Below are 144,179 nucleotides of genomic sequence, written 5' to 3' on the forward strand. Positions count from 1 at the left end.
CCCACACTGACAATCAGCTGTTCAGGGCTTTCACAGAGGCCTCTGCCTGTCTTGTGGCTCAGCAGCAGCGTGGGCTGGCAGGCTGCCTAGCAGCAGAGGCTGGCCTTAATGGAGGCTGAGGCCAGAACTAGTGGCCCCAGACTTCATCAAGCCCTCTGCCCTGCTGCCCCTGCCCCTGCCTCCTTGTTTCCGGCATCTGCCTCATCCTCAGAGACATCCAAAAGGTGTATATGAGACAACTGGGCTTGTGTGGGGGTTATCCCCACACTTTGTATATTTCTGGGATGGTCTGGCCTAGAGTTTTGATATCAGGTACACATGTATGGCAGGGAGGGAGGGCTCTGCATATTTAATTTGAAATGGATCAATCAATGCATTGATTTTTAATATTTATTTGAATTCCCCCCCCCCAAAAAGCTCTATAAGTGGCTTGTTTCATGGCAGAAAATTACAAAACCTTCTAGAACTTAACATACACACCCCAAACCATCATTACACCCCTATGTGGAGGAATCTGTCTTCATAAAGAAGTGTAAAGCCCCCGTCTCCCACCCTTCATATCTCCAGGAATGGCTTGGCATAGTGCTTTGATATCAGACACAGATGTAGGGCAGGGTGGAGGGACTCTATATATGTAATTTGAAGTGAATTGGCCAATTCATTGATTTTAAATGATTTTTAAATTATTATCTTTTAAAAAACAAAACAAAACCCTACCACTTACCCTTGTGCAAACTCACGTTGTGATGCTACTGTACGTGCACTGGGAATAATGCAGGAGTTAGTAGTTGATGAAGAACCCTGTTTTATAGCACCACAGCTATGTTTGACACCTGCAGTGGTACGAATGGCTGTGAAACACCTGTGTTATGCTGCACAACATGTAAGTCAAGATCACTAGTATAATTTTAATGTAATTTAATGTAATTTAATTTAATCACTAGTATAATTGTAATGTAATTACAAATAATAATTTTTTTTTCCCTTGCACTATATGTCCATGCTTGGTTTGTGATCCGGGTGTGTTTTTGAACTGTGGAGCAAGGGACACGTGTTGCGTCCCAGTTGGTTTGTGAATGGTCTAAGAGTTGTATGAATCCGTTGGAGGATGTGCTGTCTTTTTAGCCTACTTTCTTTGTGGAAGGTAACCTTATGAGATTACCCAGCAGTGTGTGAGTGAGCATGAATGTAAGTGTGTGTGTGTCCCATCAACTTAACAATGCCTGGACCAATATGAACCAAACTGGGTTCAGTTGTAAGGAAACATAGGACACCTCAACGACATAGTTTGTGATGATTTCATCCAGCCCAATTCAAGATGGCAGCCATATAAACATTTGAGGTGCATGTGGGCTAACTTGTGGACTCTAACTGATTTTAACAAAATTTGGTACAGTTGTAGTGAGTGACGCAAAGGGGCACCTCAATGGTGTAATCTGTGATGACATCATCCACCCCAATTCAAGATGGCAGATGCATGAACATTTGAGGTGCAAGAAGGTTAACTTGTGAACCACCTAACTGATTTGAACCAAATTTGCTACAGATGTGGGGACTCATAGGGATACCTCAATGGTGTAGTTTGTGATGATGTCATACACCCCAATTCAAGATGGCAGACACGTGAGCATTTGAGGTGCAGTGGTCCATCTAATTCAGTATTGTCCACACAAGACTGGCAGTGGCTTCTCCAAGGTTGCAGGCAGGAGTCTCTCTCAGCCCAATCTGGAGATGCCAGAGAGAAAACTTGAAATCTTCTGCATGCAAGCATGCAGGTGCTCTTCCCAGTAAAGCCCCGCCCCCTCAGGGGAATATCTTACAGTGCTGGCACACAGTAGTCTCCCATTCAAATGCAAAACAGGGTGGACCCTGCTTAGTGGAGGGGACAATTGATGCTTGCTTTTCAGCTGAACATCCTAAAGCTATTTTCATAAAATCATTAAAAATACAGGCACCCATAAAAAGCTACACACACACACACACACACACACAACCTGGAACTTTGGAAGCTGGATATTAGATGTGTCTGTCTCTTTTCTCCTCTCTTCAGTGCAAGATGGCCCCTGGTAGCTGTGTGGTAGCATTTGTGGGAGGGAGTGGGTCTCAATTTAAAATAAATCTGCGATTTTAAATAAACCTGTGTTATATTTCTCATTGTATTTCCTTGGCATCCATATGTACGTAGGTTTCTCAGAATTGTACCTGTTGGAATTCTAGTGTCCTTTCCAGTTCAACTCCACCCTTACCCCCTGCTGCACAGCTGTTGTTTAAAGTCCCTCTAAATTCAAACTGCAGTTTGCTGTTTCCCATCCCCACCAGCACTATAAAACATGTTGAATTCTTCTGAATGTAAAAGAGCTGGTTCAAGCAAGTGGGTGTGTAGGGAGATGGATTGGTGTAAGGCAGGGGTGGGGAACCTTGGCCCTCCAGCTGTTGTTGAACTACAACTCCCACCATCCCAGGCTGGGGATGATGGGAGTTGTAGTTCAACAACAGCTGGAGGGCCAAGGTTCCCCACCCCTGGTGTAAGGGAAGGAGGAAGATTAATCTCTGGTGCAAGGGGGAAGAGAGATGAATGAAAAAGGATAGAAAACCTCCAAAAGCTTTTTCAGATGGCAAATTTACCATGACTTTACTTTGGGAGGGTGGGTGTGCATTCACATATCGACCAGATTTACTCCAAAGTTCATGCAATATTTCAGAGATCACTTCACACATGATTCAGGTTTTCTCTGCCAAATTGGAACCTAGCCTGAATTATGTCCAGGGTAAAAAAAATCCTCTTTTTCTGTTGAAGTATCCGTTATGCCCCAAACCTACAATAAACCCTACTGGTTGAAAGGCCTCCAGGGCACTTTCCAGATTAGACCTACAACGGGGTTACTATGTATCTGCTAAGTGTGTTTCCGTACCTCCTGTATTGTGATACCGCAGTCCCTATGCTGTCAGCAGGGTGCCGTTCACATTTCTGATGCCTTGTTTCGGATTTAATCGCTGCTATAGAGTGCTATAACTTTGCATGTGCGGCACAAACAAATTGCTGTATTTTCCAGTTGTGGAGTTTTTGCAAGACTGCTCCCCTGCTGGTAGCTTTGTGCAACAGCCTTTATTTCCATTTTGAATGTGATCTGCCCAAACCGAAGCCTTTTACCACTGTTGAGTGGGTAATCTGGAAAGCGCCCAGGTGAGCACATACAACCTTTTGCCCTCATATTTGCAGGACTGAACTACTGGTGTTTAAAAAGGATGAAATAGAGCTCAATGCAATTCCCATGAAATTCAGTGGAAATTGGATCAAATGAATTCTCATACACAAATGATTAAAACAGACACTACTCAGGGCCACCATCCAGCTGGCGTTCATGTTAACGGCACAGCTGGTAAAGTGAAATATTTCTTGTTAACAGCAACATGCCGAAACCATGGCAGAAAGAAAAATAATTGATGTTCTACATCAATTATACGTTTCTGCCAATTCCAAAGATAGCCTAAAATATAGCCTGACATGTCACATTTAGAAAACAAGTGTTCTTAATTACTCTGAAAATAATGGTGGGAGAAGCGGGGGGTGGGTGCTAATAGGTTTTGGAAAATTGCACATGATGGGCTAACAGACAAATGGGGATTTAGGCAACTGACAGTCAAAGGGCCCAACATGGCCCCCAGAGAGTTCCAGATCCCTCTGTTAAGCACCTCAGCCAAGACACAGGCAAAGAGCTCTTTAACCCCCTCTTCCAAGAACAGAGCAGCTTTCCTAGAGTTCTCCCTGTAAGGACTTTGGCTGCTCACTCTTGGGCACCAGCATAAGGGAAGATTTACGTCCAAGCCTCCATTGTGTGCAGTTCATATTGGGAGGAAGGATCCTTTGTCTATGTCTGGTTCACACCGGAATTAATCAGCAGGCTGGCAGGCAGAACCAATGCTGTTGGCTCCTCATTGTCCAAAATAGGAACCTTCTTAATAAACATTACCTGACTAGAGCTATGTTACAACCTAACTGTCATCAAAATCCAAAGATGTGGGAAAGGAGTGTGCATATGAGAAAAATAAGAACATAAGAACAGCCCTGCTGGATCAGGCCTAAGGCCCATCCAGTCCAGCATCCTGTTTCATACAGTGGCCCACCAGATGCCTCTGAGAAGCCCACAGCAGGAGTTGAGGGCATGCCCTCTCTCCTGCTGTTACACCCCTGCAACTGATGTTTAGAGGCATCTTTTTGCCTCTGAGCCTGGAGGTGCCCCACAGCCACCAGACTAGTAGCCCTTGATAGACATGTCCTGCATGAGTTTGTCTAAGCCCCTTTTAAAGTCATCCAAGCTGGTGGTCATCATTACATCCCATAGAAGAGAACTCCATGGAGATTTATGTTTGCACACCAATGTATTTTACCCAATTGTGTATAGTGACTGGGTTGCATTACAAATGCTTGTATCTCACCAACATGAGAATTAGACATACCAAGTATGGAGTTTAGAAAATGAATATGCCGTAGCCTGAGTGTTTGGCAAGGCATGAACTCCATGCACTGCTATTTATGGAGTCTCATGTTTTTGTTGTTGTAGTTGTTTTATTGCCAATGTAACCTGCAAGGTATGTTTATGGGCACTGTTAGGTATGCAGGTGAGTAAGTCTTTTGATAGGGTGACTGGAACCAGGAAAACGGTTGCCAAAAAAGACTGGAAGAAAAGAGTTGAAACTGAAGTCTGTGACAGGATTTGGCACGCTCGTCTGTGTTTCTGTTGCATGGTTCCCTACTGCTGGTTTAAGGTGCCATTTTAGATTTCAGTTGTGGAATTAAGGCTTGCAGCATGGGTCAAATCCCTGTTCTTGGACATAGTCAAGATTAAATTGCAACACAAAGAAACCTGCATGTTAAGAGCATTTGTTGTGGTGACTTCTTTGCACCTCACAATAGCAGGAACGATCACACATTCTCTGAAACACAAGAAGAGGCAACACTTTTCTTTGCCCGTCCTCCTTAAGTGGCACCTTTGCAGCTGGTCAGTAGCGGTTTCAAATTAGGGCCTTCTCTCAGGGCCTGCTTAATGCATCATTGTTTTTCAGGTCTTATTATAGGTTGCTTGAGATGGTAACTTGTCAAGTTCAATAGGAAAGTGAGAAGCTGCCTGGGTAAGTCGCACCCCTAAAGGAACCATTCTGTGGAGCACACTTAAAGGAAGCAGAACTGGGGATGGAAGCATTATAGTCCATATTGTATGGTGACATGTTAATTTTCTCACCCAAGCTTTTTAATCTGTGGTTTTAAAGTTTCCATTTTAATTTGTTTTATGTTGTTGTAAACCACCCAGAGACAGAACTTTGGAGCAATCAACAAATTTAATAAGTAAATAAACAAACAAACAAACAAATAAATCCCGTTATGTGCATCAGGAAATGCATACTTGGCAATTAAAAAACCTGAAATAGCAATTTGACAAAGGGCAGCCAACAATAAACGCTACTGTGGCAGCCATGTTAACCCAGCTCCATTTGTGCAAGTCTTGTTGAAATGAATGGACCCAGTTGCTGAATCCTATCTCCTGGGTCATACTCCACTGCAGAGCATGTTGCCTGCTCATAGTTTTAGAACACATAACAGAAGACAGAATGAGCTGGTAATCGGAGCAATCAGCTTTTTGATCAAAATGGAGCAATCTGAGATGGTCTTCTGACATACAGTATTGACCCTGCCTAAGGATGAAGAGGAAGGATTGGCTGATGTGTCCCGCAGCATAATGTGAGTGGAGCAGACCTGCCTGTACTGCTGCAGGACGTGCATGGTGACACTACTGCGCAAGAGGGTTGTTTCAGCACAGTTTACCATTGTGCAGTCCCAGGTTGCATGTCACTTGCATGGCGAAAAATGCAAGGAGAAGTCAGCATCATTTCCATGTGTGTGAAGGCACTGCAGTTATGGGGGTGGGTCTGAAAAGTTGCAGGAGGTCAGCCACTGTCCTAGAAGGAAAGGCCATCCCATCCCTGCATCACCAGGAATGGGAACTCACAGGAAAATAAAATCTCCCCTTTTCTCCTCAGTGGCAGCATTGTACTGATGGAGGGAGCTGTGGATCTTCAGTATATCTGATTAGTTAGTGCATCCAGCCTTCCAACAATGAACACCCGTTTACTGGGTTTTTTAAAAATGACTTTCTTCTTAAGGTATTAATTCATGACTAGATAAAGCCACCTAGCATGAATTCCAAGCTGATAATGTTGTGTGCAAGAATACTACTCAAATGAAAAATGTGCTACTATTCAGTGAGACAAAATTCAGTCAGCTACTAAGCACCATCTTGGCAGCAAATGTGCAATAAGTGTTTGTGACCAAAACAGTCTGGGGCTCCGTGTTAAGGCTGCAGTGTGCTATGCACAGTTCCCTGGAACAATAGTAAATATGTGTAGGGTTGGACTTCAAGTGGGAGTGTCTGCATGGGGATGCATTATTTCCTCGTTGTTAGTTCAACATAAAACTAGGAGAAGAGCAAGAAGTCCCATAAAACAATTATTTCATTTTTATTTTATTTAACATATTTGTATCCTGCCCAAAATGCAAGTCTCTGGGCGGTTTACAACAAAACAATAAAAACAACAAATAAAAGGGTTAAAACATTGCAACAATTTAAAATTTAAAACATTGAAACTATTAAAAATTATGATGTGGCAAACTGGGATCCTACATTGACAAATCTTGTCTGGTTCAGACCATGTTGCCCAGGCTGGCCCCATAGTGGCATCTATCTGTAGTGCAGCCAAATGAAGGGCTACATAGGGGATGGAGGCCACAGCTCAATGGCAGAGGGTCTGGTTTGAATGCAGAAGGTTCCAGGTTCAATCCCTGGCATCTCCAAGATAGTAGGGATGTGCACGGAACTGGCTGGCCTGATTCGGTTTGAGTCTGGACCGGACTCAAATCAAACTGGCCAGTTCAGGGCACGCCCTCGAAACCCTCCCCCCCCCGGGCTTGGTCTGGTGCGGTGGGGGGGGGGTGCGGACCTTTTTAAAAAAAAACACACAAATTTTGGTGTGTCACTTATCTCCTTTGGGGGAGTTGTTGGAGGCAGTGTGTGTGTGTGTGGGGGGGGTCCATGGAGGTTCCCCCTCCCCCCGCCAGCCTTCCTTGCAGCCCAAACTGGCCGTTCCTTTGGCCCTTTTGGGCCTTCCCTCTCTGGCGGGGTGGCCATTTTGGAGGCTGCTGCGCCTGTGCAATTGGCCTCTACATGGCTTGGGTCATGCAGAGGCCTACTGCAGGCGCAGTGGCCTCCAAAATGGCCACCCCGCCGGAAGAGGAAGGCCCAAAAGGGCCAAAGAACTGGCTGCACGGCTGGTTTGGGCTGCAAGGAAGGCTGGCGGAGGGAGGGGGAACCTCCATGGACCCCTCTGCTATCTCCAAAAACTCTCCCGAAGGGGGTAAGTGACACACACACAATTTTTTTTAAAGGTCCGTGAACCACTGAACAGTCGAACCCATGAACAGTCAGACCAAACAGGAGAAAGTTGGGTTCGACCCTAAACTGTCGAATCGAACAGGTTCGAGGTCGAACCTGTTTACACTTCCCTACAAGATAGGGCTGTGACTTCTGCCTGAAACCTTGGAGAGCCACTGCCAGTCACTGTAGACAATACTGCAACTTTCTATGTTTGTTTGCAGACAGCGACTTCCTGAAAAATGTCTTGTAAAGGCCACACCTCCGTGGTTTCTCAGACCCTGGCTACTGTGGTGTCTTTTGTTAACCCATTCCTTAATCCAGGTCAGCTTTTGCATGGTGCTTTTGTTACTTTTATTCCAGTCCTGGAGTAGAGGCGGGGCTAGCAAACAGCCAGCAGCAAGAGCACTGAAGGCAGACTGCACTTTGCCTCTCTGAACAGAATATCTGTTTCATTAAATGGTTAATATTCCTGATTCGACTCCACTGTCTTGGCCTTGCATGCCACAACTTTTTCCTCTGGATTCTACAGCTACAGTACATGTTGTACTCACTATCTGAAAAGTAACTATGTGTATTGCCGACTCTTTGACCTAGTTTACACCATAGTAGAATGAGGTGGTAGAACAGACTGTATCACTACAACCTGTAGGTGGAGCCCATTTTTGCATGCTCTCCCATGTTAATAAGAAATTCTTGCAAGACAAAACTAGCACAAAAGAGAGAAGTGTTCTATACCAGCCAACTGCTACCTGCTGCTGCTGCTGCTGCTGCTGCTGCTTCTTCTTCTTCTTCTTCTTCTTCTTCTTCTTCTTCTTCTTCTTCTTCTTCTTCTTCTTCTTCTTCTTCTTCTTCTTCCTCCTCCTCCTACTTTTTGCAAATTGAGATTTGCAAAAACACACACACAGAGAAAGGAGCATTTTAAAATGCATTCTGAAGGGGTAGTCTGTTCCAGCACATCAGAACTATGTCAACTTATTCCCACCTCATTCTGCTGCCTGTGCAGTTCAGACGGCTGAGGCCATCTCAGAAACAAACAGAATAAACGGGAAAGGATAGCTCCTGGCTATCGTTCTCCATCTCTTGCTAATCCTTTTTCACCATAGCAGCTCTTTTCCTTACTTTTTCTCCCCACAACTCAAAAGGAAAATTAGCTGCTAAAGCTTATTGAAGACCCACCCATGCGAACAAGGAAGAAAGGCAGCTCTAAAATCTCCTCCTGCCTTCCATGCCCGACACCAGGGAGTCTTCAGACTGCTCAGCAGTCAGAGGTTGTCTTACTAGCAGGAGCGTAGCGAGGTTCCTGGCAGCCAGGGGACAAATCGAAGCTATGGGGCCTCCACTGCACACACAAAGCATGCACATGCTCCAGTGCCCATGCCATGCCCCCTGCATCTGATGTCAGATGCAAGGGGTGGGGCAACCTAACCCTCCTCTGCTGGCTCATCTTCTGTACAGAGTGGGAGGCTGGCCAGCAGCAGAGCCGGCTCGATGGTGTGGAGCCGGGCCGGGCATGGGGCCGCCGGGGGCTGCTGTCTTCTGCTGTGGGTGGTGGCAGCAGATTGGGGCTGGGCAGCATGGCTGTAGCGGCCAGGAGCATCGAGGGTGGCAAGGGGTCGTCTGCTGCCTGGGAGGAGGAAGTGCGGGGGAAGGGAGGAGAAAGGAAGCCCAGCCCCAGCGTGCTTCTTCTCTTCCCATCACGCTCGGAAAGGACACCACCCCCACAACTGCAAGGCACCCTTGCCCAATGGACCCCACGCACATGCCATGCATGTGCTCCCAAACCCTGTGGGCCCAGGTGCAATTGTCCAATGGAAGCTACTCCCCTGCTTACATGTGTCCCATTTTTATCTAACCAGGGCAACTTGCAGCCAGGATTTCAGTAAAAGATGCTATTTGGACCACAAGCCACACATTGGGAAGTCATTATTGCTTATCAATCCTGTTGACATCCAGCTGAAAAGCAGCTCCTAAAGGGTCACTAAAAGTGATAGTTATAGAACACAGTGACACATCCCACAGGGAACCATCTCAGAAGAGACTCCTTCTGGTCTCGTTACAATAAATCAACCTGACTATTCTGACTGTCAGCCACTTGCTGGTACAAACAGGGAAGTGGGCACATTGCTTAAGAAACTTGATACTACAGGACAGCCATCACCACTTTTGAGGTCAAGTCATGTGTAATGAAGACCCCTATGGAATCTGGCTAGTAGGGATGCTGCTGGACCCCTTTTACAGGCAATGAACCAGAGCTGGCAACAAGCAAACAGAAGCAGAAGAGATGAAGACTAGCATTTAAGACATACAATGCTACTTTTACTTTAAGTATAGGGTTGTTTTATTCTCTGCAACAAACTCTGGATCACATTGTGCTTGCATCTTACCCAGATCTGCTAGGGAAAGCATACTGGCAGCATTCTACAACCTTAATGACTCTCCCAATCCTGCATTTAAGGTGCAGAATGCACCCACCTACCCCCGATAATTTTTCTTTGTCTTACAGAAATTTGATTTCCCTTGAAAATCATTTGTTTCTCCTTGAAAGGAACATGGAAATGAAGACAGTGAAGACAGACATATATTCTAATTTAAGAGGGCTTAATGGTTTAGATCAAGTGTACTACTTTTGTTTCAAACCTTCAGCTCAAGCACTCCATAGAGATTTTTAGTGTGTATGTATGTGTGTGTGCACCCCCCCCACACACACCCCTTAAACATTATAGTTCTGAGACACGCTACTCCAGTCACTGGCTTACAGCCAGACTTAAGTTCTCTCACTGAAATTAATGGAATATATTTACTTGTCCTATTAATTTCAATGGGAGCATTCAGTGCTAATTTTCTGAAGCTTGTCAGTCAGGCTGAGGGGAGGTGTATGCTGAGCTTGAGCACACAATCAGCCAATCAGGAGCAGAAGAGGAGGGTCTTTACCTTCCTCCCTCCCCATCTGCAGTGGACACATAGTTGAGAATCTGCCAGCTTCAAGCCAGTGATCCTCAGATGGGAAAAATTGCGCAGCTGTAGTGTGGGGAGGCATAAGGGCTCTTACCCTTGGGAGCCCTTCAAGTACCCCCTGTTGGGAACTCCTGCTCTAAGTGATTTGAATTAGTGATGCACTTGAAATTCATGTTTCCTGGCTCTGAAGTATGAATTTGCATTTCTAATATGAGACTGTCATTTCAGGTCCATATTTTAATCTGAAATGGAGAAGAGAGCTGATCTGTAGAGGAGAGCTGGTCTTGTGGTAGCAAGCATGACTTGTTCCCTTAGCTAAACAGGTTAAGCTGGTTGCATATAAATGGGAGACTACATGTGTGAGCACTCTAAGAGATTCCCCTCTGGGGGTGGGGCCGCTCTGGGAAGAGCAGAAGGTTCCAAGCTCCCTCCTTCACTTCTCCAAGATAGGGCTGAGAGAGACTCTGCCTGCAACCTCGGAGAAGCTGCTGCCAGTCTAGGTAGACAATACTGAGCTAGATAGACCAATGGTCTGACTCAGTATATGGCAGCTCTCTATGTTCCTGTTCCTATAACTGAAGTCTCAGTTACCACCCATATACCTCCCAGTCCCTTCCTTCCCAGCCCCTTATTCATTCATTCATTCATTCATCCATCCATCACATTTATATACTGCCCAAACCTTCATCTCTGGGCGGTTAACATAAAATAATTAAAACACAAATAAAAAGTTAAAACAACTCAACAATTTAAAATCAATCACAAAATTAAAACCAACAAATTTTAAAAGATTGAGAAAGCTTGGTTAAAAAGATGTGTTTTTAGATTTTTTTTTAAATTGCCAGAGATGGGGAGGATCGTATCATAGTGGGGAGTGCATTCCACAATCTCGGGGCAGCAACCGAGAAGGCCTGTCTCTGTGTAGCCATCAGACGAGTTGGCGATAACTGGAGACGGACCTCCTCAAATGACCTCAATGGGCCTTACTCACCTTTGTTGCTATTCCAGCTCAAAATTTGGTTCAGAATGAACCAATTTTTAGGAAAATATTTCTTTCATTCTTTTTGACCCCTGAAAACTGAGCAAAGAGACACTTTTTAAAGTGGCGATTCTCTTATATTTAGCAGGGGGAGAGCAACTGGCCCTATCCAACCCCAGCACAGCATCCCTCCAATGGCTGTTGCTGGTGTCTACCTCATGTTTCTTTTTGGATTGTGAGCCCTTTGGAGATAGGGGACCATCTGATTTATGTATTCTATGGACCGGGTCTCATGATCTGTGAGACCCGGTTTGGTGCGGTGAGCAGGAAGAGCGGGCTAAGCCCGCTCTCCCCGCTCACGATCAGAGAGGGAGCCCTGGGCGGCCGGATCGGCCACCCACATGATTGCCAGCTCCAAGACAGAGCCAGTGGGGGCTGGGGAGCTCAGGGGCCGCACGCCCCCTGGAAGCCCCAGTATGCCCTGCGCAAGCACGCAGGGCATACTGGGGAGACCCCCGGAGCTGGGAGGCGGCTTTTCGCCTCCCCTCCAGGGGTCTACTCATGAGTAGGCACGGCACGCAGGCGCGCTGCAGCTACTCACGATAATTAAAACCAGGTTTGCGGAGTGCTCGCTCTGCAAACCTGGTTTTAAGGCAGGGGTTCTTGAGCGGGTCGCCTTCTCTGCGAGCCCGGTGGTTCTTACGATCAGCAAAAATCAGGCTAGGCTCTCCTAGCCTGATTTTTGCCGCTCGTCTGAATAGCCCCTATATTTTTCTATCTATATTCTATGTACGTTCTATGTTTGAGAACTTTGTTGAAGAGCGGTATGTAAGCAGTAGTAGTAGTAGTCATCCCATCCCAAGCCTGTGATTGGCAGGGTGGGTATGTGGTGGTGATGGGGAGATGAGATCTTCTTATTACTAGTTAACACATATATCCTATGCCCTAAATTACTTGGAATGTGGTGAATATGTGTTCAAACCACTTCCACTACCTGTACTCTTTAGAACAGGACTGCACCACAACTTGGGGCCTCCAACTTTTGTTGGACTACAACTCCTATCATCCCTGACTATTGGTTGCTATGGTTGGGGATGATGGGAATTTTAGTCCAGCAACCAGTAGAGGGTTGAAGTTATGCAGCCCTACAGTTCAGAATTTCTTTCTGTCTTGGCCCTTCTCACCTGCTTAAAAAATGGGGGAGCAAAGGGTCCCTTAACTTTTGTGCTGGCCTCTTTAGCTACTGTTTTAAGAATACCATGATATGGCTAAAATTGAGGGGATTCATGGTGGGTGGGTTTTGTGGGTTTTATGAAGTCCTCCCTGTCTTTCTGCCCACAAGCTTAACACTTTGCTTGCTTCCGATTGGAAAGACTGCACCAGCATCTTACCAGAGCTACCCTGTTCATCTTAGAGACGTGATCCGTAACAGATTAACACCCTGTGTTGAGGTCCCCATCCCGAGGGCTCCCCTGGTTTCCAATCTCTTCTTCCCAAAACACGAAGAGGCCAGGAACTCTCTGACCAGCTCTATAGGATTGACCTGTACTTGTCTCCCTTATACATTAAGCTTTCCAAATGTTGTGCATGAAATCAGCATACAAAAAGAAGAAATGCACACAGCCATCGCCAAAATCATCCTGTTGCAAGGGCCCAAATGATACTTATCCCACCAAAGGTGTGGGTGTGTGCAAAATATCGAGTTACAATGAGGCAGCCAACCTAGCAATGGAATGTTACTGGGTCAGAGAACAAAGACCATGTAGGAAGACGCATGAGAAGGTGGAGAAAATTAGGAGTGTGGGGCAAGGGATAAAAAACAATGCTATGAAGCTGAGTTGGAGCCTTTCATCTTGGTTTTGCTCAGACATTTTTGAAGCATTCCAAATTTGTCCCAGGTTCCTTTATAAGGGATGGGGGTGGGAGGAGAGAGAGAGAGAGAGAGAGAGAGAGAGAGAGAGAGAGAGAGAGAGAGATGCATTCTAGTAGTGTTGGAAAGTGCAAGTAAATAATCATAATGCTTCAAGTTAATGAGGCAAAGGAGTGGAAGTTTGGATGACAAGGGAGTTTTCTTCCCAGTCCTCTGAATGCCAGTGCAATAGTTAAAATGGGTTGTGTCACATGCTGGAATGTTTAAATAGTTAACAAGAAGTGCTATGGTTATGTAAGTGTTTTTTAAAATCTTGGAGGAAGCATGAAGCCTCCCTCCTAAGGGCATAAGCTAATCACTAACTAAAGGAAAAATGTCCCTTGTGGCGAGGTTATTCTAGAAATGCCTACTGCCAAGCCTGTAAAGTGCTTTGGATGCCTTTAAAGAAAAAGGTTTCACACGTATTTGTGGCAGGGGGAAAAAGATGCTGAATGGTCTATTAGGATGGTCTGTTAGATGTTTTCCCCAGCATCTGCAGAATGTCAGTTTAGTCATTACACAGGACAGTATTGGACGGTACAGCAAAAGATGGATTCCCAAGTTTCATAACAGTTTAACTGCTTCTCTTCTGTAACATTTGAATGGCATTTGATGCTATGGAAACATGAAGTAAACAGTTGAACCCAGTGAATTCATATGAAAAATAGGGCATGCATGAGGAAGGAAAGCTAATGAAAGATTCCCACTGAGGCTACCTGTAGAAAATAAGGGTCAGCAAAATAGCACAGGAAATCAGTCACGAAGAGATTTCGTTTGACTATGCCAGACCATAAATCTCCTGGAATTTCAGGCAAACAATGAATACTTTTGGTAGAAAGTTAATCCAAAGTATTTAGGAAATGCTAAATGGGAAGTTTAGCCATCTCAAAGTAATCTCATGGCATGTATAAACTCTGGAACATAGCTAATTAAAGTCTCTAATATCCTTAGAACTACCACTTCTGAGAAGGGTTAGGGAAACCTTTAAGGCTTTAGAGGAACTTTAGTTTTGAGACAGAAACAAACAGTAATTAGGTGTTCAACTGAATAAAGCATTGCTTAGAAAACCTCTACTGTGGGGGATATACTAAAGAGAATTAAACAGGAAAGAGTGGGGCACAAATATATTTCCTAGTGGGACATACATTAACTCCTTGCAGGGTGTGAGGTGGGATTTCTATGTACCATTGTTGGGCTCTGACTCAACCCTATTTAACAGTTCTGTCATGGATTTATACTTATTAAAAAGATTAAATATCTTGACGGGAAGCAGCTCTCCAAGATCTAGGGCAGAGGCGTCACCAGCCCTGCTAATGTAGGTCCTCTTGCTGGAAACACTAGAGATAGAACCTGTGGCCTTTACCACATAATGCTTGTTCTGTACCACTGAGGTGAAGGAACAGTGTTTCCACTGACTGTTCAGTGTCTCTTATCAATGTGGAGAAGGGAGGCTGCCCCAGAACTGTGGCCAACAAAGGCAGCCCTGAACTGTTTAGGACCAGCAGTTGTGCAAGAAGCACTACACAGTTTTCCCCATTTACTACAATGGGGGGAAACTGTGGTAGCATTGCTTGCACAACAGCTGGTTCTCAGCAGCATTGGGGCTGCTTATGAGTTTGCGGCAGCCCTGAGGTGCAGTGTTCCAGTGATGGTATGCTGTGCATCATGTTGGCCACCATTTTCAGATTGCATCTGAAGCAAGCCTATTGCAACCTTGAGGTAAGGGACAGTACAGTAGACATGACTTTGACTGGAAAAAGGAACATTCCCTACAGATTATTTCTTAAAATCTGGGATCAAGAAGTGGGTGGCTCAAACTCAGTTTACACAACCAATTTGTTTCCATGTTTAATTTGGTTCATTTTTGTATGATGGCACCATTTTTCTGAATGCACCTCACTACTTACCCCCGTTCTCCATAAGATGAGAGGCATAATTTCCACATCCTAGAAAATATTAGTTTTAAAATTTATTTTATTATTACATAGATATACCCTGTTTTTCTTCTACCAGATAACTTAGTGGCATGCGTGGGGCTCTCAGGAGGGCACCCATCCAAGCACTGACCAGACCTGAACTTGCTTAAGTTCAGCAAGGTAACTGTAACATGTATCCTCAGATCCTGCCCTGGGATAAATAATTTATAGAAGGTGATAGTTATCAGCCTTACTAGATGGAAACTTAAAACACACTATGATGACAGGGGGAAAGACACTTCATGGAGACATTTCCACATCAAACATTATTTCTGGTAGGAAGTAGGGAATGGGATTTGCCAGGCGCCGGTGTCTCTGCCCCACACCTCACCTTGAAGAACTGTTGGGTATTAAGGAGTGGCAGCCAGTACAGACAGGGAGGGGAGGCGTAAAGCAAGCCACCGGTGAGACTCGTTTCCATTCCTCTTGCCTCATCCCGGCTACCTCTCTGTCTCCTACTTGCTGCCTGCTGTAGAGTTAACCCAAGACATATGGGATGGCATTCTCCAGGTTGAGAAACGCAAGGAATGAGAAGGAGAGAGGACAGGGTGAGAGGAGGAGTGTGAATGAGCCTCAACTGTGGCTCATTTTCTCTCCCCCCCCCCCATCTTCCTGCACCAGCTGCTATCAGTATCAAGCATCCGCATCTCCTGGGCGCTTTCCAGATTAGACCCTGCAACAGGGTCATGTTGGATCTCGGAAGTGTGTTTTTCACACTTCCTGTATTGTGACACCGCAGTCCCTATGCGGACAGCAGGGTGCCGTTCACATTGCCAATGCCTTGTATTGCATTTAATTGCTGCAATATAGAGCTAGGACGTTGTATATCGGGTGTAAGGAAGTTGCTGTTTTTTCGGGTTGTTAGTTGCTGCGAGACTGCTGCTCCTGCTGTTTACGATTTCAATGCGACTTGCCTGAATGGAGGCATTTTGCTGCTCTTGAGCAGCTCTTCTGGAAAGCGCCCTGTTAATTTTTAAAAATCAATTTGCATTTGTACCTACTGCTTCACCCTCCCCTCACAACAAGTTTTCATGAATTCCCTACATATACATGTAAAGGCTAGGATTTTATTTTGTTTTAAGCAAACAACCCAGAACTGAGTTTCTGTTGACAAATGTGTGCATATGTAGGCTTAAACATTTAAACCCAGATAATTTTGCACATTTGAAATTAGCCATTGCCACAGCTACTTCTTAGTAAATATAGTGACTGACGTCCAGACTAACACAGTACTAGCGCTATAGTGGAGGGGTGAATTTTGCCAGTTTCCCCTTCTCTCTGAAGTCCACTGTGCTTCCAAAAATATTATGTCGTGTGTGTGTGTGTGTGTGTGTGTGTGTGTGTGTGTGTGTGTGTGGATGCCATCACAGTGCATGCTAACCACTGTGGTTACTCATTTAGCAAAATGAGCATTGTATTTCATGACTGGCACAGCCAGTCTTTTCATTTGGAAAAGTGAGGAAGTAGCTCTAAGGAATAGGATGCCTGTTGAAATGTGATGTGGATACTGTGGAAAAGTTAGTGACTCTTTAAGTAATAACTTTCCAACAAAGAAATGCAGCAGTAAAGGATAACCAAGGATAGGTCTTATACCAGCAGATCTTCATCTGTTCTGGGAAATTCCTTTCTTGATCAGGCAAGCTTGCCCTTGATTAGAAAGAACACTACAGAACTATGTCCTTGTTTCTCATCTCAGATGCTAACACAGTCATGCAGTGTTACAGATAAACCTTCTTTGAATATAAGAAGATTAAGGGGCAACCTGATCAGGACTTATTGTTCAAGCCACACGTGGTTAGGTAGCAAAGAATATGACCTGCTAGTACAGTTGCTTTGGAAATGAATTTTTAAATACCAAAAAAATGCTGCACAGATGTTTTCCAGATATACTTTCTGCATATGCATACACCAGGATTATGAATTATAAACCATAAGAGTAATCACTGTATTTCTGTAGAAGCATACACACTTACCATGACAATTATGACTCAGTAGATCTTTTGTAAAACACAAGATCATTTCATAAAATGAGAAGATATCTATTTCAAAATTACACTTTAAAGGGGTAAATTATATGGGGAAGGCAAAGCAGAGAGTCATCCTTGAAGCCCGGGAGTCAAGCCATTGAAAACATGCCTTCAGTCCCGGTTCAGGTCCATCATGTTCAGTTATACTGCATTCATCATTTATATTTTAAATCTGGTAAAATAAATAACAAATCATGAAATTGCAAGTGCTTCATCACCATGATTCTGCCTCACTTTTGCATTCCAAATCCTCTCATTTGGGCACTTTCCAGATTAGATCCTGCAATGGGGTCATGTCAGATCTTGGAAGTGTGCTTCCACACTTCCTGCATTGTTACACCTCAGTCCCTACATGGCCAGCAGGGTACTGTTCACATTTCCAATGCCTTGTTTTGAATTTAATCGCTGTGATCTAGAGCTAGGATGTTGTACATCTGGCGTGAAAAAGTTGCTGTTTTTTCGGGTTGTTAGTTTCCACGAGACTGCTCCCCCTGCAGTTTACATTTTGAATGCGACTTGCCTGAACGGAGGCGTTTTGCTGCTGATGAGCTGCTAGTCTGGAAAGTGCCCTGCAGTCTGAATGAATGCTAATACTATATATATATGTTTAAACAATGGCCAACGTTGCATGCAGCGGAACGTGAAAGGCAGCCCAGATAGCGCAACGGGGTATCTGTGGAATGACTTAAAACAGCTCCCAGGCAGTTGTGCAGTGCTACTTCCATTGTTTCCAACAGAATAGTAGCACAGTGCAAGCTACTGCTAAAACAGCCCAGAAACTGTTTCAAGTCATTTTTCAGCTGTTCTGTTGTGCTATACCGACAGGGATGCCTTTTACATTGTGCAGCAGTTAGTGGTGGGTTCGATGACAGGTTCGACATCGAATGTGTTTGATGTCGAACCGGTTCAGTTCGTACATCTGGGGTAAAATGGAACCAGCCCCTGTTCGGTCCGACCCCAGACCAAACCACGCCCCCCTGGGGGGGGTTGTGAGGTGTTTTTTGTTTTTTTGTTTTTAAATAATTTTCCACTTACACCCTACAGGGGAGTTGTTTGAGGCAGTGTGTGTGTGTGCATGTGTCCACGGAGATCCCTTAAGCCTCACTCTTCGGCCGCTCACCGGCCTTCTCCCCTCATCACGGTGGCCATTTTGGATGTCATTCCCAGGCCACGCAGAGGCCCATTGCACAGGTGGGGAAGTCCAACGGGAGGCCAGTGGAGGAGGGGGAACCTCTGTGGACACCCCCCGCTGCCTCAAACAACTCCCCCAGAGGGGGTAAGTGAAACAAACTAGGACCCCCCCACCGAACCGGGGGGGGGGGGTCTCGAGCAGGTGCTGGCCCAGTCCAGCTAAGGTCCAGTCTGGACTTGAACCGAACCCAACCAGCTAGTTCCGTGCACACCCCTAGCAGCAGTCCTGGCAGGTCTTCAATACAGACGTTAGGCTGCATGGAATGTCGGCCATGTCTCTATGAGCAAGGGAATAGAGTTGAGTGTGGGGCACTCAACTGTGACTTTACACATCAAGAGTGACTTTAATTAAATGGTATGTTATACTTTTGAAGAGATGTATATATATTTGAATGAGCTCCTCCACTGAATTAAAAGTGGTGTGAGAACATTTTATTTCCTAGAGAAAAACCAGTCACAACTTATTTGCTAGAAGCAACAAATCTCAAAGATTCAATTGAAAGATTAAAAACGTTCCATGAGCCAGAGCCAATGAGCTTGTTGAACTCCCAAGCATCTGGGAGCTGCCTAAATAACACTCAGATGTAGGAAATGTGTGTCTACATAACGTGTGTACATAACATCTTGCATGATGAGCATTATGTTATTTCTGACATTTCTATCCTGTCTTTTAATAGAAAAATATGATCAAGACAGCTAATATACAACTCTGTGTTGCTAGGTGTGCACATAATAATGTGTGTGTTTGCCACTCATTACAGTGATAATATGTTATCTCCTCACTGAGATAGAGGAAGCCACTTACGGATGTGGATTTCAAAATATCACCACATGTGGCATAAGAAGAAGTTCATATAGACTTTTATGACGCCTCTTTTCTTGCATTTGTGCACTTTTTGGAAGTTTGGAATTCATGCAGCTACGCAACGAAGGAATTATTGAAATAATTACTGGGTATTTTTAGACTTTATGTATCAGCCCATATGAGATACTGCGTGACTGAGTATTAAAATTATTGGTTCTTTTAATGTTTATGTACTTGTATGTATATGTGAATTTTGATGACTTAAGGTTTTATGTATTGATTTGAGTGTATATGTGGTTTATTTTAAAACAGTATATATTAAGTATCCATTAGCTTTCATCCTTTGGTATGTTCTGAGAAAGATCCTTATAATATTAGGATGTAGTTGAGTGTGTCCTCCTTATGTCTTTTTACAGATTTATTTAATACTCTATTCAGCAAAAAATTTCTGTATTAATTCATAGGAAAGTTGCATTTTCCTATTCTGCTGCCCGAGTATTTGGCAGAAACAATATCCCAGCCCCATTGTATCACAGCTTATTCGCTTTCCCACACAGTGAGGTTCCATTTACACGACTCTTTCAGTTGGTTAATTGGAAAGGGTAGGGAAAGAGGACAATAAACCTACAAATGGAAGAAAATGAGTGTTTTCATTATGTTCAACTTTAATGGCAGAAGTTGCTTTTTGGGGAGAGATGCTAAAATGTCCACAAAATTTCCACTCTTCCACACATTCTTTCCCACCCCACTTTGCAGGCATTGTTCTTTTTGTTCTTTTACTGCATTGGCACAATGTTTTTAAGCTGAAAGAACATCATCACTGCATGACCCCAACCAATCAACAATCACATAATGAATTCAAGGGCACCATTGCATCATGTAACCAAATCAGATTATTTAGATGCTTGTGAAGATTATTTATAAGTAGTTTGTAACGTAGTGAAGGAAGCTTCTCTTCCCTCCCTGAATGGGACCATTACATAGCAGAGCCTCTATATGTTGTAATAATTTCATCCTTAGTTAGTTAGTTAGTTAGTTAGTTTTCTAAGTCCCTGGACAGTTCACAATCTAAAAACACAACAACAATTAAAACATCAACACAATTAAAACAACTTAAAATACAGATAAAAACTCTAAAATCTTAAAATGTGAAAACTATAAACTAGAAGCTTGACTAAACAGGTATGTTTTCAGATCCTTCTTTAAAACATCCAGAGAAGGAGAGGTTCTAATTTCATTAGGAATCGTTTTCCAAAGTTCTGGGACAATCTTAGAGAAGACCCGGTTTTGAGTCGCCCAACTGAGCTGGGGGCAACACACACAGACTATTTAAGGGGACCAGTTCATCTTTGGGAATCTTATTTTCTATTTTTAAAATTATCTTAAATGTTTGGTGTGCAAACCACAAATAAGAGCATAAGAACTGCTTTGCTAGGTCAGTCCAAAGTCTAGTCCAGAATTTTGTTTCCAATACTTGTTAGCCAGCTGTTCCTGGGAGGTTCTGCTTTTTTGCTATTCCAGATGTGCATTAAAGAACCAAACTGGTAGTGGAAGATTTTCCCCTCAGCATTCCAAGAACTTTGATCTGCTAAGATATTTTTGAGCCATCATCAATACAGAAACATCTAGTGGGGTGCTGATCCTTCTTTTTGCCATCTCTCCACCATGCTAATATGCAAGCTCAAAGCAATTTGATGGGAAGAAATCAATGAATAGCCTTATCTGAAGCCTAGCAGTCTAAGCTTCAGGAGGAGGTAGCGATTAGACTTGGTTCACAATGCTCTACCTTGGTATTTGGCACAATGTGCACCTCATTTAAGTATCCAATGGAAAATACAAGAGGAAAATCATTGGAAAATGGAAAGATAGTTGGGAAGTTACTTCTTTTATCCCTTAGTATTGCAGCTCTCAATGTGAGCACAAATTGTGACTAAATGTTCAGTGACTGAAGGATTACAGAGATGTTCAGTTTAATAAGCCGACAGAAACCCCTGTAGTTCCTCCTGAAAAGGGACTTTAATAACTTCCCTGTGATACTTTGATAACAGGAATGGGTGAGCACTATAATGGAGACCGAGCGACTGCCACTTTCCAACTAGCCATTTTCTGAAAGATTGCATCAAACTCATTAAATTGCAGACTCTTGACTCTGCTGAAACAGGGAGGCATCTTTCCCTAGGAATAATGTACTTCTAAAAAAAATGCCCAGTTGAAAAGCAACACCTCATCCTTGCTTGCTGGAGAGAAAATATAGCCATTTGCTTAATCACTCTTTTTGACGTAGTCTTGGAACATAATGCTTAAATTCTTAATGCAATATGTAGACATATGGAGCCTGAGGATTTATTTGCCCAGCAGTGCTTCCTTTCCTCAAAATTCAGTTCACAGGGCCATTCCACCCACTACAGCCTTTAAGGATGGGTGCAAAATATTTACATATCGCAAATATATTTTACTACTACATTGTGTGTGTGTGTACACACACACACACACACACACACACACACACACACACACACACACACACAGTTTCTGAAAAATTGGCCTTAAAGTATCTGAATGTAGAAAAAACAATTAATTTTTTTAAGTTTTTTTTTTTAATAGAAATGTGAAATTAGAAATGTGTCAAGAAATGACACATATGGGAGTGGGGGGAACCCTATTTAACTTTAGAGTCCTGTGTATAAATACCTGAAAGTGTTTCCCCAATGGGGAACATCTAGTCATTCCCCCATTGAAATCAATTAGACAAGTTTATCTCAACTAACTTTATAGTCCCATCAGTTTCAATGGAATTGAAGTCTGGATGTTGCCCCCTAGGGAATGGGGCAGAGCAGACTCAATAACCTGTAGTGCTCACCTCTCCATTGTGCCAGGCAAGAATCTCACATCATTTGCTCTATGCCCACTGGACTTTATGCCCGTTGATCACTGAGGATACTGATCTGCTTCATATAATGTGCATAGACATGCCAGGTCCCAAGGTCAGTGTACACTGTACACTTTTGATGTTTTGCACTGTTTTAGGATTACAATATTTTCATCTGTTTGTAAGGCATAATTAATCAGTGACATGGTGTGCCATCCTGTCAAGATGCAAGCCTCCATAGATTTCCATGGCTAAAAACTGGGTGACTTCTCTCCATTTGCCCTATCTGAATGACTGAACACTAACAAGCCATAAATGGAACTCTTGTTGGTCTCTGCCAAATTCTTTTGTGAGGTTAGTTTCTTCTGAAACTATTTCCATTATCCATCAAAGCTTAGAGGGCAGAATGTGTTTCTGTGCCAAGTAGCTGATGCAGGTTCTTTCATAAGTAAAATATGTCATGAAACATTCAAGAGGGGTTTGTTTAATTGTATGTCATTTCTTGCATATTTGGTCCTTTAGGCATTGTAAATAGCAAATCTCTCTCTCTCTCTCCCTTTCTCTCTACAGACTCTTGGAGGACCTCTCCTTGAAAAAGCAAATGCTCCACTTCCATCAAAAATGAAAGTAATGCAACCAGCACCAGAGCACTCAAATACCACTGGAGGATTGAACCCTGTCACACCACATTCCATAATTTTTCAGCATCACAGGAGTTATTCATCCTGATGAAGACTGCAGGCGAGTGACAAAATATTGCTGTAATAGCCAAATAAAAAAGCAACCATGTTTTGCTTGCTTTCTCTCATTTTGATGCATTTATAAATAAACACATTGAGGGTATGAACTGTGTGAAAGGATATGACCAATGCAGTCAGAAGTAGGATAGCTGGAGATGCACTTCTCAGGTGTTACATAAACATGATAGAAAATTTAAAAATAAGGTAAAGTTGTGCCCTCGAGTTGGTGTCGACTCCTGGCGACCAAAGAGCCCTGTGGGTTTTCTTTGGTGGAATACAGGAGAGGTTTACCATTGCCTCCTCAAGCACAGTGTGAGATGATGCTTTTCAGCATCTTCCTATATAGCTGCTGCCCAATAGAGGAGTTTCCCATATTATTATTATTATTTCTTGTTTACACAGTCAGACAGGTGTTATTGACTGGTCTGTTTTATCCAGACATCGAGTCCTTCCCAAGGACCTGGGATGGCTGAATTTTATTATCAGTGTAGTTGCTGTTATTATTATAGATAGTGTCACAAAATATAGGCTGTTCCCAGTAATGTTGCTTTTTGTAATTGGCTGATGGTGATTTCTGTGACCCCTATGGTGTTGAGGTGCTCTTCAAGGTCTTTTGGAATTGCACCTAGGGTGCCAAATACCACTGGGATTATTTTGGTCTTCTTCTGCCACAGCCTTTCAATTTCAATTTGTAGATCTTTGTATTTGGTGATTTTCTTCTATTTCTTTTTCTTCTATTCTGCTATCCCCTGGTATTGCTATGTCAATTATTTTCACTTGTTTTTCTTTCTTCTCCACTACAGTTATATCTGGTGTATTGTGTGGCAGATGTTTGTCTATTTGTAGTCGGAAGTCCCATAATATTTTTGCATCTTCATTTTCGACCACTTTTTCAATTTTATGGTCCCACCAATTTTGGGCTACAGGTAGCTTGTATTTTTTGCAGATGTTCCGGGGTATCATCCCTGCTACCTTGTCATGCCTTTGTTTGTAGTCAGTCTGTGCAATCTTTTTACAACAGCTGATTAGGTGGTCCACGGTTTCATCTGCTTCTTTACAAAGGCAGCACTTGCTGTTTGTTGTTGACTTTTCTACTTTTGCTCTTATTGCATTTGTTCTTAGTGCCTGTTCTTGTGCAGCCAGTATTAAACCCTCTGTTTCTTTCTTCAAGTTGCCATTCTTAAGCCATTGCCAGGTCTTGGTGATGTCTGATTTTCCACTTATATTGTGCAAATATTGACCATGCAGTGGCTTATTTTTCCATTTGTCTGCTCAGTTCTTGACTTGTTCTTTCTTGTAGGCCTGCTTTGTTTTATTGGTGTTGAATAGTTTCTCATTATTGACCATTTGAAGTGCATCTTCTTCACTGTCCTTGATATATTCTTCAAGGCCTCTTTTCTCCTCTTCTACCGTTTAATGGACTTGCAGCATTCCTCTTCCACCTGAGCTGCGAGAGAGGTATAGCCTATCACTGCAGGGTATAGCCTACATCACTGCGGGGGTGCAGAGCATGATTGATGGTCATTATTTTCCTGGTCTTACAATCTAGCGTCTCTAGCTCTGCCTGGGTCCAGAGACACTAGATCTTAAGACCAGGAAAATAATGACCATCAATCAGACTGTTTGTAGTCAGTCTGTGCGATCTTTATTATTAATTATTATTATTCTTATTTCAATTTCTATACCACCCTTCAAAAAATGGCGCAGGGTGGTTTACACAGAGAAATAATAAATAAATAAGATGGCTCCCTGTCTCCAAAGGGCTCACAATCTAAAAAGAAACATAAGACAGACACCAGCAACAGTCACTGGAGGTACTGTGCTGGGGATGGATAGGGCCAGTTACTCTCCCCCTGCTAAATAAAGAGAATCACCATGTTAAAACTGGCCCTATCCACCCCAGCACAGTACCTCCAGTGACTGTTGCTGGTGTCTGTCTTATGTTTCTTTTTAGATTGTGAGCCCTTTGGTGACAGGGATCCATCTTATTTATGTATTATTTCTCTATGTAAACCACCCGGAGCCATTTTTGGAAGGGCGGTATAGAAATCGAATAAATAAAATAAAATAAATAAAAGGTGCCTCTTTGCCAAGTTAGCCGGGGTCCTCCCATATTCTGGGAAACAAATAAAGTAAACCCTTTTAAATGTCATTGGCTGACAGCCAGACTATATTACTCATGAATAGTCCCACTGAAATTAATGGGACAAGTTAGTCATGGCTAACTTATCCCATCAATTTCAGACTACCCGTGAGTAACTTGGATGTCTGGATGTCAGCCACAGATTTCAGTTTGAAAATTAGGTTATTACTTATTTGCTCTCCTGCTGAATCCTGTGGAACAGAATTAAAGGTGGGTAAGGCTTTAGGCCTATGCATGCTTACTAGTGAATAAGTCCAATTTAATTATTATTAACCCCATGAAACTAATGTCTGTGAGAACACATTTAGGTTTTTGCTGAAAATGTGGCAGGATTTGTTCCAAAGTTACTGTTACTGTTATCATTCCCATTCAAATACGCAAGAACTTTATATCTATCCTAACATAATAATACTCAACTCCTTTTTGAAATAACACTCAACTCCTTTTTTAAGTTACAAAGTAACTTAAATCAAAGACTTAGCAGATCTACATCCTGCCTCTAGAAGTGGGACACAGTGAGGCCATTCACACAGTCAAAAACTGTGTTCTACCCAGGTTTGAGAGCTGTGTGTGTTCCCAATTTTGGGTTGTGTGGAAGCAAGGTAGGAAGATAACCTGGATAGAAGTGATTGTGTGGAAGCAAAGTAGGAGGAAAACCTGGGTAGCTTTTCTTCCTACTTTGCTTCCAAACAACTGACAATTGGGAGCACACAGAGCTACCAAACCTGGGAAGAACACAGTTTTTGATTGTGTGAATGACCTCAGAGTGTAGAATTATATTTATATAATTTCAGATTTAGAATTTAATTACCCATTCATAGATTAGAGTTTCATCAGAATACTGGGTAGATACAAGCAATTTCATTTCCAGATTTTGGCCTGTTTCATGCTTGATATCAAAAACCATTCCCATACAGAAGGAGCTCCATGCATCTGCCAGAATATTTCTTTATGTATTACATTTTTATTCTGCTTTTCTTCTCAGGAGTTCAGGGCAGCATACGGAGTCTCCCCCATCCCCACCATTTTAGCCGTACAACAATCCCTTGAGGAAGGTTAGATGAAGAGTTAATGTCTGGGCCAAAGTGGTCCAATGAACTCCATGGCTGAGCTGGGATTTGAATGCAGGTCTTCTGAGTCCCTTGCTCTAACCATAATGCCATACTGACTATGAGGGGGCTGAGGGAACACCATAGAAGAGCTGAAAGGAGAAGCTTGCAGTAGTCAAAGTGATCTCAAGATATGGACTTTTTTGCTGAGAGGGCAGAGAGGGAGAGCCGCATTTTTGCAGTGTTGTAGCATGAGAAGTGACATGATTTGCCAATAGACTGGATATGGGGAATAAAAGAGGCAGAGAAGTCCAAGAAACATGGTTGGGTGGATGGCAAAACACAGGGTGGATGGCAACATTGTCAATGGCTAAGGAAAGAATATGAGGGCTTGGGAGGAAAGTGGAAAAGTTTGGTCCTGGACATGCTGAGTTTGAGACAATGATGAAGCATCCCAGAAGAAAAGTCAGACCAACAGTGAGAGAACTCAATGGAGAAGAAAGTAGAGCTAAGTGTCTTTAACATGTAAGTGACACTGCTTGTGGCGTTTGGACTTGGAAGCTTACTACACAACAATACCATTTCTTGTAGTAAGCTTCACCTAACAAGAATAAATGGCAAGGACTGTTCCTAATAAGAACAACAATATCATTTAATGTTTAAATGATGCTTAGGGGAAGTGCTCCAAGTCACCTTCATCTACGTGACATGAGCAATCTTTTAAGCCCTTCAAGAGAACACTGTTGTTATCCTTGTATTCCACATGCAAGGGTGGAGCGTGAGATGCAAGTATATTGCAACCATATTTCCCAACTTGGCCATTTCATCTCTGCACTTCAAATAAACAAGACTAAGATAAAATCAACCCTGCATCATAAACATTTGAATCCATAACAAAGTAGCATTTATAAGACACATGGCTGTTAAAGGGGTCAAGGAGGTTCTGACTCCCCAGAAGTCCTGGGGAAACCTCCTGCAACCTCTTCAGCAGCTTCAGGTGGAATCAGCTTTCTGTGCCCATATGTGGAACTGCCCATGGAACAAACCACTCTCAGTACAGAAGCTCACTGAATCCCAGGTACTTTCTGACTCTTCCTTCCACAATACAGGGCATTTCTTCCACTGCCTATTGAGAAAATGAACTCAGAAATGGCTAATAAGTTGCATATGCTGCTGCAGGCGGTCATATTGTAAAGCAACCTTTCTCTGAACACCTGAAGCTAGGAAATCCAAGTGTCAGGCTGAGCGCCAGAGATCTCTCACTTCTGCATCTAATTTGAAGCCACACACACTAAAAAAAAAAAAAAAAGCAATTTACAGCTTTGCGCAAAGGTCTTCAAGTTTAGCCTTCACTATTTTCAGGCACAGACAGATTCCAAAGGTAGGCTCTGCTACAGAGTCAACCTTTCCCCCGAATCCAATGAATGAGAATCACACTTGAACCACGGCTGGCATTTTCTTGTCAAATAAAAACAACAGGAGATAGAGCCTAGGCCATTCCTGAGATAACAACTTCTTGTTTCGTATGTTCCATCGGCTAAGGTGTACAATTCTTTAAGCGTTCAAAGGAAAGGCTGTTTCAAAATGCTTTGCCTGATGTCTGCAAAAACAGGAAAAATTGAAAACGTAATCCTGTTTGATAAAAGCTGGCTGTACTGATTGACTTAAACCATGAGATCAGGCTATTGGATGCAGAGAGTTGGAGAAAAGAAAAACCAGACATCAAATAACTTTAGTGTGATGGAAAATGGGACTTCAACAAGCTGTTAAAGCGTTCCTCAATCTTCATGTGCTAAAGCCCAGCTCTAGGAAGCATGATTTGATTTCCCTTGCACATTACTATCTTGAATATAGTTCTGTTCAACTAAATAGTAGGGATGTGCGAACGGGTTCAAATTTGAATTGAAACAGTCAACCCGGTTTGGTGCACACCCCTACTAAACAGTCCCTCAGTTAGTAGTAAAATATGTGTAGAGCATTGGTACTATTGTTGGTATTAGCAGTTTTAGATGAGAACAGTTCAGGAACAGTGGCTGACATCTTGACTAAATAATTCAGTAGTACTAATCAGGAGTTACTCTAAGGACTAGTAAATTTTGGTTGGACTTCCTGTAGTAAATCTAGTCAGGATGTCAGCCACGCTCTTAAAAACAATGATGGGTGCATAGGTTTGCATTTGAAGCTTCTTGGGACTGATTCACACATGCATGCATACTACTGAACAACTTTCAGATGAATGCACAAACCAGCTCCTTTGCAAACTATTTAGGGTTTGATGCAAGATGAAAGTGATGTTTGATTAATAATGTGCTGGAAGTGAAGGACAATACGCTGTCTCTTGTCTCAGTGACATAGGAGGACAGACTAGTGAGTCAGAGGGCTAGAGGGTCAAGAAATTGGTCATCTTTTCTCTACTGCTCTGACACTATCCCTTGATATGTAGATTGCTATTCTTAAGGATTTCCTTCCTTCCAGCCACTTCCTACATCCTTCCCTTCTCTTCCCTTTCTTCTCCCTTGCAACATGCAAGCTCCTCTCTCCCTGCACCATGTGTGCAGAGATGCAGAATCCATCTGCGTTCAGCTAGCTCGCTAGATTAAAGATCCTATCTCTTCACTTTCCTATCTAGAATGGCGTTCTCTAATAAATACTCCTTATATTGATTTGAAACTATGAACTGGCTCCAAGTTATTTTACTCTCAGCATACACGCATGCCTAACTAAATTCCGCTGTGTTGTGCCTCTGTGCACTCTGCTATAATGAAAAAGGGTTTCTCTTACCAGAGAGAATTCCCAACCGATTATGGGAGCCCAGTATTTTGAGCTGCGTGTACTGCAACTAAAGAGTTAAGTCTGTTCCAGGAGATCCAGTGAGATCTAGCCATGGACACTTTGAATTGCTAATCTACAGCAGCTGCCCTTTTTACGGAGCTCAGTGAGGATGGCTACTTATCTAGAAGGAAAGCTCAGACTGACTATCCTGAACTCAGACAATTACTTGGAATGGAGAATTCGACTGAGGCTTGCATTATGAGCTGAAGGACTACAGAAAGTCACTGAAGAAGATGCCCCCGCAGATGAAAGCACAGCTGCGGAGAAAACTGCCAAAGAGACTTGGGAAAGGAACGATGCAAAGGCACAGGCTCTGATCGCTGCTTCTGTGAGTAGACAATATCTTTCTACCGTACGTGATCTTGAGGCCTCAAAGGAAATGCTAAGCAAGCTAGATTCCTTGCATATGAAAAAGGGGTGGGCATACACCTTTAACTTAAGAAAATGCAGAATCTCCAGTATAAAGACGGGGACTGTTTTGCCACGCATGTGGGATTGCTGCAAGACTTTTTTTTTTTTTTTTTTGCTGAATTAAAAGCTGCAAAAGAGGAATTTACAGAGAATCAGAAGCTGGAAGCTCTGTTCCTAAGCATGCCGCCCAGCTATAGCAATATAATCAGCCAATCGGAAACCCACACTGCTCTAACCTCTGAGAGAGCTGTGGAAACTTTCTCTGCTGAAGCAAGCAGAAGACAAGTTTTGAATTCTCGATATGAAGGTGAATTGGCAAATAACTTTGCTCTTAAGGCAACACTTGGCCATTCCAGAGGAAACCCAAGGTGGGGAGGGAATGATGCAAGAAGAAACCGCATGGGCCCCCCACATTTGCAAACAAAAAGGTCTGGCTCCGTTGCCAAGGGAACTCAGTCCAGAGAGAGAGGTCACATGACCTCTCCCTGCAGCAGGGAGACTGCTTTTGGAATAAGGCCAGCTGGGACTAATGCCTTTAGATGTTTTCTGTGTAACCAGTTTGGCCACAAGGTGGCAAACTGTCCCAAGAATCAGACAAGGAAAGCTGACTTTACAGAAAGAGATTCAAATAAGAATTTCAGTGTTTCCCTGATTCAAGGTGATGAAAAATTTATCCTAGACACTGGTTCCATGGTTCATATCTCAAATTGTTTGGAATTCTAAACTGAATTGTTTGATATTCCTGAAGATGAAAGGCGAAGGAATTTTGTATTGCAAGTTACCAGATGGATCCATTAATCAATTTCTAGTGAGAGATGTTTTATATATCCCTGACTTCTCAAGCTCCTTGCTTTCAATATCCAAGCTAGAGAAACTAGGCTGTAAACTGTATATTAGAAATGGACAATGTGTTGTTACCCAGAATGGAGAAGTTTAGCTTGTAGGCTCTGAATGCAAAGGCCTGTACAGCATGCAGGAGCAACCTGTGTCAAAGACAGACAGAGAAAGACCAGCCTGGTCCAAACCTGCAGCATACCAGCCCAATGAAGTGAACCTTGCTCAGTCATGCTTGCATGAGAACTGCTTGCAATTGTGGCATAGACGCCTAGGACACAGGAGCTATGAATCAATCCAGAACATGAAGGAAAGGGAATTATTTATTATTTTTATTTTATTTTTTACTTTTTACATTTATATCCTGCTCTTCCTCCAAGGAGCCCAGAGCGGTGTACTACATACTTGAGTTTCTCTTTCACAACAACCCTGTGAAGTAGGTTAGGCTGAGAGAGAAGTGACTGGCCCAGAGTCACCCAGCTAGTTTCATGGCTGAATGGGGATTTGAACTTGGGTCTCCCCGGTCCTAGTCCAGCACTCTAACCACTACACCACACTGGCTCTCTTAGCTGATGGCATTGATTTTGTACCATGTGACATTGTGACTACCTGTGTTTGTTGTCTTGAGTCCAAAGCAGTTAACAAGCCATTTCCTAAGCAGAGTGAAAGGAAGACCAGAAGACCCCTGGAGCTGATCCACAGCGATATATCTGGACCACTGCCAGCGACCATAGGTAATAACAAATATTTTCTAACATTCATTGATGATTACTCATGATACACAGTTGTCTTTCTACTAAAGGAGAAATCACAGATGCTCGAGAAACTCTAGGACTATATTGCCATGGCGAGCAACAAATTTGAGCGGAAGCCAAAGGTCCTATGCACAGACAATGGAGGAGAGTATATGTCCAGCGCCACACAGCAGTTCCTGAGAGAACATGGAATCGTGCATCAAACCACAATAGCTTACAATCCATCGCAAAATGGAGTCTCGGAAAGAAAGAACAGAAGCCTCCTGGATATGGTAAGATGCATGCTTGCTGATGCACACCTCCCACAGAAATTCTGGGGAGAAACTATCATGACTGCTACATACATACAAAATGCACACAAAATGCATACAGAATGCACACAAAACCTGTAGGAACAACTCCATATGAACTTTGGCATGGTCATAAGCCATCCATGACGCATTTGCTTGTCTTTGGAAGCACAGCTTACTCATACATCCCAAAGGAAAAAAGGACTAAGTCAGGGGCTAGGGCCAAAAAGGGATTTTTGTAGGCTACTCAGCACAATCCAAAGGCTACAAAATTCTGGATCCTGACACCAACAAGATAACTATAAGCAGATCGGTGTATTTTGATGAGAATAAAAGAGCTATGTCTTCAGAGGGGGCCTACACCGAAGCAAGCAACCAGACCAAACACCCTGATGACTGGATTATGCTTCCTGATCTCAGCAGAATTGAAGAGGATGAGACAGCATATCCAGATCCAACCATGCTTGACACAGAGTCCTCCAGCGATCCACCAGATGCACCTGAGATAGTGGAAGAGACCACACAGTGTGAGGTGAGGCGCTCAACACGCTCAACCAGAGATGTTCCAGCCCCGAGACTGTCCTACCTTGCAAGAACGGCGGAACAACCAGAACCCTCATCATGGGAGGAAATATCCCAGCTACCACAATCAAAAGCCCAGAAGTGGAAACAAGCTGCAATTGAAGAGCTTGAGGCTCTACACAAAAACAAAACCTGGACTCTAAGTTACCTCAAGGGAGGAAAGTTATAGGCTGCAAATGGGTTTTCAAACTCAAACATGATGCTGATGGTGAGATTCAGCGCTACAAAGCCAGATTAGTAGCGAAAGGATATTCACAAAAATATGGAAAGGACTACGATGAAACATTTGCACCAGTAGTCAAACACACCACAGTAAGGACTCTGTTAAGTATTGCTGCTAGCAAAGGAATGCATGTTGAACACCTAGATGTGAAAACTGCATTCCTGCATGGCGAACTAGAAGAGGACATTTACATGCAACAACCACCAGGTTTCTTAGAGAAAAACAAAGAGAACTTTGTATGCAAACTGCAAAAGAGTATTTATAGTTTAAAACAGGCTGCCAGAGCATGGAACACAAAACTAAATGATATGCTGCTTCAAGCAAACTTCAAAAGAAGTGAAGCTGATCCCTGCCTGTACACAAAATTCAGAGATGGGAAATGGAGTTACATTTTGGTGTATGTTGATAATTTGATTCTTGACTATGAGAATCCAGATGACAGCAAGGAAATAATGCATCATCTGAACAGAAATGTGAAAGTCAAGCAACTTGGCAACATTGTACACTACTTGGACATTCAAGTACAAAGAGAGAAAGATGGAAGTTTTCTCATCAACCAAGAACAGAAAATTAAAGACTTGATAAACCTGCTCAGACTGGAAGATGTGAATCCTACACAAACTCCAATGGAAGTGAACTACATAAAGCAAGAAGATCAAACTGAGCATTTGAACATATCTGACAACCATAGATATTGTGAAGCATTGGGTAAGCTTCTATACATTATTACACTCACTAGGCCAGATATTAGTACAGCAGTTAGCTTACTTTGCAGAAAGACTGCATCACCAACAGTCAAGGACTGGAATGCGATTAAGAGACTTGTTAAGTACTAGAGGGTACTGTACACTTTAAGCTCAAACTACCAGCTAACAGTCAACCAAAATTAGAAGCATACGTAGATGCAGACTGGGGTGGAGACCTAACAGAATGGTCACATAGTTTTCTATGGAGATGGAGCCATTAGCTGTCAAGCACCAAGCAAGACATAACAGCATCACCAACCACTGAAGCAGAATATGTATCAGCTGCACAGGGCTGTCACGAGATACAATGGCTGTGTCAACTACTGAAAGCTCTAAGTATAGATGTACCACAGCCCATACCATTGTATGAAGACAACCAAAGCTGCATTTAACTCTCCAAACAAGAAGATGTAAAGAGGAGTACCAAACATATTGATGTAAAGTATCATGTAGTAAGAAATCTGCAGAAGGATGGACTAATCAAGCTGATCTACTGCCCAACAAATGAAATGCTTGCAGATCTACTCACTAAGCCACTACCAAGACCCTGGAAACTATGAACTGGCTCCAAGTTATTTTACTCTCAGCATACACACATGCCTAACCAAGTTCCGCTGTGTTGTGCCTCTGTGCACGCTGCTATAATGAAAAAGGGTTTCTCTTACCAGAGAGAATTCCCAGCATAATGGCTATTTTCTAAAGTGCAAATTATCACTGGATGTACAGATATTGAGTGATGAAGATACATGTATGGACTACTTTTGATCAGGATTCAGACCAACAGCTAAAGTGACGACTGCTGCAGTAATCACTGGATTCCCCCTCCCCCTGGGTGGGGGGGGGGGCAGGCAACTAGTTGCTTTAATGCACTGATGCACCACAGGCACTTATCAAGGTTGAAGCTCACCATGTTGGGGGAAAATATGATGTCTTGCTTGAGGGAGGAGGTAGCAAACCATATCATCACAGCCCAATGAAATTAAGGCCCTCTAAACATGCTTCCTCAAGCCATGGTGGTGGCTTATTTTGCAGTTACTCCCACACCACTTTCAGTATGCATCAGATCTTCCACTCACATGGATGCATGCAAGATCATCATTAGCAATTGAACTGAAAGACCTCTCCTTCCTTTTCAAGAGACTGCACAATTACTTAGCTTGGTATCTGGCAGCATACATTCATTCTTTGTCTGAAAGATACTTTGACCATGGTATCCTTTGTTGACTTCTATGACACATTCCTATCTGAAGAATGGTAGGTAATGTGTTGGGCTTTTGTCTATGGAGTTTCTTGAATCAGTGGAAGAAGTGGGGGCTCATAGGTGTTTGTTTGACTCTTATTATTTTGAATGAAAACATGCCAGTGATCATATATACAAAAGTAGTAGACCAACTGTACAAGGAATCATACAATTCAGAAAATTTCAAGGCCTCTACCGCAGGGCTGCACTTCAGTCCTCTAGTTGTTGCTGAACTACAAATCCCATAATCCCTGATCATTGACCATTGTTACTGAGGATGATGGGGGAGGTCATAGTTCAACAGCTGGAGGATCAAAGTTGGGCAGCCTTGCTCTACAGTGTATTTTTTTCAAGCTGTCAAGCCTGTCTCATGGGTTAAACTGAGTGGTTGCAAACTGAAAACAGGTTTTGGTTTTGTTGTGCACCTGAAAGAAAACTCCAGAAGAGGTTCAGCCGTTTCAGTAGATGGCAAAGCAATAGACATGACACAGATGAGCTAGGTGGCTTATTTTCTTCCCAGCCAGAAGTTTAGAAAGCATTTGCTGCCTACTCCATCTTTTGTTATTCATAGCTTGGCCAGTGCTTTGTATTATACGTGGCTAGTATTAAATGCCTGAGCAAGCTCTTACGATGCCTTTGAAGATAGAAAGATTGGATGTCAGTACACAGATTCTTGTGAAGTAAATTAAAACAGCATAGTTCAGCCTTTGCAGCAATTATTCCCGAGGCAGCAGCAAGTTACTAGCTGCTTTGCTCCTAGTATCTAGGGTGTTTCCTCTTTGAGCAGGGTGTTGATAATGGCATCACTACAAGTATCTGTCACATGGCTTGTGTGAAACATACTCTGGAGGTAACAATTGTGCAGTTAATGTCCTTGAACTGCATGATAGTACCAGCTCACACCACACCCTGGAGCAATCCCCTAATGGATCAGAGTCAACATGATGTTTCCATTGAGACATAGGATGTCTCGCTCAAAACCAAGGGAGCTCCTCTTATCTTCCCCACTCACTCCTTCCTTGTTTCAAGTCAGCCTCACCACTTTGCATGTTCGGATAAGTTTTACAAAACTCACGCTATTTGCAGTAAGATTTGCTTCCACTTTGAGCAATTTGTCAATCGTGTCATGTTAACAAGATGAATGAAAACCTGGGCATTCTGTTTGTGCTTTCTCTCAGGGCTCCTGCCATCTGTATGTATTGAAATGACACTCCCAATTTCTTCCTTTTTCCTCGGGGCTTGTAGAACAGGTGTTCAACTAGCTTCACGCTGTCACCACTTGGAAGTGATTTTTTGGAAAGTGTAGTGCTATGAGCAAGGTATTTCCATAACAATACATGTTTTTATTAGGATTTTTAAAAATATAATTAATATGTTTATGACAATACATTGTCAGAAAAAAAATCTCAGCATTTGCTTGGTAGACTTTACAATTTGCACAGGAATGGGGGTGACTCAATTCCTAAAGGTCATCCCTATTGACATTAAGACTATTGGGCTAGCCCAGGAATTCAAGCTGCGTCCCACTTTAAGTGGCGCAGCAGGGAAATGCTTGACTAACAAACAGAAGGTTGCCAGTTTGAAGCCCTGCTGGTACTATATTGGGCAGCAGTGATATAGAAAGATGCTGAAAGGCATCAACTCATACTGCACAGGAGGAGGCAATGGTAAAACCCTTCTACCAAATAAAACCTCAGGGTTCTGTGCATACCAGGAGTCAAAATCTACTCGATGGCACTTTACCTTTACCCACTGAATTTTCTCATAGGGACTGTGGACAGTGGTACCTAGTACAAAGTGAAGGCAAATGCATTGTTGTGAGGTGTGTTTCCAAATGGGAAGCACCTCTTATTAAGAAGAGCTAACAAATAAATTAACAAAGCACTATAAATCCTGTTTACTCATCCAAATACAAAGCCCACTGTACATGCTTACAGTAGCCTTTGTATTTGAACACGTAAACAGGGCTGTAGAGGGTTAACAGTACCATCCAATGTATTATTCACAAATTAAGTGCATACAAGAACTGTGTGGTGTTGTAATTGTGGTGAACAGCAATTAAATAGATTTTCTTCATAGTTTCCCTTGCTAGCAGATATTTATACTCTTAGAAGTAACTTACCTAGGGAGCAAGAGGTTGCTGGTTTGAATCCCCACAGGTATGTTCCCCCAACTATGGGTAACACCTATATTGGGCTGCAGCGATATAGGAAGCTGCTGAAAGGCATCATCTCATACTGCACAGGAGATGGCAATGGTAAACCCCTCCTGTATTCTACCAAAGAAAACCACAGGGCTCTGTGGTCGCCAGGAGTCGACGTCACAACTTTACTTTTACTTTATATGTAGCAGTAGTCGTCGTCTTAATAAGATAGCCTGAAGTCCACCTTTCTGTATATACCACAGCGTAATCCTAGACATTTGGGATCACTGGATCAAATGAGATTTACATGTAGCACATGCTTTAAGGAACAGCCAAAGAAGATTGATACCCGAATACATGAAGTATGATCCTTGAGCACTGACTTGATGAAGATGACCTATAAGAACAAGAGGTGCTATATGCAACATCACCTTGCACCCTGGACCTAGAAATGCATGAACCATATGCTCTTTGCTGAATTGGGGCCACATGCATCCTACTGTAACAAATGCTTGGCACTCTCTGTTCTATTTGACACCATCCTATGGCTGCTCCCACACATCTTGTAGTAAGATACACAACCAGCTTATGTGGTTTGGGCATGCATGGCCATGTACTGTGCTGTGAATCCATATCACCAGTGTTCTACATAGCCATCCACTTGGGTCCATGTTGCATCTGTTACCCGGAACTGCATAAGAGAAACTAAGAGATAGCAGCCACCATGCCAGTCCAAGTAATGGGGCCTTTGATTCTTCCAGCTGTCTGAATGGAGATGGTTGACTAAAGTCTCCTTCTTTCCACTTTCAAAAGTTGATTAAGTACTTTTGCAGGGAGCATAACAGCAGACACACCAGGCAGGCTGTATGTTCTGGGGCTGAAAGCAGTTAATCATATATTGCACTGAATCACAGATAACCTGTGGCAGGACTTCGTTCGTAAGCTAAAAAATTGAACTAGTGTGATAATCCTTAGATAACAAATAGCATGGAAGTAGAATATTAGAGCAGCTTTAACAGTTCATTTTAAATACAAGTCATCTATTAAAAAGGGAAATTATTCAACCTTGAAAATATCGAAGTTCTGTCTTTTTAAGAATACCAATGAAAACTACTAGTTTTTCTTATTTATTTCACAAAATGCAGTTATTTCTCTATAACATTAAAATAGAAATTATCTGATTATACAAATAAAATATGAATACAGTAATAAAATAGTGAAAATATTTAAGCACCAGAATATTAATATTTATTGGCATAGATTTTATGTATATATTTTGAAAATGTTCAATAAAGTGCAATAAAGTTAAATCCAGTCAAACTTAGTGATCAGTATTTTCTAAAAATAGATTTAAAATTAGAATGATTCTATATTAGTTTGAATTACAGATGAGTTGGCCAGGAACTAGAACATTTCAGTTAAGAGTTTATTGAAAGCGAAACATTTCAAGCCCGATGTGAGAAACAACTTTAAATACTTCTGGCTTTGCATTTGCTTATTTATTTGTTTGTGGGTTTCCTCTAGCTTAAAATGAGAATCTTGTGATCAACCATAAGCCAATACAGAATAGATCCATGAGCACTAAAGGAATCCCATAGATACTTTATATAGGAATGATATATTAGTAACTGAATTTGACTGAAATTGCCCTGCATTGTCATCTAAAAAGTGTATAAATTAATCAATTAACAATGACCAAAATACTTTCAATATTTTTTTAAAAAAGGACACTGCCAAAAAGGGCAGATACAGAGACTTCCTCATCTCCCACTAGTGCTTGGGACTTTACCAAACATTTGGTAAAAGCTGGGTCTATTTAGATGGGTCTATCACCAACACATTTAGCCTGAGTCAAGACAAGTCAATATAGTCTTCTACACATAAAGGCCACAATCCAATACAGTCAACAACAAACACTTAAGCCTACTAAAATCAATGGAGCTTAAGCATGGTTAACTTTGTTGGACTGTAGCCTAACTTTAAAACAAACAAAAAAGCATTACTAAGCCATTTTTAAAAATCCAACAGCCCAGAAGAGTGAACAGCACTATCAAGTTGAGGCATTCTGTGATGGAAATAAAAGGAACACTTTGGAATGAAATTTCTGTGCTGTTATGAGCACTTAGTTCCACTGTAGTTAGGGCTGCAATCCAGCACCTTCACTCTATGTGCTGAGCTTCCCGTATGCAAGGAATTTCCCCCTCATACCAAAGAAGAAACACCTGTGAATTTAATGACAAATGACTATGCACAGAGTATTTCTGTCTTTCTTACACAAAAACAAAATCTCAAGTCCCTGCATTTGCTGGCTGACATCTGGACTAATGTTGCATGAGCTGAACAACATTTTGTACGTGAACAAGGGAGAGGAAATATTTTTGTCGATTCCCTGCTTCCACTGCAACCCTCTATGCCTTCTGAAAAAAATATGACTCTGAGGGCAGCATGTGCAACATTCATTCTCAGTATTGGCCACTGTGTTCTACAACCAATATGATTACAGATAAAGAACTGCATGCAGAAATGCTAGTATAGCATAAAGAGATCAACATAGATTTACACTTCTGATTATTCTTTACAGTGGAAAGGAGGACTCAGAAGTGACCTCAAGATTGCACTTCCAAATATAACTTTTATTGGACCATACATTGCCTCAACTTGACAGATTGAAAAAAGGTTAAATGTTGACAAAGATCAGAGAAGTGTTCATACAACAGAGCACAGTTACTTACACAGAATGACAAGTATTTTTTCCATTCTTTATAACACTACTAAAACACTTTCAAGAAGCAGCATGTGCCACCAGTCCCTAGTGATCCTTCCATGTTATCCAGCTAACTTGTTTCTTCCACATCGCTCATGACTGACAGCATGTATTTCAGAACAAAATATGAGTTACACCATGTACAATTACACCAATTATTTCAAATCTGCCTATGAGTCATTATGGTGGTCTACTTGTCCTAGAATTACAGCCTTCTGTAATACCACTTTAATAATCTTTTCAGAGGTCATGGTGTATGGTGCCATTTTATGCATATTCAATATGGCAATCTTGTAAAAACGTCCATTATCTTTGGAATGATGGCAGGCATCTTTTGGGATATATGGCAACAAGATACATATTGGATGCAAATTGTTTGGCATAAGGTAACAATTCTAGAAAATGTGAACAAGAATAAAGACCATCACTGTTAGGATTCAGTTTTTCAGTGTCAATCTGCATGATCATGTGTCCATTATGTACTTTTTATGTACAAATATAGGAAAATCTAATCTATGATATTACCTACTTTGTAGCTGCATTCCAAAGGAAATTACATTTTATGTACAAAACTAAGTCCTTGTCTGCATGACAAATGAAGGGGGGGGGAATGTTCAAACTCCCCACCCCCGTAACAGTTATTAGGTCGTCCAGCGGAAATGGCTTCTTTAATATCCCATTTTCCTTCTTGCAATGCAATACATACCAAACAAGTCAACCTACTTGTTGATTAAAGGCATAGATCACACTCTTAAGACTTCCAGTTTTCAAAGAACCTCATACAGATCTCATGTTTGGTAGTTCCATAGTTTTAAACTCTTCTGGTTCACTGCCTTTTCCAACAAACTACATAGGCGGAGTATGATGGCTACTTAGCTCCTCTGAGTGTACAAGAGGTAGTAACAAAAGGTAGTATTGACAACTAATAGCAACACTAACAAGAGAGTCAGTTGCTGGAACCAGACACAGCGATCAATCCGTTCTCGAAGTCTTTTATTAGCTTGCAATAACTGTGTTAGCTGAGAAGAGAAAGATAATGGTATTTAGAACACAAACACACATCTTAAGAAAGTATATATTTCCTTGCTACTTTATCTGAAGTTATTTGCACATTTTCTATCATTCCACTACCCAACACGTTTGAAAAATATTACCATACTAGCCGACCCCGCACAGAGCATCGGTGCACTCTTTGGGGCTGGCGGTTACCTCTCCCCACCCTGCTTCTGCCCCAGTCTCTGCTTCCAGGCCCAGCCACCTCTCCTCCCCACTGCCACTTCTGCCCCCCATTTACTCCCCCCCTCCTAGGCCTTGCCTCCACGGCCGGGCCGGGCCTGCCACCTCTGGCCTCCATGGCTGGGCCGCCGCCATGGCACCCAATCCTCCTGGGTGTGCCTCAGCCAATCAGGTGCGTCCACCGCCCAGCCAATCAGCTGGGCTCTGGGACGCACATTCCAAGGCACACCCAGGAGAATTAATACAATAGATGTGCTAGTCACAGTCTCAAAACATAAACAGACATGCATTCTTTTCTCTCTTCGCCCCACAACATATATTAATGTCCAGAAAGGTAGCAGTGTTTTTGTTGCAAGAGATTAAACCTTTTAGCAACTTCAGATGTGACACACACTAATCCATGCAATATGCTACAATAAATGTTATACAGTAAGTTGCCACAAGACACTGTTTTGCATATACCAAATGATAAGAAGTCCCAACTAGTTTCCTTGCCACTACTTTAATCACATGCACTGTCTTTCACATTAGACATTAGTTTAATATGGTGCCAAAACAAGCCAGACATCTTACTGGGATGCAGTACCGAGACTGCAATTCAAGGGAAGTGAAAGTGCTAACAATACTACTTTCTCTAATACTACTACAACTATGAAATATTTGTAAAGGCCACTCTGCATATATAGCAAGCAGGGGCAAAAAGCAGTATAACAACTAGGTGTATGTTTGGTTAAGTTATGAAGATGGACTTTCAGCAGAGCTCTTCTTCCTCATTTCATTTAAGAAGGCAGGACTGGATCCAAAGAGGCCCAAATATGTGCACAAAGCATTTCTGCGCACAAAAGGGGAGAAGCCACCACTTGATGGCAGTTCCCAGCACTACAGCACATGCTGTTCTAGAGGAACCCTTCAGGGATTGGGCTTTTGGGCACACAGGATGCTGCAATGAGGAGAACCCTGAAAAACAGTACACAGCTCTTCAATCTGTAAAATCTAATATGCAGAAGTGTTACCTGCAACTGTAAATCTCCACTGGTTTTTGCAGGAATATTAAAGGTGTTGTCATTTATTGTTAAAGTAGAAGGTTTGCTGCTTTCTACAACATGACATCTTAACCTGGAACAAATGCAGAAGGGGTGCAGAAATGATACTAGAACAGTTATGAGGATGTGCTTATATTGTTCCTTGCAGGCATGCTTCATAAACTCAATGATCCAACTTTTATTTCTGTCCCCCTCCCCCCGCTGCCTCCATTTACGTTTATGCAGCACAGGAAGAACAGCAGCTACTTCAGCAATGTTTGAAAAAAACACCACCTAACCTGTCATGCATGGTAGACTGCTGAGGATTCACCTAGCACAAGGGCAAGATGATCTGCACTGGAAGTAGGTGACATTGGTTTGAGAATCTTGGGTAAGTATTGTCTAGTTAGGGTCCCACAGGGGAGAAGACAGAGTCAAATTAGACATGGGGGTGGGGTGGGGAGGGGAAGGTAACAGTATGAAAAGAAGTCATGTGGCTGACAATGCAAAGTGCAGAATAGTTGAGAACTCTGCCCAGATTTCTCTTTTATGCAGTACAGAACAAGAATGAAAGATGGTAACAGAGCAGATACTGGGAGAAGGGAGGGCAGAACATGCCAGGCAATGATTCCCTGATCCCCCAGTAAAACCAAACCTAGGAGCTAGAGTAAGACTAAGGTTGTTAGGATCAATTGCTCTACCACTTGCCCTGCCTTTCCCTCTCCACTGAATGCATATCTATAGACTCATAGCAGGGAACCTCAGCCATTTATGTACTGTGCAACAATCTCAGCAACTGTGTTTCACAGCTGCTTGCATATTCTACAAGCCAGTATAGTGTTGAGAGAGCATGGGATGTCGGGGTGGGGTGGGGAGGGGGAATCAGAGTTCAAATTCCCACACAGCCATGAAGCTTCCTAGGCAATTAAGAGACCTCTCTCTTTCAACCTAACCTACTTCATAGGGTTGTTTTAAGGATGTGGGGTAACCCACATCAACATATGCCACCCTGGAGTCAATTATAATTTAAAGTACAAAAAGTTAAGTACTGAAGAGTGATGTCTGTGCAACCTTCAAGACAAACAACAGGATCACAAGGGTTTCATGCAATAATTTCACTTCTACACCTCTATTTACAGGTGTTGCCTGTATAACAAAATTAATGTAGATAACATGCCAACGACTGTACAATTGCTTTACATGAATTAGGAATGTATCCTCTTCAGTTAAGATACAAAACTGATATGGAACACATTTGCATGTTTAATCCACACACATCTAATTTGAATTGCCTAGCTTACTCAAGAAATCCAAGTCCACATTAAGTGCTTACCGATGTTCCATCACTTTGCTCCTGGGGACTTCTTTCCAAAAGAGGGCCAATTCTTGTGTGCCTGTTCCAGAGCACTGATCCATTTCTGCTGCCATGATCAGGAACCGGTCTTGCAGGGAAGCAGCACAACCTGCTCAGTCAGCAACAGAAAGTAGTTAGAAACAACATGGCAATTTTACTTCCTCGAATGCGATGATATTGACAGTTAAAATACTGGGGGTGGGGGAAGAGTATAGGGAATGCATAGTAACAAGAACAACAAGACTGGCACATTTCAAAAGCAAATGAGGATGGGACAAGGAAGATTTCGTACTGCAGTGCACTCTATATGTGTACAAGATTTCAGGTTCAATCCTTTGACCAGCTAACAGATCTCAGTAGAATGACTGAGGAGGAGGACTGCTGAAGACCCTAGTGAACAGTTTGAAGCCTCCCAAGCTTTGCTTGACGAAGGTGCCTCCGCTAGATGTTGGCAGATTCCTTGCTCCGTCTGCAGCATGTCTCATCCTACCCCCTTCCAGAGAGTCCCCACCCTCTTTCGGGGAGTGATGTGAGAAAGAGCAGCTTCCCCCTTCCCTCGAGTTTTCTTCCACGTGGGCCACTCAGGATAACATTCTGTACCGCCTGCCACACAGGGCTCACAGTTTTAGGTTTCAGGAAGTTCTGGACAATAAGACACCACCTTATTTTGAGGCTATATGATAAAAAGTTAATTTCTAAAACTAGAACCTATCTACAATGGGGCAGGCATTGTACTAAGCTGTGAAATTTCTGCAACCATACTGTGGATCACATTAATGAGGGCTAGAATATATATGACTTCATTTTTAAAAACTTCATCTAATTCTAATAAGATTTTAAGGGAAGTAATAAATAACCATGGAAGACATTAACAGCCTTTCCCTGATTTATAAAGATCATTGTAAGTTAATAGAACTCCCTACGCTGGTCCATAAGACAAATCAACTTGGGATTAATTTATTCTGAAGAATGGCTATGACATAGCAGTCCTAAACTCTTCTCTTCTAAAGTGCTTTAACAGCAAAGGCAGGCATATTAAGCACACTTGAAAAAGAAATGCTTGAAATAAAGTATCTTTTGGACAGATAAGGCCATGAAAAGACCTTTTATTGGCATGAATGAGAACACTGGCTTGGATCCTAACTTTCATGAGAAGGTTCTATGGGACTTTCTTCACATATCCATGTCAGCAACCTGAATGTCCCAAAACATGGCTCTTCGGGGTTGGGGGACCACCATGTGGCATGTGGGTTACAGAAGAAAGGGGGATGATAAAAAAGAAAAAAAATCAGAGATTGTCTTCTGGTGACAGTGCAAGTACCTTCTCTTGTGCTATAACATGTTTAAATCCAAGCCATTCTTTTGTTACAAAATAGCTACAACTCTGATTCTTCCCATCTCTAGATGATTTTAAAAAACAGCTGAAGACATACCTGCTGAGCCAAGGTTTAAGCTAAACAGTTTTAAAGTTTATATATGTCATGTTAAAGTGTTTTATGTTATAATAGTTTTACAATTTTGTATTATAATCCGCTCAGAGGTACATTTATCAGGTGGTACAGAAATACCTAAATTAAAGAAATAATTTCCACAACAAATTTGCATATATTAAAAATTAATTTTATACTACCTTTTACTTATCCATCCAACATTAAAAATGCAGGCCGATTTCAAAGTTAAACAAGACAAATTGTTAAATTTTAACAGTATATGTCATATTTTGAAGTTAAACTTGCTAAAATTCAACATAATTCTTATTTTTCAAAAGTTTAACAATATGAAATTCAAATTAGGCACATTAGGGTTTTTTAAAAAGGGATTTTTTTATGTTCATTATGGACAATCAAAGCTCTCTCCTGTTGGATCAAGAAAATAATTCAGATTTAAACCTCCTTAAGGTACATCCATAAACATGTACCTGCTTAGGGTACATCCACAATATTTCCCTAGACTCTAAAGCTATATAGCAAAGTAGAAATGTACAACTACCCATGTAAATACCATATAAGAACTTTGCACTTTAAGTTAACAGAGTTGTTAGGGCTGTGTAAAATGGAATATATTTGATTTGAGGGCTGCTTTGGCAGTTCACCCCCGCCCTCTATTTGATGCTTGCAGAGCCAATCTGAAGTGGCTGGTTCAAAATGGATAGAAGGTTTGGACTGTCCCCATTTCTGCAACTCCCCCAACCCATTAAGGTACTTAATGGATTGTGCAAGAGGGCAAGTTGATAGGCTTCCAATACTGAGGGAGTGGCAACTCATGCACAATTTAACTTTTGGAGTGAATTTTCTATTGGAATGAAAAAAAAAAACTTCTGGCATGGGTGCTCTTCGAAACTAGCAACGTGCACGAACCATGGCTTGCGTGCATTTTAGGAAATTCAAAAGGGCATCTGCGCATTCATGGGCACCATCTGCTTGGCCAGCATGGTGGACCAATAAATGGTGCCCAGATGCTGCATGGGGATTATTAGGATGCACACTCACCCACCTCCGCAGGAAGCTGAATGGGGTAGCAGAGAGCAAGTAAGCTCATTTTTCTTAAAGTTTACTTTCAAATTTCCCAAAATGCGCTCAAACCGCAGATCGTGCACATCCCTATTGGAAACCATAACCTTTCCCAGGGTGGCTGCAATAGCTACACCTAGAGATGTGAACATGGGGGGATGGGGAGAGACCACCACCAATTTTTTCCAGGGGGGCCTGTTTTCAGTCCCCACCCCACCCCTTAACATTTCTAGCTATACCACCCCTCCCCAGGATTCCAAGGGGATTAAAAGGAAACAAAAACACAGAAACTGAGAAAGACTCTTTTAAAAAGTGAAACTGCATGCACGTCACTGTTCCCTTGTCACCAGTAGCCTTCTGACTGTCTCCTGCCCCATCTGGTAAGTACCTTAAGGAGTTTTAAGGTGGTCAAATCCAGCTTCAGCAACCGACTCAAAAGTCACCCAATCTGCCAAATCAGATGGTGGTTTCATTCAGACTGAATTGGGACAAATCTGAACAGGCCATCAAAACTCACTCAGTCCTAATATTTTTGCTCAAATATTAGAAATGAACTTTCTGTATTTAGAGGAAAGATGTTAACCATTAGGAAGTTCCCTGAAGTTTAAAACAGGTTATAATGGAGTAAAGAGCTTAAGGCGGTTGTGGAATTGCCTTCTGTTCAATTTATAACCGACTCCTCATATTCTTCATGGAGTGGGACTAGGAGCAGGCCACATGCTTCCTCACCTACTCCCCTCACTGCAGGGAAGCATAAAGGTCTGAACTGGGAGATACTGACTACACAGAGCCTTGGAGGCAGTCATGTAAAAGTCAAAAAGGTATTGGGTTTCAATGGGACTCACTTTCTAGCACATGGACACAGAACTGCAGCAGCCTTAATGAAGGCACTGCACATTGCAAAGCTTGTTTGTTTTATTAGTAAACTCCTGTGTAAGGGTTTACTTACCACCGTGAAGGGATACTATTATATCTAGTGATGTGCCTGGCTCACAGCTGCTGTTGCTTGGCTTCACTCTGTACTTGTCAGGAGCAGTTGTTCTCACCTAAACATAGTTCACTCAGATTAAAAGATATCCATTCTTCAATTTCAACATTTTAAACCCTAACATGTACTCCATAATGCCAATTTCCATGTTACAAGAGAAGCAGAGAGAAAAAAATGCAAGCCATTCTTGCTTATTTCACCACTTGTATGAACCAACTCTGGTATTCCAATGATACATAGAAATATAGGGTCTTATTTCCAAGGAAATATGAAGTACTGCAGTCTATCGGCCAGCTTAAATTTAAGTACTCTGACCTAACTGGTTTATAGGCTAGGCTGTTAAATGTTATCAGACAGAAGTATATAAGAAATGCCAGGCTGGATAAGGCCATCATCTAAGTGCATTCCATTTCCAAATCTGTCAGCTAGATGTCTTGTGAAGCCCACAAGCAAGGCATACAATTGATGACTATTCCCTATAAAGATTAGAACTGGATAAACCACTAGAAAACCCTCTTATACTATTTAAACATCTGCCTAAAATTTAACAGCAAGTTTCATAAGGATTCTACAATACAATATGATAAACTGTGGATATCTTCTAAAAAAAATGATGAGTTAAACAGCCAGGTTAATTAAAATGCAAACAATTTTATTTACCTTAAATGCCACTGTATTTTTAGTCACATTTGTCAGAACTATCAGGCATTTCTTTTCTCCAGTTTCTTTGGACCCAAAATGCAGTTCTTCTGCTGGACTAGTGAAAAACAAAAAGTAGCAAATGGTTTACAGTAAGCTTTCTTTATTGCGATCTTACAAGCTTTCATTATTTTCTTAAAAATAAAAAAGTAGCATCCATGACTTATCCTTAGTCTGGGACAGGAATGCTTGCTCCAGATTAAGAGCAACCACAGATGCTATTCAAAATCTTTTCTTATTTAACTACTATCTATCAGTCACCAGGCTCTAATGCAAAACTTTGAAGAGTATACTGAACATTTTCATTCAACAGTCCTCACAGAAGTGTCTTACTTAGCAAGCTTTTCAACCTTTTATTTCGTATTTCAGAACACATTTCAAACTTAAGAATTGGAAAAATATACACATATTTGAACTAAATGCTATTGACAGTAGCTAACCAGGAGCAAAACCACTGTTTACTTGTAATACCTTTGCTAAGTAGAAAAGAACACAGGTCAACACATTTTGGCTGGCCTGGTGGCCAACCAATACTTTATTGTTGCCAGGCCCCATCCCCAAGGGGAGGGGTCTTATTCCTGACCTTATGCTGCATCTCCAAATTACAGTATGTCTTAAGGGGCAATTCCCTTTTCCCTCCCGAGCTCAAAGCCACATTTTGGAAGTACAGAAAATAATCAGGAATAAAACCTGGGTCCTTGGGGAAAGGGTCAGAAGAGCTATTTCTGTTCAGAGTAGGCAGTTCTGGGCTAGGTGACCAATGGTGTGATTTGGTATTAGGCAACTTCATATATTCTGTTCCTGTTTCAAATTTACCCAAACTGGGCTTGTTATGGTGAGCATGCTGCCATCCTCTGGTGAGCAATAGTCCCAGAGTTCCTCCCATCTTTGGAGCTACAGAGAAAGGCATGGACCTGACTCATAATCCGAACTGAAGAAACACAATTTAATCTAATCTCTCTCTAAATAACATTCCTGCTCCTTTAGAATCTTATAAAAACCAGTAATTTCACCAGCAATGCCTCTCTGTTATGTGAAGGTGCTTCTTATTGATAGCTCAGAACATGGTTGGTCATCTATTAAGTTATTTTGCAGACTGAAACCTCCCAGAGACTACGGTCCTTTTTTTGTATTGTTCTGTGTAGTGCTCGAAATGCTGTTGGTAGTGCAAAAATGATTAAAAATAGATGGGATGGTGAAAGCTGCTTGGACAAAGCCTCTGTGAGGATCAGTTAAGTGAAAGTTGCTTTGTTAATATAGCCCAACATAAGGGGCCTGGCCTTTGAACCGGGGAAGGAAGGTGGATGGTCATATCTAGTCCTCTTCCTTAGCTTAGTGATGGAAAGCAGTTAGTTAGGATATATATGTTCAACCAGTACATTTGGGTGTCTCACAAATACAGTGGGCAGATAGATAGGTTCTCTCTGCTCTTTCTGCTCCAAAGCTGGAAGAAGTGGGGAGAGGTCCATGTCTTTCCAGACCTACTACCTAAAATCTTTATTTTACTGAAGATGACAAACTGTCCCCGGAACCTTAAGTATGGAACTCATGTGCTCTAACACAAGAGCTAGGGAATCTCCCCAAAACTGCACCATTTGAACAATTAAGGACAAGGGGTTGGGCTTGTTTTTTTTTTTTTTGCACACATCTAAGCAAGGTCCTCTCTACCTATTTTATTCTACAGCAGAAATATCAGTATGTGCTACATCTATCTCAACAGGTATAAAAATGAATTATTGTATGCACACCTGTTACTCTGTATTGTAAATCTACAAATGTGTAAAACCAACATAAAAGTGAGACTACATATAGTCTGAGTAGCCTATGCCAGGACATTTGTTCATAATGACAATCTTCCCTCCCCTCCTTCCAATCATAAGAATCCACTTATGCACACCACATGATGACATGACAGAAATAATACATGAAGACAAGTATTTACTTTAGTGATCAAATACACACAAGGATAGCAGTCACAATATTTTTCTTTAGTGGAACATTCCCATTACTTATTTTTAAAAATTGTGCAAATAGATCTGCCTTCTAAAACTATTTTTCACCACATACTCTAAAACCTGTGTGGTTAAACAGACCTGTGTGGTTAAAAACAGGCTGCCAATCAAATTTAAATTAAAGTAATTCACAGGCTACAAACATCACACTGCTTTCACAAAATCAATACACCTGTCCTAAAGTGTAGCATTGGTTTTAGCCCAACCTGGTGGGGGGTCATGAGGAGCTACTCAGTCAGCCCATGAGGTCCCTGCGCAGGCGCAGAACCCATTGCTTATTACTATGACGGATCACAATCCAGATCTTCTTGTTGTATTTCTTCTTTTATGCTATGTTATGACCTGTGGTCACAACAATAAAACTTACTGCTGTTTGTTATTACTTACCTGTCAAAATAATCAGATGTACATAATTTAAAGTTCCAATGACACAGCCCAAGTCTATTACTGAGCCTATATTGTAAGGTAAGATTATTATCCTAATATTACAGATAGGGGCCAAGACTGAAACCCTGTCAACAGGTTATTAAAATGCAGACCTTGTACCCAGGTAAAGTAGGTACCCAGCTATGGAGATATTCTCTCTCCGTATTCTCCACAGACACATGCTCTATGCATAGAGAGTGGAGGAAGGTGTGGTTTAAGAGTACTCTGACATGGCAGTGGGGCTTTTTGGTATGCTCCCATGGGGACTCCCATGTACCAGAGTACAGTGTCCATGGTTTGAGTAACTCCTGAACAGGGATAGTGACTTGTTTACAGCATTCCAGTTCCTGTGAGATGGTGAACTTCCTGGTTTGCAGGTAATTCTCTTAACAACTACACAATATTAGCTCATCTGGGGATCAGCCAGCATGCTTTAAGGTAGCAGGAAAAGGGAAGCAGCTGACTTGTCATGTTGTCCAAAACAAATGGTGTGAGTGACCAAGTAGGAAAGGGAGGCAGATCTTTCACAGCTGCCTGATCTGGCTCTAAACTGTTCTACTATTTGCTGTGAAATCATGCAACGTGAAAGCAGTGACAGGCTTTTTAAAGGCTAGTAGGCTTGCACACACTTTTTGGGGGGGCGGGGGGGGGGGGAGAATGTCACTATAGCTGGGAAAAGCATAATCAAGCCTCAACATGAAAAACATCTACAATCTAACCTTCATAAGTCTTTCCCTAAAAGAACCATATTACTTCATCAATGGCACTGTATAATCATGAGTTTCAGAAGACCTCACAATCAGATAAAATTGAACAATTCTATAAAATGTGAAGCATATTGCCCCTTCAGTTCCAAAAATTTTCAGCGGATGGTGTGGTGAGATTGGATTTCTTCAAGAGCTATAAACAAGAAATTACTACTATTTTACATAATTACCTGATGTGCAATAAAGGTCCTTTAAAAGTGGTTAGTGCTTTCTTTGCATTCTTTGCTTTGGAATCTAGTTTGTCACACTCTTCTGGTTTTGGAATTTGTTCTGCAAAATTTACCTAAGCAAACACAAAGAAGAAAAACAAGCTATACACACTAAGGCACCAATTATATTTCACCAACAAGTAAAATACAAATGCACATTTTCATTCACTGAATTAATACATCACTTCATAATGAGCATTCAGTTGCTTAGATTTTCTCACATGCAAGTAGGATATTACATTTATATTTATCATAAAAGCATCTTTTGGTTCAGCACAGCTAAAATTCAGGCATCTTGGCATGGTCTTTTCTTTTGACACTGCCTTTCCTACATCCTGTTTTCCACCCCGCTACATGTCAAGATACTTCACATTGTGCAAAAATCCAAATGCAATTTAATTAACTATACAAATTGAGTAGTGTTATAAATACGCATACATTTCAGAAACAATTTGAGATCTCAAGAAGATATTTGGTGGCTGGCTATTTTAGTTTGTTACTTCTAAGATCATGCTATTTACCTACTTCAAGCCTCCATAATAGGAGAGAATAAGTCATCCTTATTAATGCTCTCTTGCATATTTCTTGGCTGAGGCAGTTGACAGTTATAGATGCCTATTGCTATTCTTAACTTTAAAAAATCAGGGCAGAGCTGCTGCTGCCATTCAGTCTTTCCACTTCCTCTCCCAAGTGACACAACACCAAAAAGCATGACATGACATTATTGTGCTTTAAGTATCTCCCACCCTACGCCTCACAATCTTGGCAGGGTTTCACAGATGCAAAGTGCAAAGCTATGGAAGACATCATAAGCCAAATACAAAAGATGGTGGCAGCTTCACATCTCTTATGTTTAGTTCTGTCCTCTGTTGTTGCACAGCTTCACAATAAGCCAATTAAACCTACACAACCTGGAATTTGGGCTCAGTGTTGGCCATCAAACCCCTATGGTTTCATTTCATTTCAGACCAGAGCATTCAAAGTCCATATTTGGCTTGAATTACATCTGGAGACCTCAGACCTTACTGCAGCAAACTGCTTCACCTGTGCACACACACAACATTTTTATTTTGTACCCCAGGCAAGGAGGGTAGCTGGGAGAGCTCAATTCATGTCATAAAGGTTCTTGGAAAATCTCTTAAAACTGAATTTATGACCCTCTTAAGCCATTATGAAAGCTGCTTTTCTTTGCAAAGAAGAGACTGTTGGGAAAATGAAGAGCAGTATAGTTTGTATGAACTCATACTAGGGCTTGATACACTGGGGACCAGGTATGAGCAAGTCATCACAATTGTCATTGATGACCCATCTGGGTGACCTTTCACACCTAGCATCTACTTGGTCTCTGGAACGCTCAGAGTCAGTATTTAAATACCCTACCAGTCAATCATGAACATTTACCTTCCATGTTGTGGAAAACCATATCTGCCTAGTAACATCCCCCCCACCCCACCCATGGCAGAATGACAAAGAAGGAGGGACAGACTACAATACAAGGAATACTGGAAAGAAGAAGCACTTTCGCATTTGCAGTACAGTCAAACCTCATTACTTGTGGGGGTTCCATTCCTCGCCTACTACTGCAAGTAATGAGGCATTATTTCTAAGGGGAAAGGGGTGTTAGGTTGCAGAATGGGAAAAAGGTTGAACATGCTAAAAACCACGAAACTTTTTAGCATGCTTCCATGTGCTCAAGTATGTCCCCCAAATCCACAAAATGGCCCCCCAAACCACAAAAATGGCAGGAGGGTTTAAAAAAAAAAGAAATTACTCGTAATGAGCCACAAAATGGCGGCGGGAAGTAACCTCCATGGTCACTTCCGGCCCTCTTGGAACTGAAGATATGTGGGTTTTAACCCTTTAGTATCTGCGGATAATTAAAATAGGTATCAAATTAGACACCCATGAATAAGCAGAACTGTGAATAGTGGTTCTGCGAACAACAAGGTTCTACTTCACAGCAGATACAAGTGTGTGAAAAGGTATACTTTTAGGTAATTAGGACTACCAGGTCAATGAGACAAGCATGTTAATGCAGTAGCACTGTCACAGACATACGATTCAGGTATCAAAACCAGGGATTACATGGGATCTGTATAAGCAACTGGGGCATGAAAGCTCCAGTGCCGAAAAGCTACTGTAGAATGGAGCAATGCTAACATGGTGACAAAGATATCATAGATGGGTTCTGTTTTCAGGATCAGAACTGCACTGTAACCCAGAAGCCAATTCCAACTGCAAAACTAGGCTCATATTCAGACAAGGATTAGAGTGGGGAAAGGCCTTCCAATAGTCTTAGTCGCCATACATTTTCTAGAAAAACTCTCAAGTTAACTACTCATGATTCCAAAGATCTAAAAACTTTGCTAGGGACTCTAGTTCTCAAAATATACAGAGGGGACAAAAACAGGACTACAAAGAAAGCAGCAAAAATGATAAAAAGAGAAATGCTACGTTTGAGCAGAAGCCTTCAGGTATCCCACCAGAACCCCTTCAGAAAGCATTCAGCACCAGCTAACTAGGAATGACAGTACGGCTAATTCAGACTGCAACAGCCAGCAGATGAACTTCAATCAACTGTTTTAAGTATATGAAACTAGGGGACTAGCATAGATCAATTCCTAGAGCCTGGGATATTGATTCTAACAGCAGGACAAAAAGACCAACCGATTACTATGCAGACTTTATTCAGTTCTCCAGATTAACAGTAAATACTTTGAAGAATGCCATGAAATAGGTGGTTTATATCATTCTTTGGTATGCAAGTTTCACTTCAGAGATACCTTTTTTAAACTGATCACTTGCTCTTCGTTAGAATCCGCACCCTCCTTGTTTTCCACATCTATTTCTTCTTTGTTTTCAGTTTCATCTTCACCAGTAATAGGTCCATTTTCACATAAAGGAGTTTGAAAATCATCATCAACCAATGGTGGATAACTGTATTTGAATGTATCCTATAGTATAAAGGAAGTCAATGTTTATGGTCATGGTGGCCAGGAAAGGAATAGAATCAGCAACTACCTAACAATGCAAGAAAAAAAGCCCCTCTCTCTCTAAAACCAGTTTGGAGTTATCACTGTACATTCTATACAAGGGAAACCCCAGGAGTTTAGCTCCAGTAAAAACTACATATGAGAATTACCACATAAATACACATTTTCGCCTATCACCACTGGTTATACAGTCTGCTTTGGGAAGCATGAGGTTTTAACTTGAAAGCACATCTGATCTGCATTGATTTGGCTATTTTCTGTTATCAGACAAATATTTACTGGATGGGAACTGGCATTTAAATTGGTTCTTCCATTTAAAAAACAACAACACATGGTATACTTTCAAACTGATTGCTGTTGACATTTAATATTTAAGACTCAAGCTATAGTGAAAAGCGGAAACATGCAAGAGGAGGATAACTGGTGTGCATGTTGCCAGAGCATTGCTTGGTGTCATAACTACAATTCTTCCCACTGCTGTAAAGACAAGTCACTATTCAGTGTTAAAAAAAACGGCTTGTCTTTTCAGAAGCAGAAACTGCTGTATTAAAAACAAAAACAAAAACAAAACAAAAACAATCAGCAAGAAAAGCTCTGACTACATGCAGGATTATTACTAGCGTGCTCATTTGTATTTTCGAGTCTGAAGTGTAACTGGCTGAACTGCTTATCAATGTACCAAGAGATGCTTCAGTGTACTACCCTGTTTCCCCGAAAGTAAGACCTAGCAGTAATTTCTGATGTACCGCTAATTGCCCTAGTGCATTTTTTGGGGCTAAAATTAATATAAGACACTGTCTTATTTTGGGGGAAACACGGTATTATTATGTCCCTTCCATACTAGCTACTGATTTTTAGTTCCTGCTACCTATCCTAGCTTGAGGAAGAATGTGAAGTATAGAATTAAGTTCGGAATGAAGGTTGGATTTGTAGTGAAGTTTCTAGAAAAGAGTAGGGCCCAAAGAGAAAAGGAATCCAGAGGTGAAAAGCATTTCGACAACCAGCGGCTGGCATTCAAATCAAACTTCTGGTGGGCATCAGGAAGATGTGGCCACACTATGGAAAGCATCCCTGCTACTGTGTATACTCACATATTTACATTAATAAAGACATCAGAATAACCTCAAAACTACTACTACAATAGAAACAGCAGCCAAGACCAATTAAAAACTGCTAAAATCAGGAACACAACTAAACAAAAGAGCAGAGAATAAGTGAATCATTAAAAGCAAATACTTACTTGTGAATTCTCTTTCTACTTGTTCACCCAATGGTAGTCCTGACCCTGAACATGGGCCCTCAAAACAAGGTCTATAATTCAGGGTCTCGGACCACTGGAGGGCAACAGGTATAGAGAATGGCTGTTTAATATTAAACAACTACATATAAATGTTTATACATTTCTCACTTTTAGGATTAAAACACTGTCATTTCCACACACTACTTGTTCATATTATGCATAATGTATGAATTGCAATAAAATGCATCAAACGAGTTCTGGTGTACCAATATACTTACATTTCCACCCATATGGGGCGGTAGGTATTCAGCACTTATGTACTCCTGGACCTCATTCCTATTGGCCAACTTCAGAAAAGTTGCTGCATCTGCACCAAGCCAACCTTTCACAATTTTAAAAGCAGCTGGGACAAAGAAAGAAAGAAAGAGCTTAATGTTTTATTACACAGACCATAATACACAACTAGCTTTGTATTAGTCCTATTTGTAACAGCAAGACTGCTTTAATAATTTAGCCAGAAACCTATAGTTAAAGCATTACTAAAAACTGGGCATAAACCCTAGTCTATGTTGAGAATTAACTGGAACAAATGAAGTTAACTGGAACCCCAATATTGTGTGATTAGGTTGCTTTCCTCAGCACCTTGAGTTACAGCTAGCATTTGGTGGCCAGGAATTTTACATGTTTATGGTTTTAATTGAACTTTCTAAGGAAACATATACCCACAAAACTTGGTGATTATTCTGAGCTTTGGGGGAGTGGATGAAAACACATCTTATTAAAAAGTGCAGTACATAACAGATAAGAAACATTCCTGTTAACAACAATCCAAAGTTTTACACCAACATTTTCAGAGGTTATCTGAAGACAGGTTAAAACTATAGCTTACCATTCATTATCCAGGGCAGTTCAAAGATCACAATTTTTGCTGTAACACAAAAGAAAAGAGGGTCAATACCAAGAAGCTTATTTCCACATTATCTGTTGTCCTCCTCAGTAATTAGTAATGACTGCTGAACTAGAGTTTCATTTATGATAGAAGTATCTTGTTTTAGAGAAAAAAATCCCTTTTCTCCAGGTTCTGTACTGTGCAAGAGTATGAGAAATCATGGAAACTAAAAAGGAAAGAACAAGAAATTGGATTATATTCACTATGGCACATACTCCTGCTCAACTGGCTACTTTCATGTGCCAGTATACTTTATGCACATATGGACACACATAGTTTTTCTACTTGTAGCAATTAAGTAGAAAGTTCCTTAATTGCATCCTTTGTGCTTTTCTGTTGCTCCTCCACTAAAGTGAAAGGAGCTCGGTACACACACTCACTGAGACGAGTCAGACTAAAGTGTACTGGAACATACAAGTAGCCAATTGAACAGGAGGAGTATGTGCCACAGTGAATATAACCAGTAAAGGTCACCTGAGTAAGCAAATCTGGACATCACACCTTTCAGCCCTTATGCTCATGACCTTTTGGTTGCAGCCAGTATGTGTCATGCTGACATTCTGGTTTGGATCCCCGTAAACCCACTTTGAGGTTTTTCCTGTTAAAAATGTGATTAAAATTACTCAAAGTAATCTCATTGAAATTAAGTTAGTCAATGCCTAACTTTGCCCTTTAAGTTTCAATGGGACTACTTTAAGTAATAATGGCAGCCATTGTAAATAAAGGAGAGAAGGAAACTCGTTTAATCAAACTCCCATGCCACTCACCCCACCAGTTCCCTGCACAAATCTGTGCAGGAGCAAAAATCTGCTCCTAAGGATCAGGTGGCCCTCTTGAGTAAGGTGCAGAAGGGAGGATAATCAAAAATCCCACCCCACCCTTCTTATGCATATGGCAATACTGAGCTATTTAGGATCCCACCCTCTGTCTACTTATTATCACTTAAAGATGCAGCTACAGACATAGTAAAAAATAAGTTTTAGCACTGTGTTTTCTACATGAAATTAAATTTCTGCATTTGCTCACATTTGTCCTAAAACCCTTGACCTGTCTTTGTCTCCCTCACTATAGAAATTTAGAAAGGGAACTACTCAGGGAAGAGACCTAGTCCCCACCTCCACCCTGTAGGTTATCTTGTAAAGGAACACATGCACAGACTCCACTATGTAAATATGAATTCTAATGTATCTTAGCAATTGTGAATTCTGGCTGACATTTCAGCTTGGTAGACACAGCCTCAGACATTCCTCTGGGAAAGCAGGAATGAATCTTTCTATAATCGTTTCTATTCTTTTTGCAGTAAGGTGTATCCAAAGACAAAATCCAGATAAAACAGTCCAATGTCTGTTTGTAGGTCATAATCCGTTCCGAGTCGTTAACCAAAATGTCCAAAATTATCCGAGGAGCAAATCAATGCGAGGTGTAGACACAACGGTGGTCTAACAGAAACTTAGTAAGACACGCCCCAACTGCTGGAGATAACGGGAGCACGATCATGTGCATAGCAGTTGGAGACGACATGAGGAGCTAGTTAATCGGTCTGTGAGGTCCCTGCACAGGCACAGAACCCCAATATTATGAATCCAATGGATCATGATCCAGATCAAATTGTTCTCTGGGCAGCTCACAACAAAGGATTATGATTTTTGGTGTTCTCCTCTTCCCTCTTGTGCTTTCTGAAACTATGTCCCTGAGAGTTGGAGGGATACATTTTCAAGAGGCACAGCTGGCCACAGAAGAAAGGAGAGACTGCTGAAAACTGCTCCCCCGCCCCATGCAGCGGAGAAACCTGGCACAGATGTGGAAGGTTAGTCTGGATGTCAGCCACTACTTTCCGAAGCCAACGGTATTTTTTGGCTTCAGAAATATGTCCCTGACTGTGTAGTCCTGGAGACAGGAGATAGAAGCGAAAATTCCTCCCTCTTCTCCCATGTGTTCAACAACATGCTGGCTGAGCTCGGAGCAGCCTTCTCTGCAATGTTGCTGCTCTAGTTCAGCCCTTCCAACACTGTGGAGCATGTCAACTACTGACATGTAGCGCATGAACAAGTCAGCCAGAAATACCGATCTATATAAAGATTCAAAATGAAGAACCTGCATATATTTACCAAGGTCAAGTTCAGGATTTTATATTTGAGGACCTTCATTATAGGCAAAATAATTCAAAATTGTAATTAAAAATTCGTCAATATAGTCGTAGTTTTATAAGTGGGAAGTCTGAAGACACAAATAGAATTGCTTTCTTCCACATTCCAATTCAAGAAAGAATACAAGGGACTAGTCAAATGTTCTAGAGAACAAGAACTACATTCAGAATGATAAACAGACTAGTATCTAGAGTCCCATGCACAACCGGAAAATGTGTCTGCGTATATATGGATGCACATACGTCACTGATCTGCTTGCCCGAGCTGCACCTCCCCATGCCCCACTGCACCCTCAGAGCTGGCTTTTTGGAGAAAGATGCAAGAGGACAGGAGGGCTGGAAAAGCCCCAGTACACAAACCATGCCATATTGCCCTTTAGATCCAGCCACGGTGGACAACTTAGAGGTTAATGAGCAAATTGCAGGAGATGAAGTCACCCAATCCTCTATAATAAAAGGCTAAAGTGTAATCCCGTGTCTGCCCATGTCTTTCTCAGCCGTTCTGGGCATGCGCAGAGCGCATGCCCACAACATCCGAGAAAGATACAGCCACAGAGACACGGCGGCCATGTTGCCTCTCCGCGGAAAGGCCAGAGGTGGCCACAGGGAGGGCAGAGGTGGTAGCGGCGGGTACAGCCCAGCCGCAGGGGTAGGAGAGCTGGCGGCGCCGAAAAGAACGGGCAGTGGCGGGTCCGGACAGCCCGCAGGAAGGCCCGAGGTGCCGACAGCGGGTCCGGCCCGGCCGCAGGGAGGCAGAGGCGGGGGCAGCGGGTCCAGCCCGGACACGGGGATAGGAGAGGTGGTGGCGGTGGGTCTGGCCTGCCGGCCGAAAAGAACGGGGGCGGCGGTGGGTCCGGACCGGCCGCAAGGAGAGCAGAGGCAGTGGCGACGGGTCCCGAACAGCCGCAGAGAAGGGAAAGACGGCAGGGGCAGGCGGCACTCTTGGAACTCTCCCCTACTAGCGCCCGTTATTTCAACAGCTTAAAAACACTAGTTGTAGTATATTTTTAAAGACTATGGTGTGTGTATATGTGTGTGTGTGGGGTGGTTCGACATGACTATTTTGTATGATGAATGATCTAGCAAGTCCCAGATGTGTTTCTCGGTGATTTAGCCACTTTATTCTTACAGTGATAAGTTTGCTACTCACTTTGCAAACAATATAGATTAGATTCAACTTGACTTACATCATATCAATTTGAATACAGAACAGCTGTTTGGGGGTTCAGGGACAAGCAGCACAGTCTTATATAGAATGAGGGCTGGACATGCCCAACTGTGCACAGGATCAGGTGCACCTAAGTCTACCAATCTCATTTAGGATCAGTGTTTGGTTGGTTTTTCCTTCAGATGTGGAGGTCCTGAAGACTTCAGGGAGCAAATCAATCTGAGGTGTAGACGCAACGGCGGTCTAACAGAAACTGGAACAGCATTAAAGCTGTTGTCATTTAGTTCCTGCTAAGAAAAGATATCTGATGTACATGTAAATTCTCTACACAGCTACCACCTTGTATACAACTTTACCATCTCAGGAATACAAATTTGTCCATGTTTGGAGAAAAGTTTTTTTTGTAGTTTCTAAAGGGTTTCATTTATTTTTGAAAACTGTGGTATAATATATAGAATGCTATCATACTTACTGAGATAATTGGGATAATACATTTTAAAACAGTTGATGATATACCGGACAAAGTCAAAATCCTATAATAAAGAAACACTGCAAATTAGCAATAAAGATAAAACTCTGCCAGTAAAGTCTTCACAAGCTCTCAAAAGGGTTAAGTCATACAATGATATCCTCACCAATGATGTGTGCGCAATTCATTAGACTGCAGGAGCACAGCAGGAGCTCTTGCACTGCTCAGCATGGGAAAGTCCTGCATGCACACTGTTGCACAAGAGCCACTGGACTGCTGAGTGCTGCTTGTGCTCCGAGAGGGCTCTGCAAGATCAGAAATACATCACACAGTGGGGTCAGCAAAGTGCTTCAGATCTGGCAGAGTCCTTCTGGAGCATGAGCAGTGCTTCGAAGTCCAATGGCTCTTGCACATCAGCATGTGCAGGGGAAAAGACAAAGTTGTGCAAGGGTCACTTTGTATCATGCCCCTGTAGTCCCGTGAAGCGCACACATTTTGATGGGCAAGATGTCAGCCACTGTCTTGATTTCAGATGTTCTTTTAAGCTGCCTCACAGCTGAACTCCTCTGCCCCTACCATCCCAAACCACATTTCTAATTGTAAGTGGCTTAACAAGCGATTCAGGAAGATATCTGGAGCTGCAGAACAAGAAGCACTTCTAGGGTTTGCAAATGTGGATCAAGGGCAGGCTTACTATTTAAACACACATTTCTCCTTATTTGAGAATACACACACACTTGTTAAGTCCAATACTTAACTATAAATATTGGACTGAAGCGTTGTATGTTAATTTATATCCAACCTTGTATAAAGGTACTTAAGGCTACTAAACACCAAGTAAAAAAATATAAGACATAACAATGAATAAAGCTACATCAAAACAAGAATGATAAAAACAGCTAACACTGCAGTATACTGTAAAACACATGCAAGTTATTTTGTTGCTTTATGTTGTGCATGGTGGAGGCTTGATGAAAGCCCTATTCATGGATTTCCTCTCCCACATACATGCTAAATGCACAGCCAGCCTCCCCTTCTGACTCCAAGTTCTGAAATGGAGTGCCTACAGCATGGAAGTAGGGGAGCAAAGCAGATGGGCATGCCAACACAGAGGTCATGGCTTGCAAGGGCAGCCCGTTTCCCCCCTCAGCATATTTGCTGAATGCCTGGTTGAGGGGTGGGAATGTATGAACAATGTTAAAGACCTCAGGGATGCTGCATCATTTGCAGTGAGGCACCAAAAAAGCAACACAGAATAAATCTTGAATGTGCTCTCAGGATTAACCTGGCATCTCACCACAGGCTAATATGGCTAGAAATTTAAAAGGTTTGCTTTATCCTTGTGACCACCTAGGCCCAAGAGGTTTATAAGAATAGCCTCTAAATTCCATGGATTTCAATAGAACTTTGATTTGCAAACAGAATATGCCATTACAGGCACTTTCCATTGTTATATTAGTACACAGTAATTCTATTGGTACCACCATAATTTTATCAACCCCTATTAGACAGCTGGTTTTGTCTGTGATTCATAAACCAGTCAATCCAGAATACTTAGATTTATGCCAAAGGGGAAAGAATTAATTTAAATCCAACTACTCTAAATTACCTACAAACTCTACATGTTTGTAGATAAGGCTGATTATGACATTTCCAACCAAAAAGCAGTTTTCAAGAGACACCAAAATTAAAATAAAAAGCATGCTTACTATGTGACTTAGTCCAGTTTCAGACATGTCAAACACCACAGTCAAGGGCTTCCCATGTTCTCTTCTGGCGTAACGCTCTAACCAAAAGGCTACTAGTTTCTTCTTTTCAAACTGTGTTTTAGAATCTTTTATATGAAGTTTCACTTTGAACCAAACTAATGGGGGGAAACCCAAACAAAATGCATGCATATATTAGAAAGATTAAGAGTAAGTAACTTTCAGACTATTTCTAAATAAAGATAATATTCCCATTTTCTAAATTACACAATTCCCTTTATTTCATTATATTGTTTAATACACAATTCATTGCTTTTGTATACTATAACGTAAAAGATAGTCAAAACTGAAAAAACATTTTAATATAGAAAAATGTGGAACTACAAGAAATTTCTATTTGTCATGTTACATTTTTTTCTTCTTGCTCTGAAGCATGCATATGAGAAGTAGACTGAAAAGTTACTTTTTATTTATGTATGGTTTGAGCAAATATCAGTTTCCTATTGAAAGGGAGATCTTCTCAAGTAAGAATCCACCTCTCACAAAAATCAATTGAACCTACTCATTTTAATGCAACTGCATTTCAGCACAAAACAGCTTTCCTAATTAAGGATTCACATGAAACAAACTTCAGGGGAAAGCTTGAAACCACCAGGATGGAAGAATCAGCAACCATTATGCTAGAGTGTAGTGTACCAAAGTCAGAGCTCAAGAGTACAGGAAAACCTTGTTATATGCAGAACCGCTATTCAGTTTCACTTATCTGTGGGTGTAAAATACACCCGACCTCCTAATCCACATAAACAAAAGGGTTAAAACCTACATATCCATGGTTCTGCACGAGTCATTTTGCGGCTCATTTTATTAAAAAAATATATGAAGAAATCCATGACTTCTTGGGGCCATTGCTGGATGCCAAGAGACCCGCGGAGCAAGGTAGGGCACTTTATTTGGCCTCTTTTCGTGATTTTTGAGTGATGGGATGGGTGAGTTGAGTCTGGGAACCTAAGCCCCGCATTCCCATAGACTCAGTGCCTCATCCATGGTTTTGTTACCCGTGGTAATCTGCAGGAATGGAACCCTGCGGATAATGAGGTCCACCTGTATGCACCATAAAAACTGGAAAGGCAATACAAGCACTTGTCAATGTCCTAACAGAATAGAAGCCTTCAAATTTCATATCATAATGAAAACTTTTGCTCTCAGTAAGGACTTGTATAAAAGCAGTAAACATGATTATAATTTAGGTCTCTTCATAAATATTCCCTAAAAGCCTTCCTGGAGGTGGTAATGGGCTGGATGAGGGATAACAGACTGAATCCAGACAAGACAGAGGTACTCATTGTGCAGGGTCGGAGAGACGATGATCTGCCTGTTCTGGATGGGGTCACACTTCCCCAGAAGGAACAGGTATGCAGTCTAGGGGTGCTTCTGGATCCAAGTCTCTCCTTGGTGTCCCAGGTTGAAGCAGTGGCCAGAAGTGCCTTCTATCAGCTTCGGCTGATACACCAGCTGCGTCTGTTTCTGGATATAGATGACCTCAAAACATTGGTACATCTGCTGGTAACCTCCAGACTGGATTACTGTAATGCGCTCTATGTGGGACTGCCCTTGTACGCAGTCCAGAAACTACAGTTGGCCCAGAATGCAGCAGCCAGGATGGTCTCTGGGTCATCTAGGAGAGACCATATTACTCGTGTATTTAAGGAGTTATACTGGCTGCCGATATGTTTCCGGGCAAAATACAAGGTGTTGGTCATAACCTATAAAGCCCTAAACAGCTTGGGCCCTGGGTATTTAAGAGAACGTCTTCTTCGTTATGAACCCCACCACCCATTGAGATCATCAGGAGAGGTCTGTCTGCATTTCCCACCAGCTTGTCTGGTGGCTACTCAGGGACGGGCCTTCTCCATTGCTGCCCCAAGGCTTTGGAATGCACTCCCTATTGAAATAAGAGCCTCCCCATCTCTGACAACTTTTAAAAAGTCTTTAAAGACACATCTGTTCACCCAGGCTTTTAACTGATATTGTTTTGATTGTTTTAATGTTTTTTTTAGAATATTGTTTTAAAATTTTGAATTGTTTTAAATTTCTTGCTTTTAAATTTTGTTTTTGTTTTTAATTAATGTTTTACTTTTTAATCTTTTGGGGTGGTATAAAATATGTTAAATAAATATGTTAAATAAATAAATAGGAAATTTTTCTAATAATCTTTCTACTGGATGTTCACACACATTTTAATATTACTTCTTGTAAGTCTAGATACCAATAACAGTTATTCTCTGTGGTATCTTGAGGTTTAGTTCCCTCTACTTGAAAAACACAATTATATTTTCATTTTTATACAAGGAATAAGTATCTGCAATGACAAATAGGACTTACATATTTTATAGCCTTCCTTATCATAACCATGTAGGTAAATGGCACCAGCGTCAAGTAACCCCTTTGGAAGTGAAGATTCAGTCAAATCTGCAGAAACAACAAATTATTTTTACAAGCTTACAACAATCAACTGTTAATGAAACTGATCCAGGGGTGACTGGTCGGCACCCCCAGTGATTGGGCTTATGTGTGGAATTCGCTGTTAAAGGGGTCAGCTTCACCAGTTCTAATTCCTGCAAACGTTTGGACTCAAGAAATGACTGGATTTGAGACAAGGATATAGTTTCAAAATTAAAAGAAGAATTTATTTGAAATAAGAGGGATACAGGAAAAGAATGGTGTGATTAATAAAAATACGTCACTAAGCAATTTAACTATAGCAAGGTGTTTCTAACTTTAAAGAGCAATAAAGTACGTTTCTAAATAAGCCAACTACAATGAAGTGCTTTTAGCTTAAGGTCTAATTGTGTACGTTTCAAAGGCAGGCAAGAGCAATTTGCTAAGAGAGCGGGGAGGGGAAAGTCTGAAAAGAAGTTATAGATTGGGGTCCCGAGAGCCGGACAACCGCTATACTGTCTCTAGGCAGCAGGGCTTCGAGCAGCTGGAGACTCACGTCCTTCAGGGACAGCGAGGTGGAGAGCAGTAGAGTTGCAAGGATTAGTATAAATAGGAATGCCCACGAGAATAGCTTCTCATGGATCCAGCTTCCTATAGGTGCACGGCAAGCTGGGTGGACTGGCACAAGGACCGATCCAGATAGTGATTTCAAGCTCTTTGTAGGTTGCAAGAGAGCATATGGAATGCTAAGTGGGGTCCCAAGTATAGCATACGAGGGAGCACGAAGGTGGATGGATGGAATCCTGAGTGGAGCACAGGAGAGTGCTTGTTGCAGTGGAGTCCCAGGTGGCAAAACCAAAGAAACACCAATTGCTTGCTGGAGTCTCTATTGGAGTCCCAAGTGTAAAGCAAAAGGAAGCACACTGGGCCATGGAGCTGGGGATACTTATATTCCAAAATGTGCCTTAGGGACACATTCCTATTGTCATGCTTTGCTGAGGAGAAGGGCCCAGATGGGCCTGTTTGGAATGCATTGTTTCTGATCGTTCTTTCCTGGGTGTAACAATGGGGGTGTGCCTTTTGTAAGTAAGGCTGTTTGTGATGGAAAAATCAGAGTATGAAGGTGTGTGAAAGAAAATATGTGCCAGGACGGGCTCTCCAATAATCCTATCAATAGTTTCATTAGGTACCGTATTTTACGGACTATAAGACGCTACGGACTATAAGACGCACCTGAATTTTAATCCAGTTTTTCAGAGTTTTAACATATTAAACTGTTAAAACATATAAGACGCTCCTGAATTTTGGCGGATATTTTTCGAGGAAAAAAGTGAGTCTTATAGTCCATAAAATACGGTACACCTCTGAGCCTACGTCACTGACTCATCTCCTCTGTGATGGAGAGAGCATTACTTCACCATCTAATCTACCTTCTTCCTCCTTGGCACAATCGGCTCGTTAGCGTGTTTTATTTCCTGTGAAAGGAGGGGAGTGAAGTGGTTCACTCTAAGTAAAGAGTGTCCTTGAAGGTTAACCCGATATAGTTAACTCTGGCGTCTACTCAGCTGGGACTCTCATCTGGGGAGAGGGGGCACAGCTTATCCCCGTTCCAATTGGCTTTGTTTACAGCCAAATCCAGGGGCGACTAGCCCACTACCAACTAAGTGACTTGTCTCCATGTATACCATAAACTGAGGGCTCACATTGTGGTGCAGCTCCTGAGCATATATAAAGTGCAATCTCCAAGCCTGGAGATGCAACTCTAAACAGGGAGGCTCCTGGGAGCCAGGTAGAATAAGTGTGGCTAGTTACACAACTTAATATTGCTATGACAGCTCCTAAACTGAATTGGGGCAGCAGAGTGTGTGCACGCATGTGAAATCATTTTGTACACATACATGTGAAATCATTTTGATCTGGTTAAATGAGGGAAGTAGTATTTTTTGTTGACTGCAGCACAGAGTTTAGATACAGAATTGCACTGATCATCCTGTAAAAGAAAACTACAACATACAGGACCTCTGATAGAGCATAAGAATTCAACAAAGATAGTTTTATTATTGGACATTATATACAGGAAGTACAACCAAATTCAAATAAAGAAGGGTTTTTTCCCCAGTGAACTAGTACAGAAGTTGAACCTAAAATATCTGAGCTGCCTTGAACTGGAATCAAAACCCTAAACACAAAATGTGATGACCAGGTTCAAAAGGAGTTCAGTGATCAGACACTCATGAGATTCTTTTGAGGAATAGTAAGGGCTCCTGCCTGCTCCAGCTATATCTGGACAAACTGCATTTCCCAGTGAGAGGCATATAGCCAGGGGGGGGGGGGGCGGTGGTGGTGGAGAAGAGATGGGTAGACAGACCTTAGTTCTCTAGCTGTCCAAGCAGAGGCATGCCTACCCATAGCCTGCTGTCCAGCAACTGGGCGTCGGCATAAAGGATTCTTAAAAGGAGGCTTTTGTTTCCCAGGCACTGCGCTCCCTTCTTCCTGCCAATCTAACCTTAATCCTAAAGAGAGGGGGCAGCATCCAGACCTTTAGCAGCACTCTGTCAGTAGAAGCTTCTTCCATGAATAGAAAGAGAGTTCTGCTTACATAAGGACCCCTTAGGGCTGGAGAAAAGCTACCTGAAACCCTGGGGAGCCACTGCCCTCAGTGCTGACAATACTGAGATAGACAGGCCAATAGTCTGACTCCATATGAGGCAGCTTTCCTGCGTGGTGCCTACTAGTTCTCTGTGTTTATTCTGTTGTAAACAAAATACATGTAGCCTCCTTTTAAAAAATAAAACAGTTTATTTTTTCTCAGATAAAAACTCCCTGTAATTTTATTTTGTTTTACGGTTTTTAAAGTCCTTGTATTCTTCTAAATAACTGAACTGCAAGCCAAAGAGTTCTATATTATTCTTCATTGAATGTATCTAAAACAGTTAAAAAATCATCAATAATCATTTCCAAGCAAGAAATTCTAGTCTCTGAATTAGACAGGTTCACAAGATTTATGGCAGTACTATTTCTGTACAGTTTGCATTTATTTAATAAGTGATTTGTTTTTAATCATGTTATTTTATAGTATTTTAAATTGTTCATACACCACCCAAAGTACTGGGGTAGAAGGACCAAAAACCCAAATAATAAAAATAACCCTTCCAACCTGCCTCAGCAGCTTGCTATATTTTAGATTAGAACTTCACTGGTTTGGAAAAAGGGTGATTTTTAGGGCTCTCTTATGAAATGTATGAGAACTCAACACAGAAGTATAATGGTATAATTACTAAGTTACAGGTAGCATAAGTTGTGCATGTGGCAGAAACAAAAATCCAGTGACATCTTCACAATTAAATAATCAAGCATCTTACCATGAACAGCATACTCTTTCCTCCACTGAAAGCTTTCATCAATCATTTTCAGTGTATCATCCACAACATCCTGTCGCCATATTAGAAAATTATCAACCCAGGTATCATCTTGCTGCAATCTCTCCACATCTCTGGAATCATATTTATCTGCTGTTGCTGATGAATAAAATATAAAACATGAAATTTAAGAGCTGGGATATAAAGCATTTTTTAAAAATAATCCAAGCAAGAGAGTACTGATGAAAGCATGCTAAGACTATTGAAAAGCTATTGCTCCTACCTTATGACATTCATACTCAGCAGTCTATATAATGGTTTTGAACATCAATAGCAGAGCAACACTTCATACCAAAAAACCCTATTTAGATCTAGTTCTCACATTGCGCAGTTATACATGTACCCTTCCACAATGTGCCTGGAACCTTCAATGTTAGTTTATGCTACTCACATAACCACTTGCTGACATCCAGACTAATGCTGAATGAGTTGGAGAATGTTCCACAGTTTTTGCCATCTCCCCTTCCCTCTACAGCCCACTCTGCCTCCCCAAAATACATCCCTGAAGGGTCAGGGGACCCTACCCTGTTGTGTGTAAGGGATGTAGTATGCACAACATTGGTCTGGATGTCAGCCAATGACTTGCTTAAGTACCTTTGCCTGAACCTAAAGCAAATGTATTTGTGGAATGGAATGGGCTACAGGAAAGGTACTGTAATTCTAATTTCTCAAGCAGTGAACCTTCACGTAAGATTCAAGTCCTTCAGTATTTTACACTACATTAAACAAAAGAGGACTTTAAGTTAGATTTGGAAAGAGAATCTGTGCCAAGATAGTACTGAGTACTTGCTCCCTGGTCTGGCCTCTCTTCTTCTGGAAGATTATGTGTTTAAAGATTCATAAGACTGCCTGGTTTGGCTATTCATGTAATCTTACAGGTTGCTTTATCCAAAACCTCTATCCTTTGCACTAAATGCTGCAAATTTCCTGAAAACATTCTCCTATTGCTTCAAGAGGTGCTCAGCAACAGATGCTGAATAACTGATGTGCCAGATCCTCTCCCTGGGGGTCCAATGTCCACTCAGGCGAAAACGCTTCAGGTGTGCCTCCCTACCGAGCTATGAAACGTCAGTCGTAATCACCCATTGAGATTGGGTGGGAGCCAGCATGGTGTAGTGGTTAGAGTGCTGGACTAGGACTGGGGAGACCCGAGTTCAAATCCCCATTCATCCATGATACTAGCTGGGTGACTCTGGGCCAGTCACTTCTCTCCTAGCCTAACCTACTTCACAGGGTTGTTGTGAGGAGAAGCCTAAGTATGTAGTACACCGCTCTGGGCTCCTTGGAGGAAGAGCGGGATATAAAATGTAAAATAATAATAAAATAATAATAATTAGGGAACCTGGAAGTAGGCACCGACGTTCAGGTGTCAAAACTCAGCCCACAATTCTGCAGTTGCCCTCACCCAGTGTGTGTGTGTGTGGGTGGGGGGAAGCGTACGCTCCAAACGGCCCGGATCTCAAAGTGGGTCAAATACGTCCAGAAACCACCTCTGAATGATGAACATTCGAAGGCGCGCCTGAGGTAGTACGTAAGTGGTAGCCGCCATATGCCCCAATAGGCACTGTACCGAGTGCATAGTCTGTGGGCCTCCAGCTAAGAAAGCGGCAGCTAGTTTCTGAAGAGTAATTATGTGGCCATCCGGAAGGAAGACCTTTTCCAATGTCATATCGGATATCAGCCCTATGAACTGTATCCTGTGGGTCGGTTCAAACTGAGATTTCTTGAAATTGATCTGGAAACCCAGACCCTGCAGAGTATCCACGACCATCTTGAGGGCGTCCAGGACCGCCCATCTGGTGCTCGCCAAGATGAGCCAATTGTCTAAATATGGCAGTACCTGCAACCCTTGCTCCTACAGGAAAGCCACCACTGGGGCCAGACATTTTGTACAAACCCTCTGCGCCATCGTGAAACCGAACGACAAGGCTTCGAATTGATAGGGGATCCCCAAGTTCTGGAAGCGTAGGAAGCATCGATGCCGAGGGTGTATAGAGTCATGGTAATATGCGTCTTTCAAATCTAGGGAAATCAGCCACATCTCCTTTTCCAGAATGGCTAGTACCGACAGCATTCGGAATCTTTTGCAGACCAAGTGCCTGTTCAGGGCCCTGTATAGGATGCCAACCTCCGTCCGGTTTTGGCACACTAAAGTACCGGGAATAGAAACTGGGAGTCTCCGGATTGGTGACCTTCTTGATTGCATCCTTTGACAGAAGAGCAGTGACCTCCTAGGCCAACTCCAGTGTGCATGGAGTAATCACAATCCTTGACTCTGGTGGTGTCCCGCAGAACTCCAGGGCGTAGTCCAAACGTGTTATTGGAAGGACCCACTGGTCCGTGGTCACTCTGTTCCAGCTCGCCAAGAACAGGGGCAGGCGAGTCATTGCTTCTTTTGGAAGGTGTTCGGGCGCTGTTTCTGAAAGGCCAGCTTACTAGGCTGGAGGACCAACTTGTATCTCGACTGGAACTTGTTGCCACAAAAGAAAAATTTGAATGGGGACTGCTGTTGAGAAGGGGTCTTTTGTGGATGATAAGGCAACCACCTGGCAGTTTTCTGTGGGCTGATGGTTGATGACGGGTACAACATGGATCGCGCTGTGCTCCTCAGCTTCTGAACTTTCTGGAGCTTGTCATCCGTCTGCTCTGCAAAAAGGCTAGAGCCCTCAATGGGCAGTTCAGTCCCGACAGACACAGCCAAGCATGTTGTCTGAGCGCCACGGATGTGGCCATCACCTTAGCTGCGCACTCCACCGAATGCCAAGCCGAATAGAGCTCCTGTTTTGCCACCTGAATAGCCTTGAGGAAAAACGCTTCTGCCGGATCCCGCTTGTCCTGAGGCAGGAGATCCAGGAAAGGACCCACTTTCTCCCACACAAAAAATGGTTATATCGGGTGTTATACACCTGATAATTGGCCACCCTCAAGTGGAGGGCTGAGGCTGAAAACAGCCTCCTCCTGAAGGAGGCCAATTTTTTGCCCTTTTTGTCACTCAGTGCCGACTGGCTGTGACCCCTGGTCCTTTGCAGGGATCCTCCACAATGATCAAATTTGGGGTGGGATGATTCTTCAGAAAAGCCATATCATCCTGTAGCTGTACGCTGTAAATGTTCTCCAAGTGCTTATTAGGCTGGGAAAGTCACTGACTTTTTCCCAATGACCACGCATGACTCCCAACAATGCCAAGTTCAGGGGCAAAAACACTGGTACCTTGGCTTCCGAATCTATAAGGCTGAACAACAGGTCCAGTTTTCCATTCTGCTACGTACCGAGGCTGACGCCAAGGGCCGAAGTCATGTGGGCCACGTACGCAGAGTACCGCTCGAGGTCCTCTGACAGGGAAACAGGCTTTGGATCTGACTGTATGTCTAGTAGAGATGGCGCCCGGGAAACAACCGCAGAGTCCTGAGAGCTAGTATCACTCTCATATTCTGACTCCGGAGGAGCCAAAGAGTCTTGGGCCATGGGCGCTGAACCCGTAGGGGAGCCTGGCTTGCTTCCTAGATTGTTCGGTACTGAAGCGGAAAGCTCCGCTGACAGTACCTAGACAGGCACAGCAGCCTGTTGTAGCACGGGAGCCGAAGAGGGCAGTTCACATTGCTCATTTCGATCACGAGGGGAATGCTGCAGTGAGCGGGATTATGGCCTCCCTTCCGTGTGTGTGTGGTCACGCCAGCCCCACACAATTCCAGGTTTCCCATACGTGGGGCCTTCCAAGTAAAGAGGTCTATATCGGGGCCTAACATAGTCCGATCGATAGTCCATTTGATATCGATAACATGAACCAGAGTCCCAGCGCCAAGCGCCATAAGAAGGCTCAACTTCACTCAAGGAAGAACAGCACTCTGCTGCGTGGTACCAATCTGGATATGATGGCATTCCGATGAAGCATACTCAGGCTCATCCATTGCCACCGCGAGTTCTCTACTCGATCAAGTTTGATCATGGGCCAAGTCCAATGAATCTGCGGCCAAAGGCAAGCTGGCCGTCCAAAAACTGACAACCTCAATACAGGATGATCCAAATCCACTTTAGGCTTCTTGGCCACAGGAGCCTCCGACGCAGGAACCTCCTCTGTCTTCTTCCTCTTGGGTATAGGAGGGAGGTGTCAACCTGCTGGCAAATCACAAGGCAACTTCAACTTCTTCTTCCTCCTCCTCTTTGGTATCGACACCAAGGGATTCGGGGAAGACTTTGGTACCACAGGCGCCGAACGCTTAGGGAGGTCTTCCGAGTGCACTGGCTCACTTGAAGCCGTCAAAGGATGAACACTAGAAAGTGCTGAGACCAGTATCAGAGCCGGATTTTTGGCCTCCACAGGAGCAGATAGCGAGCACTCTGACTGCACCGATGAAACCATTTTTATGCATCCTTCAATGATAAGACTTCTGAGGAACGAAGAGCCAGATCCCACAGGGCTGCACACAGGAGAGAAGCCCTATTCTTACGAGCCTGCTTCGTAAACTTCTGACAATGAAGACAGGTCTCGACAATGTGGGATTCCCCCAGGCACAAGAGACACTCGGTAATTGTATCAGGGGAAGGGATCTTAGATCCGCAACAAACACATTTTTAAAAGTTCGTTGTGCTGAGCATAAACGCCTTAGGCCGGCCACCAGGCTCCGTCCCTGCAGGGATCGGAACTCTGGAGAAGGGGAAAACTCACAAAAAACCAAAATGCCAAGAAAAAAACGCTACTATGCGAAAGAAATGAAGAAAAAAAAAGAAAATTGAAGAAATTGAAGAAGCAAGGAGAAAACAACAACAAGGGAATAGATAGAGCCTACTTGTTGAGGAGCTGCAGACTCCACGATGCTTACTGAAGCGTGGATGATGAAAGACTGAGGGGATGAGGAGTGGCGCAGCTGCATATAGTGGCTGGGAGTGGGGTTCCTGCCCGAAGCAGGAGAATTGAGCTTGTTAGGTTCCGATGAGGTCTCTGCGCAGGCTCATAGCTCATTTGTGTAAAAGACAGAGACCACATCGAAGAAACATATTTTCAGAACCTAATCCAACATGAGTTAGAATGCAGGATGCTTGCCTTTTAAAAAGTGTTCTACAACAGTGGGAAATCAATCTCTGCTCTTCTATTTATGACTTTTACAGCACACACATTTCTCAACACCTGTTTGGCTTTAATGTAAAGATAAAGCTGCCACTGAAGACCTTATCCTACTTTTAAAAAGCAAATGAATTGGGCATTAGAAAAAGTCCTCCAAGACTAGCAGTGCAAGACAGGGAAGAACTCAAAATTCAAACTCAAACAGACCCTTTAAATAAAGGGCCTGTTTTAAGTTCAAAGCAGAACAACCCCCTTTTGATCGAAACATTGCGAGCATTATTTTGGAGACCTATTCTCCCCTTACTGACTGGATTTCTGGCATTGGCTTCTGACAGGCTTGGGATCTCCTTGCTTCTGGTTGGCTTGTTGTTATATAAATCAAGTTTTGTCATGGGCAACTGTGCTCCCATTGGCTGGGGGGAGGGGGACACAAAAGGAGGGAATTTCAAAATGTATTCAAAGGAACTGGGAGGCAGAGATTGCCTTTGTAGTGTCCCTCTCTTGAAGAAGAGGATATATCAGGAGAGGAGGAAGGTTTGATTTTGTGGTTTATTTTTCTCAGCATTGAGTATAATATGATGTGCTATTGCTACTGTAACTATCGGGTTTTGCTGGATCTCAAAGGCAGAACCTGGGTGCCTGCTTTCCTTGAGCTGAGGTTCGTTTTGTCTGTGAAAGTGCTGTGGCAAGAAATGGACAATGGCAGCTCTCTCTCTCTGTGTAATATTTCTTGGTTGACTGCTATGATGAGCTCCATGTCTGACTTGAGACTAACTTGTGCTTCACTCACTGCTCTGCTCCACAACCTGCATTGCAAGGTATATTTAGTCAAAATGTGGTTGAAGAAATTGTAGCTGAGTTAGGCTATGCTTCCTCCTTAGTAAGAGTGCTGTTGTGGCAGCTGTTGCAATGCTAGGAACGTACTTATGGAGTCATAGTTGTGTGTGAGAGAGCAACTTTTGCCAAAGATGTTACTGCAGCACAAGTACTATGGCTGGCAGTAGATTTTGGGTCAGGGATTCTTTTTTTGGCCATTTTTGGTCTGTGTTTGAAATGTATGTTCTCTGTTGGGAGGGACAAATTCCCTTTTACTGTGTTCAGTTTTATTTCAGTCTCTCACCAGCAATACAAAGCAGAAAGATAAAAAAAATTAGACGTTAATATCAATTCATCTTAAAGTATAACAATTGGATTAGGTGTTATTGTTTGTCCGATTCTATTCGCCACCATGCAAAATTTGGCTGCATTATATATAATGTCAGAGTCATGGTCAGCAAGAAGAAAACAAGCTTTCTAGGCCATTCATATGAGTTTCTTCTTAGTAAAGGAGCTATTAAAAGAAATATGAGAATCTCGGATAAAAGGTACAGTATAATAAAATATGGGCTATAGACTCAACTGCTTCATCTCCACACGGGGACACCCGTTCCTCACAAGGAATCCACTTAAACCTATCCTCCAGAACTGCTGACAGGAGAGCATGAAAACGTTAGGGGTGTGCATGGAACCGCAGAGCTGCGGTCCGGCACTGTGGGGGGGGGTTCCTTTAAGGGTGGGGGAGGGTTTACTTACCCCTCCCACCGCTTTCCCCCCTCAAGCGCGTGTATTCTATGTAGTAATTGGGGCGGCAGGATACCTCCCTGCCGCCCCTTCTCCCACTTGAGTGCAAAAGGCTGCACGGAGCCTTTTGCGCACGCTTCACGTCTCCACGATGTGCGCGCACGCGTGGCCACATGCATGCACACATGTCGCGGAGACGTGAAGCGTGCATGCGACGTGCCCGTGTGCGAAAGGCTCCGTGCAGCCTTTTGCACTCAAGCGGGAGAAGGGGCGGCAGGGAGGTATCCTGCCACCCCAATTACTACATAGAATACCCGCGCTTAAGGGGGGAAAGCGGTGGGAGGGGTAAGTAAACCCTCCCCTGCCCTTAAAGGAACCCCCTCCCACCCGAACCGGCCAGGTCCGGACCAGTCCAGAGGCTTTTAGAATGGCCTCCGGACCAGTCCGGGCCCATCCCTAGAAAACATGCCAGCGAGAACATTCTTCTATATTTAGGCACCATTAACATGCTAAGATACCTAGCTGTAGTTATATATTTGGTTCCCAAGGAAAAAACTAATGTGTAACATAACAGATTGTTTTGGAGTGCAGTATCTAGGAGCCTTGGTTTGAGGGCTAACTTGGCACATTCATGGCCCTACACTATCAATAGCTCAGGAGAGAATCCAAGTAAGTAAAATTTCTTCACTATTAGTAATCTCCATCACAACTGAAAGCTATCCTTTAGTATCAAAGGTGCCAAATCCTTAGGGAGAAAAATTACATACTGCTAGCCAGACCCTAGTTTCAACACTTGGTACACCTGCCTCTAATCACATTAGGCACACAGCAAGGCCCTTGAAATAGGCTTCTCAAAAACTTAGTTTGGGTTGTTTCTAAGGCCGCAAAATTGGAATATAAGGTGATCCAGGTACCATATAGGAGATAGGCTAACGCTTTAGCTTCGTACAGTTTGATAGCAGCTGGGATTAACTGTCCACCTCCGGTTTAAAAAAAAGAAGCCAAGATTGCTGGAATACTTCTTTGGGCATTTTGGACTACAAACACTTTATGCAGTATTACGCATTTAAACTGCCTTTTGCTTGGAAAACTATCCCTAAATATTTAAAACAGGCAACTTGCTCAGTTTTAAATCCATCAGTGCTTCAATTCAACTTCTTGGGGGACTCTGCAAACATCACGATTTTAGGTTTTTGGTAATTAACCTGCAAGGAATCTTCCCTGCATAACATGAAAAAGGCCACAATGCTCTTCTTAACCCAATGGGAGATACGGATAAAATCACAGCATCATCCACATAAAGGAGATATGTGCTTAGATGCTAATTTTGGAGGGTGGTGATCTAAATTACTTAACCTCTCCACCAAGAGACTTCTATAAAAACTGAACAAAAGTGGGACTAAAATACAATTACACCTTTCTGGGTAAAAATCTCTACTGAAAGCTATGGCAGAGGCGTTGCAAGTTAGAGTGGGCCCAGAGACAAGATTTTAAAATGCCCAACCCCGAAGCTCAGCTCATGAAGCTGAATAGTGGTAACAAAAAGCATAGTTTATATATATATAGATAGATAGATAGATATAGATAGATATATAGATATACACACACACACACACACACTCCTACCTATGTGCCACAATAGATCATCCTTTTTTTTTTTAAAGGTTTGAATTGTGGACAATGCAAGTCATTTAATAGTACTAGAGAAAGACAAGCTGTTCTGGTCGCTCCAGGTCTTAACACTCACACCAGTTTCGGAGGATGAATAAAACTGAAGGCAGCCCAGGTGGGTGTGCGGCTGAGGGAGTCAGTCAGGTGACTCTTGGAGGATGACTGAGCTAGCCCTCTGAAGCCCCCAGTGTGGCGGTCCCCAGCACCCCTCCCACTCTCCATACAAAGTGCTGCCCCCTCTTCAGGGCAAGGGGGCAGAGAGGCTGGCTGATGCTTCTGCCTCCCCTGCCATGCCCTTTGCAGGTTGCCTTAAGGGACTCCAGGTGTGGCTGGACTTCAACTCCCATCATGCCCAGCCACAGTGGCCAAAGGGCATGATGGGAGTTGAGGTCCAGCCACACCTGGAGCCCCCCCCCCCCACTTCAGAACCCCTGCTTTAAGGAGTGTGGCAAGTGAAGGAGCGGGGGGGGGGAGAGGTCCCTGGAACAGAGGGTGGGACTTGGAATTCAGCCTTTCCTGCTTCACAGGAGGTTTGAAGCAGCCAGGGGTGGGGGTGGGGAGATGTGGAGTGGGATTTCGGAGCCGGCTTGTTGGCAAGTGGAGGAGGAGTCTGGGATGTTCTGGCCAGGGCTGGCTTGCACCCGGATTTGGGAGGGCAAGTGAGAAAGCAGCTGGGTGACATGGGGCAGCTGGGGGAGGGGTGCTGAATCCTGGGAGGGACAGAGCTGGTGATGGGAGCAGAGCTGGCCTGGTGGTAGCAAGCATGGAGTGTCCCCTCTGCTAAGCAGGGTCCACCCTGGTTTGCATTTGAATGGGACACTACCTGTGTGAGCATGGAAAGCTATTCCTGCTACTTGTCTATCAATGGCTGCTTGTCAGGATGCCTCTGAGTACCAGTTGTGGTACACAGAGAGGGCACGCCCTCAACTCCTGTCTGTGGCTTCCAGCGGCATCTGGTGGGCCACTGTGCGAAACAGGATGCTGGACTAGATGGGCCTTGGGCCTGATCCAGCAGGGCTGTTCTGATCCATGTGAGCTGCATGTAACTTGCATCTAGGTTCTCATACAATTTGTAAACAAGAAGCAGCAATCTCTGATCAATTGAGGAGGCTTTAAGTTTTCACCCTATTTTTTACTGCAAAATTAGATCAAAGGCAAACTTAAAATCCTCAAAAGCAGTATATAAGGCCGAATGGGAATTTTGAGTATAGTTTCCTACCACATAATGAAGGACTGTGTGCTACTTGGGAGTTTTAGGGAAAGATTAAAAATTTGTTAAGAATCACCCACTTGCTCATTTCTTTTTGGGGTTGGTTGGGTGGTAGTTAGCACCCACCATGCCCTACCACACAACCCACTTTAGTGTCCCTAGGAGCTACCCATAGGAAACAATGGGGTGTTTTGAGTTTCCCCATTGTTCCCTATGGTAAAAACACTCAAAAGGTTTCAAGTTCTTTCATCGAAAAAGCTGGTTCAACCGCAGTTTCAACTAAAGGTTTCAACAAAACGTTTCAGCCATTTTAAATTTCATTTTGAGCTCAAAACAATGCAAAACCCATTCTGTCCATATCTCTATTGCAAAACTCATCTGAAATGTGATTCATTTCAGCTTGCTATAAAAAAGAAACAAGATGAATGAGTAGCAAAGATACAGTTTTTAGTAGTATTACTCCATTAACCTACATGAAGCAGGTTTTAAAAGCCAGTTTAAAAGTTCACATTTCCTTAGCAAAGCAAACTCTCCTATTGGCTGAGGTAATTATGATATCAATGCTGCACAACCTCCCTGCAGCCTTCTGATGTATGTGAGAGAACTGAGTTGTTGGATTTGTTTTGCACTGATTACTGAAAATGATTTGTAAAAGGACATCTGCTATTTGTAGATTCCTGCATAATTGCAAATTTCTTCGCTGACAATCAAGATTATGTTGGAATGGAGATTAGGGGATAGAGGCCTCTTTCTTCATTTTGCCTCAGAACTGCTAGGACTCAGTTTTCCTTTTTCGCTTTTACAACCTTCCAACCTTAGTTAGCAGCCCCTTCTGTTTATGATACAAGCAGAAGGGGCTGCTAACTAAGGGCTAGAAGGCCCAGATTTTTTGGTCAGATTACTGCAGGAAACTTCACTCTCCATATTCAGAATGACCAAGCCTCAAATAAGGACAGCAGCAATGAAGTCACAGCAGAGCCAACATGGCTACTGTTTGTTTTGGGCTGTGTGGCCAAATAGGAATTTCAAGCCTGAATTTCAGCTGAATATGAACAGATATCAGCCCTCCCCCCCGTCAAAAAAATAGATCAAACCAGGTGATTTGTAACCACTTTTTGTGAATTGTAATCACAAACTGAATAATTTTATTTTAGGAGATATCCCCATTGGCTCAGTCTCCCCACAGCTGCTAATGAGAGGTGAAAACAAGCATGCCAAGTCCAACAATGTGCTTAGCATAACATGTAATTTGAACCTAAGCAGTAGGTTCCAGAGAACATTATGCAATGCTAAGATAACACCATCACTCACTGCACATTAATTGCTCCTTTCTAAGCATCTGACCTGGAGCATTTCCAGATGGGGTTTTTAGCTCGCTTCTCCTCCATAATGGAGGGTGTGCATTCACATATTGGCCATATTTAACCTGAAATCCTTGTGAGCTATCAGGAAGCACTTCACACGATTCAGGATTTTCATTGCAAGTTAGAGCAGAGCCCGATTTATGTCCAGGGTAAAAAAATATCCAGTTATTGTGTCAGTTTCTTTGGACAAATTTGAACTCGCAGTGAAGCCTTGCAATAAACCCACAGTAAAGCCTGCTGTCTGGAAATGCTCAAGGTAAGGAGACAGAGAGGTTTCAGTTCTTCCTTATAAGCAAAACCATTTTTGAAAAAATACTTAGCAAATATATACTAGAGCCTTAAAATGTTTCACATATATTATCCTCTATAATAAAAGGCTTGGTGTCCGTGCCTCCGATGGTTGTTCTGGGCATGCGCGAAGCGCATGCCCAGAACAGGGCAGGGAGACACAACTGCCGGCACCTGGCGGCCATGTTGGGCGGCCAAGCGGCCGCCCAGAAGAAGCCGGGAAGGCGCGGCGGAGAAAATTGGCCGAGGCAGCGGCAGAACCGCCACCACAGCCAGAAGAGACAGAGACTGGGCCGGCGGGGGGCCAGAGTGGAGGCCGGCGGTGGCGGGCGGCCCTGGCCCGGCCGGGGAGACCAGCGGCGGCACGGAGGCCGAAAGCGAAGGGCCCGCGCTGGCCACAAACTCCAAAGACAGCGGCGCCCGGCCCAGGGGCCCTTGCCGCGGCATGGAGGCAGGCGGGCATGGAGGCAGGCGGGGGCGGGAGGGAGAATGGTGGCGGCGGGCCCGGAGCCCAGAACCTCGGCCATGAGCTGCGGCGGAGAGGGAAACTGGACGGGGGGGAAAAATTAGAAGGGGCAAGGGAGAGGAAAGAGGCAAGGGGGGGGAAGGGGGGAAGGGAAGGCTAGTGCCCGTTATTATAACGGGCTAAAAATACTAGTCTTGTTATAAGCTTCCCGCCCCACCCCTCCCTCATAGCCACTATGCTACCCTACACTTCTCATGGGAATCTCAGAGCAACTTATATCCAGTCTGCCATCCAGGCATCGCTTATGCAGCATCCTGTTTAAACAGCTCTTGGTCTATGCTTTGGACAGTAGACATCAGAAGCTGGGCATAGGTTATTACTTGTACATAGGTTATTCTGGTCTTGAAGACCCAGTAAAACAAGGTCCTGCGCATCCAATCCTGCCCACAACAAAAGCTAGTCAGGTGCCTCAAAGAGGCAACAAGCAGAGCATGAAGGCAACAGCCCTCCTTTATTGCCAGGGCTCAGGAAATACACTAATCTGAAAGTCTGTGATGAGTGAAAAATGATGCTGATGAGTAATGTACCAGCATAACTTGAGGAACCATCTGAGTAAAATATTTTGTTTGGCTAGTGAACTGAGCCAACATTTCTTGACCCCTACTTACCCCTAGCATCAGGTACTAACGCATACTGCACTTGAACATGTTGGCTTTACCCAGCCACTATTGTAGCCAATACCATTGATAGACCTGTCCGTTGTTAGTCTATAAGCCACTAGTTAGCTTTAAAATGGTATTAGACAAATTCACTGAAGGAGTCCAACACTTGCCATCACCCACTGCAGACACATGGAGTTTCCATCAGCAACAGCACACAACAAACATCAGCTGCAGTGGGCAAGTGGACCAGGAAAGGTAAAAGGTTTAAACTACTCCCCCATGCTTTCCTGCTGGATTTTTTGAGACTAGGAAAGTCACATCAAAGGCAAGCTACTGTCCTTATCCAGAAGTATGCGTGGTGGTGGCGGGGTGGGGGAGGAAAGCGATTGCTTCATTCTCTTATTCTACTCTGCCCTTTATTTACGAAGAAAGAGTGTAGCTTACCTTTTTAGGCAGCCCCCTTTGCTCAAAAGATGGACCAAAGCCTGTCTCCCACCTCACAAGTGGAACAGGACAAGGTTTCTCAAGATGCCTGCATAAACAGCTCCAAGAACACTCTGGGGCAAGTTTGCTTTTTTATGGGGAACTAACATGCCACACAGTCAACCTTTACATCAGCCCAACAGAAACTGAAATGAAGGTACCATCTACTTTCAGGATACATCAGCTGGTCTGAAGGTATTTCAATTGCTTACTTACAGACTACATGCCAGAATGTGTATTGACACAAGACACCAAGCATCCTGCTGAATCTTGGAGACGAAAATGTTTAGTGTGGCATACATTTATAGTATAAGAAGTTGCTAATCTTTCAAGTGCCACAAAACACTTGGTTGTTTTTGCTATTCTGCTGAGGGATAGTTGATAACACTGCTATCCCTTCTGAATAACTTCAGTCAGGTAAGCATCTAGAAATCCTTTCTTAGTAACAAAAATTAAAGAATATATTTCTCCTATTTGATAGGATTTTTGAATATGGATGACAGATATATAATTAAATGGAAAATATGTTGCTTTAACAATGTAGGGCAACTAATGATTAAATTGAACCTAATTTTCATGCCAAACAAATTCAATAAACATATTAGATTACTCAATAAAATATTAGTCAAGTGGTATAATTATAAAAACATCTCCACAGATTATCCAAATATTGAATGTGTGTGATTATTTAACAGCTACATATTTCCATGTGTGTTAACTGAAATAAACACAAGAATGTTTATGGTACTATGTATCAACTTTGTCAGAACTTTCACTGGGGGAAGAACAGCAAGAATGTAGTAAAGCATTTGGCTATTCACATTCTGATGAATGAGGAAACTGTCAGAATAGTAAGTATATGGAGATTGCTTAAAGATAAACAAACAAGCGCTTTGACATCATAGCCTTCATTTCTGTATAAAGCTTCTGAATACAGTGGTGAACATTAGAGTAAAACTTGAATGAGTAGAACACTTCTGCTTGTGCAACAGGGGGTCCAATTTTCAGCAATACCTTTCCCTTTGCCCCCGAGAATCCTAAGGGTCCCCCAACCCTGAATACAGCAACATAAGTGCCTTGTCAGAACATTGGTCCATCTAGCTCAGTAGTGTCTACACTGACTGGCACAGCTATCCAAGATTTCAGACAGTAGTCTTCCCAGTCCACTCTGGAGATGTCAGAGATTAAACCTGGTACTGTCTGCAGTGCAAAGCCAATGATTTACCACTGAACTATGGCCCTATCCTAGAGATTTTGTGGGGGGTGGGGGGGAGGAGAACGTATGCAGGCAGCTGCAAAAGGAAAAGGGCAAACTGCAAAAAAATTTCCCCAAACACTATGCAAGCAGACATGTTCTGCTTGTGCAACTTTTACTCTGGATGTTATGCAATGAGCAGTATATATCACATTTCATAAAGCCCCTATATTTTCTATAGTAGTTTGTGCCTCTAAATACTACCCTATATAAAGTTGTGCCATCGAGGTGGTGTTGACTCCTGGCACCCACAGAGCCCTGTGGTTTTCTTTGGTAGAATACAGGAGGGGTTTATCATTGCCACTTCCTGTGCAGTATGAGATGATGCTTTTCAGCATCTTCCTATATCGCTCCTGCCCGATATAGGTGTTTCTCATAGTCTGGGACACATACCAGCAGGGATTCGAATCAGCGACCTCTTGCTCCCTAGGCAAGTTACTTCCCCGCTGCACCATTATGTGGCTACTACCCTATATAAAGAAAACTATACTTGAGTACTGTTGAAATAAAAGAATTTTACAATAGCCTTAAGGCCCAAGCCACATACAAGCCAGGCTGTCATGACAGCATATAATTACGTGTGGTTGTTTTTTAAACAACCACTTCAGAATGATGAGAAGTTACTTACTTCTCCCGATTTTTATTTTTTTTTAAGATCTAGGAAGATAACAGACAAGTCAAGGAAACATTGGTGAGTGTTCATCTCTGGGGGAATGACAGCAACACACTCCAAGGCACTACAGATGTGCTGTGAAATGCAGTTCCATGGCCCAAGGGCACAATGGGAGGAGATACCCACGCAAAATCCGGAGGGGGGGGGGCAGTTGTGCGAATCACCTGGCTCAGCAAAAATGCTTTGAGGTGGGATAAGCCCTTGAAGTTTTGCAGGGTCATGTGGTTTAAGTACGGTTGTGCTTTGTGTTTTTTTCTGCCCAGAGAAGGGAAGACACAGAATGTAAAGAAGGCAAGAAGGGAAAGCTCTCTAACTGAATGTTTTGCTTTCATTCTCCATTAGCATACTTAGCATAATGTGATATCAGAAGTTAATGCAAACTTGTAGATATCTACTTGCTTCACTGCTGTGGTAGATGACTAGGGAAGGAAGCTTTAGACTCCAGTCCTATACACAATTAGGGGGTTTGACATCAACTGGATTTACTGTTGTTGTTTACTCTGAAATACTGGGCTGCAACAAAAGCTGGCCTGCTTACATTAGGCCACAAATGACCAATGCAAGTATGCATGGACACTTCAGGTTGATTCAGGTAACTGAAATGATGCAATGGGAGGGCCAATGGAGTGAAACTACTGAATTGGATGTGTGGAAGGAAAGGACAACCATCAACCAACAGCCAACCACTAGCTCCCAGTTGGATACTGCTCTCTGCCTATTAACTATTTCTATTGATCAGCTATTTAGTTAACAGAAACTAGTGAGCATGAGGGCAAGAGAACGTAAGATAATATATCCTTCTCAATTTTTTTGGTAAAAGCTTTTTAATTATTCTCAAAACCAGATCAACTGGATAGCCAGAAGCAAAAGAGAGATACTTTTGCTCTGCAACAATTAGTTGAGTCACTTAAAGATAGGGAGCAAGGTGATGACAGGTGCAAGAAAATAACTGCCACCACAGAGGCTACAAAAAAGTATAGGGTCATAGACATAAATCCAAACATTTTGCACACAATTTTTATTAACCCTTAACACTATTTCAATCCTGGCATCCTGTTAATCACATAAATATGTCCATCAGTGAGTGAATTAAGGATTATTAGTCTCAGGGCAAAGTCTGGAAGTAAATGATGCAGCACTCTTTCAGCAACTAAGCCAGTTAGTCTGCTCAGCGCCTAGATGGGAGATGTGGAAACTCCATATATGCTGCCTGGAATATCTTGGAAAACAGGTGGAATATAAATAAAAAACAAACGTGACACCTGAAGAGAAGTAAACTTCAAATGAAAGGAGACAGGAAAAACACCATAACAGCAGAGTAAAGAACAAGTAGTAAAAAAACAACAAAACTTTAACAATTCAAAATGTTACACCGCCCGTCCCTTGTGTTCAAAGGTTTCAAATACAAAGAATCAATGTTTTTGACCACTCATAATATCTATTATTAGTGTTCAGTTCAGTTCAAGGATTATTAGTGACGTAAATCTACAGGAAGGGATGGAAGCCACCACTATCCCCTGGATGCTTATATATTTGTAAATAGTACTGACCTGGTACATATTCTGTCACAAAACGCTGCCTGATTTCACTTATTAATGTGGCCCTGTTGTTCTGCTGAAAAAGAAAACACCACAAGGCAATCATCATTACACAGCCTTCTCCCATCTTTCAACAGAGCGGTCCACTAAAAGTCTGTGTTCCCTACTCCTAGTTCTAATCATCATGAAACTATAATGGAAAATCTACTCCCCTTGTGTATACTGTACACAAACTATAATGGAAAATCTACTCAACTTGACAAGCATCCACAGGGCCTTCATCAATAAGTCCAGAAAGCAGGGAGAAGAAGGTTACTTACATAACCTTCCAGTTATTGTCAATGTTGTTTCCAATCACAGAGAGTTTGTGTGGCTTTTTTAAAAAGCAAAATAATGCCAAACATAACAATTCAAAGATCAAACTTATAATATTAATGGATACTGTAGAACAGTAAGAATTGCAATGTAGAAGAATAGTGAAGTTCAGACACATCTGATGGTATCTCATGAAACAGTGAAGAGTGGTATACCAGGACACTGGAAAGCACATTTTCCAAGTAGGAGGGCAGATGCATGTTAAGGAATAGCCAGTTCAAGAAGAGCTCGTGGAATAGTGACAATGTTCAACTTTTCTTTTTTTATGCCTAAGAATCACTGCTTTAAAAAATAATAATTGGGGCCACCAAGGAGATGCTGCTTCCCCTAAACAAGGTCAACCGTGACCCAAGCACACTTTGCAAAAGAGAGAACAGGACAACTTTCCCAACAGTAATGGGGGAGGGAGAGGAGGTGATCCTGCCTCGCTTATGGGGGCTGGACTGGATGATCGTTGCAGATCATGGCTACCTCTTCCCCTCTTGCAGAGTCCACCGAGTTACGTTCCACAGAGTTGCACCTACCAATTGTTGCTTTTTGCTCTTCTCTGGGCACAGCCCCATGAACTCTACTCCCTACCTGAAGAGGGTGCCTTGAGAACCCCGCCCCCAGACTCTTCCGCTCCAAGCCCCTTAAGCCCACCTGAGAGATAGTTCTCTCCCCCCCCCCCACCGCCCCCCAGGGCTATGGATGAGGGCTTTGTGTTTTCCTGGGCAGCCGCCCTCCGCTGACTCGCAGCTACTCACATCCGCCATGGTCGTGTCCGCACCAGCCAGCGAAGGAAAACGAATGAGGGAACTAGGGCGCCTGCGGAGGAAGGAGGGAGCGAGGCAGCGGGCGCGTGACACAAGCTGAGGTAAGAACCGGCACCAGCCGGCGCGCAGCACTCAGCGACAGTCACCCACCAGCACAACAACAACCACCACCACCAACCAATCCCTGCCCTTCCTTTCGGACTCACACACACAAAAAAGCACCCCGCCCCGCAAAAAAAAAAAAAAAAAAAAATCCAGGTCGGCAACTACACAGCAGCGCGCGCAGACACCAAGGCAGCTCGGCCGCGCGCTGGCCTTCTCTCTCCCGAAGCCCCACCCACTCGCTTCACTGCGTATTTCCGCCCTGCTCTACCACGCAACGACCAATGGCTTTGCATAGTCTCTCCCTCGCTTCCGCACCCCTTTGCTTTCATGGCTGAACGGCGCTCGGCTCGTTACGTAACATGAACCACTTTACGTCAGTGCGTTCCCCACAATACTTTGCGACTCGAGGCGGGATGTTCGGAGCCCGGAACTCCTCGGCTCGCTCACAGACAGAGCTGTGTGGAGCGTTTCCTTTTTTTCGTGTCACGCGTTCGGTTGTTTCGGAGAGGAGACTCTATGGTCTCTTGCGCAGCGCTTAAGGCTAACTCTCTCTCCTCCCCATTCTCTTTTATTTTTTTTTAAAAAAGAACACCTTAAGAAATATCTGTGAGTTTACTTCCAAGTAAGCCGTCTTAGAATTGTAACCTAATAGGGTAAAGGTTCGTTTAGCATGTGTGCTACAGCAAATCTCATTTGATCTTCTCATCCGCCTTTTGGGATGGACTGGGTTGAGACACGGTGATGTACCGGGCACGGAGTTTTAATTTGGACCACATGTCTGAATCAGAGGATTGAGCCCTCGAGTCTCCTTTCAGGTAGGAGCTAACTCTTAGCTATGAAGAATACCTCTATACATGTACAGAGTTCTTTTTCTCCCTTGTGGATAACGATGGACACCAGCATGCGGTGTCTTGGAGATGAGAGCTGGTATTGTGGTAGCAAGCATGACTTGTCCCCTTAGTTAAGCAGGGTCCGCCCTGGTTACAAATGAATGGGAGACTAGAAGTGTGAGCACTGCAAGATATTCCCCTTAGGGGATGGAGCCTCTCTGGGAAGAGCAGAAGGTTTCGAGTTCGCTCCCTGGCTTCTCCAAGATAGGGCTGAGAGAGATTCCTGCCTGCAACCTTGGAGAAGACACTGCCAGTCTGAGCTAGATAGACCAATGGTCTGACTCGGTATATGGCAGCTTCCTATGTTCCTATGCACATTTGATATTAAGTGCTATATGGTTTCAACTTCAGTACTGCCTTTTTCACTTTTAAGCCACTAATACAAGCTCAGCACTGCCATGGTGACCAAAGCAGATGGAGACTCAGACAAGGCTTTTGTTTAGAAGGGATTCTAACAGATGCAGTTCTTCTCTTGCTTGTATGACATGGAAAACTACTTGCCAAACTGCCCTCTTCTGAACAGCATTTAAAATTACAGGATCTGTTTTCTCTACATTTGGTCTCCCAAAACTCCAAACGAACCACCTAATGGTATAACAGGAAATGACTTGCCTAGTGGTTCGAATCCCCGCTGGTATGTTTCTCAGACTATTGGAAACACCTATATCAGGCAGCAGCAATATGGGAAGATGCTGAAAGGCATCATCTCACACTGCGTGGGAGGAGGCAATGGTAAACCCTTCCTGTATTCTACCAAAGACAACCACAGGGCTCTGTGGGTGCCAGGAGTTGACACTGACTCAACAGTACACTTTAAACTCCAAATATTATTCCCTGTGGTCCAATGTGGTGGTATGTTCTGTGGTATTGCACAAAGCCCCTTCTCTCAGAAGCTTTCATTTTCTGAAGCAAGAGATTTGTGTGTATTAGAGCTAGAGCTTTTTAGTAACTTTTTAACTGTCTAAAACAGGAGGATTCTCCCCCTGCCACCCCCCCCCCCATATGCTTTTGATACCATTGACCATGGTATCCTTTTGGGGTGCCTGAGGGGTTGGGAGTGGGAGTCACAGCTTTGCAGTCTTTCTGCTCCTACGTCTCAGGGAAGTTCCAGATGCTGTCACTTGGAAACTGTTGCTCTTTGAAACAAGAGCTCCAGTATGGAGTCCTGCAAGGCTCCATACTGTCTCAGTTGCTTTTTAACACCTACATGAAACCGCTGGGAAAGATTATCAGGGGATTTGGTGCAGGGTGCTATCAATATGCTGATGACACCCAAATCTATTTCCCCATGTCAGCTTCATCAGGAAATAGCCTAACTTCCCCAAATGCCTGCCTGGAGGCAGAAATGGGAAGGATGAGAGAAAACAAACAGGTTGAATCCAAGCAAGACGGAGGTACTTATTGTGGGAGATCGAGAGATGTAGGAAATGGTTTAGATCTGCCTGTTCTGGACGGGGTTGCACTCCCTAGAAAAGAGCAGGTATGTAGTCTGGGAGTACTTCTGGACCCAAACTTCTCCCTGATTTCTCAGGTTGAGGCAGAGGCTAGGAGTGCTTTCTATCACCTTGGGCTGATTTGCCAGCTACATCCATTTCTGGAGATAAACGGCCTTAAAACAGTGGTGTACATGCTGGTAACATCCAGACTTTTGACTACTGCAACATGTTCTTCATTGGGCTGCCTTTGCACACAGCTTGGAAATTGAAGTTCGTACAGAATGCAGAAGCCAGGTTGGTCTTTGGGGTTGTCTGAAGAGGTCATATTACACCCATTTTGAAAGAACTACACTGATTGTCAATAAGTTTCTGGGCAAAATACAAAGTACTGGTTATTACCTATAAAGCCCTAAACAGCTTAGGTCCAAGGTATTTAAGAGAGCGCCTTCTTCCTCATCAACCCCACTGCCTGTTAAGATCATCTGGGGAGGTCTGGTTGCAGTTGCTCAGTTGGTGGTGACTCGAAACCAGGCTTTTTCTAGAGTTGCCCCGGGGCTCTGGAACGTGCTTCCTAATGAAATTAGAGTTTTCTCTTCTTTGAATACAGTGGTCCCTCGACTTACGAACTACTCGACATCCGAAGTTTTCGACTTACGAACGACAAAAATGACCGGAAGTCGTTGCCGGTTTAGATGCGGCTTCCTCGACTTACGAATTTTTAGATGCGGTTTCCTCAACTTACGAATGTTTCCAGACCTCCGTGGGTGCGCTTTTTGACTTACGAAAATTTCGACCTACAAACGTGCGTTCGGAACGGATTAACTTCGTAAGTCGAGGGACCACTGTATTTTAAAGAAGGGTCCTAAATGATACCTGTTTAGTCAGGCTTTTAGTTTATAGTTTTTATGCTTTGATTTTAGAGTTCTTATTGTATTTTAAATTGTTTTAATTATGTTAATGTTTTAATGGACCCACTGACAGCTGCCGCTTCACCTGGGCCCTCCTCCTTCCCAAAGCGACCAAATTCGTTGCTGCCTGTTGCCACCCTTGTGCAGCCAGCCTCCCTCAGCTGCCAAACTCCTTGCCGTTTCCAGAAGTGGGCAAGCTCCTGTTGCCACTCTCGTGCAGCCAGCCGCCAAACTCCTTGCCGCTTCCCGAAGCGGCCAGCCACCAAACTCCTTGCTATTTCCCAATGCGGCCAAACTCCTCTCCGCCTGTTGTATGCTGGCCAGCCGCCTCCTGCCTCACGCGGTGCTTGTCTCCCGCCAAAAAGCTGAAATTCTCATGAGTGGTGCTGCCACTCTCGTGAAAGTTCTTCCACACATCCAGGACCGGCACGTCTTGGAGAATTACTTATACTAGCTGACCCCGCACAGCGCATCTGTGCGACGCTTTGGGGCCGGCTGTTTCCCCCTTCCTTTTTCTCCTGCCCCAGTCACTCCTCTCTTCCCCTTCCCTCCGGCCCCACGCTCTCCAGCCCTCCTCCCCTCCCATTCCTCCCCCCATACAGAGCCGCGGCAGGTGGCCAAGAAGAGCCCCGCCGCCACTGTTTTTCTCCCGTCCGCTTGCCACCGCCTTTCCCTCCCCCTGCCCGCTAGCTTTCTTAGATACAGTTAAGAATGCTTGTAGATTACAAAAGTAGGTCATTTTAGGCACATTTAAATGTATATAGTCTTTTGCAACACCCTAGTTAGGTTGGGCATAGGCTAGTGTTTCTTAGTTTAATTACATTGCAGGTAAACTATAATAAAACAGTATTGGGAATATGCAAAAGCACACACACCAAAGAAATAGAAATTCCAGTGCAAAGTCTGACTAAACAAACTTTTCCTTAGACTAAATTTCCCTTTTTCTTGAACCCACCAAACTCCGGATGAGAATTCAAGCTTCCTGCCCTCCTATCTTTGAAGGATCCACAGAGGTATTTTTTCCTGCAGCCATCTTCCATGGCCACATGTCCTTCTCTTTTCTAACACAGACCTCCTCTTCTTATTCCCAGAATTCCCCGCAAGTGCTCTCTAAGTACCACCCACCTGGTGTACTGATTGGCTGTCCTGGAGTTCACCAGCGTGTCAGTCAAGACAAGGGTTCACTCCCTGTTAACTCTTTAGTGGTGGGGTGGGGGCGGTGGCTGATCACTACATAGCTGTTCAGATTTTTGAATTAGCGGCCACTGTCAGGATTATTGTGATATCAAGAAACCAGGAAAAGGCGTTGGAAATTTCCCTCTCAGTTCTTGGAAGATAAATCTCTATTCTTATCCTTGGTATTGTAGTGTCTGTTGCTGTCTTGTCTGATGAGATGGGCAGGGGAAGGAAACTCTGCTTACCCATTATTGTTCTGAATAACTGCTATAGAAATATCTAATGCTATTTCATTAACATTCATGTTAATGCCTCCTAAGGTTCAGCACCCACTGCCAAGATTTTTTGAATGCCCCTTATTTCAGCTTGCCATAGTCTAATAGCACAATCCTATGCTTGACTACTTAGAACTAAGTCCCATTGAATTCAAATTGTCTTACTTCCAGTATGTATAGGATCGCAGCCTTAAGGGACTATTCCTTTACTTCAACTCCTTTGTTGGTGTGCATGGGTTAAAGGCTGCAATTGTAAGAATTCTTATCAGGACGTAAGTCCCATTGAACAAGGTGGGGACTGAGGTAAAATGTACTCGTTACTATGTTGTTTGTGTGAGTATGGATCCTTAATGGTTAGATGCTGACTCTCTTATTTAATGAAAAGAGTTAAAATGATCTGAACATCTATTGTGATGTATTTTAGTGTGTTAATTTTTTTCCTTTTCTTTTTTACAGATTGGAAAAATGCTGCCTAGATCAAACTGAAGAAATCATCCTAATGAAAACCAGGGGACCAACAAGTCCTTATATAGTGGCATATATTTAAGAAAAGATGTCAGCAGATCAGCAAGAAAAGCTGTTGTCTTATAATGGGGAAGTCCTTATATTGCAGCTGTCAAAAGCGAAACCATCTGAGGGAGGAAATATCAAAATGAACAAGTTGCATGTCAGAAGAATCGGTTTCAACAGTGGTACTAAACTGTTTGTCGAGAAGTCAACTGGGTCATTTAACATGAGCGGGGAAGGTGTTGAAATGATTCATTGCAGCTGTGCATCTGATTTCAGGACAGAAATCCTTCTCCCCTGTATTCTAATGAAAAAGAAAAAAAAGAAAAGTATTAAATATATGTTACTGTTGCTTCACCACTCTAACAAATTTGAGTTGGTCCTGCATTTTAACTTGGATTATGAACTGAAAGAACCCATAAAGCTACTTGCTGGTCCAACGGTCTTATGGAGTTATGCCAAAAAACTCTTCTACATTACTCCCCAAACTTGCACTGTGTTGTGTGCCCCTGTCCAGTTTTCCTCCATCAAATGGGCAGGCAAGATCAAGGGAGAGGGCATTGTTGTTCTGGGAGTAAGAGCTGCTTGTTTGTCAGAAGGAGACAATGGGCAATGTCTTCCTAAATCAGATGCATTCATCTGGGGTAGTGAGTTCCTTGCCTATGCAGTGGAAAAGCAAAAGATCCTAACTAATGCCAATTTTCTGCCTCATGCTTACAGCAGCATAGTATCTTGTATGCACATCTGCAGAGCGGAAGCAGTGAGTGGAAAATTTAGGACATCAGTTGTTGCAGTCACATGCAAAAGCCAGTTGATCTTCTTCCAAGATGGTCTGCCGAAAGAAGTCCATCAGCTTTCAGGTCAGACACCCTGTGCATTACAAATAGCTGCAGTGGAAGGAAGCAGCCAGTTGGTGGCTGTGTCATTTACTTCTGGAGATGCATGTGCTATATGGAAACACAGCTTGCAGGTATTGAACTGATCTCCTAAAGCTACTTTTGTTGTTAGAAACATGAAGATTTCAAGTACATAATCAGCTCAGTCCAGTGCTTGGTGGGAACTCTGAGCACATGGGGCTTCTGCTTCAATGTTAGCAGCAGTTCCAAGCATTCCATATTTCCATCATTGAGCTAAATTGGGCTTGTGGAGCAGGAGCTTCATGTGTGATCTCCCATATATTAATGATGCTGCTGGACTGGGCATTTTGTCTGTAAAATGGGCAATCCTTTTAAAATGAGAGGTGCTGGGTGGACCTCAAGCCAGCCTAGGTGTTGCTCTTCTTCCCTTGAAAGCCTTTCCCTTTAATCCATGCTTATGAAAGCTGGTTGTGATGATTCAGTTGGGGGGGGGGGGCTAGTCACTCCACACAAGCTCTTCTACAAAGTATCTCTTTAGAAATACTTCTTATTACTTCACTTGTTCCGGGATTGAACTCTGCCATTGAAAATAGATGCTGGTGCTAAGTCCTGTTTATCTGTGGCTCATATGAAGCCTTAAACAAGGAAGAGAAACGGTATACTTGTGTACTTAGAAGCAGAGATCCATATTGGAAATGAAACTTTTTGATAACATGTATGTCTGTCTATTTATTGTTCAACATCTACTGCCTTTCATAAAGCATCCCAAGGTGGTTTACAAAAATTAAAATACAATAAAACTCCATAGAGATCACATTCAAAACCTTAAAATCAGTTAAAACAGTGTAAACCATAAAACACCAAAAAACAACCACCATTAAAAAGATAAACAGAAACAGGAAAGGTGAAGTGTTTGACTTATTTGGCCTCTTGTATACTGTAAGCTGTTGAGTTACCTAACTTTCGTAGATTGTAGATGCTTTTTTGGAGAGAAATAGGCATGGCTACAAAAACTACTGTCCATTCACTGAACCCATGAGAGAAGGCAGTCGACAATCTACAACATTATTTTGGGGAGCAGAATGGAACACCACATAGTTTGGCTTGAGGTCCACCCAGCACCTCTCTTCTTAAAAGTACTGCCCCTTTTTCAGACAAAATGCCCAATCCAGCAGCATATGGGAGCTCACACATGAAATAATAATAATAATAATAATAATAATAATAATAATAATTATTATTATTATTATTATTATTATTATTATTATTTTGATTTCTATACCGCCCTTCCAAAAATAGCTCCAGGCGGTTTACAAAGAGAAACAATAAATAAATAAGATGGCTCCCTGTCCCCAAAGGGCTCACAATCTAAAAATTATGTCCTGATCATGGGACTTGCAAGTGAAAAACTCTTAACTGCCTTCTTTGTGGCTGAAGCAGCCCAATATTTTTGTGACTATTACTCAGATTTGCCTTACAATAGTGGCTTTGATTTGTCTGCTTTGCATATTGTGTTGGAAAGAGAAGTTGGTTCTCAGTCCAAGATAAGTGTCCAGATATAACAAACTAGAGATAGGGAATAGAACTCTACACAGACAGTAGTAGAATCATCTTGCTGACAGAAATTTTGAGAAATGAGAGAAAGATCTTTTGCATGTCTTGCTTTAAACTAAAAAACAACAACCCACCATGTGAGTAATAGCTCTTCCTAACTATATTTGCCAAAAAAAAAACCCTGCCTATTCCTCTCTCTCTCTCTTTGAAACATAGGAGGCTGCCTTATGCTGTCAGTCCTGTCCAGTATTGTCTGTAGTGACTGGCAGTGGCTCTCCAAAGTTTTTAAGCAGTTGTCTTTCCCAGTCCTACCTGGAGATGCCAGAGAATTAACTTGGGGCCTTCTGCATGCAAAGCTGATGCTCTGCCACTGAACTATGGCTCCATCCCCATATTACTAAACCTTTCAGTTAGTAATTCCACTGTACAAAAGTCTGCCTTTGTCATCCTGTTTACAGATAATGTTGTCATAAAAACGCATTTGGATATCACTCTTAGTATAATTTGAAGAGCTTCCAGCAGCAGACTGTTCCAGTAGACATAATCCTTATGCTTCTAGAATCAAATTGTCAACTTTCCAGTTGCCAGTGTAATGTAGTGGTTAGAGTGCTGGACTAGGACCAGGAAGACCCAAGTTCAAATCCCCATTCAGCCATGAAATTCACTGGGTGACTCTGGGCCAGTCACTTATCTCTCAGCCTAACTTGCCTCACAGGGTTGTTGTGAGGATAAACATAATCATGTACACCACTCTGGGCTCCTTGGAGGAAGAGTGGGATATAAATGAAATAAATAAGGGTAGGATTCAGCTGTATTATATATGTTAAAGTTAGTATTAGAAGAAATGCATGACTAAAACTTGTACTACAATAAATTCTTTACCCCCTTTGTAAATATTAGTAAGTTTTCAGGTATGAAAACCAAGTTCACATGATGAAAAAGCCAAGAGTCTTATTTTCAAATAGGACATTAATCTTAGGACCACAAGTGTGGCCGCACACCAGCCCTGCATCTCACACAAAGTGTGTAATGTGAGGCCCACATAGATTTACCTCACTGACGTAATGCATCTGCTTCTTTCTCAGCAAGGACAGATTTTGTGGATGGGACCCACGCACATATGCATGTTATGCTCTATATGTACTGGAGTGAGGCATGAGTCAAACTTACTCCTGCACCGCACTGCATAGAGAGCATATTTACTTTGTGAACTAGCCCTTAGACCAATTACTTTTCATATGTTAAGTCAAGTATTGGTGTGTTCTTGTTTTGTTTTTGTTTGTTTTGTGGGGGTGGATGGAATAAAACCATACAAGTGACTTATTTAGGGTGGTGAGTGAATGTTTGAGGGCTTTTAAAAGATCCAGTTCTCTATGTACCTCCAAAATCTGATAAGCGACTTAACTTTATTTGAAAAGAAATGGTAAAATGCCGCCTTCTCCCTTGAGGTATGAATTCTGTAAGGACAGCATTGGTTTGTGTCTGATAATTTGTTCTATGTGTCTGGTAATTTGACTATAAGATGCTTCTGCTTTATCTTAAGGGCAGCAACTCACAACTTTTTTACTTTGATTGAAATTTCCATTTTGTAGCAGCTAATGCAGAGAAATTACTGCAGGATTTGATGCAATATGGTCTAGTTGCTGTTGCTGCATCATAGGACCCTTAAGCTACCTTGCTAGCTATTGTGGATAATGTTTTCATCCAATTCAAGCAATACCAATCCATGTCAAAAATCTGACTCATAATAATACTTAGCTTGTATATAGCACTTTGAAGTGTTCAAGGCACTTCACATGATTCTATTTAACCCCGTAAGGTAAGTGAATATTATCCTCCTCCTATTGGAGAGGGGCTCAGACTGAGAGGAAGTGACTTGCCTGCAAGGCACTCAGTGAATTCATGGCAGAAACAAGATTTGAACTTGATTCGTACTTCAGTCTCTCCTAGCCGTTATGCTGCACCAGCTCTCTGAGACCTTACAAGTGATAGCTTACCTAATAATGATCCTCTCATGTGAATCCCTGCTAGGCTTTAATTGTGTCCAGATACGAGTGCCTATGTCTCAAAATGCGCACCATTCAGAAAAAGCTCACCATTTTTGAACCTTCATTGATTTGAGAACTGGTATAGTGTAATGTTAAAAGTGTGAGCCAGAAAGTCCTTGGTTCAGATATTGGCCACAAAGGTAGGTGGCCTTCAAAGAAGCCACTGTGTCTCTCAACCTCTGCCCACCCCCCATCTGCAATATGAGGATAGTGTACTAAGAGGGTTTTTGAAAGGATTGCTGAGAGAATGCATGTGATGTACTTTGAACACTCTAAAGTGCTATAGATATTGTTCCTGGGGGGGAAATCTCAAATCTACTATGAAGCTTTTAGCACAACCTCCTAGTCCCCATGCCTGCTGTATGACTGAAATGAATACATCCTTTCCCTTTCTGTCTGTGCCTCCACTTCACTCCCCCTTACTCTGTGGTCTTCCCTTGTGTCAAGTTTTGTACTTTCTTAAAAGAACATTTCTAATGCTCTTTTATTCTGCAGGTAGCTTCTTGCTGGAGAAATGTGAAATCCATCCTTGTAGATGACTTTGCTGGCATTGGAACTGAACAGATCTTAGTGCTTCTAAAGACAGGTTCCTTTTCAGAAAGTTTGAATGCATTCCATTTAACAGATTTTGGAAAGATTAACCATGTGGTAAGGTTTACTGGTTTAATGCCCAAATGACTGGGCTCTTGAGAGATTTAGCAAGGAACACACATCTCATATTTTGTGCATTCTCTCTCTCTCTTTACAGTCTGATGTGGGTCATCCATTATTTATATTCATTAGCTATATCCTCCAGTGTATGCTTAAACTAGCAGCATCTGGGGGCAAGCACTTTAAAGCCCATGTGAAAGCAAATGCCTTGTACAATTCTATAGTGACCTCCTTAGTTCTGCTTTTGAATAACCTCCTTATTTCTGTTTTGAGAATCAGGTAGTGTCTTTAAAAAAAACACCAACCTAAATATCTGTACATGTAATGGATAAGAAGGCTGTTATACGATGAAATTACACTCCTTTTAGCGTATTGTTTTTTAGAAGTCAGACATTTGCAGTATTACAACTACACAATTATTTTTATTAAACATGCGGCTGTGTATGAGTTTTGCCCTCCGTTTTAATTCTTTACATTTATATCCCACCTTTCTTCCATCACAGAATCCAAGGTGGCATGCATAGTGTTCACAGGCAGTGTCCCATCAAGGCAGTGATCCTACCCAGGCCTGCTTAGTTTCAGCAAGGCTATTGCATGATATGCCTTTAAACCATGCTGAGGGATCTTGAGTAATCATTTAAAAAACCAAACTTCAAATTATCAGAAGTTTATACCAAATCTCTGCATTTCTGGATGTACAAATTCATATTTAGAATGTTTGCAATGAAGAAAAATCTGTTTGAATGTCTTTATTGTAGTTGATATTTGGAAGTAAGTGCAGTTGAAAGCTGTGACCCCAATCCTGAGATAATCTCATACAAGTATGTTGTGTGTGAAAGGCTAGAGGCGCAAGAGAACATGAGGCTGTGCATTTACATTTTCATCACAAAACCAATGGGAATATGTATACCTTGTAGTGCAGATCACAATTACCTTGGAAACTTTGTATTAGACTGCAGATGCATACATGTCTATAGCTGATTTATACTTGCTTCCCAGTCCAGCCAGAGAATCTGTGAACGCAAGCCTGCTTCTGCATGCAGATCTGCTTTGCTGAATTTAGCCAACTGAATTAATATTCTACCCACACTTGTTGTATGCTTCTGACCAACTAAAGGTTCTTAATCTATGTGCCATTTAGTTACATATTTTATAGAATTCATTGTTTAAAATATTTATGTTTGCTTTCATGAATTAATCTCTTTCAAGTATGCCTGTGTCTATGTGCTGTTTTGCGATACCTCCCAGCTCTCTGAAGATTTTGGACTTTGACTTGCATGCTTTAGTAGTGGCTTTCCTATTTCCCATGTCTTCTAAAACTGTGCATCATTTACATTGGTTTACTGTTCGTGATCTGTCTTTAGAGTAGCATCAGTGATGAAAATGACACTCATTCTGCAGAAGAACTACAGGATAATTACTTTCTTACTATCAAAGCTCTGGAAACAAGACTGCAGGTTTGTGTCCAGTATTTCTTCTTGATATTCTTTGATCAAGGATTTAGTTAGTATTTAATGAAGTTTCACTCATTATGAACTCTTTGTGTCTGAATCTTCATATGTCCATTTTAGTAAACAGAGCAAGGTAAGTAGTATTGACTGTTCACTGTTGTAACCAGAGCTTAATGTACATGCACTATTGTTTAACTTTTAGCCTGATAGTGTTTGGTGTGTAACAACCCCATGTCTTTTAGGAGCATTTTCAAAAATTATTAGAGCAGATTGAGGAAAATTTTTTACAGGGATGTACTTATGTAAGTGTTTCATTGAATTTATTAATTAATGATTTAGTCTTGTGTGCTCTTTAGATATTGCTGCCCCAGACTAATCATATTTCATTAGGAAACCTTTGGAAACTGGGAAAGAATGGCCTACATTTTTGACAAGCCCCTGCTGAAACTTAAGCTAGAAGGGTGCTGCTGGTCTCTTTCTTAAACTCCTGCTACTCTCTGGTATTAATGATGATGAAATCATTTGTACAATCTGGAACCAACATTTGAATTTGAAAGAGATGAGAACTGCAAGCAGATGATATGATGAGACTGCTCAGTGCTTGCTGTCTTGGGATGGTTTCTGCAAAGAAATGTCATTCCCAGCAGCTTAGGTATTCATGAGATACAAAGCAGCAGGAACATTAATCTTGTGCCAGAAGAGTAATAACTACTGCTGTATAGATCAGGATGTAGAATAAAAAAGAATTGCAGTAGAATAAAAAAAAGAATTGTAGTGGCTGCAAGAAAAGACTGATGTCCAAGATTTTGATAACTGCAGAATATCTTTCAATGCATTAAACAAGCTGGGATTCTTTTCTGCACACTAGAGATTCAGAGCAGGTGAGGAACCAAGGGCGGAGAGGTGGAGTGGCTGTGGTCTACAAGAATAACATCCCCCTTACCAGGATCCCTGTTAGAGTGTCAGACCATATCGAATGTGTGTACTTAAGTTTGGGGACCAGGGATAGACTGGGGCTTTTGTTGGTGTACTGATCACCCCACTGCTCAACAGAGTCCCTAACTGAGCTGGCAGACTTGGTCTCGGCTTTGGTGTTGGAGTCGCCCAGGCTTATGGTGCTGGGCGACTTCAATGTTCATTTTGGGACCAATTTGTCCGGGGCAGGCAAGGAGTTCATAGCGGCCATGATAACTATGGGCCTATCTCAGGTGGTCTCAGGACCGACACATATTGCAGGTCACACACTTGATTTGGTCTTTCACTCTGATCAGGGTGGTGTTCCGTGGGTGGGGACTCCTGTGATTTCCCCATTGTCATGGACAGACCACCAACTGGTTAACGTTGGACTCACAGTCACACCCCACCTTTGCAGGAGCGAGGGACCTATTAGGCTGGTCTGCATAAGAAGGTTATTGGATCCCATAGGATTTCAGGAAGCCTTGGAGGGATTCAGTGTTGGCTCTGCCGGCGATCCTGTTGATGTCCTGGTGGAGAATTGGAACAGCAAACTCACCAGGGCAGTAGACATGATCGCTCCTAAGCGTTCTCTCCAACCGGCTTCAAAACTGGCCCCTTGGTATACGGAAGAACTACGGCGGCTGAAGCGGTGAGGTAGACGACTGGAGCACAGGTGGAGAAAGACTCAGCTTGAATCTGACAGATTGCAACATAGAGCTCATTTGAAGACCTATGCTCAGGCGATACGTGCAGCAAAGAAGCGATTCTTTTCTGCCCATGTTGCATCCGCAAGTTCACATCCAATAGATTTGTTCAGGGTTGTGAGAGGGCTAGTATGTGCCCCTCCTCCCTTGAATCAGAATTTGGAACCATCTATTACCCGCTGTGATGTGTTTAATGAATTCTTTCTGGAAAAAATCTCTCGTATTCAAGCCGACTTGGATTTTGTCTCCACACTCACTTCAGTATCTGATGTGGAGGTATGCAGCGATTCCTCTTATGTGGTTAGGTTGGATCAGTTCCAGTTTGTGACTCCTGAGGATGTGGACAAGCTGATTGGAACAGTGCGGCCCACCACCTGTCCTCTTGACCCTTGCCTGACATGGCTTGTTCGATTTAGCAGGGAGGTTGTTGTAGAAGGCCTGGTAGAGATCATAAATGCATCTCTGAGGGAAGGTAGGATGCCTCCTAGTCGTAAGGAGGCAATTATTAGACCGCTTCTAAAGAAGCCTACCTTGCATCCCTCAGAGCTGAGTAACTACAGGCCTGTCTCCAACCTTCCGTGGCTGGGCAAGGTAATTGAGAGGGTGGTGGCCTCACAGCTCCAGACAGTCTTGGAGGAAACTGATTATCTTGACCCATTTCAAACTGGCTTCCGGGCTGGCTGTGGGGTGGAGACTGCCTTGGTTGGCCTGATGGATGATCTCCAACTGGGAATTGACAGAGAAAGTGTGACTCTGTTGGTCCTTTTGGACCTCTCGGTGGCTTTTGATACTATCGACCATAGTATCCTTCTGGAGCGTCTGAGTGGGTTGGGAGTTGGAGGCACTGCTCTGCAGTGGTTCCGCTCCTACCTCTCGGGTAGGTTCCAGATGGTGTCCCTTGGAGACTGTTGTTCTTCAAAATCTGAACTTCTGTATGGTGTCCCTCAGGGCTCCATATTGTCTCCAATGTTTTTTAACATCTACATGAAACCGCTGGAAGAGATCATCAGGAGATTTGGTGCAGGGTGCTATCAGTATGCTGATGACACCCAAATCTATTTCTCCATGTCAGCATCATCGGGAGAAGGCATAACCTCCTTAAATAAATGCCTGCCTGGAGGTGGTAATTTTATTTATTTGTTTGTTTGTTGCATTTATATACCGCCTTTCATTAAAAACAATCACAAAGCAGTTTACAAAAGTTAAAAAACATACAATAAAATGACAATAAAAGTATTAAGCTAAAAATATAAAAACAAACCAAATTTAAAATCTATAAAATACAAGCATAAAAACAATACACAGATAAAAACACATATAAGCCGCAATAAAAACAATTACGTAAAAGCCTGGATAAAAAGCCAAGATTTAACAAGCTTTCTAAAAGCTGTAATGGAGTCTGAGGAGCAAATATCCACTGGGAGAGCATTCCAAAGTCTGAGGGCAGCAACAGAGAAGGCCCTGTCCTGAGTGCATGACAGCCAGGCCTCCCTCATTGTCGGCACCCAGAGCAGAGCCCTCTCAGATGTCCTCGTCAAGCAGGCAGCAACCCTTGGGAGCAGGCGGTCCCTCAGATACCCCGGGCCCAAACCGTAATGGGCTGGATGAGGGATAACAAACTGAGACTGAATCCAGACAAGACAGAGGTACTCATTGTGCAGGGTCGGAACTCGAGAGACTATTTTGATCTGCCTGTTCTGGATGGGGTGACACTTCCCCAGAAGGAACAGGTACGCAGTCTAGGGGTGCTTCTGGATCCAGGTCTCTCCTTGGTGTCCCAGGTTGAAGCAGTGGCCAGAAGTGCCTTCTATCAGCTTCAGCTGATACACCAGCTGTGTCCGTTTCTTGAAATAGACTACCTCAAAACAGTGGTACATCTGCTGGTAACCTCCAGACTGGATTACTGTAATGCGTTCTATGTGGGACTGCCCTTGTACGTAGTCTGGAAACTACAGTTTGTTCAGAATGCAGCAGCCAGGAATGTCTCTGGGTCAAATAGGAGAGAACATATTACTGCCATATTGAAGGAGTTAAACTGGCTGCCGATATGTTTCCGGGCAAAATACAAGGTGTTGGTCATAACCTATAAAGTCCTAAACAGCTTGGGCCCTGGGTATTTAAGAGAATGTCTTCTTCGTTATGAACCCCACCACCTGTTGAGATCATCAGGAGAGGTCTGTCTGCATTTCCCACCAGCTCGTCTGGTGGCATCTCAGGGATGGGCCTTCTCCGTTACTGCCCTGAGGCTTTGTAATGCACTCCCTAGTGAAATAAGAGCCTCCCCATCTCTGACAACTTTTTAAAAGTCTTTAAAGACGCATCTGTTCACCCAGGCTTTTAACTGATATTGTTTTGATTGTTTTAATGTTGTTTTTAGAATATTGTTTTAAAATTTTAAGTTGTTTTAAATTTCTTGCTTTTAAATTTTTTGCTTTTGGTTTTAATTAATGTTTTACTTTTTAATCTTGTTGTAAACCACCCAGAGACGTAAGTTTTGGGCGGTATAAAAATATGTTAAATAAAATAAAATAAAATAAAATAAATAAATAATAGTTTAGTCAAGTCCTTAACCTGGCAAACAAAGGACTTCAAGTTTCTAAGTTAAGAGATCAATAACTTTTCAGCGATGAGTGGGTTCTACAAGGGTTACATCATTTTGGGGTTTCAACTCCTTTTTATAAGAAAAGTGGCTGACATCTGGATTAATACCAGGGGGAGAAATTTTTAGTCATTTCTCCAACCCTGGTGCTTCCCAAAAAAATATTTCTGAGAGTTAGAGAACCCTTGGGGATATATTTTTGGGAGGCACAGACTGCTTCAGAGGAAAGTGGAAACGACCAATAATCCTGCCCCATCACTTGACAGAAAACATTGTATCAGCATGGCTCCATGTGGGTGTTAATCAGTAACACCTATAACCCCATAATGCTGTCATCAACTCTGTTTTCTTGTATTGCATAGGCTGGTTTTGCTTCTGTTCGAGAGCTACAACAGCATTTACAGCTTAAAATGAAAGTTTTGGTGGAAAGTTGCAAAGCATTAATTGACCTTGTTCAAGATCAAGAACACAGTCTTCCAAGTGCAGCAAAGGTAACTTGCATGAAGATGTTTTATAAAAGGGATGTGGGGGTTTAAGATATGTATTTCATTGATAATCTCAGACATATAATATAACATTTAAAACCTATTAAATATATTTGTTGCACCCTAGTGTTATTTTAAAACTCAGAATAAAACACTGTTTTATTCTGTTTTGCGCACAATACAGTACATTCCTTGTCTCTTCCTCCTTTTACATGCACAAAATTCATCCATTTTGTAACTGTAGCATGTTGATGTTGTTTAAAATATGTACTGCTTTTAAACAAAGAACTTCTCACAGTGAAAATAGGAAAAGGACTGGGAAACAATTCCCTGTTTAAAAGGGGCTCACAATTTGAACAGAAACACAAGGAAGACATCAGCAGTCACTACTGAGAGGGATGCTATGATGGAATGAATAATCATATTTTTCTCTCTATTTCATCTTATGTTTGTTTCTATATAAATATAAGAACCATCACTTTAAAAGGTGCCTCTTTTCCCAGGGGGTTAATCATATATGCTTTCATTGGTTTGTAGTATGCAACACAGAGGACTCTTGATGACTGTCTTGACCCTAAAAGAAATCACTTCCCTATATCTTGTCCTGACTTTTTTTAATTTTAAGTCAGCAAAAATAACAATTGTCTTTGACAATTAAAGGCAGGCCAGTCATGGAGTTAATTCTTGCAAAATACAGGTTCAAAACCTGTTGATAAGGGGCATGATGACCACAGATAAAAGGTTCCCACACAATATCCACATTTCCATCACAAAAGTTTATAGTGTGGCCAGTTATTTTCTGTAGATTGGATGGTACAATATACCACATCATAGTCATCTGTTGAATGCAATTCTCTCAGGACAGAACAAAGGAAAAAAATCATAACGGATTTTTTTTTAAGCTGACAGGTAGCTTTCCTTCAGCAATGGGTAAAAATAATTGTAGAGCACTGTGGAAAGTCTCACACAATTTAATTGTAAATGTGAAGCATATCTGTAGTAATTCGAGCTCATCCAATAGTCAAAATATATAAAGAATATTGTGTTCCTGTTTCCTGGATGGTTTGACATCTGTGACATAGTCTCAAACTTTTATCCTACAGCAACTGCTTTGGGTACATATTTCTGTATAAATATGTGTATCTTTTCATGTAAGGAAGGTCTTGTTTCTCTCTGGGATGAAACAGAAAAACCTTTTGATAATGACACACCAATGCCATCTAAAGACCAAGAACGACTTGTAGAGGAGGTTTGGTACCGCATGATGGATGACAACTTAGTGGTAGGAGTAAAACTTGTGGACTCATTTCTCTTGTAAGTAGTTTAATTTCTATATAGTTTTACTACTAAGTAGTCCCCCTGTAGTAAGGAGGGGTAAGACCCCAGTAGTGGAGCAGAAACGTCCAGGTTTGCTCCCTGGCATCTCCAGTTAAAAGATCAAGTAGAAAGCAATAGATTGTGAACCGCCCAGGGACCTTTTTTTTGTATGCGTAGAAATGTACTCAATAAATAAAAGTAAATAAAGATCTCTGCCTGAGGCTGAGGAATTTCTGCCAGTCAGAGTAGATAATACTGAGCTACTTGGACCAATGGCCTAATTCAGTATAAGGCAACTTTGTATGTTCATGTGTTAGTGATTATATAGTTCAAGCCTACAGCTGCATAGTCAAAATAAGTCAGCAAGTGCAGAAGCTGAGAATTGCTCCAAGAGAAAAATTTAAAAACATAGGCTTGTTATTTACATCTGGTATGATAAAAACGTAAGATTCACTTTATGTTTTGGTATAAATTTAACATGATGAAATTATGTTCCAGATATAACAAACACTGCCAGAAGAAAATGTGAACTCTTAATATAAGAAGCATCCTGGATTTTGTAGATGGCTTTTTAAAATTGTACGTGTTTGTGTTTGTTTGTTTTTGAACAGACTGCTCAGTGATGTCACTCTGTCTCTGGTAATGGATCAGAAATGCCCTCCAACTAAGTGCCAATGTAATGTAGTTACATTAAAGACAGCTGTGCAGGCACAGTCTGCATCACATTGGCAACTGGACCTGCTGCCTAAAAGGATCAAGTTAGATTTCCATAATGGAAAAGAGTGCCATGAAGGACCTTCTCAGATAAAGGCCTTTACTGCAGTTACCTGCCTGTCCCCTTTAATGGCATTCCATCGAGTACATTGCATGGTTCTGTTGCATGCAAAAAAGAAAAGTTGCAAAGATAAAAATCCACAAAAAAGCAAAAACATGACCTTATTGTGTGGCGATATTTTATTAAGTTTGGCAGAGATTTCAGCTGGAAAACACTCTATTCTTCTTAATGACTATAAATGTATAGGTAAATTTTACATTTATATTTAAATAAAATTCACATTTATATGGTGATATCCACAGATTTGGTGCTTTGCAAAGAAAGAGGTCCCTGTAGTGAGGGATTTGCAGAATGGAGGAGGAGATAAATGGAAATAATATATTACTATCTGAGTTATAAATACTCTTCGTATTCATATTAGAAAGACTTTGGGTTGGTTACAGTGGGGTATGGAACTAGGAAGCCAAGTCAAAGCTTGAGGTTTTGGGGATGCCAGGCATTGCGGTGGGGTGAGGGGGAGGTCAGAGTCATCTGAAGGCACAGCAGATTTTTGAGCAGAGTTGTTTGAGGGTGAGCATAGTTGTATTTGATCTGTATATTTCTTGTGATCTTTGCTCATCCAGCCCTGGATACATAACAGTTCAGGAAAACAGGGTGTCTTTGTATACATGTAGCACCTTCAGTCTGCACTGTATTTGCAAAGCATATGTGTGCAGTCCCTGCCCTGAGAAGCTTCCAATCTAAAATTTTATACAGGAGAAACAAAAGAGGAAAGGCGGGGGTGGGAGTGGAGTGGAAGCAGGGATAGGTGGCAAGTCATGCATGCTTAGGTTTCGTTCCAATAAGTAGGGGTGTGCACAGAACTGTTTCTGGCAGTTCAGTTTGAATTCGAACCACCAGTCTGCAAACCCGTTCGTTGAACCGACCGATGGTCCAGTCCGTTAAATTGACCTGGTTTTGAGGGGCTATGCTTGTAAAGGGGAATCGGGTGAGGTTTCTCTTTTACAAGCAAAGGGGAATCCCTTTAAAAGGTTTCTAACAGTGGGGGGGGGGGCAGTGAGACGGCAGCTTAGTGCTGGAGGCTTCTCTAAACCCCGGTGTCCCATCCCACCCCCACCCCCCCGCAGTGTGGCAGCGGTGCGGTTCTGGCCTCCACAGATATGCAGAGACCAGAATTGCACCACCGCCCCATGGACTGCGCTGCTAGGGGAGCACCAGGATTTAGAGGAGCCAGTGCCAGTCAGGTGCCCTCTCGCTGCACACCCCCTCCTGCCCGTAGAAACCTCTTAAAGGCAGGATTCCCATTTACAAGCATTGCTTGTCAAACTGCTCTCTAACTGGCAAGTTTGGTTCAAGTTTCGGCCAGTTTGGATCGAACCGATTCTGCACACTTCTAACAATAAGGTATGGTAATAAGCGAGTTTGCCAAAGACTTGTCATAAAAGATGGGTTGGGGAAGGTTTTGAGGGAAATAGGAGAGAAGGCATTATAGAGGTGTTTTGGTGGCTGTTCCAAGTGTAAGCAGCAGTAGAGGAGGAAGGGTGGAGTTGTTTAAGGGAGCATGGGACTTCAGTCAGCTGAGGGTGGTGGAACTGGAAGAGCAAAGGCCAAGGGCAGAAGTGTAATGGGATATGAGAGCAGAGAGAGAATGGAGGGCTTTGGAGGTAAGGATCTGAAAGTGGACAAGAAGCCAGTGTCAGGATTCAAGGAGGAGCATCCCATGGCTAGAGCAATGAGAGACATGAATTATTGTGGTAGCAGAGTGCTAGACAGAAGAGAGGGAACTTATGTGACGCAATGGAAGAGTAGAGGAGTGTAAGTTGTAGCTAAGACAAGAGAGGGCCTGGGCATGAGCTAGACTAGAGTTTTTGTCAAAGAGGCAAAGAATGTATCAAAAAAAGTATCAAAAAAGGAGTGTGTGCGTGTGCACACGCATACGTGCGAGAGAATAAGAGAGATGATTAACAGTTATTGCTCCTTGTTGTGCTCATCAATATTAAACCAAAACTCTTTGATTTATATAAACGTTTTAATACTGAAAGTCTGCATTGCTGATCAGGCTCTGAACCTGAAATAGTTATTCCGTTTCTAGCCATTTTTGGCCTGCCCCATTCCAAAGATGGGTAACTTTTTAAAAAGTGGAGGCGGGGCCCTTGTCTCTCCCCCCCCCCCCCAATGCAGAGCATCTGGAAGAATGCTTAATTTGATGAGTGTTTTTGGAAAGAAGCGACCTAATGGCACAGCAGGGAAATGCTTGACTAACAAGCAGAAGGTTGCCAGTTCAAATCCCTGCACGTACTATATTGGGCAGCGGCAATATAGGAAGATACTGAAAGGCATCATCTCATACTGCACGAGAGGAGGCAATGGTAAACCCTTCCTGTATTCTACCAAAAGAAAACCAGGAGTCAAAATCGACTTGATGGCACACTATGTTACCTTTGGAAAGAGAGTTTGATAACTGATACGAAGCAGCCCACCAAACAGGTTGCTCTTGGCTGATATTAGATATAGTATACAGGATGGTTTGCAGGCAATGTTTTGGAAGAAGCAATATTATCGTACAAAACAGCACATTGGACTCTTAATTGCTTAGTGCTCAGAGTTTAGAATAAGGCAGCAAAACAGTCACAGATGTTTTCCTATTCGAAAATCAAAGCATTCTAGAGGAATACAATATCTTCTTTATATATATTTCTCTTAGACATACCCATTGCTAATCCTATGTGTGGCAGCTTTCGCGAGAGTTCGCAAGCAACTGCCGATAGCGACCGGGACAGGCTAGAGAAAAATTATGGCAGTGGTGGCAGCTGGCCAAAGAAAATGGTGGTGGGCGGGAGGTCGCAACTGGCAAACAGACAGGCAGTTACAACTGGCAGTTGGCTGGGGGTGGGGGCAAGAAGAAGGCGGCAAACTAGGGGCTCAGATGCTCTGTGCCGGATCAGCTAGTTTATATTATTTCAGGTTCAGCAATCTGAGGTTTTTCTTGACTGAAGTGTATGAAATGAAGAGATGGAAATCTGAATACATAAAATATTTTGATAAATATTTGATAATAAAATAGATATTTTTATGTACCTTTTTAATCCTGTGATTTCCGTCCCTTCTGAAGGCTCTGTGAAGGATCTTCTTGTGCTTTGTGCAGTGTCACATAAGCAGGCATTTCAAATAATCTCCCCTGACTGCACATTGATTCCTTTGAAGACATGGCTACTGGAACAAATGGCATGTGTGCCAGTAGAGGAATATCCTGATTGTATGGTCTGTCGAAAATCTGGAAGTCTGAATGGAACTCTCTTCAAGTGGAATCTAAAAACACCATTTGAAGGAATGTTAACAGTCTTTTACAGGTAATTGTTGGAAATACCTTGTTCTCATCTTATTGATTCCTAAGGTAGTTCATACATTGCCTTGTACCTGTGGCAGCCCTATGTATTACTATCACAATTTAAGCTGGTTTTTAAATGTATACAGTGCCAGCTGGATAAGCAGATAATTAGCTAGTCATTTGTATCATAAACGATGTGCATAGGTGAGCATACAAAAGATTGCAACTACTAGTAAGGTAGCTTAATGCTACTGCTGGAAATGAAGTTAATATAAGTTTGAAACAAGGCACAAAGCCAGCTTTCCTGCTATTTTCAAAGCCAGCTTTGCCGCTAACTTGAAGCATGCTGTATTCTACTTTGAATTAGCTTCTGTTCTGTTCTGCTAAGAAACAGGGAAGAAGCTGCTGCTTGCTAATGTCAAGTAACCCAGTAGAAAGCAGAGTGCACAATCAAAGTGAATCAGTAGAACATGCATGTAACTTTCTCTGAACTCTGCCCAATTCTCTGAAAGGATATTTTTGTACAGGTATGTGTACAGATATGTACAGGACAGATGTTCACTGTGAACACTGTTGGTGAATATACTTCAAACACCCCACTCCAGTGAAGCTTCTAAGAAAAAAACTCCTGATTTGCATGTGAAGAGCCAGTAAGCTTGCACAGTCTTGCTCAGTGAAGTCAGCTCCCTGAACATCTTCAAAAGAACCTGATTCCCCCTGCCCCAATACAGCTAATGCAGAACATCCTGGTCTCCATTACAATGCATATTTTGGTTTGAGAACAAGATAGAACTTTTTAGATTATAAGAATATAACTAAATGTTAACTGCAGCTTAATACCACCCTTCTAAACAAGTGTACAGTCAGCATAATTGGTGCTGTTGATCTTTTAATTGTTCACTTTTTGCCCCTCCTCATACTCCAAAGAGAACTTTGCTTGCTCAATGTCCATGTTAAGCATAAATACGTTGTATTATGATCAGTTTTCTGGTTGACATTTAAATGTTAAAACTGTGTTTAAACCTTTCTCTTACTGAATTTTGATACAAAATGCTAAAAAACTTCATTATATATCTGCTTCTACTTTACAGAAATCAAACCATCTTGTTCCAGTGTCTTCATAGCCTCTTTGGATCAATATCACCAACCTGTAAGATAAGACCCCTGAGGTTAGGAAGCAAGAAGGTACTTGCTGAACAGCTTGCACTTTTTTTAGAAAAGGAAATGGTCACACTCAGGCACTCTTTCTCCTCTGCTCTAAGACAGACTGAAAACCGCTGGTCTCTGACTTGTAAGGAAAGCAAAGAAACAGACTGTATCCCTGCAGTGCAACAGGTCAGAGAGGCATTCAAAAAGGAGCAGAAGCAAAGCATGCTGGGTATGAACCAAACAGTGGGTGGTGACTTGTACAGAGGAATTATTTTGAATGTAGCTGAAGCCCAGCTGAATTCTGACATGATTTCATGGCAGTGCTCTTCTCTCTAATTTTGTTTTGTATTACTTTTAAACTAAAACTACATGTTAATGCATTCTATATTTTAATTCCTATTTATGATTAAAAAGGCTTCTGTTAGTGCAGTTATTTCTGTTCAGCCAGTGATCAATTGTAAGAAAGTTCTTTTGCAAACACTCACATGACTGCAGCCATGACTATATTTTTTTGGCTGAGCAGGCTTACCACTGAACACACTTTTTGTCAGTATTCCATGTTCCCCACCTACACTTGTTCATTTCTGTCCAGGATAGCAGACAAGTGATGGGGCCTGCAAAAACCAATTAGGTAGCATCCTGAGAGCGGTCATATGTTTGGATCTCCCTCGTTTGCCAAGTAAAAGATGATACTTTAGCTGCATGGGGGAAACACCACTATTTGTGAAGCTGTATCCCAAGCTCCTAAGGCTGTATTTCACTGGACCTCTTGGCGGGGGAAATAACTCCCCTTAAGCAGATATTCTAGAGCAGGGCTGCACAACTTCAGCCCTCCTGCAAAGGTTGGACTACAACTTCCATAATCCCTGATTAGCCACTGTGGCTGGGAATGATGGGCGTTGTAGTCCAAAAACAGCTAGAGGGCCTAAGTTGTGCAGCCCTTCTCTAGGGTATATTCCTTGATGCAGCAAAGCATGCTTGAAATATCCATTCTGTCTGCACAAATTGGCTGCCTACTTGTAACTTGCTATGCTGATTTGTCACAGTAGGAATGAGCTATTGCCTGAAGCAAATGGAGTTTTGATATCTTGGTTAATCTCTTTAGGTACTGTTGTTCACAATGGAGGTTAAGGTTATTGGATGCTGTAGATGGTTGGATGCTACAGGTGGTTGCTGGTTTTATGCCTGTGTTCTCTGAATACGCAACTGAAAGCTTGCTGAATAATTGAATAAAAATAGTTAAAATATAGTGTTTTGTGTAGATGTATTTCCTTGTATATACTACAGAAATAAGCAGTAACTAAAGCTCTGCCTCTAGCTGCATGATCGTGGCCTTTAACATACAGTCTACTGGATTATAATCTCTCCCTACATTTCAGCTGTCAAAATATTATGTGGCAAGTGTGCCAAAATCTTTGTAGTCCTACAGTGCCCATAGCAGTCAAGTATTCTGTGCCTGCACCTTCCTCTGGTGAAGGCAAAGTATTTGATCTAAGCACAGGAATATAAGTTTCAAAATACCTCTCGGTTACAACCATTGTTGCTAGCTTTGGGCAAGTCACTGGCTCAGATACTGCACTCAAACAGGATGCAGGCTTGTTGCTTCCACAGCACTTAGCACCTGTCATCGCTCTAGAGCAAGCTGGAGAGGCTCTATGCTAACAATACTGCATCAGAACAGCTGGGAGTCAGGTACAGCTGTTCCAATGCCCAGGTTGATAGAATAGAGCCTCCCCTGCCTGTGCTAGGAGCAGTGACAGGTAACTGCCACAGAAGTAGTGAGCCCACATCTCTGTGCCGTATGTAAGCCACTACCCTTTTGCCGGACTGTTATGAAGATATAAATACTATTTATAAAGCACTTTGTATCTGTTGAAGTGCTACAAATATGAATACAATTACATTTAAAGATATAGTATGCAAACTCAAATACTTGATTGAACTCTTGATGTGGTGCATTTATAAGGGAACTGGAAGCAGATCAAAACCAGGACTGACTATTCATTGTGAAGACTGATCATTGGTGAAGATGCAGTGGGTATAATTGCATCTCTCTGCTGGACCAAAAAAAAAAATCACTTTAGTATCCAAAATATGCTAAGCAGGCATGTGTATACTTTTTTCCTAAAACTACCTCTAAGTTTGTCACCTCCCATGGGTGAATGTCTACTGTGCCATGGGAAAAAGTGGCCAGAAGTGATTTTTCTGTCATGTAGATATTCTACTACATCTTTTACAATTTTATATTATCTGAAGGCCACAGAGCTTACCTTTACAGGTGTATTCAACTTGTGGAGTAAAGAAGCTATAGTGATGACTCGTGTAGCTTCCTGCATGCACTGTTCCTGTTGTGACTATGGAAATTACCATAAATAAAATTTACGCTCATATACACCAATGGGGTCTGAACTGTCAGTGACTGGCCAGGAGAGGGATCTTGGGATTGTGGTGGACAGCTCATTGAAAGCGTCAACTCAGCGTGTGGCAGCTGTGAAAAACCAGTTCCATGCCTGGAAACATAAGGAAGGGATTTGAAAATAAAACTGCTAATATTATAATGACCTTATACAAAACTACGGTGTGGCCACATTTGGAATACTGAGTGCAGGTCTGGTCACCATATCTTAAGAAGGACATTGTAAAATGGGGGAAAGTGCAGAAGAGGGCAACCCAGATGATCAGCCTATAGCACCTTCCTTAGAAGGCAAGGCTACAACACCTGGGGTTTTTTAGTTTAATAAAAAGACGACTGAGGGGAGACATGATAGTGGTTTATAAAATCATGCATGGTGTGGAGAAAGTTGATAGAAATGTTCCTCCCTCTCTCATAAGACTAGAACTGGGGTCATCCCGTGAAAGTGATTGCCAAGAAATTTAGGAGCGACAAAAGGAAGTACTTCTCACACAACATGTAATCAACCTATGGAATTCTCTGCCACAAGATGTGAGCAAAACAGCCTAGATTATGGATGTGCATGAACCTGTTCGGAGGCCCTATTATGGGCCTCTGAACAGGTTCAAATATTGGCCAGTTTGAATGTTCGGCTAGGTGGGTGGGGGTAGGACTTTAAGGGCAGGAGAGAGTGCACATACCTTTCCCACAGCTGCTGCTGGAGTCTGGTACTCCTGGCCGAAGAGGGGAAGGGGTGGCAGGGAGGTACACTGCTGCCCCAAAAGATTTTACAGGACCCCAGCGCCAGTGGGGGGAGGGGTAAGTGCACCCTCTCCTGCCTTTAATGTCCTACCCGCCACCCCCACCCGGTCCCATGCACATCCCTAGCCAGGATGGCTTTAAGTAGAGTTTATATAAATTCATGGAGAGCAAGTCTATCAGTGGCTACTAGTCTGAGTGCTATAGGCCACCTCCAGCCTCAGAGGCAAGGAGCTTCTAAATACCAGTTGCAGGGGAGTAGCAGTAGGAGAGAGGGCATGCCCAGAGCTCCTGCCTGTGGGTTTCCCTGAGGCATCTGGTGGGCCACTGTATGAAACAGGATGCTGGACTAGATGGACCTTGGGCCTGATCCAGCAGAGCTTTTTAAGGTTCTTATAAGTATATTTATATACTGTCAGTTCATAGTATTCATTCTTCATGTAATCATGGCCATGTGTCCTTAAGGGTGACCCTCTTGAAGAAACATTGTGGAGAAAATGACTGTCAACCAACCCTTTAGCACACCTCAAAGTTCGCCCCTGCTTCATACTCCCTCATATTTCTAACATGCAGTCCCAACATTTTTCCTATACCGTTTTTTATTTTATTTTATTGTTTTAAAAAACCCTTTTTCCCCCCGGGAGGAAATGGAAAAAGCTCTTTATGCTTTTCTCTTAGGAGACCTCTCATCCAGCACTTCTCCTCCAGCACTTTTAGTCTGAAGGGAGTGTTAATATAAGCTGACGTGTTGTTCTGACCTCACAGGATGGGCTGAAAACGCAGTGCCTACTGCTCTGCGCCTAGCAATCCCGGAAGGCCCTTTGATCCCACTGACTGCATCTGAGAAATGTAGCACAGAGTAGACACTGCATTTACATTCTGGAGGCTCCCAGCCACTACAGTTGCTGAGCAACCGACAGCTACCTACGCAATGAAAACAGATTCTTGGGTTTCTAACAAATGTATTCATTGTTGGCATAGGCTGCTTTCATGTTTGTCTCCTGTACACACATCAACTGTAAACCTGAATCAGTTTTTTTAAAGTGACAATAATAGGAAACTCTTGAATATATCAATATTAGACACCTTCTAGACTTTTCAATCAATATTGTTTTATTCTGTTTAAAAATACAGAGTCTTTGTTCCCTACTCCATGCAGTTATGCAAGAGTAAAACTATTTTGGATTAAAACTAAACTAATAGTGGGAATTAGAGATGTGGAGGCCCATAAACTGCCCCCCCCCAAGAAATTGGAAAAAAATTGGGGGAAATAGATTATCAAATATTATATTTATCATATTTTAATACATCCTGATATGTACATCTCCAGGTGGTGTACACCATTTAAAATACAATATAAAAGAATAAACAGGTACAATTCTACAAAACACAATAAAAACAATCTCATAAAATAAAACAAGTTATTACAATATTTTCTTTTGAAATTATGACTAAAATGTTTAAGAAAAGGTGATGAGATATATTCATATAAGGAAAGGTGTTCTGGCCTTTACTCTCCCAAGCTTTTGGCTTGCTTCAGATTCTTCCATCTTCTACAGCATGTGAAAGAAACTGGTCTGTGTTTGGAAATATACCAGATCAAGAAATAAAGGAATGTATGAAGAGGTAGAGAGGCTTGTCTCAATACAGGCAATTCAGTTTTCCTAAGTAATTAAAATGATTAAAATGAAGGATCAAAAGAAGTGGAAACTGCTGATAGTGATGCAGTACTTCTAAATGTAATATACCAAACATGGTTAATGTTATGAACAAAGCAGATTATATATAACAACAACAACAAATATCTATATACTGCTTTTCAACAAATGTTTACATAGAGAAACAACAAACAAACAAACAAACAAACAAACAAAATTGATCCCAGTTCCCACATGGCTCTCAGTCTAAAAAGAAACATAAGATAAACACCAGCAACAGTCACTGGAGGTACGGTGGATAGGGCCAGTTACTCTCCCCCTACTAAATAAAGAGAATCACCATGTTAAAAAGGTGTCTCTTTGCCCAGTTAGCAGGGGTTAGGGTCCGCTCAGCCGGCATCCACCAGCTTCAAGCCACTGGCATCAGCAGGCTTCACTCACAGACTCGCCTCCATGCTTCTGTGCAAGTCAAGATAAACGCTCATAAAGAAACAATGCGACTTTAGACCCATAAAGGGTACATATTTTTAAATCCTCCCCCAAATTTCCATTTCCCCCGGAAAAAGGGTTTTTCTTTTCTTATGACTTCAAAATTTCTGGAAATTTTATAACTCTAGCTGGAATACAGGTCATGTTTGTTGTTAGTAATATGAATGGACACTTATGCATTTCATTTCTAGAAGCAACATAGGGATAACTGCCATGAAATGTAGTGAGACCTACTGGTCTGTTGAGGGATTCCTTATTAGCTTTGACTGGCAGCATGTTGAAAGCATTATTGTTCATCTGTAGAAAGTTAATCATGGAATATTTCTTAAATTATTCTAGTCATTGGGGTTTTTTTGATATGTGAAATGAAGTTATTAGAAATAATCACAGCTGCTAGAAACAATAACTAATTCCTTGATCAAAATACTGAGATGGCAGAAAGTCTAATAATATGAGGTTATGGAGGCTGGGGAAGAAAATATTGAGACTGTTCCCCAAACCCCATAATTAGAGACTAGGGCATCTGAAGGCATATTCAGATAAAGTTCCCTTGAAGTCCCCTCCAAGCCTATGAAATTACTCCTATCTCTAATAGGTCGGAGTTGGGGGATTCTCCAGAACATCGTTTTAGCAGGTATGAGTGGCTGCAGAGGGAAGACTGCAGAAAACCCTGACAATTTCAACTGAGAGTTAGTCTAGAACAGGTTTTCTGACAATATTATTTTGAAGTGTTGGCATTCAATATTCCACAGCTGACCATGTGAAAAGCCTGCACTGTATGTGAAATGATATGGACTTTTTTTCCCCCTACAGCAGTTTTACACATAGGAAGCTGCCTTCTACCAAATCAGACTATCAGTCCATCTAGCTCAGTATTGCCTACCCAGGCTGGCAGTGGCTTCTCCAAAGTTACATGCAGGAATCTCTCTTAGCTCTGCCTTGGAGATGCCAGGGAGGGAACTTGGAACCTAGATGCTCTTCCCAGAGCAGTCCCATCCTTAAGGATAATATCTCACAGTGCTCACATAGGTAGTCTCCCATTCAAATGCAAACCAGGGTGGACCCTGCTTAGCAAAAGTGACAATTCATGCTTGCTACCCCAAGACCAGCTCACTTCCCACAAGGCTAGCCAACCAAGTAACTCAACTATAAGCAAGAATGGCATAAGTTTCAAAGCTAACATGTTGGATAGGGCCCTGAAAAGGGACAGTTTTTGATAAGGAGTTTAATGTCATGTGACAAGATTTAGGTTGGATTATGGTACATGAGTGTGGCAGAAGGGTTTTGCTCTAAAACAATACTTGGTCTGAATCTGGGATCTGACTGAAGAATGCCAATATTTCTTAATGGCTGAGAGGAACCAGTTCCTGTTTCTTGATGGGACCTAATGATTGGGAGGGAGATGGCTCCAAGAACTGGTTTCTAAGAACTGTCATGTGATGCATGCTCCTTTTCCTTGCCCACCCACCACCACCTTGCGGGACTGAACACAGTGAGGGTTGCTTCTGAGTAAACACATAGGATTGTGTGTTTTTCTTACATTTGCGTTATGTAAATTGTAAAAATTCTGTTTTGTAAATTACACTACAGTAAACAAAAAGAATTGTAGATGATTGCTTATACATGAATTATTGCCTATTTAAAAAGCAGATGTAAAAATGCACCTGAAAAGTAGGCAATATTCATCATGTCCTGATTAATTCAAACCTTTTCACCTCCAAAGCCCTGCTTTGGGTGATCAAGATAAACATTATTAGAAACTGATATCCACTTTTCACCCAGGATTACCTTTGCACAATGAACTCAGTTGCTTAGAGGAATTAAACCCACAAGACCCATTATTAATATGGAGACAGTTCATCACAGAGATATTTTGCTATCCAGCTGCACATAGTGGCAGCTATTTACCTGTTAAATGCTCACTTATCCGCTCCAGGCAAAGTCTGAAATATGTGCAGGTGTCTTTAAAACATAAAGTCCCACTACCAGAAGTAGAAATGTTCCTGACTGCACCAGCCTTCTTAACACATATGGAATATTTCAATGCGGAAAGCAATTTCTTTTTGACTTGAGAAAATCAGTCTTATTGGAAACGTTTGATGAAAAGCAGTATATAAATAGTAGTAGGAATCTGATTTTATTTAGGAGTGCTAACTCATATATAGAACCAGTGTGGTGCTCTGGCTAGAGTGTCAGACCAGAAGTGGGAGGGTCCAGAGTCAAATTCTCATTAGGCAATTAAAAAGAGCTCACTGTGTGGCCTTGGGCCAGTCACATGGGTGCTCATTATTCTTAGGCAGATAACAGGCACTCTGTGCAGTTCTGTTTTAAAAGCAAGCAACCACAGAGCCATCTGCTGAGCAACCAGTTCCCTGGATTAGGGCCTCTGTATTTCACTGTGTTTCATATATGCATGTGTGCACACACAAACAGAGCAAGGAGTTGGCACCAGAAGCATCGAAATATAACAAATGTGGACAGCTTGATGAAGCCCAGAATCTGCCAGTGATGACAGATCAACGACGTCTGCTCTAAATAAGGTCTTCTATTTCCTGAAGCGCTGGAAGAACAACAGATGAGAATAGCAAGCTCCAAATTATGAAGAAAACAGAGGGAAAGCATACTGTCTCCTTCCTACTTTTGAAAGCAAAACATGATATTGGGCAACAAAAATTACATCTGCATTATTGAACAGTGTGAGCATTACTCTGGTGAAGATGGAAATGGTGGGAGAAAGCTACTTAAGGAGGAGAAAATGGGGTCATGCAGCTTCTTTAACAGGCCTCTTCCCTGGGGCACGGAATCTGGCATACTTACCGCTAGACAGTGACTGCTGCAATTTGTACACAGCAAGGCTCTTTAGCCTGTCCTTGCTGAAAGGTCCACGAGTACTCTTGTCTCCAAGGGAGGCTGTAAATGATCCCTTCCAGAGGCCTCTGGTCCATTCACACCGTAACATACTGTACTTTGTACAACCATCAACTGTCATAAGACTATTTGAGAGTGATCTAAGCGGTCAAACAGGGGAAGCCTTTCCAGGCATTAGAGGTGGGGATGTGCACGAATTGATTTTTTTTCATTTTGATTTGTACCCAAATTGAAACACCCCCAATTTGTTTTGGGTCTGAATCTGACCCAAGAATTTTTGAAGTTACATATCTTTGGGGCAGAAAAGGGTCCTCGGGGGCAGAAGAGTGGGTCAGGTGGTAGTGCCCCAATGGGTGCCTGCTACCATCCAGATTTCAAAGGAATTGGGCAAAGGGGTGATTTTTAAAGAATTTGTGGAGTTTATGCATCTTTAAGCTTTCCCCCCATAGGGAATAATGGGGATTTCAGCAGCCCCATAGCTCCACTTGGGGGACACCGGGTAGCCCAGAGTGAGTGGTGGTATAGTGCACATAAGGTGCCAACTACCCCCATACCCACAAGCCCATGGGGTACTGGGTTTTGTTGTTTCTGAGGTATTCTGAGTGTAGATTCTCTGGTAGCAAATGATTGTGAGAGTGGATTCATTGCTATTAAAATGAATCCACTCTCATTTTCTACCAGAGAATCTACACTCAGAACACCACAGAAACAACAAAACCCAGTATGCGACTCCTAGGAGGCACCCACAGGCAGAAATGGGCACTGTCTGTCCCCATTGTCCTATAGGGTGGATGCAGCACACATCATCAGCAACAACAGCAGAGCTTTGCAAAGAACAAGGTTTCCAAAGGTCACGCATATCCACTGTGTCACACACCACATCCATTGTGTCCCACCATTTCCCCGCCCCCCGAAATGCAACTGATCTACACACAACAGTGTGAAACAACAACAATGAAATGTACTGCCCCACACTCCCCCTCCCAATGCCGGGTAACTCCAGCAGCCAGCAACAAGCAAGCAAGCAAGTGTGATATCGCAGATGCAGCAGACTAGGGCCAACAACAGCATCAAATGTGCCCTGCCCTCCCTCCCGCAAGCACTTTTCATCCACAAGCAGGAGACATAGCTACATCTGTGGCACCCAGCCATAAAAGTGGGCTAAGTAAGGAAGGGTGCAAAACATGAAAACAATATTCTGCCAGTGGAACAGTGAGGTTTGGCCTCCCTCCCACCCACACAAGTAAAAGAGTGATGATGACAACAATGGCGCACGTGGTTTTTTTTGGTGCATTTTTTGACATTTCTGCAACAGATTGGAGCCTGTGGCACCAGCACAACCTATTGTAGATGCAAGCAATCTAGTTTGAAAAAATGATGATGATGCTAGAAGTCACAATATGACCCAATCTTCATTGCAAAGGGAGAGAGAGAGAGAGAGAACCTGTCCTGTGCCAATCCATGAGGTCCCCAAAATACAGGCACAACAACAAACCATCCAAGGCATATATATACTGCTAGACTTGAGATTATGTTGCGGGGAAGCATAGTATACCTGTGCATGTGTGCTCTGTGGAAGTGTTAGTGGGTTTAGGGTTAATTTTTTCCATGGCCCCAGAATGCTGCAGTTTGGGGGTGGTGGTGGTGGTGGTGGTAAATGGGCGCAGGAAGAAGGCTAGAGTCTGTGCCTTCCTGCCCACTCAGAGCCTGTAGGCTGCTGGGCAGAGAATATTAATACTGATATATTATGGGCACAGAGGGCTGGAGGACAGGCTTCTGTTTTTAAAAAATGCAAAAAAAAAAAAAAAAAAAAATCTTTTGGAATGGGGGAAAAGACAGAATCTTTTTTTTTTTTTAACCACGAGGCTATGCTACCCTTCTAACCACCTACTTACTAGAACTAGCTAACAAGGATCCCTCCCACACAGAACCCCTGTTTAAACTTCTAAATGACTGCAACAATTAAACTCTGTACTCCGCTCTGTAACTGGAGTGGGTAGCTTCCTTTTGGCACTTTGCTAAATAATTACAAACCCCAACATACAGATACTCTAGTCCAGCATTCTACTGGCCAAGTGCATTTCCTTATGCTCCCTTAGATGATTTCTCTGTTTTAATTCGCTCTTTGTGAAAAGGCAGGTGGTCTGTCTTGGACTAACAAAAATATATCTATTTTAGAACAGTCACAAATTCATCTGTGTCAGCATTCACTTCACCTGTGCATGTTAACATCCACCAAACTTTGGACATTCACACTGTAACATATAGTTTGCAGAACTGCCTTCCATCCCAATCTCATGAAAGCTCAATGTATTCTGAGTGAATCCACAGTATTTCTGACAAACAGACCCTTAAAATGTGCCGCCACCTGCTATCCAATACAGAATATTCAATTTTTGGAACCTGCCTACTGATGCACACTGTATTTCTTCCTGCCAGTGACTGAATTAAATAAATATATTTTTTTAACTACCTTAAAGTCAAAAGGCATATTCTGAACAAACTGGTAAGTCACGCAGTATTCTCAAATCTAAGTTGAAGCTTGAGTTAAGGTTAAAAGAGCATATGAATAATTTAAAACGTTCCAAGAATCAAATACTTAGCCACAAAATAAGCAAACTATTCCACAATATTAAATCTAAATTTGAACAGCAAGTTGCTGAAGAAAAAGCGAAACAGCTGGGATACAGAATGGTTGTGTGTATGTGGACAGAACTGGATGGAATAGAAGAACTGGAGGAGTTTGCAGAATGTGTACATTCATGCTAATTATAGAATGGGTGGGGGGAATAACGTTGGACAAACTCTTCAGATCTCATCTAGAACTAGCCCAGAAATGATCTGAGGTCAACTCCAAACTGCTGTTGGGAAGAAGAACTCTGATGGTTTGCCAAGTAAGTCTGAGATAGCTCAGAAAATGATCCACCCGCTCCCCATCAGCCCTTCACTCTTTACTTACAGTCTCATCATTGCTGAGATAACACCACTGTTGGAATTTTGCCATGGGCATTGTCTCAGTTCTTTGGGTGGGGCATGTTTGTCTATATTTGAATGTGTCTTTGTGGGTGGAGTCACACAGTTTGTTTGTCTGCTCCTTACTTGCTGTCCTGAATTCAGTCTGAGAGGTTCTCCCTCTCTCTGCATAAGAGACTGTTAGGCTGGGTGCAGATGTAACATGAAACCAGGTTGGCGAACCCATTGTTTCAGTTTCAAACTGTAAATCATGCCGCAGATATTAGTCAAACCGTGGCCCACCAACCTCCAGTTCCAGGAGAGGGGAGCCCTTCCCTGCTACCCGGCCACTGAGGCCTATCCCAGCAAGCTAAATGGCCAGACTGTGGGCAAAGCGATCTTGAAGGGAGTGTGACGAGCATACTCGTACATTTTCAGAGCGCTCCGCCCGTCCTCAGCATGGAAAGGACATTTAAATTCCTTTAAAAGCCATGCCATGCCAGCGCCTCTCCTGACAGTGATGGCACTGCCATCCCGCAAAGAGTCCTGCACCGAAATAGTCCCACACAAGCATGAGTGTGTGTGTGTGTGTGTCTGGAGGGGTGATATTTCCCTGTTACTCAGGGAAGGGAAGGGAACATGAAGACATCCTAGGAGGGGATATGTAGATGAGGAAGGGCAAAGGATCCTGGGGGGGGGGCAGTTCTGTCCCACCATAACCTTGGATGATGTTGCAAGGGATCACCCCATCAAAACAGTCCCTGCAGACCAAACCAAAATCCTGCTTTACAGGCAGATTGCTGCTGGTGGGTTTGCCCTCTCATGAGACAGTGAGTCTATTGGGGAGAACCATGTGACTGCAAGCCCTAGGTCTCCCAATGGACTTTGTGCTCACAAATTGAGCTAACCCACCAAAGGGGGTCCTGCTTGTGTGAGCCCCCCAACTCTCCATGGTAAAAAATAGAACAGAATCTCTGCTAACCCACCCCCTTCCCTGTGAAGCCTTCCACACACCAAAAGGAGATTTTGACACTCCATGTGCCTTAGTCTGGCCATTCTGGAATGGACCTTTGAAACATTTCAAAATTCCTGCATTTGATCCGGCATAACACCATATGAAAATGTGCCAGTGCGGGCAATTGAGGGAGAGGGGAGCCCCAGTTTCCAGCTACCCCAGGAGAGCGGGGTTGCTGTTTTGGGGTATAAAGGTGCATATGTAAACTTGGGTGGATCGTTGTACTTTGAGATCTACCTGGCCGCGGCCGCCAAGACAGGAAAAGCAGTTGCTAGGCTATCCATAACTGCTGCTTCTCTCCCTAGAGCAACACTGGCTTGATACAGAGCCCCAATAGCCTGTCACTCTCGTGAGAGAGTGGTCTGTGGGAGAAAGGGCTGTTTCATCATTGTGCATTATCAGCAATTACTAATCTGTGCCCCCACCTTGTTCCCCACAGATGACTCTTCTCATGAATTGTCCCCATGGCCTGCCACTCTTGTGAGCAAGCATGGTCCACTCCAGGTTGGCTGACTCTGTCTTCACAGTAGGGGGCATTCTCCTTTGACTGGAACACCACTAACCCTGGTGACCAGCCCTGTTCATGAGTCAGCCTAGGGAGTGCAAACCTCCCAAAGGGAAGGGGCTCGGGTCCTCTTCCCCAACCTCTCTCTGAAAAAAATAGAACCTTGCTGCTCCAGAATCCCTGCTTGGGGCTGCCTTTTAAGCCTGGCCCCAGGCACCGCCCAAACCATTTGCTCCCCAAGCCGTTCACTGTGATGGGGTGCCCTGCCCATGTTGCCACCTGCAGTGTCTGTACTTGTGAATATACACTGTTGCTGCTTCATTCTCAGGGAACAAAGCACTTAGTGCCCATTCTGTTGGATATTCCCCTCCCGGCACTGTGATGGGGTGACCTGTTTCTGTTGCTTGCTGATGGTGGGCTATCCCTCTCTTGAGAGGGCCAGTCTAATGGGAAGGACCATGGGGTGTTAGCCCCAGGTCTCCCTTCAGACTGTTTGTTCACGGGTTCAGCTAACCGAAGAAAGGGCCCCCCGCTTGTTTTTGGGTCCCCAACTCTCCATGGCGAAACATTGAATTTAAGCACGGCAAGACCCTGACCTCTCCTGTGAAGCCTTGCATGCACCCAAAGGGGATTTTGATGCTTCATGTGTCACAGCCTGGCTACGTGTGTGAACAGGGAAAACACTGGGTGTGTGGACTTCTCTTTAAACCCTTTCAAAGCTCCCAGGTCTGGTCTGGCATTGCACCATATGCTGCTCCGCCAGTGTGTCAATTCATGGGAGAGGGGAGCCTTGAATTCCAGTGACCCCCCAGGAGAGTGGGGTTGTTGTTTCAGGGCACTAGCAAGGGTGCACATGTCCACATGGACAGATGGGCTCCCAGGGGGCACTCTTTGATAGCTACTTGGCAGCAATCACCAAGATAGGGAGAGTGCTTACCAGGATACCCGTCCCCATGGCTTTCCTCCATAGAGCATAGATACAGAGTTCCAATGGCTTGTCACTCTCATGAGAGAGTGGTCTGTAGGAGGAGGGGATGTTTTGCCGGCAGGCATCATGAATGAATTTCCTTAACAATACTCTCCGCTCCCCTCTGATGTTCCTTCTCATGAGTGGTGAGGGTGTGTCCCCATGGTCTGGCACTCTTGTGAGCGAGCGGTCCACTCGGAATCAGCGTCCATCATTATTACAGACATCAAATGGCTCCTTTCACAGGAGCAATGCTGATCCTGCTGCCTGGCCCTTCTCATGAGTAAACCTAGGGACAACAAATCCCCAAAGGGGAAGGGGCTGGTCCCTCCACTTCCCCAAGCTTTCTGTGGGGGAAAAAAATATAGAACCTGCCTGCCCGAGAACCCCTGGCTGGAGCTGCCTTTTAAACTTTGCCCCAGGCACCCCCAGCCCCCAGCCATTCCTTCCACTCCTGGCACTGTGATGGTTGCCCTGCTTATGTTGCCACCTGGAGTATTTGTGCTTGTGAACATACATCATTGTTTCTGCTGCCAGCAACTCCATAGCTGTGAAGGTGACAGGAGGGGTGGGCCTGCTGTTCAGAGAGGCTGCCAGTGAGAAGCGCTGCAGGTATGTAGCGACTGCAATCCCGGACACATCTTGGCCGCTGACTCTATCATTGCTGCTGCTGCCACCTCTATGATAGTAGTTGCAAAATTCAATGAAGCCACAGTTAAGGCAGCATCAGGGTTCAGATGCAACCCTTTGGCAGCCAAACCAGAAGTCTTGGCAGTGAACCATTGTGCAAACCAAAGGTTCAAGCTGGAGTTTGGTGAGGCAAACCGCAGGTTGCTTTCAGCCCGAAAATGCAGTTTCACAAATTTGGACATAATGGAGTTCCAACCTCTGCCCTATTTAACTCTGGTTTCATGCTATGTCTGAACCCAGCTTTAGTCTGTTTATTGTTTTCTTAGCCGACATTTTAGTTAGTAATAAATATCAAACCCTTGTTTCTCAGTTAAAGTTGCTTCCTGTGCAATTACTTATAGAGGATGCGTCATTATCTGCAAGAGAAATAGCAGTGGTGGAGGTGATGCACAGAGAAGCAGGAGACTTTCTTTTCTTCCTCTGAATAGATTATATTTTAACTCTGGCACACTCCAGATTGGTATGCCATGGGGACAGCAGCAGCTTTGCAATAACTGTAGTGCTTGGAAAGACCCCAGAGCCCAAGGACCATTGTGACTATACTTGACATGCTACAGAGCAGTGCAGTGGAGCAAAAGATAGGGAGAGGGAGAGGTTTCATGTCCTGTGTAGCATGCTTTCCCATGGCCTGCTATTCTGAATGCACCAGTATGAAGAGAAAAAGAAAGACATCCTCCTCTTTATGAGTGGCTGCTGATTATGTGCTGCTAAGTAAAGCAAAAGGTGGGGGATGACAGGGAGCTAAGATAACAGCACTACACTTTGAAGAACCCTTAGTGCTCTAGAAGTTCACCCTTCCTTTGGAGAAGGATTTCTGAGCCCCAAGAATTCTTATCCAAGCCTGAACTTGGAAGATATACTGATGTTCTTGGGCTCTGCGAGTTTAGCATCAGAGAAATTATCCCTCTCTGCTGAAGAGGTTGTTGAGACTTTACCTAAGAAAGGAGCCTTCTTATAAGTAAAGATGTTCTTAAGGAACATTGATAAGGCCAGCCTGCCCTTTGGATCAATGGGCTATTTGTGTTGAGCACTGGCACTGCTGGATTGTTGAGCATTGAGATGTGTCAGGTGCCTGCAATGTTGCTGGAGACAACAGTGGTTGGGCTTTCAGAAAATATTGGGTGGCCCTGACCACTTATCTCCTCCATACCTGCTGCTACCTGGCCTGGTAATTTTATCAGTGCATGAGGCATGGTTGAGTGGATCACATGAGTATAATCTGGATTATACCAGATGCCAGATCATAATAAGTGGCAGCAACCAGAAGAAAAGAACCCTGTGATGGGCAAGACAGGACCTTGACATGAATCAAGGTTGATTCTTGATTCTTGACAAGAATCAAATGCAGACATATGTCGTCTTTAGTTTGTATGGCAGACATAACCCCCTGCTAAATGAGCAAAGAGGCACATTTTACAGAGGTGATTCTCCTATATTTAGCAAAGGAATTGCAATTGTCCCTATCCAACCATAGCACAGCATGCCTCCAGAGGCTGTTGCTGTTATCTATCTTAAATTTTCTTCTAGACTGTGAGCTATTTGGGGACAGGGAACCATCTGATTTATTTTTTCCGATGTAAACCACTCTGAGAACTTTGTTGTAAAGTGGTATATCCATAGTAGTAGTAGTAGTAGTAGTGATAGTAGTAGTAGTAGTAGTGCTGTCTGTTATTCCAAGCTTTGAATAGATTATATTTTAACTTCCTTTGCCTTTCCTGTTTTATTATTTTTGATTGATTTTATTGTATGCCCCCCCCCTTTTAACTGTTCCTTTAAAACTCTGCTGTTGTCTCCCTGGGACATTTTTATATTTAAAGATGGTTTAAAAAAACAAAAAAACACCACATATTAAATAAATAGTTAATGTGGGATGAAGCAGATCAGGGAAGCCCTTCTCCAGAAAGTGTAAATCAGCATCCCCAAACTGCGGCCCTCCAGATGTTGCTGAACTACAACTCCCAGCATCCCTAGACACAATTTTTTGTGGCTGGGTATGCTGGAAGTTGTAGTTCAGCAACATCTGGAGGGCCGCAGTTTGGGGATGCCTGGTGTAAATCCTTCCAAGGAAGAGTTTGAAGTTCCTGGAACCCTGCAAAGGAAGTGACACATTAAATTGTGCATTGAAGTATTGAGGCATCTTGATGTTTATGATACCCTCACATTAATGGTCATATCCCATATTGTGTTGTGCTTGTTAGTGAAGGCAAAAGCATTTCTAAGTTTATCATTTATTTGTTTCTTCTGCTTTTACTACTAACTGGAGGAGTAACAGAGTTTAAGGGGGGGGGGAGAGGGAAGGATACGTATTCATATACCATCAGTTCTTTGCTTTCCTGGACCCAGGGCCATCGTTTAGGTGAAGTGGGCGGGGTGATCACCTCCAGCCCCGCACTCTCCCAGGCCCCAGGGTCGGGAGTCTTGCAGCTCCCACTGTCTCTGGGAGGCCTCAGTTTCCCTTCTTTCTCTGTCCCACTGTTGCTCTCCTGGCAGGAATCGCCTGTCCCGGCAGGGTGGCTGAATGCAACTCTCACAGGCATCACAGACTATGTTCTCCAAGCCAGGGCCAGGTAGAACATGGGCAACCCTCCAACTCCAGTCCCAGTGTGCCTGCATATGCCCCTCCCTGCCAGCCACGCCCTTTCCTGTTTCGCACTGCAGATGCTTCTGGTTCTCCAGTTGGCGAGTTAGCAACCGCAGCATCGGTACGAGAGCAGCGAGCGCGTAAGGAGAAGGTCCTGTGTTCAGTCCCCGGGAGCATCTTCAGGAAGGGCTAGTACAATTCCTTGTCTGAAACTTGCTCACATACTTCCAACACGAGCCCCAAATTTGCAAATTCTCTCCCTCCGCCTCTGTTGCTTTCTGCCTCCCTCTTTCTCTCTCTCTTTCCCCTCCTTTATAAGAACAACTTTGCTGGATCGGGCCCAAGGCCTATCTAGTCCAGCATCCTGTTTCACAAAGTGGCCCACAAGATGCCTCTGGGGAGCCCACAGGCAGAGGTGAGGGCATGCCCTCTCTCCTGCTGTTGCTCCCCTGCAACTGGTATTTAGAGGCATCTTGCCTCAGAGGCTGGCCTAGAGCCACCAGACTAGTAACCATTGACAGACCTATCCTCCATTAATTTGTCTAAGCCCCTTTTAAAGCTATCAAAACTACCACATCCCAAGGCAAAGAATTCCATAGATTAATTATGTGCAGTGTGAAAAATTGCTTCCTTTTGTTGGTCTTAAATTTCCCGACCTTCAGTTTCATGGGATGACACCTGGTTCTATGCGCCTCTTTCCAAACTAAAGAGTCCCAGATGCTATAGCCTTGCCTCATAAGGAAGGTGCTCCAGGCCCCTGATCATCTTGGTTGTTCTCTGCACCTTTTCCAGTTCTACAATGTCCTTCTTAAGATACAGTGACCAGAACTGTACGCAGCTCCAGGTGTGGCTGCATCATAGATTTGTACAAGGGCATGATAATATTAGCATTTTTATTTTCAATCCTCTTCCTAATGATCCCCAGTATAGAATATGCCTTAAAAAAAAAAAAAAAAAACCATTGCCACACACTGAGTGACACTTTCAATGAGCTGTCAGCCATGTCCCCAAGATCTCTCTCCTGGTCAGTCACTGACAACTCAGATCTCATCATTGTATATGTGAAGTTCAAATTTGGCCACTTCGCTGCTTACCCCAACTTCTAGATCATTTATAAACAATTTAAAGAGCACTGGTCCCAGTACAGAACCCTGGGGGACCCCTCTGCTTACTTCCCTCCATTGTGAAGGGAATCCTTCTTCCTTCTTCCTTCCTTGCCCTCTTTCCCACTTCCTTTCCCTTCCCCTTTCTTCCCCTTTCCTCCTCTCTTTCTTTCTCCCTCCGTCCCCTTTTTCCACTTGCTTTCCCTCCTTTTTCTCCTTCCCTCCTTCCTCCTTCCTCTCCTCCTCTCCCTTCTCTCTCCCTTCCCTCCTTTGCTCTCTCCTCTTTGTTTTCTTTCCCACCTTTCTTTCACCTGCCCACAAACCCCTCTCCTACCTTCCCTTTGTAGGGAAGTTACCCTAGATAATTTAGGAGGTCTGCAAATAATATAGTTGCTTTCACCATCTTCTTCTTCAAAACAACCATGAGGGGAGGGAGCATAAGACATTAGGTTCAGGCTCTGGAATAACTTAGCTGCACCACTGGCTGGGCCCAACCACCCCCGCACTCAGCTGCACACTTGTCCCTAGTCCCACACCCTCCCAGGGATGGCCCTGCCTGGACTACAGAATGGTCATTGCCTGAGGCAGCTGAGAGAATTGTACATGACAAGGCAAAAGCTTAAAGTAATTTGCCACTAGTGGCAACAGGCACACAGCCCCACTCCCTCAGTGGTGTTAATGAAACTGCCTTGAGGGTGATTGGCCTGCACCCCATAGTTTGGGCGAATGTGGGGAATTTAGCTCAAAAGGGGAGACAGTTCCAACCAGCCTTAATTTGTGCAAGCGGATGAACTCAAGAAAATCAGTTTGAGAGAGAGGTTTTAATTAAATCAAAATAGGAGTTTATTAAAAATAAAATCAGATTAAATTACTACGTGACCCTAGTTTAAAGGCACTACTAATATGCTAAGAAACAGACTATTGTAAGGCACATTTAGCCGAAAGTTCCAAATTATGTGTAAATTCCCAGGCGGGCTAGAGAGGTACTTTAAGATAGAGAGGCAAGATTTCAGAAATAAGAGAAAGGGATAGATTCAGCCCTGAAGGAGCTGGGCAAGAGGCTATATCACCTGTCCTGAAGAGGGGAGCACCAAGGTGGTCTGCTGGAATTTTTTGTTGCAGTCTGATGGGGTCCAGAGTGAGAGGCACAAGGGAACACTGAGATGTTTCACAGTGGGAGTCCCAGGTGTAATAATACACAAGGAAGCACACTGGGTCATGGAGTTTGGGATACTTATATGCTCTGGATCCCAAAATGTGCCTTCAGGGCAGATTTCTTTTGTCCTGCTCTGCTGAGTAGGGGAGCCCAGACAACTTTTTTTTTGGAATGCATTGTGTCCTAGTCCTTCCTGGGTAGGAATGTGTGTGAATCACCTATGGCATTCAAGGCTGATGTGAGGACAATTGGAGTGTGCAGGTGCATTTAAAGAATATCCTGTGCTGGGAAGGGCTTCCCAATAACATCAAGAGTTTCAATGGGCACCTTTCAAAGTTACATCACTAATTTATATCCCAAACCCCTGCTAATTGAGCAAAGAGGTACCTTTTAGAGTGGCGATTTTCTAGGATTTAGCCAGGGGAGAGCAACTGGCCCTATTCAGCCCCAGCACAGCATCCTTCCCATGGCTGTTGTTGGTGTCTGCCTTCTGTTTGTTTTTTTAAGATTGTGAGCCCTTTAGGAACAGGGAACCATCTTATTCATATATTTTTATTTTTCTATGTAAACCGCTTTGGGAATTTTGTTGAAGAGTGGTATATAAATATCAGTAGTAGTAGCAGTATTAGTAGTAGTAACTCATCCCTATTGTAATGGAGGCTGCAGATAAGAAACTTGTCTTATCTGTCTTTTCTCCCTGGCCTGATGGCCAGGTATTGTCTCTCTTTGCGAGAGGAAGAGGGGAGTTTAGATTTCATTCCAAGGCTGAAATGATCTTAGATGCCAGACACTTGCAGTAGCTAGTCCTGGGAGTCTGCTTAGCTGGGCACCCCTCATAGAGTGTTAAGCTAATCCCCTTTCCAATTTGTGGGACTTATAGTCAAATCTAGGGGTGACCAGTCAACTGCCAACTAAGCGACTTGTCCCCATGTATAACGTAGACTGGGAGCTCACACTGCGGTGCAGCTCCTGAGCATAGCAAAAGTGCAATCTCCAAGACTGGATATGTAGTTGCAACTAGGGAGGCTCCTGGGAGAGGGCAGAATAAGCTCAGCTGGTATCAGTGGGCAATACTCTATTCTATTGAAGTGCTGTGGATGTATAACATGTAGATCAAGTGCAATTGTGAAGTTGCAATGTTTCCTTAAGGTGTGGGTCAGTCACCAATGGAAATGATTGGAATGCTTCTAAATATTGCCTTCTTTCTTCAACGATTCATTCTGATCAAAAGCAACTAATTATCCTGGGGTCTCTTAAAATCTGGAAACTGTATTGAGCTTTTTTTGTCAGGTGCAAGTTTATTGACATTCCATTCATGCAATTGGGATATCGGGACATTGTTACTGATATATGGTAAAGGACTATTAGACTATTGATATTATAAATCAATAGAGTGCTACTTCATCCTGGCCCCCTCGAAATGATAGCAGATGTGCTGATTTCCTGTATATGAACTGTAAAGGATTGTGCGCCTTAAGAGATTGAAGATGATGAAAGTTACAATCAGACAGATGGATAATGTAATGATACACGGACAAATGAGAAAAGGGATTTCTGCAGTAAAGAGGATGCTAGACAGAAGGGAATTGACTGGGAAGTCAGATACAAATGCCCTTGTTAGAATGTAATGACCTGCAACCGTGACACTTTGTACTTAGCACTTCTGTTTGCTCACTAGTTATCTGGAAGAACTATAGTGGATAAAAGAAGATCTGCTCTGGATGCACTTGCATTTGTTCTGATGGCCTCCAGGTTTGATAAATGCAGAAGGCTTTCTTCGTAAAATTGCTTGCAGTTCATTTGCTGCAGCTTAAGGCTTGGAGAAGCTTGGCAGCAGTAGCTCAGCAAAAGATCAGTGTCAACACTCCAGTCATTAAGCGGCTTCAAAAATTTCCCTACAAAGCCAGAGTTTCACCTCATGTTCAAAAGTGTGCAATGGAGTGTATCCAACCTCTGTGGGGAAGACAGTCAAAAGAACAGCAGCATCTCTAAAGACTCCCTGCTGCTAGCAGGGCCCACTGAATCTTAGATGAATGGGAGACCCAAAGTGGGATCTTGGCTGATGACCCAAGTGCATGGGGAGGCTAATATGGGAGATGTCAGTCCTTCAAGTATCTAGGTCATAAGCCATTTATGAATTTAAATGCAAGGACCAGCAGCTTGTATTTGGCACACAAACAGGCAGCGTATGCAAATTAAGCACAGAATACGAATACAACAAATACAAATATGACTTCTCAACAAAAGTTCCCAAAGCAGTTTACATAGATATAAATAAATAAATGAAATGGCTCCCTGACCCCAAAGGGCTCGCAATCTAAAAAAGAAACATAAGATAGACGCCAGCAATGGCCACTGGAGGGATGCTGTGCTGGGGATGGATAGAGCCAGTTGCTCTCCCCCTGCTAAATGACGAAAAACGCCACTTTTTAAAGGTGCCTCTTTGCTCAGTTAGACCCTTCAGTAGCATGCTGTGACACATTTGCACAGCACTTTGAGGGTGAAGTCGCTTGCATTTGCCATGAATTGGACTCTACAGCTGATACAGTGTCATTGGGAGAGGTGTCCAGACTAACACCTGGACTAGTTTTGTTGGAGGAATTTCAATTATTGGTCCCCAAGGATGTGGACAAGGTGTTTAGTTGAGTTCGGCCGACCACCACGTGCTTGCTTGACCCTTGCCCTTTATGGCTTACTAAATCTAGTAGGGAGGGGATTTTTAGCTGGGTCCAGCAGGTTCTAAATACCTCATTGGGATAGGAAGTGGTCCCACCTACATTGAAGGAAGTTATTATTTGACCACTCTTAAATAAACCCAGTCTGGATCTAGAGGATATAAACAACTATAGGCCTGTGGCCAATATTTTGTGCATATTATGCAAACGCTTCATCAGCTGCACTGGATCACAGCCTGTTTCTGGGCCCAATTCAAAGTGCTGCTTTTAAGCTGTAAAGCCCTAAATGGCTTGGGACCAGGCTACGCAAGAGAGTGTCTTGCCCCATATGTCCCAACCCAGGCCTTAAGATCTTCTTTGGGGGCCCTCCTCTGAGTGCCCCTGCCAAACATGGTGTGGCGGGTGGCTACCAGGGAGAGGGCCTTTTTGGTGGTTACACCTCGTTTATGGAATAGGCTCCCCAGTGAGGTTTGCCTGGCTTCATCACTTTGTTATTTTGGATGCCAGGTAAAATACGTTTTTGTTCACTCTGACTGTTTAAACTTAAAATTTGATTTTTAAAATTGATTTTTAAACTGATTTTAAGAGTTTTAAAATTGCTTTGAATTTTATTTTGTATTTTCTCCCCCTGCCCTTTGGTCTGTTATGACTCAATGTGTTATGTGTTTTTATTTTATGTTTTAATGTTGTGTTCTGAGCCGCCGAGAGAACAATTTGTTATGGGGCGACTAACAAAGTTTATTATTTATTTATTTATTTGTTATTGTTGTTATTATGCTGTTTACACCTAGTCTACCAGATGTTATTGACTGGATTCAGTGCTTTAATTATTGGGCCTTTTCCAAGGGTCTAGGATAACTAAAGAAAAATTAAAGATATCGGTGTAGTATTTGTGCTGTCCAGAGTAGTGTGGCCTTCTATATATTATTATTATTTACGCAGTCAGACAGGTGTTATTGACTGGTTTGTTTTATCCAGACATCGAGTCCTTCCCAAGGACCTGGGAGTCCTTCCCAAGGACTGAATTTTATTGTCAATGTTGTTCCTTTTGTTATAGATATCATCGCAGAATATAGGCTGTTCCCAGTAAAGTTGCTTTTTGTAATTGGCTGATGGTATTTCTGTGGCCCCTATGGTGTTGAGGTGCTCTTCAAGGTCTTTTGGAACTGCACCCAGGGCGCCAGTTACCACTGGGATTATTTTGGGTTTTTTTTCTGCCACAGCCTTTCAATTTCAATTTGTAGATCTTTGTATTTTGTGATTTTTTCTATTTCTTCTTCTTCTTCTTCTTCTTCTTCTTCTTCTTCTTCTTCTTATTATTATTATTATTATTATTATTATTAAGCAATGTTGGAATTTTTTGCTTCTAGCAAGCAGTACCAGCAGGGGCATAGCAACTGTTCAGCAAGGGGGGACAATTGTCCCCAGGCCCCAAGGGTCAGTGGGGCCCCCAAGGCTCCTGCTCACTGTTGGCCAGGGTGCCCCCTTGCCCCCTCCTGTATCCAACTGGTGAGTAAAGTGGGAGGTTGATAGACTGGCCCTGTACCCAGCTGGTGAGTAAAGTGGGAGGGCAAGAGACTGGCCCCTGGGAGAGCAAGACACTGGCTCTCAAAGGATGGACGCCTCCCTCGGGCATTGGCTCCTCCCCTGCATCTGACATCAGATGCAATGGGGGTTGGGCCAGTGCCAAAAACGGGGCTGTTACAGGCCCGGCAGAGTTTCATTTCTCCTGTCAGCAATTGGTGGAATTGCTGAAAGAGATTTCCCTTTCAGAGATTCCACCAACCACTGACAGGGAAATGAAACTCTGCCAGGGCTGTGATAGTCCCATTCTAGGCACTGGCCCGCCCCCTTGCATCTGATGTCAGATGCAGGGTGTGTGGCTTGGGTCATGCATGCACTTTGCATGTGCCAAGGAACACCAAGGGGACAGGAGAGCCACCATTCAGACTTTGTCCCACAGCCCCTGCCAAGCTCCTATGTCCCTGGGCCCCAGCCAATAGATGGGCAGCTGCCTTTAGCACTTTTCACATGCAGCCCCATATAGATCATGTTACAGTAATGCAGTCTAAAGAAAATCAGAGAATGGATAACAGTGGCTAGGACAGCCTTCCACAGTGGAATCCAAGGGAAAGAGTTATGGTATGAAAGGACAAGGCAGTGGAGGGGAATCAGGAATATTAATAGTTGGCAAAGAGGCACCTTTTAACATGATGATTCTCTTTATTGAGCAAGGGGAGAGTAACTGGCCCTATCCACCCCCAGCACAGTAGCTCCAATGACTGTTGCTGGTGTCTATCTTGTGTTACTTTTTAGAATGTGAGCCCTTTGGGGACAGGGATCCATCTTATTTATTTATTATTTATCTGTGTAAACCACCCTGAGCCATTTTGGAAGGGTGGTATAGAAATCAAATCAAATCAATCAATCAATCAATCAATCAATCAATCAATCAAATTATATACAAGGAGGCAAGTCCATTCAGCCTTCAGTGTTCTTGCTGCTGGCTGTTTGTTAGCCCCTCCTCTACGCCAGGACTGGAATACAAGTAACTAAAGCCACATTCAAAAGCTGGCTTGAGGAATGGATTAACCAAAAACACCACATCCACGAATGGCTACAGCTGGCATATTCGAGCGGTATATAAACATTTGTTGTAGTAGCTGTCATTGCTTGAGGCCTATCTAATCAACAACTCAGTGCCTGAGCAGCACTGACTGTGACATAATCCACCCCACCCCCACCTCCTTGTGCTTGGAAAGGGTTAGGGTGGGAATTCCATGCATGGAACGTTAGGGTGGAAGTAGCCATCAGCATTTTGCCTAGTGAACTACCTCACCAGTCAAGATGGATCTTTGTGGTACCCCATAGGCCAGTGGATAATCGTACTGTTCATTAACTGATGGCAGCTAGGTGGCCAAAGTTTCAGGTGGGTGGCAATTTTCATGGGATCAAATGGAAAACCGACTCATCAGCTTATCCTGTCCAAACTTTTGTATATGTTTGCAACACAGTTGTAGCTTTTAATATTAGTTTATTGGTGAATCAGAATGATCATGCATGGGATTGCAAGACCATGTCAGGAAGGTAACTTGAAGTGTTGCTAATTTGTGCTGAAATCCTTATACACACTCTTGGGGATTAATTCCTCCTTTCCCAAATCCCTGTATTTCATTCGGGGCGGTTGCGGAAGGTAGGGACACAGCTTCATCTTCTGATAGCAGTTAATTTAATCTTCCGTTTAAGACATTTTGTACACAGTCCATCAAATGTGTGTGCTGCCTGAAATGGGATCAAGTCATTTAGTTAATGTTTATTTTCTCGGCTTGTATCTCAGCTCAGAGTGGCATTTTATCCTCACAACAACCATATGAGGTAGGTTAGACCGAGAGATTATGACGCATCCAAGGTCACTCAGCTTCACAGCTGAGGAAGATTTTAGTTTTTTTAAAAAAAGAAGGTATCCCTCCCCCAGCATATATCTACTGCTAATCCAAATAAAATTGTTCTAGGAAGCAATTAAGAATAATTAACATGTGTGATAACAACTGTAAAACCACTAAAATCCCCAAATGCAAGAGAATAAAACACATTAAGGGTGTTTAAAAAAAATCTTGGTAAACAGAAAACATTTCATTAGTTAGCAGAAAACAAGTAATGAAGTAGACTGGTGTGCCGCTGTGGTCCATTTTGAATATGAGTTTTTTCCTGCATCTAAGCCAAGCACTCTAGCTAGCTAGCCACCAACCAACCCACACAGGTTCTCATAAATGGAGTGCTTATATTCCATTTGATTATGTCTCAGTGGCGTTCTTCACATATCATAAGGAGTAAATGTTCCTGGACTCTTTCCATTGACACCCCCAAACTGCTCAGCCATGTCATTAAAACTAATGATGTCTAGGCAATAGTTATTATGCAGTTTAATTGATCTAACAGTTGTTCATAGATTTTTAAATTCCAAGTTATCCCAAGTTCCCCATCACTGCAGTACTTGGCTACATGCCAAGGCCATTTGCAAAATAGCATGGGCATGGAGAAGGGGAGAGTCATGTCAGACGTCACCGGTGAAGCCAAAGGGCTTTACCTCAACATAGGTGCCAGAGCTTTTATGGAAGCTCAGCTCAAAACAAAACTGATGCTTGTAGAGAGAATTGAGTCTGGAGTGCTGGGGGGAAATCAATGGCTGACATGATGTGCAGCCTTCTATTACCCCAACACTCTGCCCTGGGGTTGCTGGAGAGCCTGAAGGCAGCATCAGGGCTGCTCAGAATGAGTGGTTGCACTAACAGCAGCGTCTCCGCTCTTTTCCCCATTTGCTGCAATGCAGAAATCAGTGGAAGTGCTGTTGGCACATCCACTTAGGATGTGCATGAACTGAGGTTTGAGCACTGGTTTGAGCACTGAGGTTTGAGCACTGGTTTGGTGCCAAACCAATTTGGATGAGGTCCTTACCTGCTCTCTACTACCTCATGCAGCTCCCTGATGGGGCAGCACATGTCCCAAATCATGCACGGCACCAGCATGCATGCACAGGTTCCATTTGCATGGTCAGCAACACCATGCTGACCATGCCAATGGTGCCCGCGCACGCGTGGATGCCATGTGTGTGTTGGTGCTGTGCACGGGTATTTCAGATGTGTGCCACCCCAGCAGGAAGCTGCATGGGGCAGCAGAGAGCAGGTAAGGACCTGCTCTCCTCTTTTTAAAGCTCCTGCTCACCGTTCCCCTCCCCTTGGTGTCGTACTGGTTTGGACCTTGTCCAAACTGGTTCAGTGCCAAACCAGTGCTTGAACTTTGGTTTAAGCACATCCATAATATCCACTTGTTCTGGGCAGCCTCAATGCTTCCTTAAGGCTTTGCAGACATTAATTCTACAATGGATGCACTAGCTGGGGAAAATATATGTAGAAACTCAAGTAAGAAAGACACTAATTTGGTGCATTCAAAATCCTGTACAACTACGGCTGGAGCATATCACATTTGTAGTAGGAAATAAACCATAAGAACATAAGAACAGCCCTGTTGGATCAGGCCCAAGGCCCATCTAGTCTAGCAGCCTGTTTCACACAGTGGCCCACCAGATGTAACTGGAAGCCTACAGGCAGGAGTTGAGGGCATGCCCTCTCTCCTGCTGTTATTACTCCCCTGCATCTGGTACTCAGTGGCATCCTGGCTTTGAGGCTAGAGGTGGCCTATAGCCTCCGATTATAGCCGTTGATAGACCTCTCTTCCATGAAGTTATCCAAACCTCTCTTAAAGCCATGTTGGCTGTCACCACATCTTGTGGCAGAGAATTCCACAAGTTGATTTATCAACTCTTTTATCTGGAAAAATGCTTCCAAGAGAAGAACTTAGGATCCATTTCAGCAGGACTTCCTTACTATACTGTTTTTAAAAAATTACAAGCAGACACAAGCAAAGATAGGTCTTGTGGAGAGCTGGTCTTGTGGTAGCAAGCATGACTTGTCCCCACAGCTAAGCAGAGTCTGCCCTGGTTGCATATGAATGTGAGACTTGATGTGTGAGCACTGCAAGATATTCCCCTCAGGGGATGAAGCTGCTCTGGGAAGAGCAGAAGGTTTCAAGTTCCCTCCCTGGCTTCTCCAAGATAGGGCTGAGAAAGATTCCTGCCTGCAACCTTGGAAAAGCCGCTGCCAGTCTGTGAAGACAATACTGAGCTAGATAGATAAATGGTCTGACTTAGTAAATGGCAGTTTCCTATGTTCCTATAGGTGAAGATTATACATAATGGAAACCAGCAAGGTTTAATTGCATTTAAATGTGTAGTCCCATTTATACTTACTTGGAAGTGTACCTATTTTATTCTATTTCATTTTTATCCCATCTTTCCATTAAGGAGCTCAGGTACAGCTCTGTTAAGGATCCTCACAACAACGTTATGGAGCACTTCCAGATGGCATATTTAGTCTGGGGTCGTCATGCTTTGTTCACTTGCTCTCTATCAAGGTGTGTATGTTTCACACGACAGACTCATCTGTTATCAGCCTCTTATTATCCCGTGCTTAAATCTTCACAGTGATTATGGTGTTTTCCTGGATTTCTTTTTACACCAGCAGTACAGTGATGGCATATATAGATTGTTTTTAGCACTACTGACCTGCCTTTTTATATAGGAGATAGGGTTTTTTTTGGATAGCACTAATAATGCCCACAAAAAAGAGGGCACTGTGGAAGTAGTGACACAATTCCACTGGCAACTCAAAGCAGAAAAGCAACTGGGCGGGGCTACCAGGAACACACCTGGAAGTGTCTTCAGGTGGTGTTGTCTTGCTGCTGCAGTCCCTTTCCAGTGTGCTTTCAGAAGTTTGTCCCCAGAGAATCCCCTGGTAGAAAGCGAAAAGAAGGGGTTAAGGAGAAGAGGTGTTTTTGGTTAATCCATTCCTTGATCCATGCCAACTTTTGAATGGGGCTTTAGTTGTTTTTATTCCAGGCCTGGAGTAGAGGTGGGGCTAACAGCCGGCCAGCAGCAAGAGCACTGAAGGCAGACTGCACTTTGCCTCTCTGTACAGAATATCTGTTTCAATAAATGGTTAATATTCCTGATTCAGTTCCACTGCCTTGTCCTTGCATACCACAACAGTGCATAGAATCCCGTGGATTCTACAAGGGAAATGGAGGGGGAAGAGGAAAGATAAAGGAGACCAAAGCTATTGGAAAGAGAATCCACAATGCGTTAGTGTCTAAGTTTTCCCAAGTCAGGTATTCTCCTGATAAGGAACAAGCTAGAAAAGCAGGTTATCCTAAGAGGTACTGATGAATGGCCAAAGTCATCTAGTGAGCTTCATGGCTAAGTTGGGTGTATGTGTGTGAACCCTTGGCTTCCCAGCTCCTAATCCAGCGTGTTAATCACTACTGGGTCTTGTACGTCTGCATAAATATATACAAAATGAGGCTGTAGGGCTGCAGAGGTTAGGCACACTGACTTGGGAATGAGTCTTGCTTCCTGTGACGAAACACAAATCCCCATCTTAGCTCAACAGTTTCTTACTTTTGTTATTGCGGGGATATAGGCCTTTTCACAGTAGATAACCAGTTCAAACTGCATTTAGTTTAGACATGCTAGTTCAGCCCATTAAGGAGGAGAGACTTCCACTCTGGAGGGAAAACCTGTATCGGCCAGCATTACATCAAGGATACACTGGCTCTTTCCTTTGGATCCCAGAGCTGTCAATCTCTGGAAGAGTGGGAAAGCCTTCCTCCTTTTGTATCACTATAAAATAGGGGGCAAGCACACTTCCATTTTATCACCAGTACAGTCTTGAGTTGCCAGCAACTAGGCACCTTGTCACCAGCTGTTACTTGTGTCCAGAAGCGGGGAGGCTGTAGGGATTAATGTTCCTTCAGCCAAGGACTGGCCTACTGCTAGTCTAAGGTAAAGCTGAGTGCTAGCTAGTCAGTTAATGTTTTTGTATTTTCTTTCAAATTCCTTTGTGCCCGTTTTTACTTCCAGTCCCCCTGTTTCCCACCAATTCCTTATTCTGTGTGCAACCCTTTTTTCTTAATAAAGTTCATATACCTAGAAGTGGCTGGTCTGATTTAACAGATTCTAGAAAGTTATTTGCAGAAATCTTCCCCATGTGCCTCGTAAGGTCATTTGCTACTGTTGAGTGTTTCTAAATAATCTATTGTTGTCTAGAACTGGGTTGTGGGGACTCTGGCTATACAGTGCCTTTGACTCTGGATGTGATTAGATTTCACAGGACTGTGCAAATTACATGTATTCAGAAGGCTGTTGTGTTTTATAGGGAAACTAATAGAAACACGGGAATGAGGCTGAGTAAAATTAATATACCAAGGGACTGTCCTGATTTCCCAAGCAGCTCAATATAACATCCCTACCAAGCTCACAGCCAGCATGAAACAGCTTGCGGTCCATGTGGCGCTGAAGTCTGAGCCATAAACATTGCATTAACATTTATGAGGATCCAGTGACCTATCACTATAAGGCTTGGTCGCACTGTCAGACTTGCCTCTGCTTTTGCAAGCCATGCTCATGATGGGCCTAGGAGCACTGTGGAATTGACTGAACACGAGGAATAGATGTTCCCTAAGATGGAAGTCCCATTCTGTGCTGCTGCTATAAGGCAAATTACACTCATAGGTCCTGTAATCAGAGATATGTTCGTTGCTCCAGCTAATGAACATAGCACCTGGGAAAAGGCAAGGCCGAATGGAACCCTTGGGATCAAGGCTGGAGTCATAAGCAAACAATGAGGTCATTCACACAATCAAAAACTGTGTTCTGCACGAGTTTGGGAGCTGGGTATGCTCCCAATTTTTGGTTGTGAGGAAGCAAGTTAGGCAGAAAACCTGGGTAGCTTTTCCTCCTGACTTGCTTCCACACAATCACTTCTATGCAGGTTTCCCTCCTACCTTGCTTTCACACAACTAAATACTGGGAGCACACACAGGTCCCAAATCCGGGTAGAACAGTTTTTGACTATGTGAATGACTTTAATATATACAATCAATGGGTAGCAATCACATGCATGCATAATCTCTGAGAAATGCATAATCTCATGTGTGCATAATCTCTGATCGGTTGTTTCTTAGCACTGTTTTTGAACCTGTTTCCATGCTGCAATAATATATATACTAGCTGACCCCGCACAGAGCATCTGTGCAGCTGTGCACTGAGCCTGTGGCATCCCCCTGCAGCGCTCTTGCGCGCTCGCTCTCTCCCCGCTGCTTGCTCACTCACCCCCCACCGCTCGCTCGCCCGCTCACCCCCCAGCCGCCTGCTCCCCCCCGCCACTCGCTGGCTCACTCCCCCCCGCCGCTCACCGGCTCGCTCCCCCCCGCCGCTCACCGGCTCGCTCCCCCCACCGCTCGCCGGCTGGCTCTCCCCCCCCGCAACTCGCCGGCTGGCTCCCCCCACTGCAGCTCGCCGGCTGGCTCTCCCCCCCGCAGCTCGCCAGCTGACTCCGCCCCCACAGCTCTCCCCTCCGCCACAGCTCGCTCCCCCTGCAGCCCACTCCCCCCGCAGCTCTCCCCATTGGGCGGGTGAGGGTCAGGCCATCCCGCTGCCACCTCCCACCTCCTCCTCCTGGCTGGTAGGGCTTTGCCCGCCGTCTGCCCACTTCCTCACCGCCACCATTATTTCTCCCCGCCACTGCCTCCTCTTCCTGGCCGGCGGGGCTTCACCCGCTGTCCACCCACCCCTTCTGGCCAGAGGGGCTTCACCTGCCGGCCCTCCACCTCTGCATCCTGACTGCCGCCATTATTTCTCTCCGCTTCAATGTTGGAACTCTTGCATGCTCTAGAGCATCTGCGTGTTAGTACTTGATTGCTCCCCTCACCTCAGAGATCTCCCTACCCTCACCTGAGCTGCACTCCTGCTCCTCATCCATCCCGTTGCTTCCATCCCCCTCACCCTTCTTGGTTGTGGCTGCAGCATTGCTGCCCCCTATTGGCCAAGCTGCAGCCCCCTATCCCCAGAGACCTCCTCACCCTCACCTGAACCCCACTCCTGCTTCTCCCTCCAGAAGCAGCAGCAGTGGTTGACCAGGCTGTTCCTCTCTGCAGCTACCACCATGGCTGCTCCTTCCCCTCAGGCCGCTGACAGGCCTGGGCCCATCCCTTGCCTGCCTGCTTCCCTCTGACAATGGCCTCAGTAGCCCCAAACAGCAGCAGTGGTTGACTGGGCCCTTCCTTGCTGCTAGTGCTGCCATGGCCGCTCATTCCCCTCAGGCTGCTGACAGGCTTGGGCCCTGTCCCTTGCCCTTCCTTCTGTCTCTCTTCCGCCTCCCTTCTTTTTCTCCAGAGCAGCAGCAGCCTCCTTCTCCCTCTATAATCAAGAACATCTTCTGACCAGTAACAGTTGCATTCCAACTGACCTTAACCATCACAGGCTCCTCCTCCTTATCTGCATAGGGAATCACCACTGCCCAATCACCACAGTGCCACAGGCTCCTCCCCCCTATCTGCATATGGAATCCCCACTGCCCAATCACCATGGTGCTTCTGCTCTCACAGGCTTCTTCTCCCTATCTGCATATGGAATCCCCACTGCCCAATCAGGTGTTTCTGCTTGCAAACTCTGTCAGCCAATCACCTCCTTTCTACCACATCCCCATGCATGGCCCGTCTTGGAGAAATAATAATAGATAAGTATTTAGGGCTAGAAGGTTTCCTCCGGCTGCGTGCCTAATCCCAACAGCTGGGTTAAGGGCACAGTCACACCCTTAACCTGGCTAGAAGCCAGGCTTACAAGTAGGGTCAGGCTGGGCTGGAGTGCTGGGATCTGCACAGCTCCTGGCACTTGACATGCACAGTCTAACTCAGGCTAGGCCACCCTAGCCTGGATTAGGGTGCATGTGAGAACAGCCTCCAAGTGGTTTAATTTTAAATAGGGTAGGAGCCCTCTTCAGGGTTGACTCTTGAAGAACATTCTCCAGATACAGTGTTTTCTTCAAGTTATATGCTCTTTGCTTGCTCCACACGTTAGTAGTCAATTTACTTACAGGCTCATGCTTGCTCAGAAGGATCAAAGCTTTGTGTTCTCTCCAGTTCTAAGCAACCTCAGGACAAAGGTCTATGAAGCTCACTTATTTGAAGGAGACTGCTTAACTGTGAGCATTTTAACATCACAAGTTCTAATTAATAGCAGTAGAACACCATGAGTCAATTAAAAAAACCTTAAGGGACTTGTGTCACCATCCCAACACTGACTTTCACTTAGAGAAATGCAAACTGGTAATCTTCTGAAATTTTTGTAATGCATCCAAAATGCATTCATTTTTTTCTTATCTTTCATTGATTGCTGGAAATCTGGAGCAATTTGGAGGATTTTCTTCATATAACTCTACAAGGCTTGTTAAATCTGTTCTTTTGTCTAGGTCGCTAATTCCTGAACTCAGAATGCAAATTACAAGGAGATTAAAAATTTTGTTTTAGAGCATCCAGATTTGAAACAGATTGTTGCATAGCAAAGAGGACATTACAACAGCTTGAGTCAAAAAGGCTGGGCCCAAGAATGTCATTATTCCAGTAACCAATATTTTGATAGTGGCAGATGTAACATCACTCTGTAGCACAATAGTATTAAATGGCACAAACATGTTCAGAGATAAAGTGTGCCTTCACTGAGGCGAGGGTGGGGGGAATAGGATAAATCACCCATAAACTATCCCTGAAGTGCCATCTACACCCTGAAGTAGGAGTGGCTCTTCCATGAGGCAGGGTGAGACACTCACCTCAGAAGCAGGGGTGAGGAGCAGTGTTCCCTCTAACAGGGATTCCAAGATGTTGTTGACTACAACTCCCAGAGTCCCCAGCTATAATGGCTTTTGCTTGGGGATTCTGTGAGTTGTAGTCAGCAACATCTGAGGAAAAACTGTTAGACAGAACACTGGTGAGGAGGAGGGGCATCGGGAGCAGCAAGCACCACCACCACCTTGGGTGCCATCCCATTGGCTGCCACCCTCTGCCACCACCCTTCCTCACTCCACCCCACCAGAATACACTATACATTTTCCCCACCTCACTCCACTTCCGTGCACTGCATCTCCCCTCCCTCCCTCTGCCCACCATGAGCTAGGAATGCTCCTGCCTGGCTTGGTGGCATAGACAGAGTGCTCTCGTGCCACTTCCATTGCCTTGGCAGCATGGCTTAGAATGCTGAGCACCCGTCCAGTGGGTAATAGCAGGTTCTTATGTACTACCACTATCTGTGGTAGTACATAAGAACATAAGAACAGCCCTGCTGGATCAGGCCCAAGGCCCATCTAGTCCAGTATCCTGTGTCACACAGTGGCCCACCAGATGCCGCTGGAAGCCACAGACAGGATTTGAGGGCGTGCCCTCTCTCCTGCCATTACTCCCCTGCAACTGGTACTCAGAGGCATCTTGCCTGTGAGGCTGGAGGTGGCCCACAGCCCTCCAACTGGTAGCCATTGATAGACCTCTCCTCCATGAGTTATCCAAACCCCTCTTAAAGCCATCCAGGTTGTTGGCTGTCACCACATCCTGTGGCAGAGAGTTCCACAAGTGGATCACGCGTTGTGTGGAAAAAGTACTTCCGTTGTTGGTCCTGGACCTCCTGGCAATCAATTTCATGGAGTGACCCCTGGTTCTAGTGTTGTGTGAGAGGGAAAAGAATTTCTCTCTCTCCACTTTCTCCACACCATGCATGATTTTATAGACCTCTATCATGTCTCCCCGCAGTCGTCTTTTTTCTAAACTAAAAAGCCCAAGGTGTTGTAGTCTTGCCTCATAAGAAAGGTGCTTAAGGCCCCTAATCATCTTGCTTGCCCTCTTCTGTACCTTTTCCAGTTCTACATTGTCCTTTTTAAGATGTGGTGATCAGAACTGTGTGCAGTACTCCAAGTGTGGTTGCACCATAGATTTGTATAAGGGCATTATAATATTAGCAGCTTTATTTTCAGTCCCCTTCATAATGATCCCTAGCATGGAATTGGCCTTTTTCACAGCTGCCATACATTGAGTCAACACTTTCAACAAGCTGTCAACCACAACCCCAAGATCCCTCTCCTGGTCGGTCACCAACAGCTCAGATCCCATCAGCATATACTTGAAGTTGGGGTTTTTCATCCCAATGTGCATCACCTTACACTTGCTAACATTGAACCGCATTTGCCATTTTGTCGCCCACTCCCCCAGTTTGGAGAGATCCTTTTGGAGCTGCTCACAATCCATTTTGGATTTCACTACCTGGAAGAGTTTGGTATCATCTGCAAATTTGGCCACCTTGCTGCTTACTCCAGCTTCTAGATCATTTATGAATAAATTAAAAAGCACTGGTCCCAGTACAGATCCCTGGGGGACCCCACTGCTTACTTCCCTCCATTGTGAAAACTCTCCATTTATACCTACCCCCTGTTTCCTGTCTTTTAACCAGTTAGCAATCAACACATGTACTTGTCCCCTTATCCCATGACCGCTAAGTTTCCTCAGGAGTCTTTGATGAGGAACTTTGACAAAAGCTTTCTGGAAGTCCAGGTAGACTATGTCAACTGGATCACCTTGATCCACACACTTGTTGACACGCTCAAAGAACTCCAAAAGGTTGGTGAGGCAAGATTTACCTTTGTGGAAGCCATGCTGGCTCACTCCCAGCAGGGCTTGTTCTTATAGGTGCTTTACAATTTTATCCTTGAGGATGCTTTCCATCAATTTGCCTGGAATGGACGTTAGGTTAACTGGCCTGTAATTTCCTGGATCACCCCTGGACCCCTTTTTGAAAATCGGTGTTACATTTGCTACTCTCCAGTCCTCTGGTACAGAACCCGATTTCAGGGATAAGTTATATATTTTAGCAAGGAGGTTGGCAATTTCACATTTGAGTTCTTTGAGGACTCTTGGATGGATGCCATCCGGCCCTGGTGATTTGTTAGCTTTCAGTTTTTCCAGACAGTTTAGAACATCATCTCTTATCACTTCTATCAGACTCAGCTCTCTAGCCTCCATCCCTAAAGAGCTTGGTTCAGGAACAGGTATATACTCAGTATCCTCTGTCATGAAGACAGACGTAAAGAACTCATTCAGCTTCTCTGCAACCTCCATATCCTCCTTAATAACCCCTTTCACTCCCTCATTGTGTAATGGTCCAACTGCCTCCCTAGCAGGTTTCCTGCTTCTGATATATTTAAAGAAGTTTTTGTTATTCCCCTTGATACTTTTGGCTAAATGTTCCTCAAACTCTCTTTTTGCCTCCCTTATTGTCACCTTGCATTTCTTTTGCCAGAGTTTGTGTTCCTTTCTGTTCTCTTCATTTGGTCAGGCCTTCCAATTTCGGAACGAAGTCTTCTTCTCTTTTATGGCTTCCTTGGCGGTACCCGTTAGCCATGCTGGCATCCTCCTGGACTTAGTGGTACCTTTCCTCCTTTTGGGTATACTATCTAACTGGGCTTCTAGTATTGTGGTTTTGAGTAAACTCCATGCACTCTGGAGCGAAGAGACTCTCCTGATTTTACCTTTCAGCTTTCTTTTTACCATACTCCTCATTTTGGAGAAGTTTCCTCTTCTGAAATTCAAAATGTCCATGTTAGACATCCTTGGTGATTCTCTCCCTGCATGTATGCTGAATTTGGTGGCACTGTGGTCACTGTTCCCTAAAGGGTCAATGACACTGACATCACGCACCAGGCCCTGGGTGCCACTCAGAATTAGGTCCAAGGTCGCCTTCTCTCTGGTTGGTTCCAAGACCAACTGTTCTAGGGCACAGTCATTTAGCGTATCTAGAAATTTGACCTCTTTGTCCTGACCTGACTGTGAATTTACCCAGTCTATGTGTGGGTAATTGAAGTCACCCATAATTACAGCCCTGCCTCTCTTTGACACTTCCCTGATTTCCTCCTGCAACTCCCAGTCACTGTCGGCGTTTTGATCCAGAGGTGGATAGCACATCCCCAGTAGCACGTTCCCTTTCAGGCCTTGTATTGTCACCCACAGGGTTTCTGTGGAGGACTCCAGTCCACCTAGTTTTCTAGCTCGTTAGATTCTATCCCTTCTTTAACATACAGTGCTACCCCTCCTCCAAGGTGTCCCTCCCTGTCCTTTCTATAGAGTTTCTATCCAGGGATAACAGTGTCCCACTGGTTCTCACTGTTCCACCATGTTTCTGTTATGCCCACTATATCTATTTCTGTGTTAGCCACCAAGCACTCCAGCTCACCATCTTGGCTCAGAGGCTTCTGGCATTGGCATATAAGCACCTATACACTGGATCTCTCCCCTGATGTGTGCTATTCTTTTGACTCTTTGGCCTGCTGGCACAGGCTCCCATCTGCTCTTTATAAGGTTCTGCTCTGTCCCCTTCTGTTTTATCTGCATCCTTTGTACCCGCATACTTTAAGGGATGGCTTTTGCCAAACAGGATACTGCCCAGCTCCCATCGGCTGTTCCCCAGGCGTCATTTTAAAAGCTGCTCTGCAGCCTTTTTGATTTTAAGCGCCAGCAGTCTGGTTCCATCTTGGTTCAAGTGCAGCCTGTCCCTTTTGTACAGGCCTTGCTTGCCCCAAAATGTATCCCAGTGCCTAACAAATCTAAACCCCTTCTCCCGGCACCAATGTCTCATCCATGCATTGAAACCCCTCAGCTCTGCCTGTCTCACTGTACCTGCGTATGGAACAGGTAGCTTTTCTGAGAATGCTACCTTGGGGGTCCTAGACTTCAAAATGCTACCTATCAGCCTAAATTTGGCTTCCAG

At 43.2% G+C, this 144,179-nt stretch overlaps 2 protein-coding genes and 1 long non-coding RNA gene across 4 annotated transcripts; 1 reads left to right on the top strand and 2 right to left on the bottom strand.

Annotated features, from left to right (window-relative positions):
• Nucleotides 1–37,237: 37,237 nt before the first annotated feature.
• Nucleotides 37,238–84,421, bottom strand: MOSPD2 (motile sperm domain containing 2). Of its 2 annotated transcripts, none has more exons than XM_053306978.1 (15): nt 83,996–84,421; nt 82,887–82,947; nt 66,586–66,741; nt 63,167–63,253; nt 60,788–60,942; nt 59,082–59,142; nt 55,236–55,274; nt 54,625–54,749; nt 52,897–53,067; nt 50,075–50,187; nt 46,661–46,757; nt 45,962–46,058; nt 42,482–42,611; nt 41,140–41,242; nt 37,238–39,909 (listed from the first exon to the last, which is right to left on the bottom strand). In XM_053306978.1, the coding sequence occupies exons 1-15, from the start codon at nt 84,002–84,004 to the stop codon at nt 39,763–39,765; spliced, it is 1,551 nt and encodes a 516-aa protein (XP_053162953.1). In that variant the 5' UTR covers nt 84,005–84,421; the 3' UTR covers nt 37,238–39,762. The 2 variants fall into 2 exon arrangements, with proteins under 2 accessions (XP_053162953.1, XP_053162951.1); XM_053306976.1 differs by having other exon boundaries at nt 82,887–82,950.
• A 4,895-nt stretch (nt 84,422–89,316) lies between these two features.
• On the bottom strand, nt 89,317–105,552 carry LOC128349859 (uncharacterized). The gene is made up of 2 exons (XR_008319040.1): nt 105,410–105,552; nt 89,317–89,605 (listed from the first exon to the last, which is right to left on the bottom strand). It is a non-coding gene; the product is annotated as an uncharacterized LOC128349859 (long non-coding RNA).
• FANCB (FA complementation group B) lies at nt 89,348–108,423 on the top strand. Its single transcript, XM_053306975.1, has 8 exons — nt 89,348–90,271; nt 94,256–94,408; nt 95,776–95,868; nt 100,485–100,613; nt 101,764–101,921; nt 102,536–102,945; nt 105,812–106,049; nt 107,119–108,423. The coding sequence occupies exons 1-8, from the start codon at nt 89,348–89,350 to the stop codon at nt 107,510–107,512; spliced, it is 2,499 nt and encodes an 832-aa protein (XP_053162950.1). The 3' UTR covers nt 107,513–108,423.
• Nucleotides 108,424–144,179: the final 35,756 nt, after the last annotated feature.

This window comes from Hemicordylus capensis, chromosome 3 (assembly GCF_027244095.1).
Source record: "Hemicordylus capensis ecotype Gifberg chromosome 3, rHemCap1.1.pri, whole genome shotgun sequence".
NCBI lineage: Eukaryota > Metazoa > Chordata > Lepidosauria > Squamata > Cordylidae > Hemicordylus > Hemicordylus capensis.

Coding starts and splice junctions, on each gene's coding strand:
- MOSPD2 (XM_053306976.1), bottom strand. Junction 66,742..82,886: donor TGTGACAGAATATGTACCAG/GTCAGTACTATT, acceptor TTTATTCATCAG/CAACAGCAGATAAATATGAT. Junction 42,612..45,961: donor AATAGTATCCCTTCACGGTG/GTAAGTAAACCC, acceptor CTGACTGAGCAG/GTTGTGCTGCTTCCCTGCAA.
- FANCB (XM_053306975.1), top strand. CDS start 89,348: ATGTCAGCAGATCAGCAAGAAAAGCTGTTGTCTTATAATGGGGAAGTC. Junction 100,614..101,763: donor GTCTTCCAAGTGCAGCAAAG/GTAACTTGCATG, acceptor TTTTCATGTAAG/GAAGGTCTTGTTTCTCTCTG. Junction 106,050..107,118: donor ATGTTAACAGTCTTTTACAG/GTAATTGTTGGA, acceptor TCTACTTTACAG/AAATCAAACCATCTTGTTCC.